A 144,179-nucleotide genomic window follows, 5' to 3' on the forward strand; every position below is an offset into this window, starting at 1 on the left:
TGCTCGCAGTTAAGTCTCAGTATAGTGCACTTCTGTGGAAAAGCGTCGTCAGGGCTCACGCATTATTACGGTAAACGACTTTTGGCCCGTATCTATCATCGCTAAGGTTCCCTGTAATCACACACTGGCTGTCTGTTTCCCATTACAGCGGGCTGGAACATGACTTTGTTATTCTTTATTGAGACATATCAAAGCAGAGCGGTTTTTTTCCCCTATTTTAATTAGAGCTTCAGATCTTTTTAAGTTATATCAGATAAATTGGGGCTTCTCTATATTTAGTGTCATAACTGTACTGTTTGAGTGTGAGTTATACTCCACTGTATACAATTCATCTTTTTTATGTTCTTATTTCGAAGCCAAGCTCACCAAAAAATTTCCGCTCACATAATTCTGGCTAACTGATCTGGCTTGTTACAGCTGGCTGCCCCCCCCCCCCGTTACTGGAACTGCTCGCGTTTCTCATGTGCTTAACAAATCCCATACACAATGACTCACCAGAATAAACAAAGTTCCAATAGACTGCCGGGATATCCGACGGAAAGTCGGGAATAACGGCGAGATGACGACGTGCGTAATTTACGCACAGGGGCAGCCAGTAATACTGACCAGACATATCCTCACACCGGTATAGTTATTGCAGTCAGTTCCCACAAACATGCAGGTTGTAGACATTCATACTTTTAAAATCTTATGGGAGGATTTGATCCATAATATGATGGGTTGAGTGGCATGAACTCATAATCTTTTTCTTTAGACCAGAAACATATATCCTGCATTACGGTTTGGCTCCGCACCCACAACTAAGGGCAAATACATATTTTTGCTTTAAATGCAATTTTTGTCAAAATAAATGTTAATTCAACATTTAAATCATTAAATTGTTGTCACTTATCATTTTGCGTCTCAGAAAAACAAATCCCTCTGTAACAATACAGACGGATTTCTGTTCAATAAAATTCAATCAAATAAAGTCCATGCCGCATACAACCCATTATATTATATCCATCCAGTCTACAGCAATATGTATATTCACCCTCCTGCCAGTCCTCAGTGCTCTGTCTCATGGTTATTGTAGTAAAGTGAGATGCTGTGGACACCTTGGGCTTTCCCTGCGTGATTCACAGCATGTGTCACTGTTCCACTCCAGGGGTTACATACACAGTGTTTTGCCTATGTTGGATTGAATCATTACTATAAGCTTGTACTGTGGAAAATGTGTGAATTTGATAATGGTGGGTGGTGGTGTGTGCGACTGAGGCAGGGCTCGTGGATATAAGAAGATAGAAGATGCTTTACCGGGAAAGTTTCCTCAGATGTGGCCATGCGTCCCCTCTTATCCCATCCCTCTCCTTCCCTCTCCTTCCAGAAGTACAGGGTTGACATGCCCGGCTCCAACAGTGCCTTCATCCCCACCATCAATGCAATCACGACCAGCCAAGACCTGCAGTGGATGGTGCAGCCCACCGTTATCACCTCCATGTCCAACCCTTACTCCCGCTCCCACCCGTACGGCCACCACCTGCCCAATGGGCCGGGGCTGCTGGGGCACAACACGCTGGCTCGGCCCGGGGTCATCCGCTCCATCGGGGACGCCAGGGGCCGACGCAAGAGGGACGAACAGGTGAGGAACAGCAAAAGGCTTTTTTGTTTGTTTCAATAGTTAGACGTTGGTTTCTTTTTATAGAGCTGGATTTTGCTTCAGGAGAAGTGTGTTCATCCTGAAACCAAAGCAAAACATTATCATGTGTTCACCAAAAGTCATTAAACATGAGATAGTTTGTTCTCATCAGAGATGAAGCAAGTGAGTTTATCTTATCAGGCCAATAAATTCTATGTGTATTCTCCTCACAGCCAGCCGGTACTACCCAGCTCTTGTTTATACTCCTGCTCGTTGCTTCATGTTGAATGAGTGTGTGTCTGTCAAACAGCTTGTTTCATACCTGCTGTGTTCCTTCTCTGCTTTACCCTTAGCTCACCCCGGAGGAAGAGGAGAAACGGAGGGTGAGGCGCGAGAGGAATAAGTTGGCCGCCGCCAAATGCCGCAACCGCAGGCGAGAGCTCACGGAGATGCTGCAAGGGGTGAGTGGAAACCTGAAAACTGGAGCCGCCGCATCAGATCAGAATCTGTTATTGGGCTGCGCTTCAATCACACAAAAACCTTCCTCTTATGCAGCAAACACCTCTGGCTGATGAACAACCATGCTTCCATTTTTTGGGGCAAATTTGTCATGCTTATAGTTGCAAAAAATAAATATGGCAAAAAAGCAATAAAAGAAATGATTTTCACACAGAGAATACATGCACAGGGAGAAAGGAAAAAAAAGTCTGGCAGGAGTCCAGGTTTTTTTTTCTGACTGATCGAGCGCACCTCAATTTACAACCTTGCATTACTGGTTCGACTCTTGCCATGTCTCTGAGTGCGAGGTCTGAGCGAGGAGATGACAGGCGATGAAAGGCTTTTTTGTCTCGGGCAGCTGCAGACAGAGGTATGGCTGTCTTGCAGCATCTAAATGGACTAATTAGCCAAATTACAGTGAGGTGGAGCTTGTCAGGGCTTAAAAAAAAAGAACCCCAGGAATGGAATTTGCTGTAGGCAGCTGTCTCCATGAATGAAGGACATTTTGTAAAAAGGGGCCAATTGCTTGTCTCACAATCCCACATAGAGACATGCTGCGTGCACGCACACACACATAGGCGAACACACACACACACGCACCACAGCCATTGCCTCTAGGGAAAGAAGAAAAAAAAGCCCTTCCGTCTTCACGCGGCTGTTTTTTTTTTTTCTTCAAAATTCCAAATAAGGAAGTGTCCCAGTGAAAAGACTGAGCAGTGTTCCTACAGCCACTCCTCTTTGATTGACTGAAGTGTCTCACTGGGCTCCTCCCCTGTCTCCTTGTGTGCTACTTCCTCATACCTTTGCCCGTGAGTCTAAGTTCTCAGACAGCATGTCGGCTTATCTTCATCTGCCTGATGTCTAGAGGTGTTTATGGGGTTTTTTGTCTTGAATGTGTGCACATTCATTACAAGCTTCTGATGCAGATCTCATATCTCCCGAGACACAAACAACTCACCGTCATTATGGGAAAGTCAAATTCAAGCAGAGAGGCTCTGAGATTACGCCTTGTAAATCGAACTGGCCCAGGACAAGTTCCTGATTGTGACCCTTTCTGTGGCTAGTAGAACTGTAGCAAACAGACAGTGCCCTCTTTTGGCGCCTTGGGGGAACAGTCACACAATCTGACCACCTGATTGTGGGATGAATTTTAAATTATTGGCATTGTCACATCACATTTTCTGCAGCTATAGGGTCAATTTCTTGGCTTTTTGTCATTGAATATCCGTGATGCATTTGTTTTTTTAAAACATAATATTTAAGCCATCCTGGTCATTGGTGCTGAGCCTCAACTGTCTGGCTTTTGCATGTTGGTCACCATTTCTCTGTCCCCTTATTTCCTGTCAAAAATGCCCCAAAGAAATTAAGAAAAACAACCCAAAAAAAGAACCTGCTTTAGCGCTCAATATTTCCTGTTTCTCCTCACAGGAGACTGAAAAGCTGGAGGAGGAGAAATCGGACCTGCAGAAGGAGATCGAGAACCTGCAGAAGGAGAAAGACAAGCTGGAGTTCATGCTGGTTGCCCACAATCCCGTGTGCAAGCTCCCCATCGACGAGCGCCACCATCAGCACCATCAACACCAGCAGCAGCACCAGCAGCAGCAGTGCGCCCCGCTCCCGCTGACCATGCGCTCCAACATGGGCAGCCGAGCTCAGATGAACCACATTGTCGTGAAGCAAGAGCCCGATGAAAGCGACGTGGTGGGCAAGCCCCAGCGCTCCGTCATCAAGCCCATCTGCCTGGGCGGCGGCGGCATCAGCAGCGGGATGTACTGCACGGACGGGGACAGCCTGAACACGCCGGTGGTGGCGGCATCCACCCCAGCCGCCACGCCCAACGCCCCGAGCCTCATATTCACCTACCCGAGCATGCTGGAGCCCGAGAGCCCCTCGCCCTCCTCCGAGTCCTGCTCCAAGGCTCACCGGCGCAGCAGCAGCAGCGGGGACCAGTCCTCAGACTCCCTCAACTCGCCCACCCTCCTGGCCCTCTGAGCGGGGGCCGCGCTCGGCCCGGCTGAAAAACAAACACTGTGGCTGACGGCAAGCATGGGGATCAACTGCGCCTCCCCTCCCTTTTTAAAGACCCAAGAGCACATTCAAAAGTCCAGACCAAGCTGACCATGTAAGCCGTCCCCCTCCCTCCCCCACCCGCAGGGAGACCCACAAGGGCTACGCCGCGTGTTTCTTCTTGTTCTGCTTCAGTGTCATTTTTTTTTTATATGTTCAGAGTGTGTGCACCAATCCTCCCCCCTTCGCCATTTCAACAGTGTCAACTTGTTTACTGGTAAGACAATTCTGAAGAGAAACACGCCGCAATCTGGCAATTGTGAGTCGACGTGACCGCAACCAGGGAGCGAGTTAATATATATATTTTTTTGCAAATGTTTCAAAAGCCATGTGGCCGACACTTGCACTGCGCCAAGATGAATCAATAAATCACTAAACGAGGTCAGTGTTCTACTGGGTTTTCTGAGGAGAAGAAGGAGATGACAAGCAAAGACTTCCTCTCGTCTCCTTTTCCATTTTGAGTTCCTAACATGGACCTTGATTCAGGAATCGCTACGAGCAGTGTGTACACATTTCTGACGCTATTTCCATCTCTTTAATCGTATTTATGGCCCGTGCTGATTCAGTTTTACAAAGTGTTTTGTTGAGACATTGTCCTCTCCTTAATCCGCCTGTAGAAAAGCTAAATGGTCGTCCACGTGGCGACCGAGGCCCTCCTCAGTGTTGCAAAGGATTACGAGCCAACTTTCAATCAATGACTAGTTCCTCAATACTCTATACCTTCTATTTTTGCCATAGCGGCTTGACTTTACGGTAGTATCGGTGTGCTTTTCCTCAGTGATTCTGTACCTGAACTTTTACAACTTGTTTATGACAAAGTGTATGTGATTTACATTGATGTCAGGGATATCTCTCATGTGTAGTAGAACCCCATCGTGAAGGGCGTCGCGCGACTGCGGGGCGGCTGTGCGGTCTAGTGTTGCAGAGGTGGTGATACACTGTACACGGAGGGATGAGAAAACGTCATCTCCTTGTTGCGTCACGAAGGGGAAAAGGTTTGACTTTCTCCTCCCGGACAATACAAAAGTTTGAACAAAGCCCTCCTCCACCGGATTCTGACCTTCTTTTCTGTGTTTTCGCACATTCTCTAGAAAAAAGGTCTTACTGCCTCTCGGGGCAGGTCAGGTTTCAAAAAGCCAAAAAAAATGCTTTGTTTGACACGTGTGATCCTGTAATTTGTCCGTCTTTGTCTAAAAAGGAGGGGATTTTGCTCAAATTCGGAACAAAAACAACAAAAATGCAACTGTGGTCTAGACCGTCTCCAGCTGCCAATGATGTCAACCCTGTTTATACTGTGTTTGTACATCTGTCACTTTTAGTAAAGACAGTCAGTGATGTTTAAATCCAAGTCAGACGTGCTGATTTTTTACGGGTGTGTGAACGTATGCCAACATAGAGGTACTCTGTAGAAACGTAGTGGAGGCCAAGCTTGCTTTAAACGAGGGGCCAGGCACAGTTCACTTTCTGACAAGAAAGGGACTATTTTTTTTTTTTTTTTTTACAGCTGGCCTGAGATGAAAGAGGGGACACCTTGAGAAGATGTAATATCTCTGAAGTTCTAAGAAGCACTTCTTTTTTCGTCGTTTTTACGTGTGTATATCTTTAAAGGGATGAGGGTTTTCAATACTGTGCACTGAGAGGGATGTGACGGCGATGTTTGGGACTTTTTAGTTTTGTTCACTTCAAACATTCCTAACGTCAGGGGTTTAGAAGGGGGATGTGGTCTTTGCTCGAAACCCTTTTCTGTTATTAGAGGAGAAAAAGTTTTGGTTGGAAGACGTGTGGGTGTGCCGGATGCAGGAAAACGGACTTTGCAATTCAATACAAGCTGCTGCTACTTTGGAAAGGACGCGTCGGCTGTTTCTCTTCTGATGACGTTTTGGGTTTAACATCACCGGCTGTGATATTGTGTGGATGCAACTGGGGGGGGGGGGGGGGGGGGTCTCTGATCCTGTATGACAACATAAAGAGAAACCAAAAACATTACTGTGGGCGAGTCTGATATGTCTGTATGTTGAAATATTCTGCAGCCCCTTGACACACATAGGAAAGCCATTGACTGTAGATCTTCTGCTGTACATGTCATCTACTGTCTGTCGCCTGTTTTCAACTACTATTACTTCTTTTCCAAATGCTTTAACTGTTCAAAATGATTCAAAATTAATAAAAAACAGCAATATGTATAGCAGTGTTTGTTAATTTAAATGAATAATAATAATTAAAAAAAGATAATTTTCAACCTGAAATTGTGTTCTTTCATTCATGGGGACCCACTTACTTGAACTGTTGAAAACACCACCACACTGTTTATCAATGGTTCTGAACAGTCTGGAATAGGAACGAGTATTTGACCCTACAGACAGCAAGCTAAAGCACAGGTTAACATCAAGTAGCTGGTTTAAAATAAAGACATATGAAAGAGTTAAGACAAAAGTAATTTCAGAATTCATTCTAATTGCTTCTATGAAACATCTCAGAGTCGTTATATATACATAATCATATTGTTATGTAAATCATATTGATCTTATTTATCTATTATTTAACAGGCTGCCATCTCATAGTATATTCTGGAGAAAAGGTTTTAATTTAATTTATATTTTACCAGTATAGGACATATTTATATCCTGCATATATATATATATATATATATATATATATATATATATATATATATATATATATATATATATATATATATACATGCGAGTATTACACTGAGCAGTACCATAAACAAATTAACAATGATTATCTATTATGCAATTGTAATAGTGTAAAGCTCATTTGAACCACTCAGCTGCCACCATATTAGGTACACCTAGCTAAAACTAATTAAGTCTAACAATAATAATAATAATAATAATAATAATAATAAAACAGTCCTGTCATGAACCGTGGATTGGAGTTGACTGTGTTAACTGTTATAGTGGTTCATGAAGGGAGCATTTGCTGCATTAGCTTTAGCTAAGACACTGGCAACTGGTATTCATTGTTTTAAGTCAAATTATGTTGATATTTTATTTTAAATACATATTTTGTTCCCAATATAGTCATGTAACTATGATTGATTAGAATAAAACCTGGAAATTGAATGACATTTCCAGACATAATTCACGGATAAAGTGTCACTTAGAATTCTTCAGCAGGCTATAAAGGTGTACCAGCTATCATACAGCCACTCAACTGGGAAACGATTGTCTATTATCTGGAGCCAACTGACAACAAATAGATTCAGATTAAACATTTCGGTGCTATCATCGTGAACGGAGTGGACAGCATATTATTACAATCACAGCCGTACATTTGAGTTGTTTTACTTTGAAAGAGGAGACAACCAAAGTGTTTGGTTTTGATGGGCGTGTACTGCTCCCATGTGGTCACTGATGGCAATTACAACACTAGGTTTAAGCAGGAATGATAATCACGGAAGTTCTTAATTTCAGCGGATGCAACGATCATTTTAGCATAAAACATTAGACAGTATATAGTCATGTAGTTATGCAGTGTAAACAGCATGGTGTAGTTAATAGAGTAGTTATGCACATAACGTTTTTCTGCGTTTTCTTCATCATGAATTATTATGCGTAATAATTCATGGAAAAACATGGTGTACACAATGTTTCATACCAAAAAGCTAATTTTTATTTTAATTCACAAAACCTTCAAGGGAAGACTCCATAAAAACTTTCAGAATATACTGACATGTGATTTCGCCTTTTTACCACTAAAGGTCACTGAACACGATTATACACTCATGACAGTCACTGCATCAACAGTAACATGGACACTTCCGGTGAAAGTTTTCAAAATAAAAGAAAGAGGTTCGTAAAGACCCTGACAAGGACCCTGCTGTTTTTGTCTCTTTATTTTATTTTTATTTTTACAGTTATCAAATCCAGAATGGATAGAGTAATGTGATTACTAGAATATGTGTTTATGTATTTTCTGACACCTCACAGCTTTGTTAGTATGGAACCATAACCACTATAGCCTTGACCAACTTGTCAGCATCATGTAAATATTGTTTAGTTTACTCCTCAACTTGTTTACTCTTGATGAGGTCATGCTGTAAATGTCTTTTTATACTTCTTTTTTTCTACGTTTTATAATATGACTTTGATCAGCCCTTTTTTCTCATATTTTTTTTATTTCAGCACAAAAAAAAATCAATCTCTATGGTGTATGGAAAATTTTATCCCAACCTCTGAGACACCACAGTGCAGCTGTGCTCAGTTTGCCCACACCCAGCAGAAATGACAGTGATTATTCATTTCAATATGTCAAAAGAGTATAATATGCTTGTGTTCGCTCTTCAAACATCAATAGCTAAAATCCTGGCATGACCGCTTTCCTTGAAATTAAACACTGAGTTTTTGGTAAATCACTTTCGACCCTGCGATCTGATCACTGCTCAGATTGAACTTAAGAAGCATATTTGTGACCTTTTCTTCTTCTCTTTCCTTTTTTCAGGGTGATTTTTCATCCAGAGGCCCAATCCCAATGTCCCCCTTGTGGCCTTAAACGCTGAACCCTCAGGGACTCACTGACGTCACCTGTTAAATGGCTGAGCGTGAAAGACTGTAAGGGCTTAAAATGGTGTAAATACAAATTGGACTGCATTTTGCTGCAACATATCATGTTACCATGAAAACGTCAAAAAATATGATGTGCAATTGGGGGTATTTATTTTATACTTTGTACTCCCTGATTTGAACGTCTTCAGACTCTTTCCTCACAAGATGTCTCTGTTGTCCGGAACTTCAGAATACCTGAAGCTGAAATTCCAGCCCATTTAAATAACTCATTGTTTGTTTGTTTTTGGCTTTCAGAGAGAAGACAGGTGTTAGGTGAGACGAGGACATCCCGGTGAGGTGGACCTGAAAAACACTACCGTCTTTACAATACCGGAAACTACAACAGTCAAATGACATCATTTGTAATCATTGAATGATTGTTTTTCTGTAATGTGTAATGTTTTATTGTGTCTCCGTTCTCCAGACAATGCGGGAGAAGCAGTTGGAGAACCACATGGAGACTCGTCAGAAGCTGCTCAGCCACCTACGAGACAAGATCGATGCTGGAAGAGTTGTTGAAAAAAGTCAGGAAAAATTCATATGTTGAAAAAAATCATTAAATAGCCATAGTATAGTATGTTGAAAAAAGTCATAAATAAGTCATAGTATAGTATGTTGAAAATTCATTAAAAAGTCATAGTATATAGAATGTTGAAAAAAGTCATAAGCTCATAGCATAGTATGTCTGAAGAAATTATAAAAAGTCATAGTATAGTGTTGAAAATGTCATACTATAGTATGTTGAAAAAAGTCATTGTATTGTTTACAAAAATGTCACAAAAGTCATGGTTTAGTATTTTTTTTAAAGTCATAGAAAAGTCATGGTATATAGTATGTTAAAATAAGGCATAGGTATGTTGAACATAAGGTATGTTGAAAAAATGTCATGAAAAAGATCATAATATAGTATGTTGAAAACAGTCATAAAAACATCTTGGTATAGTATGTTGAAAAAAGTCGTAGTATGTATAGTATGGCAAAATAGTCACGAAAACTCATGGTTTAGTTTTTTGAAAAAAGACATAATAAATGTCATAGTTCAGTATGTTGAAAAAAGTCATGATATGGTATGTTGAAAAAGTCATTAAAATTAAACTGTAGTATATTAAAAAAAATTGTATTTCCTAAAAGTGAAAGAAAAAGTCATCGTTTGGTATGTCGAAAACAGTCATAAAAACTTGTATTACAGTATGTTGAAAAAGTCATAGTACAAAATGTGACAATAAAGCCACAGATCATAGAAATTCATAGAAATTGCTGTAGTCATATGCCTAGATGTATACAAACGTGACGCTAATGCTGATGTTGTCCTTCTCTTCTTTTCTCCAGAATTTCCGGAAACTTGTGGAACGTTCCACAGCACTTTATACATCTTCACTTTGGGTGTTGGACCTTAAAATTCACTGCACCACATAAGGATAAAAAACAACTCCTTCAGTTTTGTCTTCAACGTTTCAAACCTGTCGAGGAAAAAGACTGGACTGCGGAAAGCTCTACCTATTGAGATAATGCTGTTTGCATTGTACTCTATTCATGTTGTACTATTATTTGGCGTTTATCTGCTGATTTTTTCTGAAAAGCACTTTGTACTATATAAATAAATGTAATTATTTGTATTATTATTGCTGCAACCTGCACCCCCTGCATCAGGAAACCTGCATCAGGAAAGCAGAAACTCAACACATGTTCTGTCACAGACTGAAGACTCATCTGTTCTTGCTGCACCTTTGCCCATAAATGACCAAAAGCTCTTTTCTGTCTCTTATTGTTGCTAAATGTAGCACTTGAAGCAGTTCAGTATATTTGCTGAAGTTGATGTACTAGCATGATTCTTGCAAAAAAAAACATGTTTATAGACATTACGGTCACGTGACATTTTCCACACTTGCTTGATCATAAAACTCAATTTAATCCTCAGTACAAAAGATCAGACATTTTTGCTTTAAAAGTTAAATACGTAAATGTAGGAGTCAACTACCATTCCCAGTGAGTATTGCTGTTAGAAACAACCAATCAGAGAGCTTCAAAGTATAAATTAAATGTTAAATTAGAAGTTGAACTTTGTCAAGCCTCCTGGATGAATCTACAAATTTGGATTAATCAAGCAACTGTAATGACTTTTGTCACTCATTACAGTAATGTAGTGTTAATTTGTCACTTGTTTGGTAAGACATATATTAGCCCAGTTGTAAGAACAAATGCCAAATGTTATTCAGAGGATAAATACACATACATACATACATGTTTTCATAGCTTTGTTTTAGCGAGTGATGGCTACAAACTGGATTTCACACACCGTAGGCACAGGTACGGGAGTAATTTTGGTACATATATCATATTTTCTATGCAGTACTATATCATGATTTTCTTTATAGCATACCAATATGATATTTTTTATGACACTATCAGGATTTTTTTTATGGCATACTCTGATTTTTTTTAGTGAAATACTATAACTTGATTTTTTTTTAAGTCATATGATACTATGATACATTTTATGGCATTTTGTATAGAATAGTATACAACTTTTTATAATATATTGATGGCATTATTTACTATGACATTTTTAATAACATTTGTTTTGGCGTTTTTCCAGCCTACTATAATATTACTTTTTTTAAGACATATGTCATTACTTTTTATTGCATACTACAATATAATAGTTTATGGTAAACTACAGTATGAAACTTGTTATGCTATTTTTTATGACATTTTTGTGGCATACTGTATTATACTGCATTATGTATAATCTACTCCAAATTTCTCATATGTCATAACATTCTGACCCGGAACACATCTGTATGACAATTTAGAATAATAGTAATAGCTCCACCTAATGGCAACAGGACGTTATAGGTTGTGCACTTTGACATCCTGCTCCTCAAACATTAATCACATCCCTCTCAAATTTGGTCAGAAAAGCCTTAAGACCTTGATAATTCTTCATTGTGAAGATTGTAAGAATTTGTTAAAGGGCGGCGACGTGACGGCTCGGCAAATTTCGATCCTTCGTCATGAACAAATAAACTGATGTAACTCGACTCCATATCATCAGATCTTTTCCAGATTTCACATGTTTGATGAGACTCCAGTCCTGAAGACATCTACAGACCAATTATGAATAATAGTCATAGCGCCACCTACTGGTAACAGGAAGTTAAAGTCTCTATGCGTGTTTCTCTTAGTAGGTAAATCTGATCAACATCAAAGTAGATCCATACAAATGTAAGAAGTTCATAATAACAGTTCACGAAGCTTTTGATGTTTCGGCAAATGCCGTTGCCTGGCAACGTAGTCTTCGCCCTGAAAAACAAAGGTGCTTGTGAGGGGCTAAAAATGCTCAAAACATAGCCAAACTTGCCACACAGATTTAAAGCCCAAAATGCAGTTATATATTAGGTTTCAAAGCTTCAGAGTGGCAAGTTGGCTTGATAGCGCCCCCTACAAAATTTCGACAAAGCAGCCCTCGCAGTACGTTTCACAAAGATTTACAAAATTTGGTAGGCACATAAATCACTTTTGGACTTAAAAAAAGTCTTTGGGGTCCATGCTCTAAACCCAAATGGAAGTCAGCAATTTAGAATTTTGCATGAATTTCTCGGGTTTTTTTTGCTATTTCCAGGTGCTGTACTTTAACAAACTCCTCTTAGGGAATTAATCAGATCAACTTAGAATTTGGTCAGAACAATCTAAAGACCTTTGTGATGAAAAGTCACTAAAAGCTTGAGGTTTCATCAAACGACGTGGATGTGGTGTGGCAGCCATTTTACATGGTTTGCCATCACCCATCAAGCTGTTGTAACTCAACTGTACTTTGTCAAAACTGTCCCAAACTTGACATGACACTTGATGACTGTCATGACTTTAGGACTTCTGCATGCCAATATTAACTCATAGTCATAGCGCCACCTACTAGCAACCACGGACATAAGCAGGATTCTAGGATCTATAATTACAGGGGCCCAAACACTGAACTTATTGAAAGGGTTCGTGGGCACACCACCAGAAAATGACTTCTCTGATCTAAATATGTGCAAACTAAGATGTTTGGAGAGCAGAAATTGGATAAAAAAGATTTCCAAATCGCACTTGTACGAGGAGTTTTCATTAATAGTAAATTGAATTGTTTTTGTTAGTTTTGGAACAGGCCGTAATGTAAAGTAATTTCAACGTGAAGTTTGTTTAATAAAATCAAACTGCGCCCAGCCTAATTTATATGATAGATTATTCTACATTGGCTCACCCTTTGGCTTAAACTTAATTCTTTACAAAAATATGTTGTTTTTAAACATGGAACTATACATTCTCCTATTTCTCCTCGACTCTTCCAGCTTTGAGTCACTCAGCAGTGATTGTCAGAGCTACCTGCACAAACAAATGACCTGCATTTACTTTGACAGTCTGTTATGTTACTGAAGCACATTACATTTTTTGTCGATTTTTACAAGCTTACAGTTATGATTGATTTCAGAGGTACACTCAAAACATTCAAGGCTTTAGACCTGGCAAAATGATCTGGCTACGGCATTAGTTGACACAGGAAATACCGTTTAACTTGTGCACGCAGTGTATGATGATCACAGAAATGCATGGCCGCATCAACCACAGTCCTGCAAGTAACCTCAACATGCGTGAAAATGCGAGGGCACGATCAATGCTGCTTTCAGCTTTAATTTTTTTCTGACATTTGTTATGCAGTTTTTATGGAATACTACTTTTACTTTTTTGTGACTTTTTATGGCATACCATACTTTGCTATATGTTATAAAAAATGTATGACGTACTATACCATGATTTTTTATGGCATACTATACTGTTTATCATGAATTCTTTATTGCATATTTTTTATGATATCCTATAACATGATTTTTGTATGGCATACTGTACTATGATATGTTATGACATTTATATAACATACTTTAGTTTGACATTTTTCATATTTTGATTTGAATATTTTTGATGACATTTGACTGTTTTTATAGCGAAAAAAAACTTGAATATATTTTATTTAATAATATTTTATGGAATACTATGCTCTGACACTTTGTATTACATTTTTATGGCATACTATACTATTACTTTTTATGACATTTGTATGCATACTACACTATGTACTTATGACATAATATACATCCTGATTTTTTATGATATATTATGAAAACTTTGAATTACATTTTTTATGACAAACATTATTATGATATTTTTTATGAAATCTGTTGTTAATTTTTTGGCAGAATGTATGATGGCCTTTTTTACTTTATGGCAAACTATATTATACTATATTTATGATCATTGTTATGACATACTACTAGGATTTTTTCATTACTTTTTGTGAAATAAAATATTAAATTATAGTCTGACTCTTCTATGGTATATTATTTTATGAGATTTAAAATGATAATTTTTGACATTTGGCATAATATACAATTATATCTCAATAACATTTTTATTGAATACAATACTATAACATGTTTTTACATTTTTAATGCTATACTGTACTGTGACTGTTTTATGATATTTTTATGGCGCACACTACTATGACTTTTTTTTTCATTTTTCAATGAAATTTCCATGGCATACAATACTATTATCTTTTATGACACTTTCAGAGCATACTATAGCATTATTTTTATTACATTTTTATGAATGACATTCTTGGCACTCTATATCATGATATGATGACATTTGCTTTGATATTTTTATGGTACACTATACTATGACTTTTTTCCAACATATGGCATAATATAGTAGGTTTTTATGACCTACTATACTATGATATGTTTTACATTTCTTCTGGCTTTTCCATGGCATGTTGTTATAGTATGACATTTTCATGACATGCTATACTACATTTGTGTCTTTTTAATGACGTACTATATTGTGATATTTTTATGGCATACTTGCTATGATATTTCATTACATATTTATGACATTTTATGCTTTTTTCTGATATTTGTTATATTTTTATGATACACTTTGACTTTTTATGTATTTTTGGATGACATACTAGCTATACTATGATATTTTTATATCATATCAATATATTTATATTAATGATATTTTTGGACATTTTATAGCATGCTATACTATGATATTTTGTATGATGTTTGTTACAACATACTATATATATATATATATATATATATATATATATATATATATATATATATATATATATATATGACATACTATAATGTGACATTTTTATGGTGTACTATACTATGATATTTTTATGACATACTATTTGGGGAATTTGTATGCCTTTTTAAAAAATTAAACGTTTTTATGGCATAGTATATTTGGACTTTTTATGATAGTGTTATGGCATACTGTATTTTGATATTTAATGACATTTTCAAGAAATACATTTTTTTTTGACACAATTTGTTATGACACTTTTATGGCATACTACACTGCCTGGCCAAAAAAAAAGTCGCCACCAAAAAAAAAAGGTCACACGCAAATATTTCGTTGGACCGCCTTTAGCTTTGATTACGGCACGCATTCGCTGTGGCATTGTTTCGATAAGCTTCTGCAATGTCACAAGATTTATTTCCATCCAGTGCATTAATTTCTCACCAAGATCTTGTATTGATGATGGTAGAGTCTGACCGCTGCGCAAAGCCTTCTCCAGCACATCCCAAAGATTCTCAATGGGGTTAAGGTCTGGACTCTGTGGTGGCCAATCCATGTGTGAAAATGATGTCTCATGCTCCCTGAACCACTCTTTCACAATTTGAGCCCGATGAATCCTGGCATTGTCATCTTGGAATATGCCCGTGCCATCAGGGAAGAAAAAATCCATTGATGGAATAACCTGGTCATTCAGTATATTCAGGTAGTCAGCTGACCTCATTCTTTGAGCACATACTGTTGCTGAACCTAGACCTGACCAACTGCAGCAACCCCAGATCATAGCACTGCCCCCACAGGCTTGTACAGTAGGCACTAGGCATGATCATCCAGGTGGCGACTTTTTTTTTGGCCAGGCAGTGTATATCATTCATTTTCATTCAACAATGAGCAGCGCACAGAAAGGAAAGTCTTGGCCCGGATATCTGCTGACTATACCATAACCCCAGAAATAAAGCCCCTCAGACTGATACTCAATGGGTTCCGAGATTGGGAGCGCTTCTTCTTTGGACAAAACTCTGTCCCTTCACCTCCAGGCCTGCACGGCCAACTCCACCTGCCCCGTGGCTGTCGGACTCAGTGCGTACTGATAGACGGCGCCTAAGAGAGGCTGAGCGTAAATGGAGAAAAGGCAAACTCCCGGAGGACCTTCTTAACTTCCAAGCTCTTCTTTCCACTTTTTCCTCTTCTCTATCTACTACTAAAACTGAGTTCTTCCGCTCTAAAATCCTAATCTCTGCTTCCAATCCTAAAAAACTCTTTGAAACTTTCACTTCACTCCTCCAACCCCGACCCTTCCTCCTACTTCCTCCCTTCTCCCTGATGACTTCGCCAACTTCTTTGACAAGAAGGTAAACGATATCAGATCCTCCTTCTCTCAGCCCCTCTCTCCCTGTCCACCCTCTCCACCCTGTCCAGCCCTGCCCCCACAGCTCTCCCTCCCATCTCCATGCCCCATCTTACCCTATCTGACTCCTCTCTCCCCTAACGAGGTCCTCGACCTTGTTACATCTAACCGCCCAACCACGTGCTCCCTTGACCCGATCCCTTCCCCTCTTCTTCAGTCTATTGTGACTAAACTCCTTCCTTTCCTCACCCACCTCATCAACACATCTCTTGTTTCAGGATGTTTTCCCACGGCCTTCAAGACTGCCAGAGTCACCCCCCTTCTGAAGAAACCATCACTTGACCCCTCTGATGTCAAGAACTTCAGACCGGTTTCTCTTCTACCCTTTCTATCCAAAACACTTGAACGTGCTGTCTTTAACCAACTGTCTTCCTATCTCCACCAGAACAGCCTTTTGGACCCCCACCAGTCCGGGTTTAAAGTGGGTCACTCGACAGAGACGGCCCTCCTTGCAGTGACAGAGTCACTTCACGCCGCGAGAGCTAACTCTCTCTCCTCTGTCCTGATTCTCCTGGACCTGTCTGCGGCGTTTGACACTGTGAACCATCAGATCCTCCTCTCCACCCTCGAGGGGATGGGCATCTCAGGCTCTGCACTCTCCCTGTTTGTATTCTACCTGACAGGTCGATCCTACCAGGTGACCTGGAGGGGGGCCGTGTCGGAACCACGCATGCTGACTACGGGGGTTCCGCAAGGTTCAGTCCTGGGCCCCCTTCTCTTCTCGCTCTACACAACATCTCTGGGTTCTGTTATTCGCTCGCATGACTTCTCCTACCATTGTTATGCCGATGACACCCAGCTGGTCTTGTCATTTCCCCCCGGTGACAACCAAGTGGAGACGCGCATCGCTGCGTGCTTGGCTGACATCTCGAAGTGGATGACGACATACCACCTCAAGCTCAACCTAGACAAAACCGAGCTACTGTTCCTCCCAGGGAAGGGTTGCCCGCACCGGGACCTGTCCATCACCATTGATGATACCGTGGTGACGCCCACTCGGACTGCGAGGAACCTGGGTGTGACCCTGGATGACCAACTGTCATTCTCGGCAAACATTTCATTCGTTACATGCTCCTGCAGATTCCTGCTCTACAACATCAGGAGGATTCATCCCTTCCTCACTGACGAGATGGCGCAGGTTCTCATCCAGGCTCTTGTCATCTCCCGCCTGGACTACTACAACTCTCTACTCGCCGGAGCCCCGGCGACGGCCATCAGACCTCTGGAGCTTGTCCAGAAAGCCACAGCTCGCCTGGTGTTCAATCACCCCGAGTTCTCCCACACAACTTCCTTTCTCCGTTCTCTACACTGGCTACCTGTAAGAGCTCACATCCAGTTTACGACTCTGGTGCTAGCCTACAGGGCAGTGAAAGGAACAGCTCCTTCCTATCTCCAGGCCATGGTCAAGCCCTACACCCCCGTCCAACCACTTCTCTCTGCTGCCTCGGGGCGATTGGTTGCCCCGTCGCTCAGAGGTCCCGGCGGCCAATCGACCCGGTCACGGCTGTTTTCTGTCCTGGCCCCACAGTGGTGGAATGAACTTCCCACTGATGTCAGGACAGCAGAGTCGCTGCCCATCTTTCGGCGCAGGCTGAAAACCCACCTCTTCAGGAAGTGCTACCCTGAGCCTTCCACTTAGCACTTATTGTATTCATACTAGCTTGTTGCACTTATTGTATTCGTATTACTTATTGCACTTATTGTATTCGTAATACTTATTGCACTCACTGTTTTTCTTTGTTTCTGCACTGTACTTTGGCTTTGAGTTATGCTCTGCTTCATGTTCTTAGATGCTTGTTTGGAAAAGGAAATGTACTTATGACTTCTGGTGACTAGTAGTTCTTTTGATTACCAATGTTGAATGCACTTATTGTAAGTCGCTTTGGATTAGCGTCTGCTAAATGACTGTAATGTAATGTAATGTAATGGGTGGACTGTCAAATAATCATTTGTATCAATTACTCACCCATGTTGCCTTGAATGAAGAAAACATATTTATTTTTGTTTTTTTGGTGCATGTCACCTCTTCTGCATGTTTACATCAAGATTTCCTCACCTCATGGGGGTCAGCAGAGTACCCAACAACACTGACACTCCCTCCATGTTCCTGTGTAGAAACCGCCTGGCTGTCCTTCAGCACTGAGAACGCCTCAGATATTGCTGACGGTGACGTTCACTTATAAAGACTAAAGCAATGAACTAAATCAGAGTGCGATGCTGTGCGACTTTGAGCATAAAGAAAGGACGCAGAAGGACCATACCCCTGAGTGCTGACGTTGAGGTTTATTTAAGGGCTGAAGCCACAAGCTACTTAGCAATTCTCTGACACCTGACACCTGACAGCTGCAAAAAAACATAAATGTTGAAGTCATCAGCTGCCAGTGAGAGTAATCTGACTATTGCAGAGGCCATGATTTATATTGAATTCAGTTAGATTGAGTTTCTGTTGGCTTCCTTTGGAGGGCAACTCGGATATTTGGTCTGTTGTTATTGATCGGCACATTCTTATCTGTGGAAGAGATAACACAGATACGACACACATGCGTAGGTACTGCTGATGAGGGTAACTGCGTCAAGAAGCAAGAGCATTAAACCACGGGACGATTGAAGGTTTGCTTGCATATATAGAATCCTGTTATTGATAACAAGACAAACTTGGCTTATTCTCTTCCAATTAAAGACTCAATACTCATTATGGGATGAAGTGTGAATTCAGCGTCTTGCAAGGATTTTTTATTGACTTTTAACAGTTGTTCACCCAGGCACATTGATTAGGAACTAATTACACTGATGACCCAGCAAACAGCAAGGAGCCTCTCATTGGATTACGCAATTGAAAGCCTTTTGACACAAAATACAGCAAAGACATGAGAATGAGACGCATGGATCAATAGCAGACGAGAACTGCAAAAGCAATGCAGGAACAGAGACGGGCTTGGACAAAGGACATGAACAGCCACAGAATGCTGCGTCATATCTTTCCAGCAGGCACTTCATAACTCACATTATAACTTTCATAATGCAATTAATGGCTTGAAAACACTGTATTGCACTTGAGTTAACTTGTTTATACTGTCAGTGAAGTTAAAGGAGCAGTTTGACATTTTGGAAATGCTTTGCGTTTTTGGCTAGAGTTAGATGAGTTAATGTATATAACTATGTACGTATCTGGAGCCAGCAGCAGTCAAGCAGATAGCCAGGCTCTGTCTAGGTAACAACATCCACCTACCAGCACCTCTAAAGCTAACTAATTAACATGTTACTTCTTCTTTGTTTAATTGGAACTAATTCTACTGATCTGAACTACTACTGTTGCACTACTACGCTGATTTACTGGAGTTATGTGTCGGACTATTTCTTGGCAAGGTCCAGTAACTTCTGGGAGTTTCTGTTGGCTAAGAAATAGTTCATGCTGGCAGTTGGATTATTTTGCGTTTGGACAAAGCCAGGTTAGCCGTTTTCCCCTGCTTCCAGTCTTTATAAAGCTTGAACTAAGGTAACCGAAAGCTGATGCTAGCTACATATTTACTGTACAGTAATAAATCTTGATCCAGACAGCATATAAGAAGTGGACATAATCACCATGACTTCAACCATGTGATTCGTGGACTGCCGCTTTGAAACCTTGAGTTCAGCATTTTGGTTGTTGCCATCTTGTTTTTTAAGAACCAGGAGTGACACAAGAGGGTGGAGCTAAGTACAACAGAATGCTGAATATGACATTTTTAGTCGACCAAAAATGGACAGACAACAGACAACTCCCAGACCGGACAACGCTGTGGTAGCTACCCGCCCTAAAGCATACTCTGCTTTATGGTCTATTTCACTCTAAATGGACCATCATTTACTAAATGAACATGATGCTGCATTGAAGAAGACTTGAAACTAGAGATTGAGACCATAAACTCATGTTTACAATGTTTACTGAGGTAATAACTCAAGTGAGAAGTAGAGTCATTTTATCATAGACTTCTATGCAATCTGACTTCTTATTGCAACCAGATGATTCTCCTGCTGCCCATTACAAAGAATAATAGTTCAAGGCACTTCCGCTTTGGCTTCACTTTTCAGACGCGGAGGTCGACGTCTTCTCTTGATACGAAAGCCATTAAGCAAAATTCCCAAAAATTACGAACTATTCCTTTAAGCCATGAACATATTTGACATCCTTGACCTTTGAATGCTAAGCCCCCATTTATTTTAGCCAGGTTCATCGCGGTACATTGTGCAGCTAATCCCTTTTCCATGCTCTTGTGTCGTGGTCACAGCTTCTTTTAAAACTTCTCACGAGTTGTGGGTGATAAAGGAGTTTGTGGGGCTAAACGTTTCGACATTGCACACTGGAACTCTTTTGAATACTCCTATACTCGCTGGAGAGGGTTCAGTTATTGCTTCGACTGAGATCTATATGTCTTTGCCTCTCATAGAACGTGGAGAATTTATTGAAGATGTTAGTAACAGGCAGAGCCACCATCAGCAGCCCACAGAGGATGCACAGGGTTCCTATCAGCTTCCCAGCTAGCGTAACAGGGAAGGTGTCCCCGTAGCCCACTGTAGTCATGCTAATGGTGGCCCACCACCAGCCAATAGGCATTGTCTGCAGCTCCGACTCTTGAGAGTCTTTCTCTACAAAGTAAATGAGAGCGGAAAACATCGAAATGCCCACGGACAAGAAGAGCACCAGCTGCCCCACTTCGCTGGAGCTGTTGCGCAGTGTGGCGCCAAGGGAGCGGAGGCCAGCCGAGTGGCGAGCCAGTTTTAGGATGCGAAACACTCGCATCAACCTCAAGATCTGCACCACTTTGCCGACATTCTCCAAGTCTGGGTTCTCACCTTCGTCCATTATATCACAGGCTATAGTGACATAGAAGGGCATAATTGACAATAAGTCGATCATATTGAGAGGGCCACACAAGAACTTCCTGGCTGATGGTGCAACAGCCAGACGGAGAATAAACTCGACGGAGAAGTACAGAACACAGATGATCTCAAACCAAGTCAGCACTGGGTTTTCAATCTCCTTCTCATTGAGATCCACTTGATGGTAGTCCGGCATGCTGTGGACGCACATGGCGACAATAGAGACGATGACCACACTTAGGGATGCTACAGCCATCACTTTGGCTGAAGTGGAGTAGCCTGGATCCTCAAGACGTATCCAGATGTTCCTGCGGACATTCGCACACCAGGAGCCTTCAAACATGTCTACATTGTCCCCTGAAGCCGACAGCTCCTCCGTAGACGAGTCAAAGCTGTGGAGCTGCAGTTCATCGCTCCCCTGATCGCAGCACTTGTCTTCCGCAAGCTTCATCAGTTCATGGAACTTGTTGCAGCAGCAGAAGTCCAGGTGGCGCTCCTTGATGCCCCAATACTCAATCTCTTGAAAAAATGAGACCACGCACAACCCGTCCACCAGGTGGATTTTGCCCGTGAGGTAAAAGTTGAGAACATAGCAGAAGAAACGCGGACTGCGGTCAAAATAGTATTCCATTTCAGAGGGACTGAAGTCATCGCAGAGCTCGAGGACTGCTTCGTCAGGGCTGCAACACAGGAGGCGACCCAGACGCGTCTGTGGGAATCGCTTCAGGACGTCATGCTCCATTCGCTGTTTGAAACCGCCGACATTGACATTAATAAAGCAGTCGTCAGGGCGGCGCGGATGGAGGACCTGTCCATACATCATGATTAATGCCGTTCGGTTTTTCTTGGCAAGAACCCTCAGACGCTTTGTTGCCTGCACACAAAAACACTGAAGTTAGAATATCTTGCACTTTCTTGTTCCTCATTTGATCACAGCGATGTGCCTTACAGCAGAGCAGTCAAGCTTAAGTTGCATCTAAGTTACTGTGGCACCGTAACATGGAATGGTTACATGGCAGCATCAGCTGCTGTTTATTTACAGTCCAGAGATAAAAAGTCTCCATCAGGAATTAAACTATATATGTTCACATTTCTCATTGTGTCACGAGTTACATGTGTTACACATCATGACAGCAGCATTTGCACACAATGAACGACATAATTCAAATTTTTTTCAAAAGTTGGATGGGTCAAAAACAGAAACAATTCTTAACATAAAAACAACTGGCTCATTAAACTCAATGTATCAATGGCTCAAACTACAAAACTGGTGCTGATCAAATTATAATATTGGTGCAGCAGTAGTGTTTTTATGACACCAAGCGTGGTGAACATTTCACATTTTACCTACAAAATCATCGATTTGGAACATATTTCTGCAGCAAGAAAAGTTGGCAGCGTTTTAGACTGTCAAAACAAAGAATCATTGACGGGACATGCAGTTGAAAAACATAAAGTGAAATAAAACAGACTTTTACAAGGACATTGGGAATTGTTGCACCAAATATTTGTGCGCAAAGTAGTACGACAAACCAGGTCATCAAATATCATAGGATACATATCTCCTGTCGAAGTATCTCTACATGAATTTAGTGAAGAGTTAATCCAGCAGCATACCTGTCCGTGAGTTGTTCCTCCGGCGGCGCAGACGTCCCATGAAGCTCAGCCCGGAGCGGACAGTGAACAGGCTACGTTTGCAGTGTCGAGGTGTTTCTGATCCCAGCGCGGGGCGGAGCGCACCTCCGAACAAGACAATTGATCACAACTGTCGACACCGTGTTCCCCACTAATAGGCTGTTTTTATACGACTCTAAACTGTAATGCGTAACGTGCTACCGGTGTCCTGAGTGCGCCAGCTCATTAAAGGTGTGCCGAATGTCTTTAGGGCGATAAGTGCTCGCATTCTTCTTTAAAGGCTGACCTCTGTTCCTCATTTTGTTTTCATCATATTGTGAATACTTATTGAACTTTTTGGAAAATAAACTGCAAAAGTAATAGAATACAGTCTGGGGGATTGAAAATCACTATATGAACATTTGGTTGCAAATAAATATAATAGAATAAAACAGTATTAGGTTCAGTCTATCACCATTTGCCGGCTGATCATTGGATGTTGACCCAGCAGCAGATCGAGGCAGGGTGAATAGTGTGCAGGAGATCTATAGGGAAGATTGAATGTTTCATTATGGCGACAACATACACAGTGTGTAATGTAAGGAATCACTCAAATGGATTGAAGATACTCAGTGTGATGTCGTAATGTTGGCAGATAAAACAGTAACTCCTTATTCAAGTGTCATTTAAAAAACAACTGAGCCCAGCCAAGATTGAGTAATTCATGATTAGTCAACGTTAGTAATGATGAGGACAAATCGAGCTGCAGTGGCACAACAAACAACTCTGTAATATGATCTCCTCCTGCAGGGCATTACTACATTAGCCTACAGAAGATAGCCTTAAACCTGTGCTTTAAAAATAAAAGTTGCTCTGATAACTGCAATAAAATGATATATTATTAGTTAAACATTTTAATGAGTCATGATCATAATTACCAAATATTCGTTTTCTTTGAATATCAGTTTGTTAACATAATAACACTGTTGATAATTTAATTAGTTTCTGTAAATAATTTTTTTTCACAACATTGTTTTTTTAATGCATTTATATGTTTTTGTGCAGGACACTGTGAAAATGTATTTGCCCCTGGTGGAAAATAGTAAAAACTACAATTTAGAAGCCAGGGCTCCAGATTGAAAGCCTGAGACAACAAATTAAATAATAATAAAAATGCACAATTTCATACTGTAATGGCTGTGCAATCGAAATTTGTGGTTTTAATGTGTTTCAATGGGGACATTTTCGCATTTTGGCTACACAGTTTATAATAATTTTGTAACCGAGGTTGAATGTCATGCCAAATTGTGTGCCGTATGAATTAACACAGCCGAAATGATCGAAAAATTCAAAATTCAAAAGCTAAGAATCTCTTGGGGCACAAAGATTGAAATATGCTAAACAGAACACTGAGTCAGACGAGACAAATTGAAAAATAACGTTCAGACGATGACTGCGTATGATTCCGCATGCTACTCCTTCACTGACAGTAGATGGCAGGAGAAGACTGTATCAGAAGCAGGTCAACATGGATCACTGAGGTGCGAGCTTCAGTACAGAGGACAGTAGAGCCACGAGGATTCGGTTTTGCATTACATTCATTAATGTAATTTGCAGCAAACATTTGTGTTGTGTGAAATACTTATCATGCAATCAATGTTGGGGTCCAGGTCCAGGTCATCTGGTTGGACGATTAGTTGGGCACTATTCAGTGCAGTGGAGTTCTCAGTAAACACTACTGATGCTGTGGGCATTGATTGCTAGTTTCTAAATGGACTAGGTTTGGAAGCCTTCTGTCTTCAGTCGCTTTCACATCATGTGCAGTGATCAAGAATGTACCATGACATTAAAACGGTCAGCAAAATACATTTTAAATCATTGTATTAATGTTTATTCACTGTTTACTTTCATATAAAAATAGTACACAAAGCAGTTATGTATATTCAAGTATTTTACAACAAAAAGGTAAAAAAACACATTTAACTACAAAAACACAAAGATTATTCAAGACGTATAAATTGAAGCTCGCTCAACATATATTTTGTTAATATACGAGTATAAATATAAGTTTTGATTGTGGACACAACATATTATGGAATGTTTCAGTTCTGGAACTTAAAGCATCAAGTTGAAGTGCAGCTATTTCCGCAAGTAAATGATTTCGGTTCATGTGCTCCACAGACTCAAACAAATATATAATATATGCAGGTCAAAGTACAGCACAATGCTTTGAAATGTAAAAATGAAGCTTCATGCTACAGGAGTGTGACACAGTGGGCAGCAGTTATATTTGCGGATCTCCTTCCACATGACGCAGTGTTTACACACACTGCACATCCAGAACTGGTACTCCTGGATCGGTAGACCCGTCACAATACAGGTGGGCAATTTCCCTTCCGCCCTAAAAAGGAGGGACAAATACAATTAGTTGACATTGACGTCGGAGAAAATCTATCGATTGTGTGAGCAAAAGTCATTATTTTACTGGTTGGATTGTTTTTAATCATGCAATTGAATCCGCAGAAATGAAAACAGCTGCGGGAAAAAGGTTTTGGGATTCCATGTGGCTAGGCTCACATAGATAGATGGGTTTGAATTGTAATTGACGTGCAATTTATTTCCACTAATTATTCATGTTTGGTCTGAGAAGACCTGTGTTCCGATCAATCAGCCACTGATCGTTATCGGCCGATATTTGATCTTGTTCGATAGGTGGTCTCTATAAAGACGGATCCAAAGAGTCGATTCTGAATTGAAACATCTTCAATAGTCATTTGGCTGTTGGTGCCGTAAAGCTCACAGTCGCAGCCAAAAGCCCATTACTGTTGTTCTCAATGTAGATTCAGACAAATTCATCATGTCTTTAATATGTCTCTATTTCTCGTGGTAATCACTGAATCTCAGCGAAGCAAACTTTACCATAGAGCATAAAAAAGCATGTATGTAATTGTCCAAATCTGTGTAAGAAGAAGTAACCGGCAACATTATGACTTCTAAATAATATAACAATGTAATTTTGCAGCCATACAGTTTAGGAAGCTAGTCTCCCGTCAGCGTTCGGAGCCAGAGTTACAGTGCTGTGAAAAAGTATTTGCCCCCTTCCTGGTTTCTTATTGTTTTGCATATTTGTCACACTTAAATGTGTCAGATCATCAAACACATTTTGATATTAGACAAAGATAACCCGAGTAAATACAAAATGCAGTTTTTAGATGATGATTTAATTTATTAAGGGAGAAAAGCTATCCAAACCTACTTGGCCCTGTGTGAAAAAGTAATTGCCCCCTAAACCTAATAACTGGTTTTGTCACCCTTGGCGGCAACAATTGCAATCAAGCATTTGCGATAACTGGCAATGAGTCTTTCATGTCGCTGTGGAAGAATTTTGGCCCACTCTTCTTTGCAGAATTGTTTTAATTCAGCCACATTGGATGTTTTTTGAGCATAAACAGCTTGTTTAATTAAGGTCATGCCACAGCATCTCAATCAGATTCAAGTCCAGACTTTGACTAGGCCACTCCAAAACCTTCATTTTGCTTTTTTTGAGCCATTCAGAGGTGGACTTGCTGTGTTTCGGATCATTGTCCTGCTGCATAACCAAAGTGAGCTTGAGCTTGAGGTCACGAACTGATGGCTCGACATTCTCTTTCAGGATGTTCTGGTAGAGAGCAGAATTCATGGTTCCATCAATTATGGCAAGTCATCCAGGTCCTGAATCTGCAAAGCAGCCCCAGACCATCACACTACCACCACCATGTGTGACTGTTGGTATGATGTTGTTTTTATGAAATGCTGTGTCAGTTTTACGCCAGATGTAACGGAACGCACACCTTCCAAAAAGTTTAACTTTTGTCTCGTCAGTCCACAGAATATTTGCCCAAAAGTCTCGAGGATCATCAAGATGTTTTTTGGCAAATGTGAGACGAGCCTTTGTGTTCTTTTTGGTCAGCAGTGGCTTTCGCCTTGGAACTCTCCCATGGGTGCTATTTGTGCCCAGTCTGTTTCTTATTGTTGAATCATGGACACTGACCTTAACTGATGTTTGTTGTTGTTCTGGAGTCTTTCCAGACTGATTCATGTCAATTACTTTGTTTCTCATCTGTTCATGAATTTCTTTAGATGGAGGCATGATGTGTTGCTTTTTGAGATCTTTTAGCCGACTTCACTTTGTCAGACAGGTTCTATTTAAGTGATTTCTTGATTCAACAGGTCTGGCAGTAATCAGGCCTGGGTGTGGCTAGTGAAATTGAACTCAGCTTTCCAAAAAATCACAGTTGACCCTAACCTTTTTCACACAGTAGGTTTGGATAGCTTTTCTCCCTTAATAAATTAAATCATCATTTAAAAACTGCATTTTGTATTTACTCAGGTTATCTTTGTCTAATATAAAAAAATAAATTGATGATCTGAAACATTTACCGTATTTTTCGGACTATAAGGCGCACTTAAAATCCTTAAATTTTCTCAAAAATTGACAGTGCGCCTTATAATCCAGCGCGCCTTATGCATGGTTACTTGTTGTGCTTATTGATTGATTTTATGTGGTACAATGCGCTCAAAAATCTGTCGAAATGTGTAAGTACGACTATGGTAAGCAACGAAGCCGCTCCGCTCAATGGATATTCGGAGCATTACGGTACGCTGTGTCACTACCTGATCGGCCCCGTAACAGGAATGTAATGTCTAAACTAAAAGTGCATTCATGTGACGAGAGGGATTCGGGCATTCTTGATGCCGAAATCGCACAGCTGTTTCACTCAGACACTGAAGATGAAGAATTCGATGGATTTGTGGAAGAGGAATGAATCGATAAGTGAGTGTATTTTTCTGTACCGGTATTTGTTGTTACAACTGAGTTGAATAAAGTTTGATTTACCGGACTGTGTTGTTTTGCTTAATGCGCCTTATGATCCGGTGCGGTTTATGTGTGAACATAGACACGTTAATTCACAGTGCGCCTTATAATCCGGTGCGCCTTATAGTCCGAAAAATACGGTAAGTGTGACAAATATGCAAAACAATAAGAAACCAGGAAGGGGGCAAATACTTTTTCACAGCACTGTAGATGTGCACCCTTCGGTGCCCTCACCCCTCTGATGATCCGGCCAGCTCTATTGCGTGGCTGTCCTTTGGGGTGTGCTTGGTGAAGATCTCCAGGGCCAAGTCCTCATAAAGCTGCCGCTGCTCGAGGTCCAGACTCTCTAGGGACTCCAGCTTGATGAAGGCTTGTGAGCATGTGCCGAAGGCCCTGTTGGCTGCGGCGCAGACGCCAAGCAGAGAGTAGATCTCCACCGCCGGGATGATGTCCTCATACTCACGCAGGTGAAGGGCTTTAATAATGGAGAAACAGTGAAGGGTTAGAGTCTGGTTGTATTTATTTATGATTTATGATTTCGTTTTTTACAAAATCATACTTTCTCATTCTTATGTGTGTCCAGGTTCTTTCTCTACTTTCACTAGATTGTAGAACTAGTAAGACTGAGTACTGTCCTACTTATTCATACAAATTACACTAAGGTATCTAATATAATGTGATAATGCTACACATATCAGAATAATGTCTATGACAAAAATGTGAGAGACAACCTGGGCAACACTTAAATGTATGTTTGTCTACGTAACAGTCTAAAAAGAGCTACATAAACTAAATCTAGCTCACAAACTCCTGTCTTTGAGTCAGTGTGGAAAATATTGTGTCATAATTACATCATACGGTGAAGTGTCCTGTGTGATTTGGTACCTGTGCGCATGGCGTTCTCCATGTAGCCTTCATACAGCTGCCTCTGGGCAAGCAGAAAGAAGTGATACGCCTCCGCTCCACGCCAGGCGTTGTCCACAATACGATTGTCTGAAGAGGTTGCATCTTCCTCAAGCAGCCCGGCGAGCGCAGATGTCGCCTAATTACAGTATAGTGATATTTGAAAGCTTTTGTACAAGAGAAATAGATTCATAGTATATATACTGTACCTAATCAAGTATTACCTCAGACTTCTTCCCTTTGGCTTTGCTCTGCTGTGAAGTCTTCACCTGCTCGTGGTAATTTTCAACGAGTCGTGCTGCCAGCACATAGAGCTTCTTCACTCGCAGTGGTCGGGTCCCTTTCTCCGCCTCCTCATCCGCTATCTGTAACAGAAGGGATTCAAGTCTATGCCCACAAACAAGCTATTCCAGCAATTCATTTGCTTCATATCAGAATGTATGTATATTACAGAATAATCTTTTTCTCAGTTACAAATTGCCTAGTATCCTAATTCAAGATGTGATTCATCGTTAGTCAAATTATTAACCCTTAAAATGCTGCTCTAAGGGGGCTGATGGAAGCTGAAAAAAAGAACATTAACCAGTTAGCTCTAAGAGAGTTAGATCTCTTCGTCTGAATATGGAAGTCCCAGAAAACGTTTTTCATGAAGCTACTCAAAATCAATGAGCATGAAAACATAAGCCTAACCTTGAACATGAGTTTGGCTGCATCTAGAAAATGGTGGGCTTTCCGATACAGCTCCACCGCCTCAAGGGTTTTATTCTTCTCAAGAAGATGCGACGCATATTTGGAAAGAAGAGATTTGATCTCCTTCATGTTGTGGGTCCTGGCGAGTTCCACTGCTTTGTTCCACTGTGAGAAAATGACAACGTTCACATGACCACATCATTACTTTTGCCTGTAGCTTCTTAAATATGGCATTTTTCAGATGAATCTAAATTAATAGTCAGAAGTCAGTGCTATGAATGAAACACTGAACTTAACAGAATTTAAAATTTGGCTCCCAGTAAATGGAAATAACTCATAGTCATAGTATATAATTACAGCACAAATTAAACATGCTTTAACATAAAGCAAGCTGTTGTTACCGAGTAAAACAGCTGCAGCTTAAATTATGTATGTAAAGAAAGTTCTTCCCTTTGTCCAAACCATCTTGAGCCACTTGTTAAAACTGACATTGGAAGAGCAACGCTGGAGAGCAGCATTCACACTGGAAGGCTAAATATCACTCAGGAGGAGGGTGGGAGTGGGAGGACAGCAGGTGCCACAGTGACTACTACAAAGCTGTCAAAGTGCGTGCGATCGCCGAGGGAACGCCGCCTCATGTGTTCACTCAGACACTCTGGCGCCACAGGCTCTCGGTCCGTCTCTCACCTGGTTCAGATGGACACAGGTGTCAACGGCAGCTTTGGGCTGGTTACACTTAAGGTAGGCTGTCACAGCTTGTTCACACATGCCCACAGTGGCAAACATTTGCCCAATATCCTAAAACACAAAGATGGAGACAATAGAGGGTTTGGTTTTTTAAGGATTCAGAGTCGTTGATGTCTGAAGCCTCTACGTGAAGCCCAAAGAGAAATATCAAAGACATCGGAACTTTTGGCTCACCGGTAAAAGTTGATGATTCTCTGGAAGCACAGCGGTGAGCTTTTCAAGGCCGTGATAGTCCTCTAACATGTAGTAGCATTCCGCCAGCCTCTCCTGGTTACGACCCTGAAGGTAGTACTGCACTGCATTGACCCTTTGACACAGTAAGGATTTAGATTTAAAACCTAAAGTGGAGCAAAGTTTCCTCTGATGTTTAAGTACAGGTTTACATTTTAAATGCACTGAAAGGTCGCTCTAATAAATGCTAGCGTCAATACGTGCTGTGAGATGGTCCCATCCTAGTGATGTGGGAAAAAAAACAGAGTCATCGATCTGTGCAAGAATGCATTCTAAAGTTCACCTGAAGCTAACATGAGGCTTCAGCATTTGCTGTTAGCTAAATCACATGGGTATCATATAAAGTTAGAGTCTTCTTAGTACAACTTCCCTGTTCTTCTTTCACCCCCAATGTCGCACTTGATTGTTTAACTTTGGAAGATTCTCACTTGATTTGACAGACTAATGGCGCCTCACATTGTTGGCATTGAGGAGAGCATAGACGAATACGGCTTCAGTTTCCCGTCGGAAAGGGCTGACGGCAAGGTAAAGAATATTCTAAATATAGCGTACACTTTTTTTAAAGATTACTTTTTTGGCTTTATGATCTTGATTTCATAGTCAGGAGAGGGGGGAACAGAGGGGAAGACACGCAAGGGCCGTGGGTCGGGTTCAAACCCTGGCCGCTGCAGTAAGGACTTAGCCTTGGTACATAGGGCACCAGCTTTTTAGATGAGTCTTTTTTTAGGTGTCTAAAATACATCCACAGCAGTACATTGCTTTGCTCCTGTGCGTTTCTCAAACTTTCCCTTAAATTATGGAATCTTGTTATTGTCATTTATAGTACCACCAGAGAAAGAAAGGGTAAATTATATTTCAATACCACTTCTGTCTGTCAGCAAAGTAGTCTCCGATTGCATTGTACGCCTGTTCCAGCAAAGTATCATCACAGTCCCCAGAGCCGGTTTTGAGCAGCTGGAGCACCCTGAACCAGTCTCCCAGCTTAATCCTAAGGCTGATGGCAAGGTCCCTGTGAGAAATAAATCAACTGTCGTCAGGCCGAGAGAAACGGTGGCATGATGTAAGCTGACATTAAAAATGACAAACCAAACAAAACCACACAAGAACTGAATCAATCTGTGGAGGTCACCATCAAACATGCGCCAACAAATGCGGCCAAGTACCTGCGGTCCATATCCAGGTACATCCGCTCAGCTTCCTCAAACCTGCTGAAGTAAGCCGCTACCTCCGCCTGCTTCATGGGCTCGCTCTGCAGGTTGCCCAGCCGCTTGACAAACTCGATGCCCTGGTAGTCTTTACAACGGACGAAGGCCTGTTCGGCCGTCTTCAGATCCAGTTTCTGGAGGGCCGCCTCAGCCAGAAGACGCCTGGCATATTCATAACGGAGATAAGGAGGGTGCATCATTATGCATACATGATGTGTATGCATAAATCCTGTTGCTAGGATGCTATGCTATGCTATTAGGCTGTATGAAGTCATGCCGTGACTAAGAATTTTTGTCTGTAATCAATTAGTCTGTGTCAATCTCATGATTCTACAACTGTAGAACTTTCAAAAAAGGTTATCCTCGAATCACAGACTGGAAATGACTCCTAGAACTTTTTTGACGTTGCCAGATTTTGAGGGATGCTGTAAGAAGTGACACACTAGCCAGAGAACACACATAAGCTGCAGCCATCACACTGCTGCTTCAAAAGACTTAACATAAATCTCTCATACTCAGCAGCAATCCTCCCAAACCGGCATAGGGTATATGCTCCGATAAAAGACAGCAGTGACAGCAGCTATTAATTGGTGCTGATTTGACCTGACAAACGACTGTTTACTTTGATTAAATCACTTGTAAAGGACATCAGACTGCTGCCACACCTCTCACACACACACACACACACACACACACACACACACACACACACACACACACACACACACATCAGAGGGGTCCAGTAAAACTCAGTGTTCTTCCTTTTTTATGTGGGAGATGTCAGATTACCAAAGATCATTAATCCTGTGCTTCAAAGCCTCCCTTCCAACTAAAAATCTGGGTTTTTTCCTTGAAATGCATCAAATTGTTGAGATTAAAACAGTTTTTTTAAAATATGATTTGTTTTTTATTATCATTGTACTAGATAGAAATGTTACATTTACCAGAGTCTTGGGTGAGGATTGTCTTCAATGAACTGCGAGGCATCTTCAATCCCCACTTTTTCAATCAATGCACGACTGTCTCTCAGGGAGCGGATTTCAAAGTTGATGAGGTTGTCTTTGTTAGGCCTCTCTGGATCCTGTGGAGCAAGATATCACGATTTAAGTAAATCAACAAATTTTCCATTCAGCCGTTCAGCATGTTCAAGGTACAGCAAGATAGTTCCGAGGAAAGCCTCTCTTTGTGCGTGTTTACAAAGGGGCCAATTCGCCTCCTCTTGCAATCAGCTGTTACCACATGAGTCAACAGATAACATCAAGACAAGTCAGTATTAAGTCTAAACAATTGTAAATCCATCTGCTTTAGGATATTTTAAGGAATACTTAACCCACAAAATGAACACACACAGTGTTATCTTGAATTCTTGAAGAAATCTTTGTTTTTCTCCCATGTAGCCACAGTAAACAGAACCAAAAAACTGAGAAAAGTCTTGATGAGTTGAAGTAAACGGGGGGTTGTGTCTTCGCTAAAATCGTATCATTTAAAACACTTCCGCAGTCGCACACGTGTGCAGGCATACTACTTTTCTGTGCTAGTCCGGAGAGTTTTAAATAGATTTTAGCGAGAATGCATGTGTTGTAGTGAAGTAGTGAGCGTACGAATGGATAAATGAGACTTATTATACTGCTTGAGTTGTGTGAGTTTGTCAACAGATGTTTTGATGTAGTTTTGCTGCTCTTAAACGCGGCCCCCCATACTTCAATTCATCAAGACGTTTCTCTGTTTTTCAGATTCTTTGTTCACCATGGAGGAATTACAAAAAAACTAAGTTTTCTTCTAGAATTTAAGGAAACACGCAGTGAGTAACTGATATACAAACAGTCATTTTGTGTGTGAAGCATTCCTTTAATAGCCAATACGGTAAGTATCTTGATATGAGCATAAATGGTTACGTTTCAGATTTCAACATGATTGTGTTGGGACTTTCACGGGCCATTTTTTTTATCAAAGGTGTACCTTCATGATTTCATCAAGCAGGACAGATTTGATTTCCAGGTCTTCAAAGTTGCAAATGTAGCCAGAAGTTTGGATGGGTTCCTGTTGACAAATAAATAAATACAATACACGATGGCAACAGTTGATAAATGTTTTTTTCGCAACCATGCAAGACAATGCAGCTGACATCACACAAATACCGAGCACTCACCTCAGGGTCTAGGTTCCTGAACACATACATCCTGGTCTTCTCCATCATGGCAAATAGGTCAGGATTGTCATGCGCCCACTTCATGTCCCAAACATCCTTGCGCTCAAACTTGGATGGATCTCCTGCAGATGCCTGGTTTCCTGTGCCATCGCCTGAGGAGGCACGGACTTCCAGGTCCAACAAAGTCAGCACGCCTGCAATGTCGATTATGGCCAGACGGCTAAATAGAAAAAAAATGATTAAATGTTTATGAGAACTGTGTTTGAGCTGGTTAGTAATATGTACATATATATGTATATATGTACAGCAACACGTTTAATATGCATAACACCAATTCACACTTGCCTGGAGTTGCAGTTCAAGGACAGATAGAAGGCTCTGTTGTTCAAAGTGTATTTCTGGATGAGAACAACATTTGGGAGGCTGTATCTATGGATGGTACCAGACTCTCGGCCCTGAAAAGCACACATGCACCCAAACACTTAATGTTTTACTTTCATTGCATGATTCAGAACTATTGAATTAAAACAGAGATGTACATACCACTATCAGGGTTTTATCTGTTGCTGTAATACAACAAATGGGATCTCGAGTTGCCTGAAACGGAAACAGAAAAATACATTCCAACCATGACGGGTTAAACAATTTATCTGTAGCAAAAGAAAATGATTCTCATTAAAGTCATTCCTTTGTGAGCTAACAATTAAACTAAGAGTAGTAGTAGTAGTTTAATTAGTACTTATAACTACTAGTAGTAGCCGTGTATATGTGTTTAGCATACATTTTTATCAAAATTTGAACATTTCAAAAGTAAGGCTTGAGACAGTCTAAGTGAACTGAACCCAGCGACAAAGTGTTTCTTTTAATTAGACAAAAAAGGGCTTCACATACAGTAGTTGGAGAGATTAAATTAAATTGTAATGTATTAGTTTCACAGTATACTGTTCTAAAAATGGATCAGAAGTGTCTGCAGAGTTATTTACTGATTCTGTGCTTCAACCTAGATGTTACCAATGTGCGACCTGAGAGGTGAAAATGTCCCTTACTGTGAAGGCTTTTGCAAAATCTGGACTGCTGTCGCTGGCTGCAGATGGATTGCTGTCAATATGATAGACCCTAGAGAGGCAGGAAATGAGAACAAATGAGAAAGAGCCAGCGATACCGACAAACAGTTGCCCTTTCCACTGAGGTGAACTGTTGTCCAGGTGCTAGGATAGCCCTGGCAGAACATTAGGTCATGCCCAGCCTGTCTGGAACCTCAGTGGCCTTTGATTCAGATGAATGGATCCTTTTCATAGCGCTGTCAGTAAATACAAACACCCTACACTGAAACAGTGAGCCAGTAAACCCAAGGTTTCATCCACTGACTCACAGAATAGAGCTTTGTGGTTAATCTTGCCTCCCTGTAAGTTTCCATGATCTGCTTGACGTGTACTGCAAGTTCTGACGTGGCCGTTCTATTTAGTTTAGATGCTGCTCCACTGCACTGTAAATGTTAGGGCAATGCCTGGAAAAAAACAACAACTCACCTCTCTCTTCCCTCCTTCTTAGTTCTAGTCACTTGGTTGATCTCCAGGGCAGTTAATTTCTTTGCCACTCTGTACTGCCACAAGTAGAAAGCCTCTTTGGATGCGGCGATCACGTGTGTCTTGGTCATGGTGACAAACAGCGGATCTGACCAAGTAGACAAGTGACAGACGTAGTTAGAAAGATGAGGATCAATGGAAAGTATGTATAAAATTATGTCATTTGCACTTTTTTTAATGTCATTTGGTGGATGTTGTGTGTGCCCAGCTTCTGGCATCACATTTCAAATGCTTACCGATGTCACCAACTAAGAGGATTTTTGTCAAACTACACTAAAAAAACCTGGCAATTAATGTTTGTAAATCAGTTTTTCTGTAACTTTGAACAAGGAAAAGCTCTGCATGTTTTCCATGTGGATGAACAAAAGTAGATAAAGCAAAGTGTTCTTCAACAGATACACACAAAATGGTCTGGCAAAAAACAAAAACGCCATCATGAGGCCACAAGGAGAAGGAGACACCTCCATAAGGCCCACACATGTATTCATTATCTTATTATTTACCTAGGTGGTAAATCTGAAACCCATTCAGTCCCATTAAGCCTTTCAAATATGCAGACTTTGAACCGTCTTGGCCACAGGCCTGAGCTCAGAAAAACATTCGGACACTTCCAGCAGAGACAGAATGCTGAATATTTGTGAGATATGAAGGCACTCAGTGCGAACAGTCTGTTTGCTATAGGATGCTGTGGGCCCATGAAAGATGGAACTGTGGGCAGCAGGTGGCAGAACGCCATCCACCGTTTCTCTATACACAGGGTGCGATGTCTCACGTTGGCTGGAAGAAATACTCAGACCGTATGGTAAATTAGGACTTTGATCAGCCCACTGTTGTGCCACAAGAAGATTACTACCAAGTTCTCCTCTGTGTGCCCACTGCCTGCGAGCTTACAGGGCACATGGCTTGTTTGTGTGAGAAAATTCACATTTTTTGAATGTGTTTCTTTACTGTATGAACTCACCAATGTCAATGTATTTCGAGTCCAGTGGAGTCCCGATGGAGTTGCACAGAATCAGGACATACTGAAAAACACACAGTAGTGCAAAGTTATTCTAAAGGGCAATTGATGATTCTTTATCAAAACAAATAGTCCTCATTTTGAGTATGTGGTTTTAAATTGTACATTACCCTTGCATGACTCCCAGACTCTAACTCAGCATCCTCCTGTGTGGCAAGACAGCAGAGAAACAGTTGTGATCCTTACTATTGCAGCTCACTGTATCTTCCCCATTGTGTGTAAAAAATTGAATATATCTGGATAAGCTGGTCGGAGTCATACAGCACGTATCAAGTCAACCTGCATGGTATTATAGATCATTACAAGTCGCTTTACTCTCACTGTTGCCATGTTAGGACGTATAAATGGTAATGGTAAATGGACTGTACTTGTATAGTGCTTTTCTACTCTTCCCGTCCACTCAAAGCACTTTCACACTACTTGTCATCATTCACCCATTCATACAGTGATGGCAGGGGCTAAGTGACGCCTGCCAATTTTGGGGTTAAGTGTCTTGCTCAAGGACACATCGACATGCAACTAGCGGAGCCGGGGATCGAACCGCCGATCCTCTGATTGAAGAACCCTGCTCTCCACTTAGTCACAGTTGCCCCATAATAACCCACAGGTGTCTGTACCTGAGGCTGCGTGTCATCTGCTTTGCTGGCTAGGATGCAGAAGTCCCCTGAGGTGGTGATGGACATCAAGCTCTTGACATATTTGACAAACTTCTCGTTGTTTTTGGTGTCCCAGAATACCACGCAGTACTCTTGGCGCTCTGGCTTTGTGTAGGCATACACCACTGTGCTGCAACAGTAGCCCCACTGTTAGGAGACATAGAGGGGCAGGTGAGATTCACCTTATGTGTGGGGCTTCTGAACTCTGGGAAGGTATATGATCAAACAAAAGACATGTTTCTTCATACAAACCTTTAGTCAGATATGTGTTACTTGGAAGTGAAGTGCAGTATCTATTTCCCCCCGAAATGGTCATTTTTACTGTAGGTTCATTGAAAATATGTTTTCTTTGTTTTTCAGGCAGTGAAGTTATTTAGGTGTCACTGCTTTTTGAACATTTGGAAAGATGATGTGAAACTATCAATTGCAATCCGTACCCTGGTACTCATGCCAGATGAAGTATTATATTATTAAGTTTTTCTATCGACAAGTGTCTTCAAAAACAATTGGTTTCCCTCCTAAAACTTTAATTAAAAGCAAGCCACAAGTGTTGCTATTTACCTTGTAGTCTGGTCTTATGTTGGCAAAGTAGATGTAGGAGTCCACGGCCAGGCCAATACGCAGCCCTCCTCCCTCCCAGCCAACTCCTGTCATCTGCTTCCCAGGCACTTTAAGAGTTCTCAGATGCTGTGTAAACAAGAAAAAGTGCAAAATCTCAAATTTGTCTCGTCTCATGGCATTTTTATATCCCCACTAACCCCAGTGGGGACATGGGTATGCAAGGGATAATTTTTAAGAACTGCTTTGCCAAGTGATGAGATTTCTGGCTTTCAGAGTACATTTCCAAAATGACTTGCATTTTCAACGGCTAAACAATGTAGAAAAACACAAATTTACTTCATGTTTAAAGGGTCAGTGTGTAGCATTTAAGCATTGGCAAAAATGTAATATAATATTAATGAGTATGATTTCTTTAGTGTATAATAACTCAAAACTAAGAATCAGCAGTTTATATCTACATGCGGAGTGGGTCGTCTTAATGGAGTCCATGTTGCCCCGGCATATTTCTACAGTAGCCCAGAACGGACAAACCAAACCATTTGCATTCTTGCGTCCCACGCTTGGATGCATGGGAACAGGTTCAGTTGGCTAAATGCCGCCAAATCCTACACACTGGCCTTTTAAATTAAATCAAAAAACTGAAACAAAACACAATAGACATTGTATTCATTATCAACTCAGTCCATCCCATGTAAATTCTTCTTTTTGGTCCCTCATAAGATACTGACAAGAACACCGCATGGTAGTGTACTGCTTATGCCTCATCTTATTGCACAAAACTCTGCGTACGGTAACATAATCTTCACCCTCACCTCTCCAAATGGCGTGTAGAATTGCAGGACATTGAACTCTTTCTCCAGATTTGAGGCTCTGAGTGAACCTGCTACCGCCAGAACACTGCCACAATGGTTCCACTGGATACTGACCACATTCATCAGAGTGTCGATGCACACTGGGTCTGAAGAAAAGAGCAGCAGCATAGCTCATCACCATCGGTGAACATTTCATTGAAGTGTATACACTGCAGTCTTTGAAGGATTTTTCTTTCCCCGCTTACTTTCATCATTCTCGTAGCGCATGACCTGGCATCGGCCATTGTCAAAACAGATGGCAAGACATGGACAGTCTGGTTCAACGTAACCCCCAGCTCCTGCATACCAGTGGATACCTGCGATACTGATCGCTCCAGTCGCATTGGCGAGACAGCTGATGGTCATTTTTATCTGAAACACAACATCAAATTATTATTTTCTATTATTTTCATGTTGGTAATTGGCAAATGAATGAATACATTTTCCTGATGCAAAGAAAAGGGACCGTCCAGGAGTCAGAAGCTTGTGCGCAATGCATCCTGGTAAATGTAGGCGCTGCCAGCATGGCTCAGTGAGCAGAAGAGCTCAACTCTCTGGGTCAATAGTGTGGGAATGTATTGCTTCAATTGACATTTATTTACCATTAACACTGATTGGACATCCACATAAAAGGTGGTGAATTTTCCATTTAAGCAAGCAATAGAGTTGGTAGTGGTGTGCATGGCTGTCTATTAAAGTGCATGTTTTTGATATCACTAGGTGTCTGACACATAGGGGCTTTACAAAAATTCACATTAACAAGATTATATAATATAGCACCATTTCAAGCCTTAAGCAGCCTAATGATTTGCCAACAATATGCGTTCTGATAATGTACAATAGACTCTTCCTAAACCTGTAGTTCCACATTGGTACATACTAAAATGACATTTCTATTTTATTTAACCGTATGCACTCACTATGAAGTTTCCTTGATTGTCATAGATGTGTACTTCTCCGTTGGCCATGCCGAAGAGGAGGATCTTGCTGTCAGGCGACCATGCCACATGAGCAAGCTGATTTCCCTTTAGCTCCTTCCCCCAAATCCGGTTTCCTACAACAACAAAAAAGGCATTAATCCTACTGTGCATGTTCATACTCAGTATTTGAATAAAGCAATCCTTTATGCTAAATCTTGATGGAAAAATATTGGGATTGATCGCCATTTGTTAAATTTTTAAATGTGTTTTTTTTTTTACCATCTACAGATCCAACAATGACCGCTCCATCTTCATACACAATGCAGATCTTCTGACCGTCAGCGTTCCAGCTCATGCTCCTCACCACCGACTTGTTCCGGTTGTTGATCATCTCCTCGTACCATGCACCTTCGACAAGGGGGGAAGACAGACAACTGTGAAAGCCAAATTCATTACAAGACAACTTGCATTTTGTATTTGCCGGCAGTAAACACCTTTGTAGAGCATCCATACAATGATGAGTCCATTCTGGTCACTGGTTGTCAGCTTTTCATACTGTTCGTTCCACGTGACCACTTGTACTGCACCTGCAAAGTGTAGTAGTCATGAAGTGTAAGATACTTTTCAAGTGGCCCGCTCCACGTCCCTGCACCACCTTAAATATGTACGCTGCCTGTTACTAACATAGTATAATGATATGGCAACAGCAGAATTTAACTTACCACTGTGTCCCTCTAGAGTCTGGTTCATTGACAGATTACTGGGTGCAGCAAGACCTTTAAGTTTGGCATCATCTGTTGACAAAGCAGAAAAAGAGATCAGGTTCAGAACCCCAACAATGTCCAAGCAACTCTCAGTGAAGGAATCGTTAAGAAACTTTTTGAAAGACCAGCACTTGTCTACAGCATTGGAGCAGTAGTGTGGAGGTAAAACCAGCACAGAGCTTTCATTGTTTCTTTCACTTTACTGTTGGTGGTTTTGTCTGTTTGTTTAGCAACATAATAACATAATACCAGTGGGTCTGTCCAACAGACGGAGTGGACAAGGTGGTACCATTTCTACTTACAGTGACTGGACACTGAGGCACCAGAACAGAGCCAAAAAGCTTATGAAAGTTTTCAGATTGTTTTCTGACACGCTGTAAAACCCAAATCTAAATCATATGGGTATGTGATTAATGGCTTTGACTGTGACAAATAAACTTGACTGTATTCAATTATTATTATTTTCATTGTTTATATATTTATATCATCAAGTCTTACCAAAACTTTGAAACTAGAAAGGAATTTCATCTAATGAAATGAGTGACAATACTCCAGTTATTTTAAGTTGGGGTTCCTTTTTTATGCAGCACACCTCTCAGTTATATGTTGTAAAGCACTTCACGTCAAGCAGCTTTGCATTGTGTATTGCATGTGTTTAGTATTTTCCTAATATTTGGTTCAGATTTTCATTTTCACTTGAGTTTTTACCATCTATGGTCGCTAAAACCAGCCTGTAAATCCTAAGTATTAGGACGGAGTGGGCTCTGAGCTCCATCCCCTGAACTCACCTGTCTGAGTTTCTAGTTTGAGCACTCTGAGGAGACCATCGTCTCCTCCGCAGGCAATGAAGCCTTGATCTTTGTTCCAGGAGACACATTTTAGATGGATATTGTTGGGGATAGCAATCTATGAAACACAGGCCACATTGTTAATCAACTGTTAATCAACACTATGTTGTAACAGACGTATTGATAGTTAAGTTAACGTTAGGTGGCAGCAGCGTAGACTCACCTTCTTGCTGAGGTAGATAAACATGGCGGTAGTGCTAACGTAACAGACCTCTAACAATCCGAAATGAATTGCTTACTGCGTAGGTAGTTATACTAGTTAACATAGAAAGACACCGACCAAACGTTAATTAGCAAATTAATACTAAAGTGAGCTAACTTTATCAACCTAGCTATGCTACATCACTCAGCCTCGGTCTGGTCGATGTAACGTTAGCATACACCGTTAGCTTTGCTAGCAAATTGTCTAACGGGACACAGTTAACGTTAACATACCAAGTACCAAAAACGGTAACGTTAAATATAGCCTCTTAAATTAACGCTACGTCTATAGTTGAAAAAGGTAAGCAAATATATTACAAAAAAACTGTTCAAATTCGACGTTTTATTGCTTGTGTCGGAGGACTCCAGTACTCAGAAGTTGTAGCTTCAATCGGTCTCCCGTGGTAACCGTAAACCGGAAGAGGGTTTAGGGTCTTTCTGGTAATTGTAGTTTTTCATGTTCGCTTTCTGGTGATGGACATTATTTTGAGGAACCGTCCCGTTCCTTTGACTAAATCGCTTGTGAGCCGCTAATTTGTGTATTATTTGGGACTTAAATGTTCTGCTACCAGAGGAAAAGCTAACACTATTTGATTTAGCTTTGCAGGGATGCCTTGCACTTTATTTAGCATACTGTAAAACTGCAGTGTAATATAATATACAGTGATGCTACATGATTGAATGAATGCATGACAAAAGCTTAATAAACCAGCATTTTAATACGGAACAATGCAAAACGATATTTAAAAAAATGTCTGTCTAGTGAAAGTGTAGTCACTCTCAAGATTTGTTCTGAGATGCTAAAAGTCCTTATCCTGATTTTATTGATTTTAAAAGTGCCTTGGTAACTAAGCTACAACACACAATACAAGACAGATATGATCCATTGTTTGAGAATATTTATTTTCCATGCGCAACTATACACCCAATAGAAAACATACAGACAAGTTGTTTTCTATCACAAAAGCACCATAATATGAACAATACTGTCAGTTTACACAAAGATTCCTGCACCACAAATACTCTTTTCAATTGGTTTCACGTGTGTTCTATTGATATGACAAAGTAGAAAATACAGTACATCTGTGTATTGTATGAAGAAAATGCTGTGTGGTAAAATGTTGCTGTTTTAACTGAATGCAAAAACTTGGTGGATCTTGACTTAAAATATCACTATTCAAAACTTGAAAATTTGTATTTAATTGCTAGGACTGCTACCAGATACTTTGGTACAACACTTGCCAAGTGTGCAAAGTATTGACGCCATCCAATAACTCCCAAAATTGTTTTCCCTCTCTACAATAATTGTACCTGCCTGTTAATCAAAGCAAAACAATTCATTTTGCAATATAGTTATTGCAATATTTCAGGTATCAAAGAACGGGATTATAGTAATTCACTGTGAGGTAACAATGCCATATAGGCCAATTGGATCGGGGTAACAACAATGCTCTTGTTGTAGAAGAGATTAGTTGTTGTGTTACAGTTAAGGATGGAGGCTTTGTGTTCAACAAAGAACTCTGACCAAGAAATGCTCTTGCATCTGTGAATACACAACAAGGATCTGATACAGCTAGTTTTTCCACCAAAAACATAAAAAAAAAAAATCGTTGAAAGTATACTTTTAACATGTTTATCATAACATTTGCACTTCTCTCTATTCTATAATTTCCCTATATATCTTACAGATTTTGAGTCCATACTCAATGGCTTACACTGCCAGGAAGAAATGGAGCTTTTCTTACAAATATACAGGTACACTGTACAGTATATGTAAACGTTTACACCAGTTATACCTGACTTTACTGAAAGAAGCAATAACATACAGTGTTGTGGATGCCAAATGCTTGTTTATCATATAAAATATTAACACAATCAGTGTACTGCATGAGAAATCAATACCATGCAGACCTACCAAATCTTAGACATTTTTACTGAAGCATGACGAGTCTTGAGCGTTACAGATGACTTCTGCTGGTCAAAAGATGCTCGTCCTGAACATGTCTTCATCGATGTCCTTAATTGTGCTGTTGGCCCTCAATCAGGTTCACTTTGTCTGAAAGTTCATCAAGTAAACAGACTGTCAAGGAAACCAAATTAATTTTTTTTAATTGTAGTTGTCCATCATCACACTGAGCATTTCTAAAGATGCAACGCTACAACTCAAACTATGGATTCAGATTCCACTTATGCTTACTAAAAATACTAATGAGACAAGGCGATTGTAGCAGCAGCCCAATATCTAACAATTTTAGCAGCACAAAGCAGATCTTTCTCTTACATAATCACAATTTGAAAAACAAATTCAAACCGCAAATCCTTCCATATCTTTCAAGCAAAAGGATATGTTTTCTGCTCAGCTCCTGAATGGCTGACTGCACTTTTTTCTGGAACATAATCTGGGCTTCACACATGCAGGCATCTTGACTTATTTCACTTCTCATTTCCTCTGAAAGAATGAGAAAAAAAACATGGAGAAGGTCAAAGCATTAGAGTGGTGTTTCATCATGTTTGGCGTGGCCTCTTTGTAATACTGCATTTGGCTCTGCAGCCCATCATATGTTCCTCGATGTCGGTGTTCAGCATGAGAACCTTTTTGGAGCTGACGAAATCAGATAAAAGTGAGGTGTTGTTTTAAATGGAAACATAATCATAATGATTATTGATTGAATAATATAGCAGAGATCAGTTAAAATCATGATTTTTGCTTTTGTGAGTGAGATTACGAAATAGGTTGAAAAAAGAGTTTCAATCACTTCAACTAGTTAATCACAACCCGATAGTGCTCAGTTACTGAGGTCAGACATGTATAGCATTAAAGAACACGTATGTTAATAAACGTTTTAGCAATATACTCACGTATACATACAAGAAAAATTGCTGAAAAAGACAATCACAACAGACACCAAGCAAATGAATTAATTAACTAATAACTCATTTTGTTTGGTCCTTGACTTGGACCAAAGTTCTCGATGGGCTCCCACCACAACTTCCATTGCAGTCTCTCTTTCCCTAAACCAGCAGCACAGCACACTTGTATGTCCTACAAACTGCCGTTAACGGCTGGATCAGTGGAAGTATTGCTCGTCGTTGGACAGTGGCTTTGGTTGCAGTCAACTGCAGACTTCTCCAAAGCTAAAGAATGCAAAAAGGTAGACATGAAAGGTATGATAACTATCAAGATCAAAGTGTATGCATTGTAACTGAAATAAATCTAAAGTTCCTTATCAGTGCCATAGGCTTGACCAAGTTCCAACCTACAGCAGTGCACTGAAATTCACATTGGTTAGAGATTTTATACGACATTACATTACATTACAGTCATTTAGCAGACACTTTTATCCAAAGCGACTTACAATTCAGATTGTAGGCACAGGTACTGGAGCAATTTTGGGGTTAAGTGTCTTGCTCAATAACACATTGAATTGCGACTAGTGGATCCGGAGCTGGGGATCCAACCGCCGACCCTCTGATTAAAGGACGGCCCTGCTTTCCACTTAGCCACAGTCGTCACATGACTCCATTTAACAGTACAGGCTGCATTCACAAATTGTCAGCAACTTGTGTAGATTGGTTGACAGACGATTACAGACCTGTGGTCATAGAATCGGGGATCCTTAAACTTCATTCTATTTCATAAAAGCTACAGCGCCACTTTCCCAAAATGACAGAAGGCCAGGGGCTTCTAGGATCCTGAACATTCAGGAATTAGCCTGGATCCCTGTGGGGGGCTATAAAGACAACTTATGGTGGGCAGGAACACAGGTGTTTAACCCAGGAGACCAGTGTTTATGTCCCATGTGAAACCAAAAGTCTTGTTTAGGTATTTGAAGTTACAATAATGGACCGTTTTCCGTACTTACAGTATATTACGGTGTTTACGTACGTATTTTCTGCAGTCTACAGACTTACGTTAAGCCAAACCATGATGTTTTTCCTAACCCTAACTTAGTAGTTTTGTTGCCTAAACCTAAACATAATATCCACAGAGCATATTCCATTGTCCAGATTGATCTTTTCAGCATTGAAGAAGTACCACCATTGCTTATTCTAGGCTGCCAGTAATATGGTGGATGCCAAAGTAAATTTCAGTACTACTTTGCATGGGAAAATTAGTCAAGTCTGTGTAGACCCTTTAAGAGGGCAAAGCCTGGGTGAAATATGACATAGTATGAAATAATATTATAATAATTATCATAACAGATAGGAATTGGAAAACATCTTACTCTCACCTTAAATCTTCTTGCATAGTTTAGAATGGCTTGAGAATGGCTCTCGTCAAGTGAAGCACAGGGTCCAGCCCGTGGCCTCTTTGAGTTTTACAAGGAAAGAGTATTCAAGGAGCCCCTGGTCAGCTGTCAAAACTTGGCTGCTCATACTTTGAGGACTTCAAACCATGCCACACCTTTTGGTAAATTAGTGCCAGTCTGGCACATTTTCTCAGTCGGACCGAGCCCAACACTAGTTGTACTACACAGCTCACAAGGCAATAATATGAGCGGGTTGGGGGACAAATTGAACCTGAGGCTAGAACTGATTAAACATTTGGGGAAATGTCTTCAAAGGTCTCAACACACAGACACCATTATGTATGTTGGGGGGAAAATCCCAGATCCTTACGTGAGCATGTTTTCTGGTCTGCATTCAACACATATCCCACTCGACACTTGCAGTTGTATGAGTCACTGTTGTTGTTACAAATCTGCTGGCAGTCATGTCCCTGAGCACATGCATTTGAACCTGGAAAGAGACATTCCCACATCAAACTGTCCAAGTAATTCAAGGTCATGGAGCTATTGGTTATCATTACCTTGATATGTATTAGTTTCTAGCACAATACAAGAACTCTTTAAACCATCCTGAGGTGCTGCACCAATGTCTAGTTGAAAGGAAAAAGTTTCTTACGTGAGCAGGTCCTCTGATCCATGTTCAACATGTATCCCACTCGACACCTGCACATGTAAGAGTTCCCTTTGTTGACGCAAATGTGCTGGCAGTCATGTCCCTGGGCACAAGCATCTGAACCTGAACCTGAAAAGAAAAGCTCACATCTCAGCTCCTATGACAGTAAAACAATCCCTTAGGTTTTTGCAGAGCCTTTGGTCACAGTTCTAGAAGAAGCCGATGCCTTAGCCACGTGACCAATACATTTTAACATTCCCGGTCTCTATATCTCCTGCTCATTCACGCTGACTTCAACAATGGAAAACAATATCTGGTGTGCCCAAAAGACAAATGTGGATTTTTTGATCCTCTAGAGTCTAGAGTCTAGACTCAAGAGGATGCCATTTTCTAGAGTCTAGACAATGGCTTCTACAGTATTAGGTCATGCACCTAAAATAATGGAGACACAGCACCACAACATGCACATCAAATGTATAGGTCAAATTCAAGTTCTTACGTGAGCATGTTTTCTGGTCTGCATTCAATACATATCCGTCATGACATGAGCAAAGGTGAGTATCACCATTTTTGACACAAATGTGTTGGCAGTCATGTCCCTGGTTACATGCATCTGAACCTGAAAAGAGACTTCCACAGCTAACATCCACAGCAAACTTTCATGGTGAAGCTTTTGATTGGCCAAAATTGATTTAGAAAACATTATGAAGGCCATGGCCAAATGCTTAATGCCTTCTTCTACATTTATTCAACTATATACAATGATACCAATAAGCATTGTAGTCAACCACAGATGTACTAGGTGCACTAGAACATGCATATCAAGACAAAAGGTCCAAGTTCTTACGTGAACATGTTTTCTGGTCTGCATTCAACACATATCCCACTTGACACTTGCAGATGTGCGAATCATCATTGCTAAAGCAGATATGTTGGCAGTCATGTCCCTGTGTACATGTATCTGAACCTGAAAAGGGACACTCACACTTGTAACTGACTTGTAGCTGATTAATTGAATGAGAGCCATCAAGAGGCACTTAGCCAGATGTGGAGCTTTCAAAGTTGTTGCTGTCCAAATTAAACTTTTGGAGCGGCAAACAGATACTTCAAGCATTTTTTGTGAATTAATAAATAACAAACTTTGAGGTAGACCCAGGACAATGCACCCTGACATGCATATAAAATGAACAGGTAAAATGTAGGTTCTTACGTGAGCATGTTTTCTGGTCTGCGTTCAACGCATATCCCTCACGACACTTGCAAACGTTTGAATCACCATTTGTGACACAAATATGCTGGCAGTCATGTCCCTGGTCACATGTATCAAAACCTGAGAAGAGACACTTCCACAGCTAACGCTTAGACCATCATTTTTAAATTCAGTAAAACAGTCACACTGCAGTAAGACAAGGGACCGCCCATTCTTTCGACGGCCCATATTCTGAAACTCCAATAGTCCAAAAAATGTCCCATTGGACAAAAGCCCACCAACAGTCTATTATCCCGAAAAGGAATGCCAATTGTTCCTAAGGCCCATTGCTCTGAAAATACACACTCCCTGCAAGAAACAGAAGCACACGGCTAATTATTATGCAAAAAATATTTTTTTGATCTGGGAAGATCATTCTGCATAATAATTAGCCATGTGCTTGTTGCAAGGAAAGTTTGTATTTTCGTAACAATGGGCTTTAGGAAGAACAGGTTTGTTTGTTTTCGCGATAACAGGCTGTCCCTGGTACACAGGCTTTCGGAACAATGGCCTGATACCCTAAAACATGCAAAACATAAGGTCCAAGGTCTTACGTGAGCACGTTTTTTGGTCGGCATTTAATTCATATCCCACTTGACACTTGCAGATGTACGAGTCATCATTGTTCTCACAAATGTGATGGCAATCATGTCCATGGGCACATAGATCAGAGCCTGAAAAGAGAGATGTCCACATAACTTAAGGTAACTGACATATCATGACATCAGTCAAGGAGAGATCCTGGACTGTTGGAGCCTCGGTCCGGCCATCACTATGAGGTTAAATGCGCCACTCTTATTTCTGTATCAATCAGTCTCCCAAGTCTCTGAGTTATTCAAACTGAGCTTAACAACTGACTGTGAAAGTGCGAAGCGCAAATTGTAATATTAGCCACAAGGAGCAGCGAAGAAAGTGTGTCTGTACAAAGTATTTCAACATCCTCAGAATTACAGTCTGTTTCTATTCACAAGGCAACATTGCAATATGCCTGTCCATCAGCAAAACCTGGGGGTTTCTGTATTCAATCAAGCACTAACGTAGCGATTGTCATGTAACAGAGACACTGCTCTGACGCATGCAATATCAAATCTCATAAGGCATGTTTTCTGATCCATTTACAACTCATCTGAAACTCACAGAAAATCACATACCAAATCAACTACAAGGACAAAGGTGCTTACGTGAACATGTTTTCTGGTCAGCGTTCAACACATACTCCAAAGGACACTTGCAGATGTAAGACTCCTCAGTGTTTACACAAATATGTTGGCAGTCATGTCCTTGGGCACATGTAGTTGACCCTGAAAACAGACACTCCCACACATGTAACACACACAATCAAATTACTTCAGTCAAGCGCATCACAGCTGAGACTTCAAATGTTCTCTTGACAACATTCAGAGCATTTTTTGGTATGTAAAGATAGTAAGATGAGTAATGTCTGCCAGAGCAGAGAAGGAAGTCCGGTTCAACCGCGCGTGTCTTTTAGAACATGTTAGTTCAAGTGAGTCGTTGCGTGTGTGCCCCACTGGCTAGCTATTGGCCACCGCTCCACACTGCTCTCATACGGTGGTCAGGTCCGCACCACCGGCATGGTCGCAGAAGCGCCCGCCCGCACGTTGGTTCCCCCTCAGGTGAACACTGTTCTGTGCTTTGTTCTATGCTATGACAGCACTGTTGCCTTTGTTTGCACTGTTCACACTATCGGCACCATTAGCTACTAGCCGCCAGCTCAGACATTACCATGTTCAAAGCTGTGTGGAGTCAATTCCTTATTCATAGATTTGCTCTAAATTATGCATAAAACTCTTTCAATGAGCCATAAATTCTTTTAAAATTTAGAAGTCATGGCTATTTGCCTAAACTCTCTGTCTATCAATCTTATTTCCCTAATTCTATGCTTTTTCAAATCAATTAAATATACTGCCGCACACTTGGAACAGTCCAAAAAAAAGGGCCTTCGCAACTCTTGCTGCTTCATCAAGAAACATAGGTAGAATTATGGGAGACTTGTGCAAAGAAACAAACATGAAGTCTACCTGAAAAGTCCAGGTTCTCATGTGAGCATGTTTTCTTGTCTGCATTCAACACATATCCCTCGTGACACACACAGAGGTAAGAATCGCCATTTTCCACACAAATATGCTGGCAGTCATGTCCCTGGACACATGTGTCCAAATCTGCAAAGAAACATTTCTGCATGTTAACTGACTGTTGATGAGCACAACAACCACTTGTGACGGTGCACTACTCAAGGCAACCCCATAACAATAGTCACAAGAGCTGATCTGTTCCTGACCTTGTGCAAATTCAACATGGTCTGAGCACTCACTTGCCACTTCTAAGCATAACCCAAAACCAAGTAGCAAGCACCTAAATTGAAGCAGATACCGATGTGTAAGTGCCTTAAAGTGCAGTTTCTTTAATAGCTGCTATAGTGGCTCCAAGGACACCTCAACAATACCAAAAAATTGGGGAAACCGCAACGTTGCTGTTGTGTCAAGTCAATGCATCCTACAGATTTAGTTTAATCCAGAAGCATAAATAGATTTGTTGGAGATCAGTGCCAAAATACAAACATAAAGTCTACCTGAAAAGTCCAGGTTCTTGTGTGAGCATGTTTTTTGGTCTGCATTTAACACATATCCCATTCGACATTTGCAGATGTAAGAATCATCAGCGGTGACACAAATATGCTGGCAGTCATGTCCCCGGGAACATGAATCCAAACCTGAAAAGAAAAAACTGCAACATCTGACAGGAAGCCCTTATTGTGGAACTTATTGTAGACCCTTTGCTTGGTAGTAATTATTTTAACAGTTCATACATATGCCCACAGTACAAAGAGCCTCACCAGCTCTTGTATGTACAGTATATAGGCAATATAGAGAAACTTTCAGTTGAGCAAAACACATCGAAACTGGCCAAAAAACAGCAAACACATCTAGGAAAAATGTTCAGGTTCTTACGTGAGCATGTTTTCTTGTCTGCATTCAACACATATCCCTCACGACATTTGCAGATGTAGGAGTCATCGGTGCTGACACAAATATGTTGGCAGTCATGTCCTTGGGCACATGTATCTGAACCTGAAAAGAAACACTTCCACATCTAACCAGCTAAGTCTACCATCATATGGCGAGTAAATCCCAGCAGAGACTAATGGCCATTTGCTCGAACTCTGGGCATCAATCCCAGTTTCCTACTTCTATGCTTTTTCAAATCAATTAAACATATACAGTTTCACACTCGGAACAGTTAAAAAATCCAGTGCCTTTGCAGCTCTTGCTGTCAAGATAAAGTTTTTAAGCTGTTTTGGCAAACAAAACTGTAGGGATTCTTCAGTACTCCAGGGAATGACTTCTACATTTACTCAAGTACAAGCGATAATTAACTTTTTGGGAAACCTGAAACACTGCACCAAGAGATGGACATGAAATCTATCCATAAGGATTCTTACGTGAGCACGTTTTCTTGTCTGCATTCAACACATATCCCTCGTGACACACACAGAGGTAAGAATCGCCATTTTCCACACAAATATGCTGGCAGTCATGTCCCTGGACACATGTGTCCAAATCTGCAAAGAAACATTTCTGCATGTTAACTGACTGTTGATGAGCACAACAACCACTTGTGACGGTGCACTACTCAAGGCAACCCCATAACAATAGTCACAAGAGCTGATCTGTTCCTGACCTTGTGCAAATTCAACATGGTCTGAGCACTCACTTCCCACTTCTAAGCATAACCCAAAACCAAGTAGCAAGCACCTAAATTGAAGCAGATACCGATGTGTAAGTGCCTTAAAGTGCAGTTTCTTTAATGGCTGCTATAGTGGCTCCAAGGACACCTCAACAATACCAAAAAATTGGGGAAACCGCAACGTTGCTGTTGTGTCAAGTCAATGCATCCTACAGATTTAGTTTAATCCAGAAGCATAAATAGATTTGTTGGAGATCTGTGCCAAAATACAAACATAAAGTCTACCTGAAAAGTCCAGGTTCTTGTGTGAGCATGTTTTTTGGTCTGCATTTAACACATATCCCATTCGACATTTGCAGATGTAAGAATCATCAGCGGTGACACAAATATGCTGGCAGTCATGTCCCCGGGAACATGAATCCAAACCTGAAAAGAAAAAACTGCAACATCTGACAGGAAGCCCTTATTGTGGAACTTATTGTAGACCCTTTGCTTGGTAGTAATTATTTTAACAGTTCATACATATGCCCACAGTACAAAGAGCCTCACCAGCTCTTGTATGTACAGTATATAGGCAATATAGAGAAACTTTCAGTTGAGCAAAACACATCGAAACTGGCCAAAAAACAGCAAACACATCTAGGAAAAATGTTCAGGTTCTTACGTGAGCATGTTTTCTTGTCTGCATTCAACACATATCCCTCACGACATTTGCAGATGTAGGAGTCATCGGCGCTGACACAAATATGTTGGCAGTCATGTCCTTGGGCACATGTATCTGAACCTGAAAAGAGACACTTCCACATCTAACCAACTAAATCTACCATCATATGGCGAGCAAATCCCAGCAGAGACTAATGGCCATTTGCTCGAACTCTGGGCATCAATCCCAGTTTCCTACTTCTATGCTTTTTCAAATCAATTAAACATATACAGTTTCACACCCGGAACAGTTAAAAAATCCAGTGCCCTTGCAGCTCTTGCTGTCAAGATAAAGTTTTTAAGCTGTTTTGGCAAACAAAACTGTAGGGATTCTTCAGTACTCCAGGGAATGACTTCTACATTTACTCAAGTACAAGTGATAATTAACTTTTTGGGAAACCTGAAACACTGCACCAAGAGATGGACATGAAATCTATCCATAAGGATTCTTACGTGAGCACGTTTTCTTGTCTGCATTCAACACATATCCCTCGTGACACACACAGAGGTAAGAATCGCCATTTTCCACACAAATATGCTGGCAGTCATGTCCCTGGACACATGTGTCCAAATCTGCAAAGAAACATTTCTGCATGTTAACTGACCGTTGATGAGCACAACAACCACTTGTGACGGTGCACTACTCAAGGCAACCCCATAACAATAGTCACAAGAGCTGATCTGTTCCTGACCTTGTGCAAATTCAACATGGTCTGAGCACTCACTTCCCACTTCTAAGCATAACCCAAAACCAAGTAGCAAGCACCTAAATTGAAGCAGATACCGATGTGTAAGTGCCTTAAAGTGCAGTTTCTTTAATGGCTGCTATAGTGGCTCCAAGGACACCTCAACAATACCAAAAAATTGGGGAAACCGCAACGTTGCTGTTGTGTCAAGTCAATGCATCCTACAGATTTAGTTTAATCCAGAAGCATAAATAGATTTGTTGGAGATCTGTGCCAAAATACAAACATAAAGTCTACCTGAAAAGTCCAGGTTCTTGTGTGAGCATGTTTTTTGGTCTGCATTTAACACATATCCCATTCGACATTTGCAGATGTAAGAATCATCAGCGGTGACACAAATATGCTGGCAGTCATGTCCCCGGGAACATGAATCCAAACCTGAAAAGAAAAAACTGCAACATCTGACAGGAAGCCCTTATTGTGGAACTTATTGTAGACCCTTTGCTTGGCAGTAATTATTTTAACAGTTCATACATATGCCCACAGTACAAAGAGCCTCACCAGCTCTTGTATGTACAGTATATAGGCAATATAGAGAAACTTTCAGTTGAGCAAAACACATCGAAACTGGCCAAAAAACAGCAAACACATCTAGGAAAAATGTTCAGGTTCTTACGTGAGCATGTTTTCTTGTCTGCATTCAACACATATCCCTCACGACATTTGCAGATGTAGGAGTCATCGGTGCTGACACAAATATGTTGGCAGTCATGTCCTTGGGCACATGTATCTGAACCTGAAAAGAGACACTGAGTCAGTTCCATTTCATACATGTGCACATCACACTTTAAACTACTCATCGTTGCAGACCAATGTCCTGCTTAATACCCTAATTAAGTTTTTACTGACCACTCAGAACAGGTGGCTGTGGAATGGAAGTTTAGTTGACTTTCCAGCAATGAGCTCTAGACGATTGCATACAGCTTAAAGGGAACATGTCAAGTCACCTTTTCAGTTCTTGTGTACAAAAAGTTGTGTATCTAGAGTGCCCACCAACCCACAACTGTTAATTTTTTTATTAATTAAATAAGCCTCTGCACTTAACCCATCCTAGTATTATGAGCAGTGGGAAGCTACTATACAGCGCCAAGGGAGCAGATCGGGGGTCAGGTGTCTTGCTCAAGAACACACCAGCAACACCCATGAAGTGAACTGGCACCTCTCCAGCTGTCAGTCCACACTCCGTACTTGGTCTACATAGGGACTTGAACCAACAACCCTCCAGTTCTCAAGCCAAGCCCCCATGGACTGATCTACTGCAACCCCCACCACAATGGTAATGTAAGGCAACCCAGTCAGGTTTTTGTGGGCTGTTTAGATCAGACAACATGTGCTTCAACAAGCTATGCATGGCTCATTAGAATATACAGCTGCGCCACATCTGAGTATCTAAACCCAAGGCTTGAGAACTACCTTTGCAAAGGTGCACCATATTTTTCTCGCAAGCCAATCAGAGCAGACTTAGCTTTTATGGGAGGGGGGCTTAAAGAGACAGGCGCTAAAACAGAGCATTTCAGATGCTTTTTTGGCTCTAAAGTACATAATGGAAAGTTGGCAGCAAACCTGATTCCAGCTTTGAAACCCCCAGGGCAGTTGGGGTAGCTAACCTACTGAACAGTAATATTCAGTCAAGCTTGTGACTTGGAGAGAAGATCTACATGTCGTCTCTAAGTGGGCATCATTTACTTCTAGAATTTGTGCCTCTCAACGGCCCAGGCCTTCATAATTGTCCCGCTCATTTAATTTGTGCTGAATACTGTCTGTCCTAATCTATTTGGGGCAACCCAAAACATTGGTAACAAGAGATGGTATGCAGTGTGTTCGCAGCACAAAGTGCCAAACTAACTGATGTCCAAAAGGAACTTCAAAGCTTATGAACTTGGAATTCAAAGGTTCTGTCAAAGTTCTTACATTAAATATTTTAAAAGTTAGAAATATCCACTTGTTATAAGGCTTTTCCACATCCAATTCCAAATGCTAAAGTAAGATTCCATGAAAATATAACTTTTAGTCATGTTCAACCTTTTTAGTCATTTTAAGATAGTGAAAACACAATGAGATTTTGTTACACTGACACATTGGACAAAGACATTAAAACAAGGATAAAGATACTTACGTGAGCATGTTTTCTTGTCCGGGTTCAAGACATAGCCCTTGCGACACTTACAGTCGTATGAGTAGCCATTGTTGACACAAATGTGGTGGCAATTGTGTCCCTGATCACATGCATCCAAACCTGAAAAGGAACACTCCAATGTCTGATTGGCTTAGGCCTAGTGAAATCAATCATTTTGTGTTATATTTATGTTAGTAAGTTGTAAGCAACTGTGCAATTGTGTAATTCTACAAAGCCACATGCAGATTAATTTGCTTGATCTCTGTGCTTCATCTTTATTGATGTTATAGTAAATTCACTTTGTTGTTGTAAAAATCCTGTTATTTGTGAAGGAACGAAAAGACGCAGTCACATGCTGTTTTCAAATGTTACATTGACTTTTGAATGTAGGACACCTGAATAAGCTTCCATCTCAATTGTCCAAAAGAATATTCTATGCAAACACAATATTTACTGAGGCAACACTCTGTCGCAATCATTGCATGTTGTTGGTAGTGACGTCGAAAATACAGAATTTGTTTGGATAGAAGTCAGTCGTAGTTTTAAGGACAGTGACGTTAAGTCAACCCCGATCTCATGGAAAGGCGTATAAATTGCACCCAATTTCCACGTGTCATCATTAGGCTTTCCACGTGTCATTTTACACCACGTTAATGTGAAACGGACGCAGTTATGTTTGGGCAACAAAAAACACTCAGTTAGGTTTATGAAAAACATAATGGTTGGGCTTAAAATAAGTACTTAAAGTAAGTCAAATATGTACGGAAACACGTCACTAAAATAAAACAACACTTTTGAACACTGCTTCCTTGTGTTCGTCTACCTCCCCACCTACTAACTTTAAGCGGCCTCTCTCACATTTTATACTACATCACTTATTGAGAGTGTAGCATATTCACACGGATGTGCTTACATTGCAGTCAGTACAGACCACATTGCACGTAAAAAGCAAGAAAAGCGTTCTTGTTTGCAAAATGACTTACAAATTGTTGTGTCATTCATACGCCAATTGGTGAGAGCAGGCTGATTAAATTCAACACCTGGGGGACAAGCTTGCATGAATAGCATGGGTAACCTAAGCAGTTACCTTGCTAGTCTGGGTGGTACCGAAAGTTTAAGAGTGACATTAAAAAGGTGACATTTTTAACTGTGGTCAGTTACTTTGTGTATTCCTCCTGACGACCACAGCTGTAGCTGCATGCTTGGGTTGCGCAATGGTTAAAGCAGTGGATATGGTTATTGCTCGCGCTACGGTTGCAGCTGTTCCTATGGCTATTGTTATAACGTGGTTATTTATGCTAAGCTAAGTTAACCGGTGCTGGCTCCAGCTTCAAACTTCAGAGTGGTATCAATCTTCTCATCTAACTCTGCAAGAGAGCGAATAAGTGAATTAGTGTAGTGGTCTATTTAATAATCATATATAACATTTTATTGAGTGTAACTTTTCTGATCAATTTCTTGAAAATGTAATGTAATGTTTCCACTCAAATACATTTTAGTCAAGTTGAGCGCCAGCGCAACCTCATTTAATTGTTACCGTGCAGGATGAATGGCCGTTAATGTTTGGTCACACATTGCATAAGCCCAAATAGTGGGAAGCTTCGCAGAGAGCAGCGCGCTCCATTTGAACAGTACAGACAGCATCATGTTAGCTTTCAACCATTTTAAAGTGTTCAGGGTTGCAGAATTTGAGTGATCAGAGGATGTGTCCTCTTCTTTAAGGAGGTTAGTATATGACTTAATGTTGTATGCATTAACTACAGTTTGTCACCATCAACAGTTTGAACAAAATTTGTTGTGGGAAATTCAACAAGTGGCGGTAAATCACTCCGGTTATCTTGTCCTTGTTCTCAAGACTAAAAAAGAGGACCGGTGACTTTAGAATGGAGATTACGTCTATGGTGCTGCCCGTATGATCACAGGTTGGAAATTTAAAAGGACGGATCTGACATACCGTTGTTTCCTTTATCGTCATTTTCATTATTTATTCCTTTACCGTCTTTTCTGCCAGCTACGACTAGTCCATAATCACCGACTTCGCCATCTAATGGAATATCCGCACTCCCGTTATCATCATCCTTACCACACAAGGTCTCCCTAAATTTGGAAGTGAGCTTCTCAATGACACCATAGGTCTCCACATAGAAGACGTGGTCATCGTGTGGGGGGCTGGCCATGAGGCGGAGGGACATCATGTCAGCCCTGTCCACACCCACCGCGTAGATCTCGATCCCAGATGCCCGGGCCGTGGCCGATACATCCTCCACCTTGTCCTGGGGCCTCCCGTCTGTCACTATGATGGCTACTTTGGCAATGTTCACGGAGCTGGCTCGAGCTCCGGCCTCCGCCGTGAAAGCTTTCTCCATGGCAGTCTTGATGGCCATGCCCGTCATGGTGCCCGAGGCGAGAGGCTCGACGCGGGCCAGCGCCTGCTTCAGGGCGGACTTGGTGAAATAGGTCTTCAGCAGAAACTCCACATGCACTGTGCTGGCGTAATTGACGAGGCCAACCCGCGTGGCGTCCGAGCCGATCTCCAGGCTGTCCACCATGTCTTGCAGGAACTCCTTGGCCTTTTCAAACTCAGCGGGGCGCACACTGCGGGAGCTGTCTATGATGAAGACCAGGTCTATGGGACGATTTTTGCAGTTGGACCTTGTTGCTGTAAAAACAACAATAAAAAAATATCTTAATTGGATTCAAGGTTTACATTCTGATGTATTTGGGTTGAAGATACAGTAGTAAAACTCCACATGCATTACAAATCCCTGCCAACATGTGCTGAAGACACACTTACTAACGCAGACACAATTTATGAAACAAAAGACCGCCCAAAACCCCACTTCTGTTTTTTGGGCGTCAAATGAACTCATGTTAGTCATGGTTAACATTAAGTACCTGCGTCAGCTCCGATGGATGCAGCAGGGCCGCTGGAGGCAGGTTGCCAGGAGGACGCTTTGTGTTGCAGCTGTGAGAGCGGCTGGCTTTTCTTTGGCGGCTGGTGATGGGAGGACTGGTAGCGATAAAACCCGGAATTAGTGCCACCAGCTTTGCAAAGGGAGGTGGGGAGAGGCAGAGGGGAAAGCGTTAGGAGCAGTAGTTACTTTGGTTTAATGATGGGCATGCATAATGATTATTGGCTTGATAACAGTTTTTAAATGCGAATATCACAGAAGGGAAAATAGTTTGCACTCTATGCTTTTTGGGCTGTGATATTTATAGTTTTTCAGATGTTGATAACAAATTTACTTTCTGCAAGACTAAAACAAAAAAGTATAATTCATCTGTTTATTTATTGCCCATATTTTTTTACATTATCTATTGTGTAAAACAAGACATGCAATTTTTATTGATGGTAAAAATATTTTCATCTTATTAAATTAGTTATTATTTACTGTTAACTAAATAATATTTTAGTAACAAATAGATAATGCATATGACTATAGATAAAATCCCTCAGACATGGTCTGTCACCAAAATTATTCTTGTTTTATATATGAGAATAAGAATAATAGAAACATATAAATACATATTTGAAAAAGCACTTTCTGTGTTTTTTCATGAAATGTATTAGTAACACAATATAAACTGGGGCTACACAAAATCATGCAAGTCCCTGTGATTGTTAGTCAGTAAAGTAAGATATGCAAAATAATACTTAGAATACAGTAGTAATAATCACAACAGGTGTAGTCAAATGTATTTAAACGTTTTGCGCCAAACTCGCCAAACGACAAAATTGCCCGAATGATGACAAACGAAACAAATGAGAAAGTTATGGCACGTGGATGAATATTGACAATAAACTAATAGGACACATAACATCTGCAGGTCCAACCAACCTCCGTTGTCAGCCCTCTGTCTCTCCTGCGCCTGGTGGATGTTGGCCCCTGGTCGGGCCCCCTGCCGGGAGCCTCTGGCCGTGTGTCCACCCGGCTGGACCTCTTGAAAAGGTTCAGCACTCGGTGCTTCGTCAGAGCTTTGCTCAATGGATTTGATCTCTTCAAAGCGTTGACGGACCCGCGGCGCGATTTGCGAGGACACTCGCGGGATTACCGGACGGATTGAGTGGATCTGCCGGTTGCGGGACCCGAGCTGCGGGGAAGTCGCCAGAGCTCCCGCTGCCAGGATGCCAATGAGACAGAGCAGTCCCCACGTTAATGAGTTCATGTTGCCCGCGCTCACAGTGGAGTTTCTTCTGTCCCTCTGGAGGTCCACTTCCACAGCTGGTTGTGTCCTATTTATAGGGTCTCGTCCACTTGCCCACAAGGCGTGGGGAACAAAGAGCCCAGAGACGTTTGAGGGGAAGTGAAGGTAGGAGTGGACAAGTGAGGGTGGTTTCGGAGCACCACTGGTGGCTCTTAATTCTGCACTAGAATTTTTTTTTTTTCTTAATTTAAGGACTTTGTAGAATGTTACAAAGTCTGAGACAATAATAATATATGTATAATAACCATAACGATATGCATATGTTTTCATTTGAATCATTATATATATAAAAATTGTTGTACTGTGGTGTTGCATTACTGTAGTAAAATAATTGAGTACTTTCACTGGCTAAAATCATTAATCCTGAGACGATATCACTGTTAATGTTAACAGTTGTAGTAGTTTAAATTTGAATTAAATTTTAAAGCAAAGTAACTCTAAATGTCCAACTACAGCATTGCCTCTTATGTTGTATTGTGTTGTACAATTCTGACCTCTACTAACATAATGGGCAAAAACCATGAAGAAATGGCCTTTGAGCATCACAGTTCATTCTGGACCGGGGAGACAGCCACCGACAAAGTTGTATTTGTTCAAAGTTCCTCTTTTCTGAGCACCTTTAGGATTTTATGTCCAACAATGACCTGTTTATATGGGATTGACTAGATCTACAAAATAAAATATTGTCTCCCTATTACTGTCGCTATGGAACAAATTACAATGATGGTATTACTCACCGTTAACTAAAACACACACATTTCCTTTTTGAGGCAGAAGATACTTAGAGGGCATAGTCTACTGCAGCAAGTTGCCCTCTTGTGGAGTTTTTTGCAAACTGCGCCACAGTTATTCTAATTTGGGGTCACTGACCTGAATAAAAGGAGTCATTTCCTGATTCAAAATGTTGGAAAGACTGTACTTTTCCAACAGAACGAAGCTTAGAAGCTGTTCTGACTTCAGCGTAAATGGGTAGAAAAATAAACAAAAATATGGAAGAATTGAAATACTTGTGTATCACTCGTGAAACAACTCTTGATTTCGAAAAAGTATATTAAAAAGCTGGGTGACACACATGGGAAACGTTTGTCATACTGTGTGACACGTTTGTCTCAGGCAGGTCAAACAGCCTGACTTCATTCAAAAATGCTCTTAAAATTCATTTTAAAAAGAACATGACGCTATCGCCACTGTAGTATACTCACCAGATAGCAGATGTTACATTTAGAAAATTCTATTGTGAACTCACATGTTTTTTAAAAATATTCAATATCATTCATAATGCTGCTCCCCCTCCCCTTTGTTACCTGTTTAATTTTTTTTTTGTACTATTTTTCTACCTACCTGCCAAGGGGACTACAGGCGGAAAATAGGAATTTGTCAAAAACCTGGTACATTACATCTCTACTTATTTTACATGAGCTTAATGTTTATTTCCGCATCGTCCCTATCCAAATAAGCAAACATAACACAACAGTCAAATACAGACACCTGTCTTGTCTAAACTCTCATCCAGATAAGAGATCATACACAAATTATTTACAACCGAATGAATCCTCTTCTGTAAGCAATTCAAATCACTCTCACTGAGTAGGTGTCAACGCCGTTGCATCAGGTGACAGATTCCATCTGACAATGCAAATGATCCAGTCCGACTTCCCACAAGGTGCAGATATACGTAGCTGTTGTCCAGAAACCAGTCCGTACTCTAGAGAGGGGAGCAAATGTGTTTTCCCCCCTGTGTATTCACAATGCTCCTGTTATTACGGGTCTCTGTGAGTATCATGGCTGTATTTTGCCCTTGTTCGGGAGAGAAGGTTTCTCTACACGCATACTCTCCTGGGGACATCATGATTGGAGGAGTTTTCCCTATTCACAGAGAAATCAATCGCAGCACACTACCCGGACAACTCTCCTGTAGTAGGTAAGTATGCTCTCATCGAAATCAATCCATTTTACAAGACTATAAGACAAACTAATCATTTAGGAAATTCCATCCGTCCTCTGTCAATTTTTGTAGCTATGACATCCGAAGTTTCCTTCACACTCAAGTGATGATACACGGCATCAGAGAAATAAACCAGCGCACGCCGAGGGTTCTACCCAACTTCACCATAGGGTATGACATCTATGACACGTGTGGAGACGTCAGCCTCGCCATCAGAGCTACGCTCCAGTTGCTGAGGCGCCAGTCAGAACCTCAGAGCTGTTTTGTACCTGCAAACTTTCAATCTGCTCTAACCGAACCCGAAACGAAGGCAGTGATTGGGGAATCTTCTTCTGAAGTGTCAATAGCTGTTGCACGAGTTGTTGCTCTGTCATCCGTTACACAGGTTTGTCTTCTCTGTACCTGATGGTGTCATATTAACTACAGTTAGAAATGCAAAACATTTGGGATGCCTTTGCGTCGTTTGAGGTTAATGATGAGATTATGAAGATTCCATAACATATAAAGCAATAGTGGTAATAAATATAATCCTTTGTCTTTCGGTTTATGTGTCACTGTTGCAAACAGCATGCATTACAAATTCTACATGATTTTTTCCTGTTTGTTACAGATTGGCTATTCTGCGACTAGCCAGCTGCTTAGCAGGAAGTTCAAGTTCCCCACTTTTCTGCGAACGATACCCAGTGATGAACATCAGACAAAGGCCATTGCTGAGCTGGTTACCAAGTTCAATTGGAAGACAGTGGCCATTGTAGCAAGTGATGATGAGTACGGGAAGTATGGCAGTGAGAACCTCGAGGACCTTTTCAGTAAAATGAAGGATATCTGCAACGAATTCATCTTCATCCTGCCGGGTAACTTTTCCCAGAACAATTCCAATAACCATACCTGCCTGGCTGATCTGATAAGCAAAATCAATGAGTCCTCTGCTGAGGCCATCATCTTGTTCACCAAGGAATCTAATGTTGAAGTCATCATGGAAGCAGCTATCAAACGCAGCCTCAACAGAAGGTGGATTGCAACTGATGCGTGGTCCACCTCTATGACGGTATCTGCACTGGCAGGCATTGAGATGGCTGGGGAGGTTTTTGGGTTTGTCTCCAAGAGGAACGAGGTGCCTGGTTTTAAAGACTATGTCATCTCAATGTTCAACGGGACCACTAACGGCCTTCTAGAAGATTACCTGACTCATTATCCACTTTGTTCTAATCAGTCTGTGGAGAACGGTGAAAGTAACGGCTCGCTAACAAACAACCAAACATCCAAGCAATGTCAGGACCCAAGCTGCTTGGCCAATTACATTGACCAGGATACATCATACAATATCTACTTAGCTGTTCAGGTCATTGCTGAAGGTCTTAGGAGCTTGCTAAAGTGTGACAACCATCACTGTGAACACAGCACAGAATTTACAGCCCAGGAGGTACAGTAAAGTCATCTTGCATTGCAAATGTATGCACATTTTTGGAAATATGCTTATTTGCTCTCTTGCAGAGTTTAATGAGAAGATTGTTACCCCTATCTCTGTATGGTAAATACAATATGCACTTTGGTGACTATCGAGCAAAAGAGTCGGTCAACCTGTGTTAACATTCACTTCTCCCATTAGAGTTACAGGACTCAGGACCTGCCGCTGGTTTCCTTAAGTGGCAGGGCAGTGGTAAAACCCATGTGACACAGACACAGGAAGCTGACTCTCAGTGGGCTGTCTCTGGTATAAGACTACAGCCAGCTGCTGGTTAGCTTAGCGTAGCATGAAGAGTGAAAACAGAGGGGAAACAGCTAGCCTGGCTCTCCCCAAACAGTACCAGCACCTCTAAAGCTTACTAATTAGCAGGTTATATCATTGTTTAATCATTTTTTTATTTTTAAAGGGTTGATGCTAGAATGTACCCACCAAAGGTTTTTTGTGTGCGAAACTTTTGCGAGGTGGTTAAGGTTAGGATAGGTCGTTGGTCCATGTAACACTCAATTTGCGAACATCTGGCCAGATGGTTAAGGTTGTCATATTCTCACCGGGGGGTTACTGGGAAAGCAGTGGAAACTTCAACAAGTTAGCCTACTGTTCCTAATCAGAATAGTACTTACATACATAAAACAACAACCTACACTTAGAATAAACCTAGTGAGTAATAATTTGTTAATTACTGAGCTTTAGAGGTGCTGGTACAGATTTTGTTATTGTTTAACAGAGCCAGGCTAGCTGTTTCCAGTCTCTATGCTAAGCTAAGTTAACCAGCTGCTGGCCACACAGCCTTATTGTATCGATCTTCTCATCTAAAACTCTGCAAGAAAAGGAGTTTAAAAAAATGTCTAACTACTCTTTTAAACAAACAAAAATGTAGTTGCCATTGTTATTGACTTACTCTGCAAAATTCTAGACTCCTAAATTAAATATTTCCTGTTTTAAGATTTGTAATTTTGCTAGTAATAGAGTCAATAACAAGAAACTTTCACTCCATGTTTGTCTCCACAGCTTTTTATGGAAATCAAGAACGTAAACTTCACTGTGAACAATACACATATATTCTTTGACTCCAATGGAGACCCCAGATTAGGATATGATATTTTGTATTGGAACAAGACTGAATCCAAACAGCACACCCAAATAGAAACCATTGGAGAATACCTTCCGTATGGAAAAATCAAAGTCACAGATAATCTTGTTAGAAAAATGCACAGTGTGACGGTAAGGTCAGAATCTCATCATGTATTTATTTCTCAAAAAATAATGCCATGTTGTACTAATTTTGTTTTGTCTTTTCAAAGGTATCGGCTTACAACTGTTCTAAAACATGTAAAACAGGGCAAGAGTTGAAAATGCAAAACAAAAGTTGCTGCAATTATTGTATTCCATGTGCAGATGGAGAGTTTTCTGCTGGAAAGGGTAAGTATTTTCTCCCCATATGAAATATCCACAACCTCAAATAATAAAAATCCTATCTTCTAAGAGGATCCTAGTATGGATACATAAATGAGGATATCATCACATTCACGTAGGTAGAATTAGAATGGATTGGATCGCTACCTGCTGAGTGTACAACGAATTGTAACAATAGTTTGAGATTGATATAACATAATTCGTTTCTGATAACCCAATATGGAAAATTTAAGAATTCTTGATTAAATATTGTTATTATTAATATTCTTAACAATTTTAAAAACTGTTTTGTTAATGCAAAATGTAGTATGGTGCACAATTTAAATTTATAGTTGCAGATATAGTATCCAGTTTATTTATTTTTTTGAGTGTGAGTCAACCATTACATATTGCATGATTTGAGGCCTAAACTCCATCCCGATATCAAGCTTAAAATGTTTATCGAACCATCATTTTTGCAGAGCCCAAATCACACATGAAAATATGTATCACCAATCTGCAAAATGTGGCTTGTAGAAAAGTTTCAGTCTTAGCATTATTTGATCTCAGAGGTCCATTCAATACAGTCAACCAAAATATTTTTTTACTGGACAGACTGGAAAGCTGGGTTGGACTCTTCTGTGTAACATCTTCATGCAGATTATGGCAAACAACAAAACATCTTATACACAGATATATATATTATACAGTATATAAAATATATGACAAGCACTAAGTAAATCAGCTAAAACATGGCATTTATATTTACATTTAAGTTATTTTTTTTACAAGAAACATTTAAAGTTCAAGTTCTGCTAAAAATCAAAAAAATTAAAAACAGAAAAAAATAAAAGATAGAAAACATGTTAAGACCGATCAATAATGTAAATGATTGTCTTTGGACAGGGGATTGTATTTAAACACATCACTAACGTATGATATAACCAGACCTGTCATCTGCTCTGCTCTTTTGTAATGTTTAATTCCTTTGGTGTCATTCATTCGTGTTCACTCTCCTCTCTTCTCGTTGCTTTAATGTAACACTATTCAATGGAATTCTATTCTTCCCGGTGAATATGCTAAAAACATTCAAACTTTCCTCACGCTGTTAACTTTTCTGTGTTCCCTCCCCATAGGCAAGGAGTGTAAACGATGCGGCGCAAAGCAGTATTCGTCTCCACAGAGAGATAGGTGTTTGGAGAAAACTGTCCAATTCCTACATTGGTCGGATCCCTTCATTATCATCTTGAGTGCCTTGGGAGTGTTCGGTATAACTGTTACCATTGTGTTTGCTGTTTTGTTCACCGTCTATCGAGGCACTCCCGTTGTGAAGGCTGTTGGAGGCTACTTGTGCCTCTTGGAGCTTTTTTCCTTGCTGGCCTGCTTCTGCCTTTCCTTTAGCTTTGCGGGTAAACCCACCAATGCTTCCTGCATGGTAGGCCTGCCTCTCTTCGGCATCGCCTTCTCCCTCTGCATCTCCTGCATTCTTGCCAACCTGCTCCAGATCTTTGTGGGCTTCAGCTTTCAACTGAACAAAGCGTCCTGGGCGAAGAGGCTCCACCAGCCGGCGGCCGTGGTGACAATCATCACTGGGATCCAGTTGGCCTTGTGTGTGCCATGGCTTTGCTATTATCCCCCACACGCCAATGAAGAGATATTTAGGGAGAGCATCCTGAAGCAGTGTGAGAAAGGCTCCTATAGGTTATTTATTGCCATGTTGGCCTACAACGCTTTCTTGGCCCTCATCTGCTTCCTGTTTGCATTCAAAGGCAAACAGTTGCCAGATTTGTATAATAATGCAAGTTTGATCACCATCAGCATGCTGCTGTTTTTGATCGTTTGGGTTTTCTTCATCCCCATTTATATCAGTTTGATCGGGAGGTACAAGAGTGCCATCGAGAGCGCGGCCATCCTCATTTCCAGCTACAGCATCCTCGGCTGTCACTTGGCCCCAAAATGTTACATCATGGTGTTCAGGAAAGAGCTGAATGATGAGAACGCCATCACGGAATACATCAGGAAGCATTATGAGCAGAAAGGCGTGGCCGTGGTGACATCATAGTGTCACACCACAGCCATAAATTCTTTGCGGGTTGCCGGGTAACAATTATACGCACAACAATGCTTTTTCCCCGTGGTAAAATGATTGCTTCATTGACTTTCTTTGACACTTGCAACGAATTAAATATAGCAAGTTAATTTAGCTTTAGTTTGGCTTGTAGACAGATTTTTTTGTTACCTTGTAATAGAGTCAGGCAAGCTGTTTCTCCCGTCTCCAGTCTATGTGCTAAGCTAAGCCTTTGCATTTGATAGCAATCATCTCATCTTACTTTCTGCCAGAATGTGAATTGAAAGTGTATTTTCTAAAACCACAAACTATTTCTTTAACAGTTAGTGTCATCACACACTGATTGTTTACATAACCAAAGATGAAAAACTGTGATAAAGACACAAATACCTTGCAAACGCAAGGTACACATGTTTGTATTATGGTTTTGCTTTGCTTTCTACCTACAATACACACTATTCAAATGGTGTATAGTGTACAATGTAAATAGTGACTTTTTCTGTGTGTAATCTTTACATTTTGTATCATATTATCTTTCAGATGAGTCGTATATAAGAGAATGTGTAGTGTCTGTGAAGACACTGTTTTGTCCTGACGGGCTGTGTACTGTGAATAAATAAACTTATATTTTCTTCGCGGACATTGCAGAACTGCACCTCCTTTGTTCCTTGAGAGTTTGTCCATGGAGTGTTCACTGTATGGATAATTAATCTGCAAGAAGATGGGAGACAACACAAAGACACAAATACCTCCATTTACCCAATGTCAAATCAATACAGCCTGAATTTTTCCTAAAAAAAACCATATACATGTACTGTATATATATACACATATGCAATAAATATAAGCTACATAATGACACATTTTTATCCAATGCTCAAGTTTCTAACTGTAATAATACAGTATTAGCCTTAACATTAATTGTAAAGAAGGCCAATGATTTCATGACGAAGACATGTTAATACTAGTTTAGGATGTAATGTCACTGAAAGCTGTTATTTAGATGAAGTGACTCTCTGGAACAAAGTTAATTTGGTGTCTTTCAGATTGAGGCATGTTAAACAATCCAGTTGCTGTTGTGTGTAAACTCTATAAAAAGGTCCGGATTGAACTGGGGGATCATTTACATTCCAAACCACATCTGATCCAGAGTGCTGTTTGAGTAAAGGTTAAATTTAGGTGAATATTTTACGCTGGTATGCAAAAATCAATTACCTTGTGTGTGTGTCTGAAACACAGTTGTGAGTGGACAGACAGGTAACTGAAAGGAAAGAAAACCAATCTGTACTAAAGCCCTTCCTGCTGCGAACACTAGATGGAGCTCTTGAAATATCCTGTAATTCATCGTTCTATGGTCCATATTGCTTTACAAGCAGTAATGTACTGTTTTTTCTTAATTTGTCCAATATGTTATAAAACACACAACACCCATTCTTCAGCTCTGCACCTAATGCTTTATTTATTAAAAAAATACAAAACTTCAAAAAAGTTTCCATAGGAAAGCGCTATGACTTTGCGATCCCGTCTCTTTCGTATCCATTTCAGATGTATGGTGTTCACACCTCTTCTTAAATCATATGAGCAGACTTCTTGCCTTCTACACATTACAAAACAAAACAAAAATAATAATATTAAGGTGGAGAAGAGGAGAGGAGCAGTCTGCTTCTTGAGTCCCTGCGTTTTAAGTATTAATCCTGAAGATGTATTGCATTGTGGTGGATCCTGTAGTGTCAGGTGACCAGAACAAATGTGGGGATGTTTTAGTGTGTGCGCTGTCTGATTCATTCAAATGTTGCAGGCACGTGTGTTTCTTGAAATATTGACGTCTTGAGGATTAACACTTGAGAGGTTCTGTAAAGAAGTGAAGATCATGGAAAAGATAAATATAAACATAGCAGCCATTTTTGAGGATTTAAATCAACCCTCCAACCACCTCTTTGCAAGTTGACTCCAGATGTTAACAGGGCTTTAAGGTCAGTGAGCACTGGCGATTGCCTGAGATTAAAGCAATTTTGCTACGGTATATTTTGCTGGTTTTTAAATAATAGCATGAGTGACCCTTCACCTCTTGACTTTTGCTACAGTTTCACACACTGTGAGCTCTACGGTGGCAGGAAGCATTGAGTGAAGTAGATTTCCAATATATTCAGCAAAAGCAACGGTTTATCTACCCGCACTGTTTCAGTTCGGAAAAAGTAGTTTCTTCATTAACTACTGTACTCAAGCTCCAACAGTATGTTTCCCTCAAAATTGGTGCGGGGGGAGGGGGGGCGCACTGCAGCAACGAGCTGGAGTACAGAGTAACACTCTGTCTGGAACACACAAAGACGCTCAGAGTGTGATTCAGCCTCATTTCATTGAGTTGATCCCCGCTTCCATACAGAACACAGAAAGTTGTGCAGCAGCGTGTCCCTCTCATTCTCCTGTCAAGTAACTGGCCTTGAAATGACAACGTACATTAGGGGAGAGAAAAAAAAAAAGAAGAAAAAAAAACACAGCCAGAACCCTTGTCAATAATTTAGAACAAAAGGGTGCTAGGTCTGGAGAACATAGCTGTGATGTACAGTAGGTGTTTAAACCACATGGGCCTGGCAGGGCTTTGTTGGCAGCTCCAAGCTGCTCTCTCGACCGCAGCAGGCTGGCACTTCTAACAGGCAGGACTCCTCCGCAGGAGCTGGCATGCCCTGGGAACAGATCTGCTGCACATGTTGCCTGTAGAGGACAATGCACACACAAGTTAAGATTCTAGTCTAACTAGTCTGAAGAAACACTGAAAATCTTAACATGTCTAAACACGATTGATGAAAGTCTGTCATCTCCTTGTGACTTTTATTTTACATTGCTTGCTAAATTAATGGTAAATGCACTTGTATGGGGCTTTCCTAGTCTTCCGATCACTCAATGCACTTTAACACTTCATGTCATCATTCAGACACTGATGTGGGCTACCATGCAAGGTGCCACCTGCCCATCAGGACTAACTAACCATATATAGACATTCACACACCGTAGGTTCAGCTACGGGAGCAACTAGGGGTAAAGTGTCTTGCTCAAGGACACATCGACATGGACTAGTGGAACCGGGGATCTAACCGCCGATCCTCTGATTGAAGGGCGACCCTGCTCTACCACTGAATCACCCAATTAAAAAAACTAAACTAAAACATACTCTAGAAAAGTGATCCATTACCAAACTTCCAGCTTTTTTGACGTCTACTCACCAGGCAGTGCGGGACATGACATAGTGGATGTCGGGTCTCTGGAAGCCGTTGAAGGTGGAGGCGGCGGCCACGGTGTAGGCGCCCATGTTGTCAAAGATCAGCCAGTCGCCCACCTGCAGGTCGGGCAGGTCACACTGCTCAACGATGCGGTCAAGGCCGTCGCATGTCGGGCCCCAGATACTGCAGGGGTACATGAGCTCATCCGGCTTTGGCTTCTATTAGTACAAAGAGAGGGGAGACGCACAAACTGTCAACCTCCGTTTCACCTTCCACTGACCCTTGTGTATTACTACATCTGCCACTTCTTCAATCCTCCACTTTCACTTACCTTAAGTAGTGTTGGCAAACAGTGAGCGTGGTCATAGAGTATACAGTTGAAGGATCCATACACTCCATCGTTGACGTAGTACATCAGAGTCTTATCATTGGTCCCTTCGTCTTCCTCTGAAGAAAGCATAAAATCATTTTTAATACTGCCAAATGTTACAAATGTGCTTTCAGAGTAAACTTGTTTTCCTAAATCATGGCTGTTACCGTCAGAGGCCGACTCGTCGTCCACGATGACCTTCTTGGCAATGATGTTGACAACCAGTGTGTAAGCAGAGGCCACATAAAAGCGCCCTGGCTCAGCGATGACCTTAATACCGCTGTCAGCAGGGAAGTACTTGTCCAGGGCCGGGCTGATTACTGCTGTGATCTAAAAGAAATTATTATTATTAAGAAAATGATATTAAAAAAGGAATTACCATGAGCTAGTACTACAAATGTTGCAGCTTATTTGTCTTGTTTTGTTTTACGTCAAAAACAGACAGAAATGTTTAGCCGCACAGGATAAACATTAGAAAAGCAAGTTACCTCTTCGAATTTGAGTTCAGCTTCGTCTGAACCGGGAAAACCTCCTCCAATGTCCAACAGGTCCATGTTGAAGCCCAGCTCATCCTGGAGTTCACATAAATCAGAGTCTCAGTTCATTTTGCTGCGTGAAAACCTGCATTAAAAAAAAATCTGTTGCACATGCATTTCTGTCACAACTCACCCCCAAATCAAAGACACAGCGGGCATCGGCGATAGCCTGGCTGTAGGTCTCCGGGTCAGTGCAGCCACTGCCGACGTGGAAGCTGACACCGATCACATCCAGCCCCAGCTCCTTAGCACGCTCCAGAAGACCACGGCAAGCTTTGAGTGGGGCCCCAAACTTCACGCTCAGGCGACACACTGCCTTTGAGTCATCTGTGGCAATACGCAGCACCAGTCTGGGCACAAAGCAGGAACAAGAGTTAGTGAGGGGGAAGGAGGGAAGAGGGCAGATAAATGAAATACAAACTAAAGTTTTCATATTGTGGTAAAAATGTCTCACTTGGCATTGTCATGACAGCGAGCCACTTTCATGAGTTCCACCTCGCTATCAAAGGTCATCATCCGGACCCCATGGGCAGACGCATACTTGATCTGAGAAGCTTGCTTGCAGGGGTTGGCATAGATAATTCTGCTCGGAGCCACTCCCAGAGACTGAACCATATGGATCTCCGTCTAGAGGTGGAGGGGGGACAATGCAGACAGTCAGCAAATTTAAAAACACGAGCTGCCAGCGCAATTTCAGCTAATCGCCACAACTGCTTTTGTGCAGCGTTATTCTTAGAACGTCTCGTGCCACGGGACGTTTCCAATGCGCACCTTGCTTGCACAGTCAAAGCCGGCTCCCAGGGATGCCAGGGTCATGACCACGGCCCGGCTGTCGTTGCATTTGACGGCATAGAAAGGAGTGGCGCGAGGCAGGGCCCTCACCCAGCGCAGGTGTTTCTTTAGCACATCTCCCAGGTCACAGACGTAGAAGGCGTCCCGGTCATCCTGTGGGGAAAAATAAGAGGTGCAGATGGATTTAACAAAAACATCCTCCATCCTAGAGCTACGCGATACACTGTAAACAATAAACACCATTGTGTGTAATACACAAAAAAACACAATTGTTTGCACCACCATGGTCTGAAGAGTTAAGTAAAGGACATACATTTCACTCAATGCAATACCAGTAACCTGAACACAGGTGTAGGATGTCAGGCGCATCCTGTTGACACTCAGCACCCAACCCAGCAGGGCGATTCTGTGTACCCACTAAACAAAGTCGGCACAGGACACTCACCGTCATGGATGACTCGTTGATCTTCTGCTCAACAATGTCCCGGGCGGAGAAGCCCTCTTCCAAGAAAGAGAAGTCAAACTCGGTGGGAGTGGCAGTGTCCATGGTCACAAGAAGTCCTCTCAATTGGTCACCAGTAAACTGAGAGAGGAGAGCGGAGGACACATCCACATTACATTCAGCATCTCTTGAGTCCTTGATTACCAACAAACGAGTTTCTCAAAAACACATCACTTGATTGAATTGATAATTTTGTCGCAGTGTTATCTGCCAAAGATGACTATGCAGTGTTGAAATCAAGATGTGACACTTACTTGGATAGGAAAGAGATGGAATTTAGTGTTGCTGTTTACTCAGGTGCAGAGAAGCCAAGGCGGCTCACCAGTGAAGTTAAATCCCTTCAAATACGACTCAAGGCCCGGGCCTGCTGAGTAGGCAGTGTGCGTCTTCCTAGACTGATGATTCTGTAAACGAGAGCATTTTACGATATTTTAACTGCATATCCTGAAGGGGGAAAAGCTGGGTCAGCAAATAAACATCTACAGACTCACCCACAATATAAATGTATAATGCGTCTGAACTACTAGAGATTTTTATCTCTATAAATGAAACACAACGTTAAGGATTACTTTATTAATACCATTATAATTAGCGCATAAATGACCAGACTTCCGACACACACACACACACACACACACACACACACACACACACACACGCACGCACGCACGCACGCACGCAATAGCGCTCCATTTTATAACTATGTCATGACTAACGGTATGAGACACCGTCTGCACAGAGAAGTCACTGAAAGTGTTTAAACCCCGCCCAGCGCAGACTTAATCCAATCACAAAGAAGATCCGCCTTAAACATCAAAAGAGTGGCACGAAAATGAACCAATCAGCGACGGACATACGAGGTCGACGTCATTTTTACCGGTTCCGTTTTAGAGCCCTTCTTGCCATGAGGCGATTTAGCATTTTAAGTTACTTGTAACGTGGTTTAGCAGAGTTAACGCAGCCAATTGAAAAAATAAAATAACTTGTTGAGGGTAGCGCAAACACACCCAGGTCTGTGTCTCCGTGAAGTCGACATTACAGGCTAACGTTGTGCCGGTTGGTTAGCGGGGTTTTAAAAAGAAGTTAATTATCGCTAGATAACGTTAGCTAACCAGCCCACTGTTACACCGGCCACGTCGTATTGATAATTAACGTACACACTTAAGAGCTACTGCATTTTGAATTAAAATGACCAAAGAGCAACAATAGCAACCACTATTTCATTGTCCTTCTTAAGCCGCCATAACCGATTCAGCCAGCTAATTACCGTTTACTGACTAAATGCATGTAAGATCAAAAAATAAAGCGTGACCCTGCTAGTAACGTTAGTACGACATTAAAAATCCTTAACTTACCTTAAAAAGCATTTACAAAGAGTGTGTCCATTAGACCAGAATGCTGGGATAAAAAAAGTAAAGCTGGCGGTGTCGCTTCGGTCGAGACTGAACTGGTGTGCAAGCCGGCAAAAGGATCCCCACAGTATTTATAGAGAGCTCGTTGCTATGGACAACGCAGCCAGCTGAAACCGGCCTCCCATCCACGTATGAACCGGTTTAGGCTCGTCACCTCAACCACATGGTGGTGGGACGGACGGACGGGATAACTTTACTGCGCACACACATGATCCCTTAAGATAACCGTTCAATCGGACCTTGAATCCACGTTAAAGGCGTCTCACTACTATTGTGGTGAAGACGGGTTCCATAGATTAACTAGTTAGCACTCACAAGACTGTCTGGCCCCAGCTAGTAACAGACTTCTCATGTAAAAACGTTGCCTGTAAGTTAGTAAGAGTTACTAAAAGCCTTTTTTGATGTTCATTTTAAGTTTTCCCTCTTTTGAGGAAGTCCAAACATTCAATAAATGCTGAAAAAGCTTGCATCTTTGATTTTGTGCTGCCATACTACTCCGGACCTCAGAAGCACTTTTATGCTTCGGTCTGGCTGGTGATGATAACAATGATCATCAGTACAGCCCCCCCCTCCATGGCTAGCTGTGATGGAAGAAGCCTGCCCTGCCTTCCTGTTGATCCCAATGGCACTCACTCACGCTGTCTGGTTTGGACTGACCTGTCTCTTGATGGCAGTCTGCTCAGTCCCAAACTGAGTTTCTTGACCTGCTTGATGGGATTAAAGGAGATTACGAGTTGACTCAGAGATGGCAAAGGTGTCAACACAGACACAACTGCTCTGTAAGTACTACACATGTAGATGTAGAATTAATGCTTTTTAAAAATTATATCTATCCTTGTCCAGGTTTTAAAACAACTGTTTGCCATGATGCAAAAAACATATGCCTCTGTAAGTGTTAGAGAAATTCACTCAAAGCCGATGTAAAAGTAATTATCACAGGACATTTATTCTTGCAAGAAGGAGACAGAGTTGAAACACATACAAGTCATGTATCAAGGCTGCTCAGAGGTCTGTCTCTGAGTCTCTGATATTTATACTTCAGATAACACACAAGTGCGTTTGCACAGAATCATTTGCATAAAGCTAACTCGTCCCTTCCGCACAAGCAAACGTCATCTTGACATTTAGTAAGATATACAATCGCCCCCTACAGAAGGTCACAGTGACTGCTAAACGAGGAACATCTAAGGATAACAAGTGTGAAGAGAATTCACACAGGAGCCCCAGGCTTCATGGAGCCTTGTATGTTAAACAATAAGAACAGATCATTCTAAAAGTAATTTTTCTCCAACATTTCCCTCCTGTTTATACAAAGTATAACTACTAGATTAAAATAAAAATAAATTAATGAATGTCCAATCAAACTAGTAATAAACGAATGCATAAAAACAAAACATCAAAAACAATAAAGAAAGAATATAATCAAAAACACACGTATTTTAATGTCATACGGATTATCTTAAGCGTAACATTTTAAAGACAAAGGAATGTCTTCACAAATATGCTGTATACTGTCGCTTCCCAGCCCCTCATCACCTTGGTTGTGTTAGGGTCTCAACTCTCTCGCAGACACAGGGAAGGCTGCATGTCTCCTACTGCTGCATCTTTTGTCAGCAGAGCAGGGCCAAAAAATAAGCTGGTTCGAGTTAAAATCAAATCAAAAGATATTTAATAACAAACAGAAGCTAAACAATTACAAACCGAATTACACTATTAATAACAAAACAAACATATCAATTTCATGAAAGTGAGGCCCCGTCCGGGCCACGAGACATGTCTGCATCATGGTCCGGAGGAGGTCTGAATCTCTCCTCAGATTTACAGTACTTTTGTCTCCCCAAAGTTACATTCCTCAGCCTATCGATCAGCTCCACGATTGGCTGAAATCTGATAAACTCCCCCTTGGATCCTGACCCATTGTCCTGGGCAGACACCTCTGTCAACTACTTTCTTCCACCACAGGTTCACACCTCACATTCCTCAAACCCCCCTCACAGACACTCAATATACATACAATTCCTCACAGTTGGAAATCTGTAAGTATACAGAGTCTGTTTATTCATTTCAACATCAATTCATCACTGTATTAGCCCTCTCAACACGGTATGAAAGTACAATCAAGATGAACCAAACACTTTGTAGACCCCCTGTTCTTCACCAGCAACACGTCTTGACCCCTCTACCGTATTGTTGCCCACCAATAGTACTGATTCAAACCCCGCAGTATTTGATTTCCCCTAGGGACCCCAATGTCATCTATGGTCACAGACTGACTGAGACTGCCAGTTGGCGCTGACCTTTTATGGTTGTGATCTGTTTCTAGGACAGGGGTCTGCAACCTTTACTATCCAAAGAGCCATTTTGCCCTATTTTTCACCAAATAAAATTTGTCTGGAGCCGCAAACGCTATTTGATATCACAGCTTATAAAGTTTTATATATAGTTATATTATTATATATACAAAAACTATAGTTTGTTGTATTTATGAAATTATAGAACAAGAATAAAGATAATTATTGACATTTTATTGCTATTTCACCTGTTATAATAATATCAAACTCTTATGAAGAGGAGAAAAAAACTTGCTCAGTTTGCTGCAGTAGTTGAGAAATCGCTCTTTTTCACTCATCTCCAGTGTGATACATTTCAGCAAATAAGTGATTGTTCTGGAAGTGTCTTTCAACATTACATTTTTTGTTGTTTGCTAATTTCTCGACACATTTCAAGCATACAGGTAAGCCAGTATCGTTGGCAGTGAAAGCAAATGAATACGTCCACACAGAATTAAACTCCATTTTCCTCCGTGACTTTTCTTTTTTGGGGATTTATTCATTGATAGTGTAGCCGAGGGTTTATGTTGCGTCAATACTTTATGATAATAATAAAATAATAAACACGGGGCTCCGTAATCTTCCAATCAACCCTGCTGACTGTGGATGATACGATTATTAATTTCATGTTTATTCCAAATACCTCAGCCAAATGTTTTATCACCTTATTTACAAAATGTGTACCATTTTCACAATATATAATTTCTGGTATTCCAAAACGTGGTCAAAGCTTTTAGTCAAAGTTCTTGCTACTATTATAGCATCTAGTGTTTTGGTTGGAAATACCTTGATCCATTTAGAATATTGATCAATTATTGTCAAACAATATTTCTTCCCTTCACATTGGTTTAATTCAATGAAATCCATGCAAATGTGTTGAAAATGATTATTCTAGTTCTGGTAATTTACCTCTAGCTGGTTTTTGCTGCCCCTGAGGATTATGTTTCACACATACAGTACATGCTAGAAAAAATATTGTTTGTAAAATCATACGCTGTAACGACCCTGCTTATCATAGATACCATCCTCCCTTTTGAGCCATGGTCTTGCCCATTGGCTCAAATAGAGCCGTATATCTATATAAGGTCTTAGGTAATATTAATTTGCCCTCAGGCCATTCCCAGAACCCATTGTTGTCTATTTTGCAGTTTTGTTTTATCCAAAACATTTTCTCTTGCTGTGGAGCATTTGTTTGCATGTCTTTTAAGATTTCATGATCTAAATGTTGTACTTCAAAAGAAAGTTGGTTATAAGGTTGTTGCGCAGCCTTTTTTGCTTCCTCATCAGCTTTACGGTTTCCTGTTGAAACCGGGTCAGTACCTGTTGTGTGTGCCATGCACTTACAAACCGCTATTTGTTTTGGCAGCTTTACTGCATCAAGTAGTCGCAATATCAAGTCTCTGTGTGTGATAGGTTTGTTAGTTGATGTAACCATCCCCCTATTCTTTCACTGCTGAGCGAAGACATGTACGCATGAATAAGCATAGTTGCTATCTGTGTAGATAGTAACGACCTTGTCCTCCCCCAATTTGCATGCTTCCGTCAGAGCGTTTAGTTCAGCAGCTTATTTTGTTTTTATTTTTTTATTTTTTATTTTATTACACTATATTTATCCCGTTGAGGGGGACATTTTTCTCTGCATTTGACCCATCCCTGTACCAGGGAGCAGTGGGCTGCCCATGACAGGCACCCAGGGAGCCGCTAGGGGGACAGTGTCTTGCTCAAGGACACTTCGACTCAGAACACACCAAGGACTGAACTGCCGACCCTTCGGTTTCCAGACAACCCTCTTAGCCTAATGAGCTAGTCGCCCCCAACGATCTTGTGCCCAACGGCCCCTTGTGCTGAAGAATGGGATGGTAAAGGTTGAGATTTTAACACTTTATTATTTCTCACTTAAGGTTTAGTTAATTCAGCGTAATTAGGAACCCAATTTTTACAGAAATTAGTCATTCCTTTGAATGACAGCATTTGTCTTTTTGTTTGAGGTTGGTGCTTTGAGAATGGCTTCTTTTCTTTTGTCATCTAGTGATTGGCCATTCTTAGATAAATCATAACCCAAATATTTTACTTTTTCCTTCCAGAGCTGGAGTTTGTTTTTGCTTACTCTATGACCTTGTTCACAGAGGAACTTTAGCAACGCAAGAGTATCCTCTTTGCATTGTTGTTGTGTCTTAGAGCATATCAAAATGTCATCAACATAAAGTAAGATTTGACTTCCCCCAGTTGGCTTGAATTTAGCTCTGTTAGCTACCATCATTTGAGAAAAGATGGTAGGATTTTCACAATACCCTTCTATTATAAGTGTACTTTTCCCCTTTGAATTGAAAAGCAAACCAGAATTGACAATTTGTATGCACTAGTATTGAGAAAAATGCATTAGCTAAATTTATCACAGTCATGAAGAGTTTTCTCTCTTCTGGCTGCAGTGATCACGCCACTCCTGTTAATCTTATCCTAGCCGTCGTTCTTTTAACCCGTTAAGCCCTAAGCCTATTTGTAGGCCTCTCCTTGATTTTTGCAACCCATAGTAAAGAGAGTGATTTTCGTCTAAATATAAGGTGTATTTTAATAGTTTTTATATTGTAGAAAGCTGACCCTTGTGAAATTTGTTCAGATTTGTAAATATCAGTATATATGTTACTGGTTAAGAGAGCATTAAGATGGAACACAGCACAAATTGAAATTCTTTATCACCGATTATAAATTAATCCAATTTTGATAAGATATATTTTTTTTTTTATGTTGTAGTTGAAAGCTCAAACCTCTCCCAGATCATAGCCCAATGGGTTGCGAGTCTCTCTGCACAATGTTTTCTTTGATAAAGTGAAGCATTCAAGAGCTAGAGAGGTCTGAGTGCAGAGATTTCAGCCGAGGTCAACCAAAATGTCATTTGGTTCCAGCTGTTCCATTGTAATTGTATATAGTATATAATTATATATTTCACTTCTTTTATGACTAATAGTGTTCAATCTATCATATGCAGCAGTTTGGCATCATTTAGAGAGCCTGGATCCTCTCTGAGCCTGTTTATGTCTGTCATCCATGGGATTTTCTCATCTGGCTTCTAGTCCAGGTCTCCTAGCTCAGCCTATGGTTGGGCGATTTCAGTCAATGGACCCTCCTTAGAAGCGTCTGAGTCCACAGAATCTAACAAACACATCGTGATTTTGATTGACAGAAGCGTTCGCCAGTAGGGAGTAAAACCGTGGCGCATCACCTGAAACGTGCGCACAACATCGCCGAAAATTTAGCCCATCCCCCCCCTCGCCTTGCTATACAGGCCTGTGTTTCTACACGGGGACATTTCAGCGACGCACCAGAAATACGTAGAAATATTGTTGACGGAAATAAGCGGAGATTTACAGCAGAACAATGAAAAGGTAAGGAGCTTTGGATGATTTTGAAGGATATTACGCATCGTGTTTCTGGTGTTTGTTTGCTCACAGCCTTGTGAGGGTTTACCGGAGAGACGAACTGATGGTAGTTCTGGAATCTGTGTCGAATGCTCGTGCTTTTTGCTATCTCGGTTGCCTATGCTAACCGTTAGTTTTGTTATGCTAACTCGGAGAAGAGCGAGTTAAGGCTAGAAATACGTGATTTTGTGATAAATCTTTTATTTGCGTACACTATTTGTGTAGAATGGTGTTTGGAGTGTGTACGAATGTCTTAGATTGTTTGTTTTACCAAGATTTTGCTTTTTTTTTGGATTTTTTGGGGATTTTTTTCATATTCATAAATACATGCATAAATGGACTTTTTTGGACGGTAAATGCTACAGCGGAGCCGAATTTCGGTCCGTCGGGCTTAACAGGTTTTAAAGAATGTCTCTGCATATTCTTATCTGGCCCTGGAGTGTCTGTACATGGCACAATGCATGTCTTCAATTTATTGTTTTTGTACAGTCTGAGTCTTATCAACTTTTTCTTATCAACTTTTTCTTTAACTCCTGTGTACTTTTTGGTTTGGTGAGTTAGAAACCTCTTGCATACAACAGTCAATCGTTTATTCAAACCACTTTCATTCTCTTTCTAACAGGTTAACTGGACAGTTTTTCATTGATCGCACAAATTTCTGTTTTGTCTGTAAGCCTGTTTTTGATCTTATGATCGTTTCATTAGTTTTTTGTCTTCTGAGGTTAAGATAACAGATTTGCATGCTCCAGAATCACACAAAAATACCACTTCACACCCTTCTATCATCAAATCACAAATGTTTTTTCTTCCTGCATCAAACAATTTGTATTTGATCTAATTCTAATATTTCTATCTTTTTTGTTCACCTTTAGTCTGTGTCTGTGTATCAGTGTGTGTGCGTGCTTTTACATGACCTGATCTGTCTTATGAATGCGTTGTCCTGGCGTCCCCCTCCTCCGATGTCCCACTCCTCGCTCCTTTTTTCCTGCAACAGATATCCACTCTGCCTGTCGAATCCTCCTGCCTCTCCTCCTCTCTCTCTTTATCCTCTGCTCCGTCCGCGGAAGCCTCCACATCTTTGATTATCTCAGAAATACACATTAGAACAAACAGGTTCAGATATTTCGTCAAATCATCATATTAGGGAGAGAGTGGAGAGAGGTTTCCGGAGGATCAGGCTGCTGGGCCTGTGAAGTTTGAATCTCCACGGGCTGGAATGTCTGGAGGGGAGACAGAGGGTGGGCGGACATAGAGAGGAGGCTGCCTTCCTCACACTATTCACACAAATCAGGAGAATTAGTCACGTTATTTTCACAGTTTTTGTCATTGTCCTGCAGTTGTTTCAGTCTGTTTTTCTCTGCTCCCTTTTTGCGCTCTTGCGCCTCCTTTAACCACATTTTTGCTTCAGTTAAACCTTCTTTCTTTTCTTTCCCTGCATTTCCCTTACACTGTTTTTCTATCTTGTCAATCAACAGTTCACATTCCGTGTTCGTCACTTTTTCATCAAACCCATATTTTTTTTTTCTTTTCCATCTTTTCAGATGTTTAATGCTTTTCTCATTTTTCATCTTCTTGTACTTTATTTCTCCCTTTAAAGTCTCATCTTTATCATCTTTGCTCGTTTTAGAACCCATCTTTTATTTAGTATAGTTATTTATTATTTTGATCTAAAAAGAAGAAGAAGCTCTTTTAGCTATCGGTACAAATAAGAAATCTGTCTTTAGATTAATCTCTTTTAGTTACCGATAGCTGAAAAACTAAATCTCTTCTTTTGTTCACTAATTGAGTTTAGGCTTCCCAGAAACCAAGGTATTTTAACCTAATAGCTTTTTAGATTGTTAATCTCAGGTGTACATCACTCCCTTTGTTTTTAGGCTCCCCATAAACCAAGGATCACAAAAAAAATACAAATTTGAGATTCCGAAATATGTGATTCCGCGAATCTTCGGGTGTTTATCATTACCTAGGTTTACTTGTCCTTCGACCAGGATTCCGCGAATCCACAATAGCTATTTAAGATTTGTCTCTTTAAAATCTTAGGTTAACCCCCTATTTAGTCAAATAGAACTAAAAGTTTAATTTAGTTTTTATTTAAGATTTGTAGTTTTAAATCTTAAGCATACGCCAATGTTTCATTTAAGATTTATGTTGTAAATCTTAAGGATCCAATTATTCAATTTCAATTCAATAACTCAAAGTACTTAATTTAAGATTGTAAGTCTTAAGAATGCTAGTTTACCTGTAATGATTCTTCTACTGGCTCGGTTCACAAAAAAGGATCTCGTCACTCCGTCTCCTCTACAGCAGAATCCTGGCCTCCAAAATGCCAAGTACTCTCGTGTGAGAATAGGGCGGAGGTCTTTGTCAGGAGTCCTAAACTCCCCTGTGCACAGTTTCAGGTTCAAAAGCTGAAGAGAAGTGGAGGTATTGAGATCCGGCTCGAAGGACCAAGTTATGTTAGAGAAATTCACTCGAAGCCGATGTAAAAGTAATTATCACAGGACATTTATTCTTGCAAGAAGGAGACAGAGTTGAAACACATACAAGTCATGCATCAAGGCTGCTCAGAGGTCTGTCTCTGAGTCTCTGATATTTATACTTCGGATAACACACAAGTGCGTTTGCACAGAATCATTTGCATAAAGCTACGTGGCATGTCTTGAACTCGCCCCTTCCGCACAAGCAAACGTCATCTTGACGTTTAGTAAGATATACAATCGCCCCCTACAGAAGGTCACAGTGACTGCTAAACGAGGAACATCTGAGGATAACAAGTGTGAAGAGAATTCACACAGGAGCCCCAGACTTCATGGAGCCTTGTATGTTAAACAATAAGAACAGATCATTCTAAAAGTTATTTTTCTCCAACAGTAAGCTACTGAGAATGCTATGCAAGATTTAAAAAGGTTTATGATGCTTCAATTCCTAAGCAGAAAGATGTTTTTTCACCCAGAGCCCTCAAGTTCCTGTCCCCCAGATATTTCCCCCATTACTGCACAGTCTAATTGGTCCAAAGGTTGCATTCAGAGACGTTTGGTTTGCAAGCAGACATTACCAAATGGAGGAAAATGAAGAATTTGGTTGGTGTGACCCCGACAACATGTGGAAATGTTGCACAAGCATGGGTTTCAGGGCACTAACGTCCAAACCTTAGGGCTTCACGAGGACCGCATATCTGCAGGCTCAGCTTAATATCTTTTCCAGGTCTCGAGGCCACAATCAAGATGGCAATCAATTCTTCACACGGCGGGGTTTCCATTCAGACATTCTTCAGGGTGGGTGAGTGAAGTCATGTTTTCCGAGCAGTTTATTGTAAAAAAAAAAAAGTAAAAAGCGCAGCCCTTTTTCTGCACCGGTCAGAAAGTTCAAGTGAGGTTAAGCGGGAATGTTGTGCGATGACATAATCTGCAATCATTTTCACACATCGCAGTTTTTCCCTTGTAGTCCCCTGCCTCAAATCGGAACTTGGTTCTAACGGGCCATATGTCCTATGCAGACCCAATGCTGGTCAGTCAGGATGTGGGCCCCGCACTTGGGCTAATTCATTTTCAACAGATGTTTATCAGGCTCCTTCAGCAATCACAAGATCCCAAAGCACATTTTACGTAGAAACCCCCCCAGAGTTAGATTGTTTCTCTGGACTGCAGTCACTTCCCCTTTTGTTGAACTGTTTTTGTTCGCGTTTCTACCCCTCTCCCTCTCCTCCCCTTTGTAATGTCTGCGTCTCGTCTCTGTGTGGACTTTCTGTTGTCGTTACTGTGCACCATTGTGGCCTTACCCCCCCCCCCCCCCCACCGCCCCACGTCTCCCAGGCCTTGCGAAGGACAAGGATGAGGATTGTTATTGGCCACCCACAAGATACAGTGCAGTGTTACGGGCCTTGTGGCTGCGCGTGTCACGTGTACCGCTGCATCTGGCTTTGTGCTCCTCTCCACTTCTTTGTTAGCTCACAGTCAGTTTCACCGTTTCATCAATATGTCCCTGTGTCATCCAGCTTAGTCTGGTTTGTATCTGCGCTTAAATAAAATGTGTTAAAGACTTGATGTTATTTTGTTTAACCAACCTGAAATGACCCGGTCACGCCTCAAGTGTAAGCCTATGCATTGGTACGTACTTGTTAGAGTTTGCATCGCGTGTGCATAAGATGTTAACACACAAAATCCGCAAAGGCTTGACCTCGATATATACCTGAGCACTTTCTGCTGGTCCAGAAAGCTGCTTATGAAACTGGAGGTCTTAGTGTTTCCCTGCGTGGCTCCAGGCCCGACCAGGCAAATGGTACCTGTGGTGTTTGTTTACTCCTCTGACTCCGGTCAATGTGACTTTAAGTGGGGAGAGCCCCGACAGCGTGTTGACACACAGATAGCCTAATGAACTTAAAGCTCTGATGACGCCGTAAGCTCCAGCTATGTGAAGTTAAGATCGTAGCATCACACAGCCACCAAACAAGGACCAGCCAGCCACAGACAGGAAGTGCGTTGTTGTAAGTTGCAAACCAAGACAACTTTTCTTGCACTTTATCGATGAATTCAAACACTACAGCACCATCTTACCTAGTGTTAAAAACACAAAAAGCCTTAAAAAACATTTAGGTTACTAAATTAATATAATAGAGTGCTGCAGGAATGAGTCCTAAAACCAGGAGATGAGTCAGCATTCCCTCGTCTCAAAGTCAGTGGACTGAAGTCCAAGGTGTAAAGTGTGAAGAGGAAGGGAGCCAGAACGGATCCTTGTGGTGCCCCTATGATGCAGGACCAGACTCACACTCCCGTAGCCGCACATACCGTGGGCGGTTGGTGAGGTAGTCCAGTATTTATGCTGTGAGGTGGTGGTCCACCCCGGTCTGCTCCAGCTTGTCCCTCAGAAGCGTGGGCTGAATGGTGTTCAAGGCACCGGAGAAATTGAAAAACATGACTCTCACAGTGCTTCCAGCCTGCAGATGAGAGAGGCACCTATGCAGAAGGTAGATCTACCCCAATACCAGGTTGGTAGGCAAACTAAAGTGATGGGCTCACCAGGACCAGCCTCTCCAGGGTCTTCATCAGTGTCAGTGCCACCGGCCTGTAGCTGTTGGGGTCCTTGGTGTGTGATGTCTTTTGCACTGGCTCCACACAGGATGTTTTCCACAGCTGTGGCATTCCCCCCAGCTTCAGGCTCAGGTTGAGGATGTGCTCCACTATCCCACACAGCTGGTCTGCACAGGACTTGAGAAGCCTCGAGCTTGTGGTTGTGATGAGGTGCTGATCACAGGAAGTAAGGGGAAAAAAAAGCTCCACACGCATTTGTTTCATTCTGGTGACTTCTTCAACAAGATTGCTGAGTGTGTGACACTTCCCCCCCCTACTTTCATGGCTTGTACTATAAGTTATGCTGTAGTGTCTGGCATGTTACCACAATACATTAAAAAAAGAACAGTAAATTGAAGGTTTGGTCTTGTGTGTCTCTGCTGACTGACTGGGCTCATCCACAGTCAGTTCATTCACAGGGCTGATGTCTCTGTACTCAGGCCGTCTTGATAATCTATTTTTACATGCATGTGTGCCTCACTCTCTGGACCACACACACAGAAATTGCAGAATAAATAAAAAAGGCCCTGTTTGAACTTTACCCTTTTTACTGCACAATAATGAATGGTTCACCACCAGCAATAAAAGGAAACACTCCTGCCTTCCCCTTTGTCTTTTTTTGAACAGCGGTCACTGTGGCCACAAGCAGCAGTTACAGGATGATTGTAAATGCTAAAATGTAATGTACAGTAGCACACATTAAAAAAATAAAAACCCATGTGTGTATGAGGAAGAAAGTGATACTTCTTATTTTAAAAGTTCATGTCCCCAGTGGCCCTTTTAACTCGTTAACCACAAAGGGGCTAGGCTGGGACCGTGTTTTCTTTAAGAGGGGCCTCTTCAGTCAACTGGAAGTTTTAAAAGTCCCAGTGAAAAAAGTCAGAAAGTCTTTAGCTTCTGTTAAGTTTTTTTAAAATGTTTGATGACTCGTCCTGCGCTCACTCAGGGGCGTTTACGAAAACATTATCACAATTAAATTGAGCGAGGGAGCCCAAGAGACCTGGCGCCATAGAGGGCGGCATTCATCTTTGTGTGCTGCTGGGCGCTGCAGTGACGGGACAACAACGGGCCAAAAAATGGGCCAAGATTTGAATCCCTCTTGTAACTGCACACCATTCAGTATAAAGTTGGACAATGTGTAATTTTACCAACAAATTTAACGTTTACTAATTTCATACCGTTCAATTGTGGTGTGAATTAAACCACATGATGTTCAATCAGTAAACTCTTCAATTTGATTTAGGAGTTATCAAAGTGAAGTCACACCATCAGACAATGTGGCCCCCTCGCGGGGGTTCTGTGGGGCAGAACATTTTCTAACCACGCTGACGCTAATTGGCGGAGACAACAAAGAACTTCGAGGAGCTTGAAGAATGTCGGTTTGCCATGGGGTGATAACAGATCCAAATGTTTCCTGGTCACCACTCCGTGTCTTTGAGGGAAGCATTACCGTGGTGCGAGACAGCTGGAGACATTCCGAAATTACCCAAAGCCCCGCAAGGCTCTGACCCCGCTGACTGTGTCTTTGTAGACAGCACACATTAAGACAACATGGTCCAGAGGAAACAACCTACAGTAGCTGCCTCAATAGGAACAGTTCAGTACACGCAGACAGACACAGAGGAGCACTGAACCATCGAGACAGAAGCGTTGGAAATCAAGTCAAACCTTCTACTGTGAGGTTTGACACAAACGTTTGGACAGACATTCATTCTCCCACCTTAGGTTGTCCTGTGACTTGAAATTTTCACTTTTGGGTGAAGTGTTTCAACAACTATTGCATGGATCGTCAATTGAATTTTGGTACAAACACCAATGCTCTGCTCAGGATGAATTGTATTAACCTGGGGGAAATCATCTGACTTTTCACCTACCGCCAAATTTGTCATGTGTTCAATATGATTTATTATCCAATACCTTCAAAACTGATGATGTAATCAGTCTCCGCTCTGCTTTGCACAACGCCGTATTAGGGCCAAAAAGTTGGAGCCGGGAGGAGGGTATTACGAGAACAAACGCAGCATTTCCAAGATTTAAGTCGCAAATTTATGAGAAAAAAAGTAGAATATTCTGAGATTATAATGGCCCTGAAAGATGTATTTACACATTTTCTTCCTGTTTTTTAATAAATTTGTGATTTGAATGTCAGAGAGTTTTTTGTCGCAAATCTATGACTTTATAATCTCAGAGTATATTCAAGTGTTCTTTTATTGTTAGTTTGCTTTGGATGCTTTAAATTGGATACATCATATTTTACATTTCCCCTTTCCTGCAGAGCTCATGAATCTGAATTGAATTTGTGACTCCTTGTTGCATAACTTTGCATCTTAATGAGGACATTTTTGTGTGAAATGGCTGCATATGGTGGTATTAATATCACCATATGAAGACATATATAAGAGCTGCTCATCACCTCCACCAACGAGGTAATGTTTTCGGTTCAGTTGGCTGGTTTGTTTGTCTGTTAGTCATCAGGATTACAGAAAGATCACTGGCTTGATTTCCATGAAACTTTGTGGAATGGTGTAGCATGGGCCAAGAAACCTACTACATTTTGGAACGGATCCAAATCACAAGAAGCGGATACATGGATTGTTATTTTTTTGAGTACTGAGACGACCTTGTGTGTTGTGTCGTTGCTTCAGTTTGTCTCTCCGCTCACTCATCAGTGATAAAACCTCTTAAATTCCACTACTAAAGTAACAAAAAACTTCCAACAAATCAATTTGCATATCTAATTATCTAAATACTGCATTAAAGCCTTATTACAGTCTATATTATGTCAAGATATTATAAGGGCTGGGTGATACGGACAAAAATAAAATATCACGCTGTTTTTGACAAAATAGCTCAATATCGATACTGTGACAATATTGTAGGGTTGACAATTGCGTCGTTCACAATACACTGTATTTGCACAATTTGATTTTTGATAAATATTTGGATTTAATAACTAATTGTAAAAAGCTAGAACAGTTTGGTAAATTCGGAAAAATGACATCACCTTGCTGTAATGCAGCCTTTAAAGCCAGGAAAACACTTATACACTTGTGCTCAGCCCTAGTTGTTGTGACATTTTTGACCATGCAGCTGCCCCACTTGCCCACTTGTCAGCTCTGTTCCTGGAGTGATGAGAGGAGAGTTGTTTAATCTGGCTCTCTGCTGACTCATCATTCCTTCTTCTTTCAAGGTTGAGTTGCCCACAGTTGGTTTGTTCTGGATCATCTTTTCACCGGACCATCTTTTGTGCTTTCCTGGGTTGGCCTGAAGCTCGGGGAGTAGGCCGCGTCAGCACATTTCACTCCTTTGATCTTTTTGGCAGGGGGGGGTACGGACCGAGTAGAAGGCTCACTGCTTCACATTGAAGGTGTCATGGTTGTATCATTAACCACATTAACTTATGTTACATACTGTTGATTGACTAAAAAGGTGCATAGATGTACAATAATTATGTATATATGTTGGACATAAAAAAAAATGATAGGCTGTTAAAGACTAAATAAATTAAAGTAATTAAAGTTGCACACTGATACATCAAGAGTTTCGGCCAGCAAGCCCATGCACATTGTTCACAGCAGTCTCATTTTAGCAAATATGTACGGACTCAAATCCGTGTCTAAAGTAAGAATTCTGCTGTCCAAACACAACATGCTTTTATCATGTCCACAGCCATGATAGCCACCCTGTGAGGTTGTATATAGGCACACCTGTGCTTTATGCAGAATGCTAACGTCAGCATGTTAGCATGCTCACATTGTCAATGCTAACATGCAAGTTTAGCTGGTTTACCATGTTCATCACAAGCGTCAACCTCCGCTGCTGAGAAATTAAGCCAACGCGAAAGGGCCAAAAAACCGCAGTTCCTCAAATGGCCACAGATTTGACAAACACATTTTGTTTTATATTAAGGATTAAAGTTGTGCTTAATTAAGGGCGTGGTCTATTTGAGTGACAGGTGGTTGATGTCACAGGTTGCTAGCTGTCTGCTCTGCTGCGTCACCCCGGGCCCTAAGAGTTAGACTGTGTGGTCACTGCCTAGTAAAGTACTTTTCCAAAAATGTGCTGGTTACTCTGATGAGACCTCACTGACAAAAGTTTTCAATGGCACTCCCTTTCTACCTAAAATAGTCCCAATGAAACTTGTGGACAGTGTCTTCTGTGAATTATCCAGAGCAATGGACACACTGCCTTCCCTTCTGAGAAAAACAGGGAACACTACCATGATGGAACCACAAGATATGGTTCGATTTAGTTACATTAAAGCATCCCTGGTTTTTGCTTCTTTTGTTTGTAATGAAACCTGAAACACACCATGAGTTGCAATGTCCCACTGCATTCAAGCTCTGATTTGCATGAAAGTGAAAAAACATGGCTTGATAAATTCCACGAGACAGAAGTCCTCAGAAATCTCAAACCACGAGGCATACGTAATGGTTATGTAATGGTTTGGCATACAGGGTAAAGTATATCCAATAACACCTCCTTGCCTTCATGGAAAGGTCTCCTATTCTTTGTGTCAGCTTCAGTTGACCCACTTCCTGTGACCTGGTTGCCAGTTGTCATGGTGAAGCCACAGCATTGTGAAAGAGAAGGAAAGGAATCCAGATTAAGGAATTATACCAGATGACACTTTGTCCCACTGTAGGACAAATACAAAAAATAAAAAGGTAATGTACAAAATTAAAGGAATAGTTTGACATTTTGGGGAAACAGCTCACCGGTTTACGAGTTGTGGCTGAGATGATTGATACCAACCTCACATCTGTACGGAAAATATGTAGCTGGAGCCCACAGTCTTTTAGCTTAGCTTAGTTTAGCACAAAGACCGTAAAACAGCTGAAGAGCTGCTTGCGGCGTTGTCGAAAACCGTTCATCGCTGCTTGACTCCAGGGAAGTGAAGAGTTTGGCTCTAACATTAGCACATCCAGCAGCTAAAGTGAAGCGGACTACATTCTGCAGAGATCTGAATCCGCCCCCGCTGCAAAGAGCACTATCTCTCGTTTATTCCAACTTTATTAATATTGAACGCGTCACGAGTCCGAATTGCACCAAATTCGACACTGCACTCCCTCAGGTCCCCAGCAATACACACGCTGAGTGTGAAGTAGAACGGGTGAACGGTTCTTGACGTATGCAAAGGACACACAGACAGGGATTGCTTGATTTTAAGTTTAGTTCAGTTTAGATTGAACATACGATACACAATGTGCTAGTCAGTGAGCTTTAGAGATGCTGGTATGCAAGTTTTGTTATCCTTGAACAGAGCCAGACTAGCGGTTTCCCTATTTACAGTCCCTAAAATAAGCTGAGCTTGTCGGCTGCCAGTTTCGGCTTCTTATTGAACGTACAGACATGAGTGGTATCAATCATCTTATGTAACTCTCAGGCAGCCAGCAAAATAAGTTAACCACTGAGTTATTCCTCTAAAGGTTACAGCATTGAAATTACGTTTGGTTCTTGCGGCATTTGTTGTTCAACATGCTAATTTAATGGATTTCTCCTCAATGAGGCGCTGTTCACGCTGTCACAAAATACAGACGGATGGCTCATGGTGCAGAAGTGTGGCGACATCAAATGAGTTCAAATGAGCCTGGGGCCCAGTGTTGGCATGCCGAGGGCTGAAACCCCCCCCACCCCCACACACATTTTGAAATGGACCAATGGTGGAGCAGATGGGGTTCACACCATCAGCACACTAGGGGATAGAAAGACACTCATGCACTCCCTTTGTTTTTCAAGAACTGCAGATGTTAGCGGGGGAAAGAGAGAGAGAAAAGTTCTTCATTCACATTTTTCTCTTTCCCTTCTCTTACTTCCTGTTGGTCTAGTTTGATCGAGACATTTTGGCAATAAAAGCAAAGACGACAAGCAAGTGTTGTACCAAATATAATATACTGTACAAGTGTTGTTAAGCCGGTGTTGGCTTAACAATCTACAGTAATAAAAAAGAGCATTAAAAATACAAACCTTTTTTGCAAAAGCATACATTTTCTCCCCTCCCATTAACTGAAATAGTAGGCTCAACTGAGGAGCACGTCTAACAAACTACAGACGCCTGAGACAAGGCAGGTCATGTCAAGTCCTTTCAGCTCTTCATTCCTCCAACTCCATCTGGGGACATCCCTGCTTAAAAAAAAAAAGTAGTCAAGGTACTTTTGGATGATGGCATAAGCCTTATATGCACAAAGGCAGCGACATAAGTAATTTTTTTTTTTTTTTATGTGCTCTGAATTTGCAGAGAGCAGACCACCCACAGACCACCCTGGAGCAGCTTGTCTGTTCATCAATGTCAGTCTTTGCCACTTCCTGCAGCATCTCCAGTCTGTCTCGTAAAACCCGTACACTTGGAAGTTGAGTTAATGAGAGCTGCTACAAAACCTCGACGTGAGCTGAGGACTGTCCCAGCAATGCTTCTGTAGTCCTCACCCAGGACCAAAACTGGTCCTGGGTGAGACTAGGCTGCCCTTCTCAGTAACGGCCTCTCCCCCCTCCTCTTCCCCCGCTGCGTCCTCTCCCGCCGCCTCCACCGCGTCCTCTCCCGCCGCCTCCACCGCGTCCTCTCCCGCCACTTCCACCGCGTCCTCTCCCGCCGCCTCCGCCACGTCCTCTCCCGCGGTCGCTGCTCAGGTGTCCGGCCGAGCGCCTCAGCTTCCTCCTCTCCTCGTGGTGTTCCCATTCTGCCTGCTGCTGCTTCCTCTGCTGCTCCGACTGCAAATGAGGACGGAATAACGCATGTTTCAGAAATTCTGTCTTGCTGTGTTTCAAACCTCCTAACAATACATTCATTCTTGGGGGGGGGGGGGGGGTGGCAGTATTAACCATTACTCGCCTCTAAGTAGGGACAGGCCAGGGGATGAGAAGATTGTACATTAATGCTCTTTTCTATTTAGTCTGTATATTTTAGTAAAACATAACTGTATGGCTATTTTTAATTGGTTGTGGTTGTTGACATCACTGTCAGTCGGTCATGTTTAAATAGTTTTGAGTATTATTAGTAGTTTTATCAGATTGCAGCTATTCAATAATTGTGTCTACAGTGTGCAAAAGCTGCTTTTTGTGAATTATACCCTTTTTACACCTACATTTGTGTACATATGTGGGTTTTTATGATGCATGAAAACCCGATAGCAATAGGCTATTAGTAGGTAAGTATACCATTATGGGGATTTTATTTGTTGTGCCATGTTCAAGGTCACGGCTATGTCAGCCAGCACCAGAGTTAGTAGTAAAAGTTAATATGTTCCTTCAAAAATAATAATGTGTTGCTAATTCAGTCTCTCTATAAAAACTCTCAAAGCAAAGTTGATGATTGTTGAAACAGTGGAGAGACAAACAAAAGACCGTTTTGATGAGTTTGTTTCTGTCGAGCTAGGTAACTTTTGCTTGTTTTAAAGATATCTTATTGTGTTTTTTTGTCTATAAAATAAATTAGAATAATTGGTCAAATCCCTGTTGACAGAAAGCCAGATGTTAGCAGGTGTTTGTGGGTCTTTAGTCCTGAAGGAAAGGGGCTTTTTAAAAAACAATGTTTTTTAAGACTATGTGAAGTTAAACCTCCTCCTCACCAATCCGTCTGCAAACCAGCTTGGACAATTGGCTGCACTAGTTAGTTTTTAGCAGATACAGCTGTTGGGGGTTTATACGTGTACTTCATTGCTTTGAACAAAAGAGTGAGGGACGGGAGAGGACAGTGCGCCACGTGAACAGTTCACCTTTTTGAGAGTGAAGGTCAGCTGCTTGCTGCCGACTGCGGTGTCGGTCATGTTGCTGGTTCCTGAGTGCTCCTCCAACTTCAGACGGTCCTCCAAAGAAGCCCTGGAAGAAAAACACATATTCCTCAGACACAACGTACCAAACAGTGTACAGTTATTTGTCTTTTATTATAATTCATATTGATATTTATTGAGATAAGTTTGTAAATCTATTCATTTAGAAGCATCTTCCATAGCTGGACAGGTCAGGTCAGGTTATCCCCCACCCCCACCCCAACAGTTACATTTGATACATATCCAAAAGACATACTTTTGTAGTCTCTGCTTGCGGGCCACGTCGTTAAAACTTCTGAACTCCTCCCCAGCTTTGATCTGATAATACTGAGGCCGACTTGTCTTCTTGCCCTCGGCCATGTTTGAGGTTTTCTCTCCTTCGCTCTGGTCCCTCTCAAGCAGGACGGTGTTGCGGTCCGCTTCCTTCCTCCCCTGCCTCCGGCGGTCCCGGCCCTCCTCCCGGATCAGCCTACGCTGCTCCCTCACCTCCTCCACCCAGCTCTTGTCGTCATCTGAGCTCTCCTCCTCGGAGCTGGCTCGTCCCTCGGGCTCCTCATCATCCTCGGCCGCCTGGATGGGGACGTCACAAAGCCAGAGTTATGTATGCGGTAGTCTTTCCTGACAATGAGGATGGGGCCTGAAGCCTTGACTCTACCCTATGCAGAGTCTAGGGAAGCCTCATCCTATGCAGAGTCTAGAGAAGCCTCATCCTATGCAGAGTCTAGAGAAGTCTTATCCTATGCAGAGTCTAGAGAAACCTCATCCTATGCAGAGTCTAGAGAAACCTCATCCTATGCAGAGTCAAGAGAAACCTCATCCTATGCAGAGTCTAGAGAAGCCTCATCCTATGCAGAGTCTAGAGAAACCTCATCCTATGCAGAGTCTAGAGAAGCCTCATCCTATCTAGAGTCTAGAGAAGCCTCATCCTATGCAGAGTCTAGAGAAGCCTCATCCTATGCAGAGTCTAGAGAAGTCTCATCCTATGCAGAGTCTAGAGAAGCCTCATCCTATGCAGAGTCTAGAGAAGTCTCATCCTATGCAGAGTCTAGAGAAGCCTCATCCTATCTAGAGTCTAGAGAAGCCTCATCCTATCTAGAGTCTAGAGAAACATCATATTATGCAGTCTAGAGAAACCTCATCCTATGCAGAGTCTAGAGAAACCTCATCCTATCTAGAGTCTAGAGAAACCTCATCCTATGCAGTCTAGAGAAACCTCATCCTATCTAGAGTCTAGAGAAACCTCATCCTATCTAGAGTCTAGAGAAACCTCATCCTATGCAGTCTAGAGAAGCCTCATCCTATCTAGAGTCTAGAGAAGCCTCATCCTATGCAGAGTCTAGAGAAACCTCATCCTATGCAGTCTAGAGAAGCCTCATCCTATCTAGAGTCTAGAGAAACCTCATCCTATGCAGAGTCTAGAGAAACCTCATCCTATGCAGAGTCTAGAGAAACCTCATCCTATGCAGAGTCTAGAGAAACCTCATCCTATGCAGTCTAGAGAAGCCTCATCCTATCTAGAGTCTAGAGAAGCCTCATCCTATCTAGAGTCTAGAGAAGTCTCATCCTATGCAGAGTCTGTCACTGCGGGACAAATGATTCACATTGGACGGAAATCCGTCTGTAGGCGGGGCTCTGCCACGCGTGTGTTACCTGTTGAGAAGCGGCAGTCTGCTGGGCCAGCAGACGCAGCTTCTTCTGCCTCTTCTGTCCCACCTTGGAGACGATGGGGTTGAGGAGGCGGAACTCCTCGCTCTGCTCGTCCACCTGGTAGTCCGGGTTTTCGAACATCACCTTGAAGCGGTTGTCTCCCAAGACGCTGGGGAGAGCCTGCGCGTGTGAAAGGTTGAGGAGGAGTTTCAATGAAACTTAATTTCAATATTAAAAGTGTCAACTGAGTTTCTTTGGAGTCGGTGAATTCAGAGACCTAAGAAATGCTAATGGCGTCAGAGTGTAATTAAGTCCCACCCACACCGTGGGGGAAAACAATGAATCGCTCTCTATTAACTTTGTATTGTGTGAAGGTGCCTCCTTGTCACATTCATTCCAAAGAATTGAACCTCTGGGCAGCAAGAATGGGAACACTGTGGATCCTGATCCTGACATTTCTAATGTGCAGAAAGCATTCAGTCCAAATGTCAGTTTTAGGTTAACTATATTCCTGTGAGTTAAGCAGTGTTGTGTTTTCAGTCACAGTAGCTTGCTGACACACGGCTATCATTAGCTAGCTAACAGCTAACTTGTCCTGTCATTATGTTAGTTCTCAGCTGTTCCCCTGGTAGACATGGCGTGCTGAAATACTCAGGCCCTTCTGTTAGTGTTTCTGCCCTTGGGTGTGTGCGTTCCCCTCCAGTGGCCGCTATTTTCAGAGTATGACACTCTGTCTCTGTTGAGACATAACCACCTTGATTTTGCAATCTGTGTTTTCCTACCTTGCCCTTCTTTTTCCGAGAAGCAAGCTCTGCGTCGTCGTCACCCTCCTCCATCAGCTTGAGGGCCAGCTCCTTGTTTACCTTGGGCAGCTTCTGTCTCAGCCAGAACACACAGAAACACGGTTAATCACACAGGGATGTAAGGCAACGTGTACATTTTCACCGACATCATCAATGAATTACTAAGATAAAGGAATGCATGCTAACGATGTAAGAGAAAGAGAAAGGATGTACAGGGGCATTAATGGAACGATGGCGCGTTTTTAACGCTTTAAACCATGAGAGGAAATACGAGCCGCTCACCTTAACCTGCACTCTCTGGGTCCTGGACTCCTCGATCTTCTGGCGGATCTTATCCTTGCGATACTCTTCGTATGCGAAAGGATTGGCCATGCTTTTGACCTGCGGCCGAACCAAATGTAAAAAAAAAACAACAACATCAAATCTAAGCAACACACCTCTTTGAGACACTTTTACGACAGCTTTCGTCTGTTATATCACAATCCGTTCAAATTGAACAACTCGGGTAATTATTTGAAGGTGTGTTTACCTTGTGATAAAGCCGGATGTCCATGAAATAGCCGTGCATGTAGGCTCTTAGGAGAGATGATCCCACCAGGTGAGACAAACCTGACACAAATAAGCAAAACATACAGAAATCACAATCTGGACTTGGCTAAATAGATTAATAATAAAAAAAGAAATTCAAGCAGCCATTTATGAGAGAACATAGAAGTTATAAAACAATTCTGAGCATCACGTCGCCACTTTGGTTCATAATGAAATATTTCAAAAACTATTGAATGGATTACAATGACTTTTTTGCACACACATTCATGATCTCCAGAGGATAAATGCTACCAACTCTGGTGATCCCCTACATTTCCACTATTAACACCATGAGATTGATGATTTAGATTTCTTATTGAAATATCTTGACAACCACCCAATGGACAACCATGCAATTGGTTACTGATGTTGGTGATTGTCTGACTTTCACTGTGATGCCACAGCATCAAATAGTACTCAACTAGTGAAATATCTCAACATGTTCTACATGGATTTGCAAAAAACTTGGTTGAATCATTCATGGTTCCCAGATGATGAATCCTGCTGAATTTTGTGTTCCCCTTTACTTTTCCTCCAGGTTCAGAGTGAGATGTCTTGGCAACTGTTGGATAGAGACATTCATGACCCCTTCATGATGAATTGTAATAACTTTGGTGATCCTGCGACTTTTCGTCTAGGTAGGTTAATCGTGAGTCATTTTTCAAGCAAAAATGGCAGAAAATGCTGTTCCCACCTCTCAAATATGGAGATTTCCTGCATTTCTATTTTATATCATTTTAAATTCAATATATTTGGGTTTTGGAGTGACTAAACAAGAATTTTAAAGACTTTGAGATTAATCAAGAAAATAATTGTCACATTAATAGAAAATTAAAATAATCATTAGTGAGCCCTAAAGCGAATGTTAGCATTTAGCTCAAAACACAGCTTTGCCAAAGTACGGCCTCACAGAGCCGCTCGAATGGCTGTAGACTCTTAGTCATGTTGTTTTCAGGATTTACCTAAAATCTTTAGTGTGAGAGTCAGTCAAATTCAATGTACATCATATGTGATTGAAATGCTCAGAGAACAACCTACTGCTGAAAGTCAGTAAACAAAGGAGCTGATTGTTGAGGATGCATGCCCTTGTCTATAACAATGCAGCTGAGGTGAAGATAACAGCTCTAAGTTCCTGGGAAAACTGACGACATCTGACGACATCAAACGGTCATCACGCTTCCCCATATTGGTGAGGAAAGCTCATAAACGGCTGCATTTCTTTAGGAAACTTAAGAAGGTGAACATTCCTGTGCCATGTTCTTGTTAACTAACAGAAGAGCAATAGAAAGCATCCTGACTGGTAACATTACTAACTGGTATGGGATGTGCACAGCCCAGGACAGCTCTACAGCAGGTGATTAAAACCAGAACATCATTGGTACCATCTACTGAGCATCAGGGATAGTGGTGAGAAGAGGACCCTGAGAAGAGGTAAAGGATATCAAAGACAAAGCCCACCCAGACACACCTGTTCACCTGCTGCCCTCTGGAAAGAGATACAGAAGTATCAGCTGCCATCCTCAGACAACAAACTGCATGTCGTTGCACAACCCTGTTGTAAAACGACAATAGATAACCATGTGACATTGAGAATCTCTACCGCAAGATTACTCACGCCCGGGTGTGAATGGGAGCAGCAGAATGCATGGATGATTATTAAAGAAAATATATTTATTTCGTCAAAGCCTGAAACAAGTAGGATTGTGTCGATAAGAGGGGACACCGTAAACGTTGAGTAAGCGCGCGTTCCAGGATCCCGCGTCAGTGTTCTCTGCCCATGCTGCCTCAAACATAACATTACAGGCCCACGTTACATGGCTTCTATAAAGCAACACCGCCGGGCCCCTCCCGGCCCCCTCCTCGTCTTTTATTCTGCCGCAGCCAACCACCTCTCTGCTTCTTGTCATTTGATCTCTTTACTGCTGAGCCTGCATTCCATTGTTCATTCAACCTCTCCAGTCTACGCTCCCCCGACCCTCCTTCCCCCAACCTCCAATCACACACACACACACCTTTTCTTACCTAAAACCTCTTAATCATTCGCTAGGCCTCTAGTTAGGTAGTCTAGCCACCAGTGCAAACCCCTTAGGTTATTTGGGGGGCTAATTGGTTGGATAACTTTGAGATTCGTTTCCACATGGAGTGAGGTTTGTGAGGAAGAATTAAGGCAGCAGGCTCTCACCCAGATTGTCCAGGTCCTTCCGGGTCACAAACTTGTAGTCGTCGTACACGGTGCTCTCCGGGCTCTCTTCCAGCTCCTCTGTCAAGTTGTCGAGGAAGGAGCACCACCGAGGTGCAGGGCCCAGGGCCTGAAAGAAAACACACACACACACACACACACACACACACACGGTTCAGATTTAGACTGTTGACCGTAGGTACAAAACATGTCATATAGTTGATAAACCGAAATAGACTGACTGTCCGTGCTCATGTTTCCAGTCCAGTTAGAAATGACTTAGCTCTTCCTTCTTTTTACAAAGAACCGTGGAATTGTGCCAACGCGTAACCCCAAACTAGTACGGAGAAAAGCATCACTGCTTCTCAGGAACTCAATTTTACTGAACTGGTTACAAACCACAAAGGTTAGTTAGAGCTTCACTTACATTGCTTTGCCTAGTTTCCAAGCTACCTTTCCCGGTCTTTGGGTGTAAATCCAATTGATTTGTGGAGGTAAAATGTAGAAAGATTCTCTGGCAGTGTTTGTGCATTACTGGGACATCTGTCTGAAGCCGGACTTGATAATGTGATGATACAGCACTCAACTTACTCTGCCTGCGGTTACACTCGTCTTTTGTGATCGGACGCCCCAGATCGTAATTTAGCTAGGATCGCATATGTGTGTGTCAGAATTTCGACACTTCAATGCGACCTGCCTGATGGAGTAGTGATCGCATAGAAGAAGCAGCTGTGAAACTGTGGATAAACACGTTTTATGCCCTATAAAGTCTTTTATATAATCTATTATAACAGAATATATCTATTTTTGCCGCTTACTCTTCCTGCCTGCACTATTAATAGTCTTACTTTATAGAAGGATAGCCGCTAACAAAGCTCCACTAATTCTGTGATAAACACACACGTTCCTATACATTTTTCACCATAAAGGTCTCCTGTTGATTTGTTATTTAGAAGCTTGAATTTGGAAACATGCAAATCGGAATCAACTCCCTTCCTTTGGCCCTCGGCGGTAGAGGAACTCCCGTGAGTTTGATAAACTCTCTGGATTGTGGTGATGTAACCGATTCCATGTTATCAACTTTTTGCTGAAGGCTACAAAAATGGACTAGACTTCGGATTTCAGTGCTAAATCTGCCCTGCATGCCCTAATTTCATCCCATTTATTTCTTTCCAATGGAGCCTGGAAGTTTGCCACACACTTAATATTCAAAACTTGTCCGGCCATTTGTCCAGTAGCGACAAAGCGCCTTGAGTGAGGGCATTGAAGGGTTTTACTTTCAATTTAAAGCGCATATTTAATTTGTCACTCAAAAGGGTTTTGCAATGATTCCTGGACACGGACAATTCAAAAAGTGCTTTTCTTGTGAAGGAAATGTCCATTTTGATAAATAGCTAAAACTCAACTAAGTTTAACTAACTAAGTCAACTAAGGAAACCGCTTGAAATGTCATCATTCGTCCTCTCCATACTGGCTGTAAAGAAATATAGGTGAGAGGAGACTGCTGAGTGGGCGACAGGGCCAAAATCCACAACTGTTGTTCTGTGCAAAAATGCGTTCTAAAGTTCAGCTTTTATGTCGCGTCAGTACTCTGATCAGCCGAAACGAGTGGTTATCTTAGTCGTGGCAGGTGTTTTATGTGTGTTTTATGTGGCAGCTAACCTGCATGTGACTGCCAGGAAGTGCCCCTCCTTTGTGTTTCTCCAAGGAAACACAGACTGGGGAGAAAAACAGCTGAAGTCAAGGACTGGGCATTTTGTCCCTCATCACATACAGTAGAGTCCCTGTGAAGGGGTCACCAGAGGACACGTGTGGGAGAAAGCAAGCAAAAGTGTGTGTGTGTGTGTGTGTGTGTGTGTGTGTGTGTGTGTGTGTGTGGGCTGATGATTTTCCCTTTCATTAAATGTGGTTCTCACAAAGCCGCTGCATTCACACCAAATCAGGCGTGACATGTATGTACATGGCATGTATCTGTTGTATTAAGATAGACCTGCACAGGGCCTAAATCACTGCCTTATAGACTGTTGTTTCCTGAATGACGCGTCTTATCTGTAAATCGAAGATTCGCCAGAATGTCTCTTGACACTTTCAACTTTGTATTTTCTTTTGCGCCATTATCTAATACTGTTTTATCCTGTTTTGCTAGTTTAAAACAGGGCCACTCCTGCTATGACATCTAACAGTAACAATGTGTGGAATTCTTAAGGACTGAACTTGGTGTTTCAGCCTGTTTATTGGAATCCGTTCATTCCAGATAGATGATGACTTCACATGGAGTCCCACACTGAAGCCAAAGGTCGACAGAATCCTGGTCATTCTTCAGTTTCATTATTGCTAAGCAGAGAGCTGATAGTGATAATAATCAAAGCTGTGTGGGCTGACGAATCTTTTTTCCAAGAGGTTTGCTTCCTGATAACATTTATAAAAATAAAATTAAAAAAAGTCTTCCTGAAGACAGGAGGTTCTTGGCAAACATCTAAACGTGCCGTGTGAAGTAAGGCTGCCTTTCTCAGAAAATCAAATAAATCGTTGTGGCATAACCGCCCGCCCGCCCGCCCGCCCGCCCACCCACCCACCCACCCACCCACCCACCCACACACACACACACACACACACACACACACACACACACACACACACACACACACACACACACACACACACACACACACACAAAACATTGCCTGACTCATAAAGGACTTTTCATGGACTTTCATTTGCTGTTGATACTGATTATCAGTTCAACACATAACTAGAACAACAAGGATGCTGTATCTTCTTTGTGACATTCTAAGCGTCTATTGAGGTTTTCAAATGAAGTTCCGAATGTCTATTGTCATGTTTTATGCACTTGGGAACTTGATGAACCCAGGCTCCCAACAAGACAACAATGGTACTGATCTTCTGAGCCAACTTGGGCTGCTATTTCATCAATTCATCTTTTTGATTCTGCGTTTGTTTGGTTAGTTAAATGTAAGAAAGTATTAGGAAAAGCCTGTCTCAGTCAAGGCCATCAAGAATCTCGCCTCTCAGCTGTAGATCCAGCACGTATTCCAACAGCTGGGTGGTGTAATCTCTCTAATGAGGACAGAAGGGCCGGGAGTTCAGCAAATCTGTGTCTGTCACGTCTGGAATGTACTCATTTACGCCAAGAAAAGTCTAGTTTACTGTACACACACACACACACACACACACACACACACACACACACACACACACACACACACACACACACACACACACACACTAGAATAACAACACGGTCAGATCATATCAGAGTCACAGGACAGTCTGTTGATGACAGCAAGCTTTCAGCAGCTTGAGGCTGCATTCACACCAAATCAGGCGCTGCTGCGATCAGCGCGGGGGGTGGGGGGGTATGCGGCGGTGTCACTTAAAAATAGAGCCCCCACACCAGATAATGCTCCCATGAACGTTTAATTGATTACCGTGGGTGATGTTGCTGGTAATCACTGGAACTGGAACATTATCTAGTGTGTGGACTGTGTATTTGCACTGTCTTTAACATGCTTTTCTGTCCAGCACGTAGTATTGTCTGTAGTATAGTACAGCACAGCACGCCATTTAACGTCTTTGTTCCCTTGTGGCTGGGTGGTTATGAGCCGCTGCAGCGTGACGTAGGGTTTGCGTTTCTCTAAAAGTTGATTCCGTTTCAACTTTCTGCGTGGTTTTCGGAATGCGGCGGCTTTGTGAGAACCACGTTAATGAAAGCGAAAACAACACACACACACACACACACACACACACACACACACACACACACACACACACACTCTATTGCTTTCTCTTACACATCCTCTGATGTTCCCTGAATCAATGAGGCTTGTAAATATCCTTTACTGCTCCATAAAGCGTGTGCGTGTCAGCACAAGCACCTGGTGGACAGGATGTGAACGTGACCCGTCTGCTGCAGGTTGTAAAGTCGGCAGTGAGGAGTGTAAAAGCCTCTACACTCACCGGGACGTAGAACGTGTTCATCTTGGGATCCTCATTGGCGGTGAAGAGCATACCTGACAAGGACACACAGAAGGGCAGATATAAATGGAGCTCATCTCTGGGGTAAACATTGGATTTAGTTCCAGTAATATATGTGTTTCAGATTAAAGAGGGTAAAAGACTGATAAAGATTTGAATTTGCATATTCTAGGGCGGAATACCCTTAAAATCGTACTATTCAAAACACTTCCACGTCAACAGTATCACACTTGCGCGGTGTGCTACTTGTCCGTGCGAGTCCAAAGTGTTTTAAGCAGATCATCAATGATCAGTAATTAGTATTGGAGGCAAAAAAACATGGTCAGGGATCTGTAATAGTTATATTTGCTCCCTTCCTTCTTTACAAACTGATATCATTTTGTGGGTGAAGTGTTCCGTTAAAAAGGTTGAAACCTCATTTAAAACAAATTAAAAACGTAATCTTCGAAAACTAAATCGAAACTAAATCTTTGATAAAAAACAAAAACAAAATCAGACTGAGTCAGGACCAAATCATGATTTCAATGACAACTTCTATGTGAAAGTTCACCTTCAATAAGGCTCCTGGTAGAAAACTGACTGGCATGCAGTGATGGATGCATAAGTGCAGAGTGAAACCGTTTGAACTCTGTAAGATGGCGCCACCCACAGGTCAAAGACGGTTCTATCCCACCACCCAATTTTATTCTTCCTTTCTTTTTTAAAGTTACTTTTCTATGAATCTCCTGTTGTTGTTCTTCTGCTGCTCTGACACTTACCTGCATGAATGAAGTTAGTCTTATGTTATGATCTTGTGTGGGAAGTGGTTCTCACCTGAATTAGGGTACATGCAGACATCGTTGATGTTGGTCTGAGGCTGTATGGAGGAGAAGGCCTTGCCCTGTGGTGAACAGATATAAATAAATACGAGGTACATGGAGCCAGAAAGAGTGTAGGCTGATTAAGACAGTCCAGTCTTGATATTAGTGTGAGGACGCTTAAAAACGCTAATGCACAAATATCAAAACAACCCTTAACACATCGTCATTCACGTGCACTATGAGTCGGTTCCTGTGAAGGCTGTTACTGAGTCTTACGGTGTCTTTGTTCCAGATCTTTATGATCTTGGAGTCGGCGGACACAACCAGGTCCAGTTGATCGTGGAAGTTGATCGACTTGATTGGCAGGTTGTAGAAGTGGTCTCTGACCAGCAGCGGCTGGCTGGAGCGCAGGTCATAGAGCAACACCTTCAAGACAAAGAAGCAAAGGGCTGGATTTAGAAATCTATTTCATTCTGCAAGAGGTGGGCTTCTCAATGAGTCCGAGACCTTTGTATTATCCCCGACTGTGACGGCCACCAAAACCAGCAGCAAATCCACACTGCAGACATTTTATGACTACTAGTAAAAGTGCAACCTGTAAATATGTTTCCTTTCTTTCTTTTACTTTTTAAAAAAATCACCATCACATAACACGTGAAAAACCAGGAGGGAGCGAGAATGTGTGTGTGTGTGTGTGTGTGTGTGTGTGTTGGGGTGATGCATATTGAATTCATTGCATGCTTAAAAAGTGACATTTATCAACGGCGTGCAGGTCTGATTAGCAAGTGTAACTTCAGGTGGATCGTGCAGCTGTCACAAGCGAGCCCACAATGAGTGCAATGGGAGGGAGAGATAGATACTAGTATCGCACTCACTTTTTACAATAGAACTAATGCACTTATTTCTATAAAACATCCTCTTATTGGTCATGGTGGATATAGCTATGACTCATGCAGCCCCGGTGCACGGAAGAGAAGAGACAAATGGTAAGAACGTTATTTATGGAGGTACCTTTCAAAAACAAAGGCCCAAAGTGCTTTACAATAAAACATGATAAAATATAGTTAATAGTTCAGAAAAAGACCATCAGTTAAGAACAAGGGTTAAAGGCTTCCTGAATTTAAACACGTCATCATAGTACCTTTATAGGAGTAGATCTTCAGACTCGGCAACACAATTTATTATTTGGTGTCTTTAGCCAAAAAAGCACTACTTTAGTTTGTGACTTTTCATTGTTATTTCTGTGAATTGCCTATTTATTACCAAAGAATCTATCAGTAATATGGTTAAGATGGAAAAGAATATGTGAATGTGTTGCATTGCATGTCTATGAAGTGTTATATGAAATGTAAATTGTGTGCTGGTGCTCCTCAAATTTTCCATAGGGAGCACCGGTGGAGCCCTGACATTGAGCTACATTAAAACGAATAAAAACTAAAACCAAATTGTGCTCCTTTTGAAAACACTGCAAAGTTTTACAGGGAGGCAGAATGACATCAGCCACTTCTTTGTGAGCCGACTCAGCTCAGAAAGCAGAGGAGGAATCTCGCACCGCGTGGGCAGCCGATAGTTCACAACGGCAAACAGACACAAAGTCGTAGACCAGTGTCATGGAGCGCTCTGAACAGTGTCCAGCTGCTCGGGCCGTCATGAAAATACGGTCGTGGCTTAATGCGTTTGGGCTCACCTGTCCTGTGCTTGTGCCGACTGCCATGGTTAGGGAGCCGTTGAACTTCAGCGCACTGATCGAGGGCAAGCTTTGCACCCTGTCAAGAATAAAACAAGTGAGACACAGAGAGAGAAATGTGACACGATGGTAAACGCCATTTGAGGCGGGATCAGAAGCAGAAGAAAAAGTGCCATGTGGCCACATATGCATAGTCACGCTGACATCAGCATTGGAGATCTCAGCGTGGCGGCTTGCTACGTACTCTGCTCCCTCGGCGAGGCTGCTCAAGGCGCAGTCCAGCGTGCCTACTCGGTTCCGGACGCGAGGGTCCCAGCATTCCACCCGGCCCTGGTGGTCCGACGCAAGAGATGTCACACGGTCAGACAAATGAGGGAAGATTTCAGGAAGCTTCATGGCTTTAAAAAGATTTGTTTTAACTAACTGGGAGTCTTTTCAAGACCAATAAAAAACATCTTGTGTTGGCAGCTCCTAATGTAAGTGAGGTAACGGTTTGAAAAACTTGAACTTTAGCACTCAGAAATCATGGAGCACACTTATTTAATCAGCCCAGCTGGTGCGTGAAGCCTATACCAAACGATATCAAAGAAATGAGACAAAAGAAAGAGCTGCCATTAGGGACTACAAAAAAATATATATATTAAAGCCGATTTCTGCAAACAACAATATGGAAACAGCTATTTTAAAACAGGTGAAATCAAGCCATTTCTGACTGAACGCAGTCGATGAAAGGGAAACTCATCGACTTGTAACGCATTGTGACTGTTCTGTTTTACTTTAAGAACACGTAGCACAAAGATACAGCATGGTCCATAAATAAGTCTTCAGATATTTTACAGCAAAGACATTTTAATCCTTATTATGGGCTTTTATTTTTAGTAAAAAAACTAGTAGTATTTTCCCTTTACAGATACTTGAGCTTGTGTATCATCCGATACCAGTGCTTTTAAATATATATATATATATATGTATATATATATACATATATATACACACACACACACACACACACATACATACATACATATATATATGTATGAACAGCTGTATACTAGTAACCCTGCATGGATGTCATTATTGTGTGGCTTTGCTCCCATCCCATAAAACTTTTCTACAGTCATAACTGAAAAAAGAACTTAAATGAATTAATCTAGGAGGGAATAAACAACAATTCCTATAAAAAAGTGCAACGATAATTTATGTGAAAGGTTCAGGTCGCCGACTTGCTCGCTACTTCCATCATCAATTCCGGACGCAGCGATCATTTATTTCCCCGGAGCTGAAGATGGAAATCCTCAACAAATGAGTCATTTCGCTTCTCATCTCATCTCTGTGGACAGTTGCTCATGTGCAGTGCTGATCAGGCAAGACGTAGGAGCAAGTATTGCGTAACATGTTGTTGTTGTTGTGTATTGTAAATAAGCAGAACGAATGAATGAATGACTGAACTGGCATCGGAACAAATCTACATGTTTTAGTATATTCTAGAATGGGCGCGCAACACACACACACACACACACACACACACACACACACACACACACACACACACACACACACACACACACACACACACACACACACACACACACACACACACACACACACTTGTGACTGCTGATAACTGGTGCCTCATTTCACACACAGCCTGCCATGGCACTTACCTCAGAGGTTCCTGTGGCAAACAAGTGATGAACGGGGTTGATGTCACACACATTGTTTTCCCTGAGAAGTCAAGAGAAACAAGCACCATAAGCATCAGCTGAGGGCCGTGACGGAAACTTAAAGACTTGGTCCAACACTTTAAATGTTTTTCCCGGACTGAACGTTGAGTTAGCCATCACTGGCCGAGTGTTTTACTTACACAGCATCCGTCTGCAGTGAGTTGAGGAAGCGCCCTTGTTCCAGATTCAGTCTGAACACCTCGGAACTGAAAATGAAAAGCAAAAAACCTTAACGGGGTCGCCCGACGTGCGCAGGATGAACCTGAAAACATGCTAGGACGACAAAGTTGCCTCAACATCCATCGATGCAATCTCTCACCTGGTGCCCACAAAATACAGGTCACAGGAGGGGTAGTGGTAAGAGAAGTCCCGTCCGAACTTGGGAATACGTGTCTTGTAGTAGTGTCCGTGCTGGGAGTGGAACTCCACATAGCGGTCAGAGTGCAGGAACACCAACTGTACGGACACGGCGACAGAAACAGAAGGGCAATTTTAAAGCAAGTGTAGTCAAAAATGCTGAAAAGCGCTGAGGGTTGATAACACATGGACTTTTAATTGCATTACCTATTCGACAATGAAGTAAATTAATTAATTACATTTTTCCTAAATCCTCTCATGTGTAGTGATAAAGAAACATTAAACCATCTCCAAAGCTAACCATCTTTTTAGCAGATATGAGGGCTGATCCAGCAGCTTGGTGTAAAACCTTTAACCGAGTGGAAGTTAATATGACTGGTGCTGCGAGATTGATGACAGTTTAATATAAATGCAGTTTATTAATAGGTGGTTCCTCATTGGTTTACCCCCCCCCAAAAAAAATTGTATATGAAGTTACAAGGAATAAAATAAAATCCCCAAAAGTGATTACCGTTCACTTTTGCTGTTGGATGCTGGATGTAGCGTGCTAATGCTAGCTAGATGAAAGCGGTGGTTATGGCAAAGCAGGCGACTAATGCACCTATTTGTAAATGATTTCACTGATGTTTGTGGCTGCTAATAGCCGCTAACTGGGTGTGTTTTTCAGGGGCAGATTTAGTGATTTGGGGTCCCCAGGCCAGCGATGTCTGACTTTACTTTTTACTCTTTATCTAATGGGGAATACTGCTTTTGGCAGTGGTAGAAGACAAACTCAAAAACGACTCTCAAGTAAAACTATTTACTCTTAAAAGTAAAACTATCAATACTGCACAGTAAAGGTTGTGCATTCAAATGTTAACTTCAAGTAAAGAGTGACAGAGAGGCATTATCAGCACAATGCACTTAAATGTACTTCATGTCTGTTCAAGGTGGAGCTCTCAATTCTAATATGATGCTGGATCCTTCAATGGATAATCTCATCTCATCTTCAACCGCTTATCCGGGATCGGGTCGCGGGGGCAACAGCTCCAGCAGGGGACCCCAAACTTCCCTTTCCCGAGCCACATCAGCCAGCTCTGACTGGGGGATCCCGAGGCGCTCCCAGGCCAGTTTGGAGATATAGTCCCTCCACCTGGTCCTGGGCCTCCCTCGGGGTCTCCTCCCAGCTGGTCGTGCCTGGAACACCTCCCTAGGGAGGCGCCCAGGTGGCATCCTTACCAGATGCCCGAACCACCTCAACTGGCTCAATGGATAATAAAGCATCATATTCTAATTGTTATATTTTGAGAGTGAAATCTGAATTTTCATGGTAATCAACAATTCTCTGTCAGGTAACTGTAGTGTTACAATGAAAGTAGAAGTACACAGTAGTACACAAGTTTACAGTTGAGATGTGCATCTTTTAAGTGGTTCGGGAGCCTTTTGTTATTTTAGGGTACAGTGACTCAGAATAGTGACCTAATTCAATATTTTTCATATCTAAACATCATAAGAAATCTATTGCTGTGTGAACATAAAAACAAACAAATACAATGGCATCTGTAAAGTGTCGGGGCCCTCAGGGTCTTACCTTAGAGTAGTCATCAGACAGGATGTCAAAAGCCACAACTTCAAGAGAGAGAGAAAATTCATCAGTTTAGACGTACATGACACGCAACGCCATACAACAAGTAGGTGTGTCTACTAACTTACCGTCTGAATCCAGACAGCGCTCAAACTTCAGGGACAACTGGTAGGTGTCGTAGCAGCGAATCCTGGGTTTGTAAGTGCCTGAAAATAAATGGAAAACCGGCTGAGTGTTCATGGCGGCCTGTTCCGACTGACAACTGTCAATTGTGCCTCTCACTTTTAAGGTAGATTTGCCGAAACACTGTCCGCAGTTTCTCTCACCTGTTGCCAGGATGAACTGACCGTCCCTGGACACTTTGATAGAGGTGCACACCGTGGGCATCTCAAAGTCCTGGATGAGCTCAATCCTGCGCTGGATGTCTGGGGGAAAGAGTCAGATTAATGATGGACATTTCATAGACAATTATTCGTATTACTTATTGCACTAACTGTTTTTCTTTGTTTCTGCACTGTACTTTGGTTCTGAGTTATGCTCTGCTTCATGCTCTTACATGCTTGTTTGGAAAAGGAAATGTACTTATGACTAATGGTGACTAGTAGTTCTTTTGATTACCAATGTTGAATGCACTTATTGTAAGTCGCTTTGGATAAAAGCGTCTGCTAAATGACTGTAATGTAATGTAACAATTACCCAGTCTGACATGCTGAAATTGTAGTGGTCAACTCACCAACATCTTTCTTTTGTAACTGTCTCTTCTTCCGATCTGACAGCCACTGCAGTTAAGAGGAAGAGGTGATGGGATTTGACATTAAAAATGACCAATAAAGCACCGCGTGGTTACAGGTTCATAGCTTACCTTTGTTGGGAATATTTTAGTCTTGGCCAATTAACACTACTGTACCAATGGTGCAGTCTCAAATTATGTTCTGTTTAGCCAGCTGTGTTCATTTATTTATACGACACGTTCTATCAAGGTGTTGCAGAATAGACTTCAACATTGACATTTTCTTTCAATATACAATGTCCAGGACTTCTGTTGTCACGGCTAGCTGTGTTAGCTTGTTAGCTTGCCTCAAGGGAAGCTGTGACTTCTTAGACTATGGGACGTAACTAAGCGTCAGGAAATAGCCGGTCTTCTTACCTCTGGAAGGGATTTCCCATGGCTTAAATTATAAATCTTCACGTCATTCACACTGGATATCTGCATTGTGGGGGGTGAACAGACTCAGGTCACACATAACACAGATATCGCACACCGGTGTGCCGCACTGGATCCACGTTGTTGCTTCGGAGCAAAAACAGGAAGTAAAGGTGAGTTTTCGGAAATAGGTCCGTGTAGAAACCACACTGACTGAACACAGTCCCCCCCCTCCTCTCCTGCGTTACAGTTACGGAGGCCCTAAGATCATGAAAAGGAACGCACAATATTTTCACATATAAATATAAATATTACAATACATATAAATATATATATAAAAAATAAATATATATAAATATATAAAATATAAATATATATACAAATACATATGTGTATATGTATTTATGTATATATATATATATATATATATATATATATATATATATAAATGTATATGTATTTATAAATACATATTATTTCTAATAGGCAAAACCTTTTTTAACAGCATTTCAATGACTTTGTTTCAATTGCCTACATTTGTAGCTGAAATAAAGCCACTCAACGCTGTTGAACCAATTTAAAATCCACTGTATTTTAGCTTTTATATCACCCACCTCAACACAATATTACTGGATCAGATTGTGAGCTTTGATCAATATATTTTTTTTAAATCTTTAACCATATGTTTCCTCTGTAGTCGGCCCCTGTGTTTTGTCCCCGTCAGATTAAAGCTGAACAAATATATTTAAAATGTAATGCAGGTCAAAGCCTAATACACAGTCAGATCCTAGCACTTTGTCATCCATTGAGGTCTGGTAAATGATGCATTAATGGGCAACACTGAATAAAACTTGATTGTGAAAACGTATCGACAATTTTCCTTCCTCGCTCTTTTTTTAAAGATGAATGTGCACAGTCCATATATAGCCATCATTCACTATTATTATTTTAAAATAATCTTTATTGTTATCAATACAAATGGAGGCTCTGCCTTATATTTAGCTGTTGCGATGGTGAATTGTGACATCAGAGCTCCGTTGATGATGGCTTTTTCCATTCACCATGCATGACAGTTCCATGTATAAATGCTAAACTTTTTTTATGTTTTAATTTAAGGAACACGCAAAGTGCAAAGTGACAGCCAACCAATTCTGGTAACGTCTACTCAGATCACCTGGAGTGATGTAACAGCTTCTTGTGATCCTAGAAGACAGTGGGCTGGCTCTCAGTCAGTCTCAGGTGGAGCTGCTGCTCAGACTTTCCAACATCACAACACAGTGGGACTGACACAGCACGGCCGTGAAAATGACCTGACGGTAAGAATCGTCACTTTGAAAGCTTGTTTCTTTTCATTTTGTAATTTCTTTTATTTGACTTCAAGTAGCCTAGACATAGCCAATGGAAACTGATAATATGATCCTAGGATACTAAATGTTTTAATGGAAACAGGAAGAGAATAATATCGACAAAATTTATAAATATAATTTTACAAAGTCAGCTTAAAGCCCGTATATGTTTGTGATATTGGAGTTCATAGTGAATGTTTGTTTGCTTTAGGTCAGTCTCTTTGGTATCAAACGCCTGCTCTTGTGGGGAAGATTTTGACTGGACCGTCTCTATGTAAAGCACTGGGAGTCATGACAGATTTATGGTTGGTTTCTTTCCCTCTGGACAAGACCAGTTTAACCAGTGTTGACAAACTCAAGCGCACCCTTGCCAAAACTAACCTGGCCTCCAGCTTCAAGTTCTCCATTCCAGATCTCAAGGTGAGGCTGTGTGTCGTCTGTCCTCATGAATGAAGACCCTGAGGCAGCCGAGTCAACTATACAGATTAAATATGTACATAAGACTGGATGGGGAAGGGTCTCCTTCTTGAGCTGTGAGAGCAGCAGGGTGAGAAACAAAGAGCTAGAGTAGTTGTATGTGAGCGTTAGTTCTGTGTTTATACCAGTGCAGTACAGTGCAGTTGAGGAGGATCATGGTGTTTGGTGTCCTTCTCTGGTGAAGGGAGAAAGGCTCAGGTTGCTCTCTACAGTTTGAGGCAAAATTTCCATCTGACCCATTTCACTCAACGTGATCAACGTTCACCTCGGCTGCCAGGAATCTTAAAGGGGACATATCGTGCTGCATTTTCAGGTTCATGTTTGTGTTTTGTGTTTCTACTCGAAACATACTTTTATGTTAAAAAAAACAAAAACACATTATTTTTCTCATACTGTCTGTCTGAATATACTTGTTCTCACCCTCCGTCTATAACGCTCCGTTTTTGCGCCTGTCTCTTTAAGATCCCCTCCCAAACAGCCCAGTCTGCTCTGATTGGCTTTCGAGAAAAATACGCAGCACATTTTTCAAAGGTAGTTCTCAAGCCGTGGGTGGAGATACTCTGATGGGTGACTTTTTCATGATATGTCCCCTTTAACAGCAGTTTGTCATTTTAATCAAGGGTTCAAAAACCTATGATATGTACACATCTGAGGCTGAATCTTAAAAGTCAGTGTGTTTGCTATGTAAAATCCATGACACATCAGCCACAGTAACACTGATTGTACTGTCTCTGCTGTGAACCCAGGTGGGAATACTGGACAGTCTGTTCAGCGTGTCAGATGATCTCTCCAAGCTCGACACACTGACTGAAAGGTAAAAAAAAAAAGATGAACCAAACTGAATACGTTGATACACACCAAAACCCTTTTTGACTCAGTGGTCATTACACATTGTAATTTAATGTGCAGCTTTGTCCTTAATTAAGACTTGTAACTCTGACCTTGTCTGCGCCATGAATAATTCATGGTCCTGGGCAGCAGACGGTTAGTTTTCCTTTCTGATTTTAAATTCCTTGTTGGTGTATCTGTAAGTGGGGAAGTCATAGCCTATTTGAGACGTAAAAATGTAGCCACGGCAGATCAAACCAGACAGATTTTGTCCTGAAAATTTAACCCAGACTAATTTTGTTATCAGTTTAATCCATTGTTTTCCGAATCTCTCCTCAGCTTGAGGTCTTTACTTGGATAAGTAAAAACCCTTGGTTGGACATTAATAGTTCCTTGTCGGCCTCAGTGCCAGAATTAACAGTAAAGTAGATTTCCAGGAAAGGATTAAACTTGGATCTGAATAAATAACAGACAAGATAGTCAAGGCACCTCTGTAGTAACAACATTTTTTTCCCTGTTTGCCCGGTCAGTGTGATTAAAAAAACCCATCAGTGTATGAGGGAGGTGATGGAGCACACCGCTAACAAAGTGCAGGAAAACGCCTTAGCCAATGGAGGTGAGTCCCACACAAACGCACGTGCTGAGGGTGTTCATTGCATCGTATAGAAACTCATTAAGTAAATGTAGAGAAGCCCAAGCTTACGTGCACGCTGTGAATGACACTGAGAGCTACTGTATGCCCGTATACACACACACACACACACACACACACACACACACACACACACACACACACACACACACACACACACACACATGCAGGGACTGATATCTTTACCTTGCATCTTCAACAGACTAACCAGTGTCTCTCACCACTTTCCCCCATCAGACCACGGCATGAGTCAGTCATCCGTCATGTCGCCCTTGAAATCTTACCTCCAGTCTCTGAGGGGTATTTTTTTTGTATCTGCTGGAGTGCAGTGCTGCTGTGTGACCCCTTATATAAAGTGTGCCTTCTTGCAGTGCTTTTGCCCTCGTGTTTTCTGAATGGCGACTCCTATTCCACCATTTGGTGGTGTGTGTTTACAAGTGCGCTTTTTTATTATTATTTCTGGTTATGTTGTGACTTCTTGTGTGTGTTTCTCAGTGGACCTGATGAGCTACATGACCAAGTTTCAGTGGGACAAAGCCAAGTATCCCACCGCTCTGCCTCTGTCCAGCCTGGCAGACATCATCAACAAGGTACTGACTCGTTAGAAATGGGGATATGCACACATGAGGACGTGTGTGCATAGTTATGATTTGTTATAGTCATACTCATCTTAAAGGGGTACTATTTATCATTGCATGTCCGCACAGTTGGGAGACACAAAAGAAACAGTGAAAGTCCTAGTGAAATGGAAATCCTGGGGCATGATGTGTAAACAACACGAAAATGTAAAATACTCTACTGACAATATTTTGCATCAAAACTATTCATGCTGGCAGCAAAGCGTCTAGAAGTCTGTCTGAGCTAAATTGTTGTATAGCCTAAAGCTACTGAAAGCTGTTTTTATTGAGTTTCCTTTTAGCAAAGTACATGAATTTGAGTTTCCTCTCGAAAAAGTTACAGGCTATATGTCTAGGGCTTTTATTATTTTTTTATTTTTATGTCATAGAACAAAGGGCACAGGGCAGTGGGGTTACAACTCTAAAAATGCATACCATTGTACTGTGTCTTTTAAAAAAAATAATGGCAAAAATCGAAACAGAGACCAAAACAATCCAAGTCCAAAAACATGGGTTCGTACATTTCTAGTAATTTAACATAAAAGCATTACACCCTCTTTTTCCTGGTAAACACCCACATTAACACGAGACTTATAAATGTATTCAAATTGTGTTGTCTCAAAGTTCAAGTTGAGATAACCCTGATGACATCACAAGGGGTTTTCACATATCTAGATTAAAAGTGAAATAAAATAATGTAATTTGTGTCATATTTTTGCATCTGCACTTAATTAAGCTGCACATATACAGACCTATCAAATGATATTAAAGGTATTCAACATAGCATGAGTTTTAATCTCACACCAGTTTTGAGGTAACCACGTGCTCCCCTTTATGTTTACATGTCCCGTGTATCAGGAGGTGTCCCAGATGGAGGCGGAGTTAAAATCTCGTGCGGCGGCGTACAACAGTGTGAAAAGGAGCCTGGAGCACAGACTGGAGTGAGTGACATATTCAATAAAAAAGAGCATCAATGTATCAATTATGAACTTATGAACTGGAATGTGTGTGTTTCCAGTGGGACTTTGCAAACTCGCAGTCTGAATGACATAGTGAGGAGGGAAGACCTGGTGGTCTCAGAGTATCTCACCACTCTACTGGTCCTGATGAGCAGGTCAGTAACACACTAAAGGTTATTCTACCGTCATTTGATGGTACGACGCAAATGTTTGTATTCATGGATGTGTTTTTTGGTCACAGAGGGAGATACCTGCAGTGGGAGAGGACCTATGAGTCTTTGTCAGAGTTTGTGGTTCCACGGTCCAGCAGGTGAGTGGTCTGTATGCACTCTTGACAGTAAGACAAGCCATTCCACTTGATCCCAGTAGAAGTGCACCAGCAAAGCTCCGAGTGCCTGTTCTCAGCATCCAAAAGGTCAGTCTAAGTATGCAGGTGTTCCATTACCAGCAGAAAGTAAGAGTCTATGCAGCTAGGATCACTAAGAAAGGAGATGGGGTTTTTTCTCACAGGAAACTTTGTATTCAATCACACTTTTTAAATATTTCAATGCTTTATGACATCATGCCAGAACCTGGGTGACTTACGTTCAAGAAAAGTGAAGCACTTTGTAGACTGACATCTATATTAGAGCAAGAACTAAAAAGCGCTGTCAACCCCCAATTTGTCATGGATGAATTGTTAAAGGTTTTTGTTTTCAAACTAAAAAACACTCTTGAAAAAAAAAAAAAAAGGGTTCCTGTAAGATAGCCCTCCAGTTTTTAGAAACAGTGCTTCTGAAAAAAAAAATTAGGACACTAAAGACTAATGACAAAGCAAACAATGGTTCTATTATATATGGACCTTATGTGGCATGCTCCTTTTGTTGTTTGTTCCATTTCCAGTTTCATCTTGTAACACACACTTTAAATGACCATAATCAGACAACTTCAGTTATGAAATCATACAGTTCTAACTCATAAGAAAACCCCAAATTCCAACACTTTATGACTATTACATCAGTCACAAGTCCAGCAGTGACGGATGTGCAGGGTCTTTGAAGAAGGCCTATCTGAGGGGGAATGAATGCTCTTATACAATATTTAAGGTTAAAATAAATTTAGTGTGAATTATAATCAATAATATTTGTCTTCTTACTCCCTACATTTTATATCACTAGAACAAAGCATTAACAAATTAGTTCCCTGGGGAAATATGTATTGTATAAATATACTTTGTACTATGAAATTTCATACATTTTTATACAGTTGAAGGTCCAATGTGTAGGATTTAGAGCCATCTAGTAGTGAGTTGGCAGATCTTAACCAACTGAATACCCTTCCGCTCACACCTGCCTTTAAAAGAGTGTAGAAATGTGAGCTGTCGAGTGCAAAACCATGGTAACTCAGTTCACTTCGCTCAGTGGTCGTCCTTGCAATAGTAACACTACTTTAGGAGCAACGAGAGTCAGACGGCGGCTGGCGGTAACACCGTTTTACACTCTGCAGGTCACGTCACCACAGTTTCACAAGCGTGTAGGAGAACTACAGTGGCCATCAAGTCTAGTAATAATTGAGAAAGGGTCTCTCTAGCCAGTGTTTGGTTTGTACGTTCTGGGCTATAGTAGAAACATGGCGGTGTAACACGGCGAACTCCTTGAAGAAGACCTGCTCCATGCGAAGGGCTCATTCTAAGCTAACGAAGACACAACGATTCTTAGTCTTAGGTGGTTATAAACTATAATATTATATTATATTCCATTATAGATCCACCAAAATGCTATACACTGGCCCTTAAACAACATGACTGCAGCCATGCTAACTTCAGTGTGCTAACATATTCTTAATGACAATGCTAATGTTTGCCATCTTAGTTTAGTGTGTTAGCCTGCTAACTTTGCTCATTGGAACTAAAGAAGAGCTGGAGAAGATGGGAATGTCATTAGTTTCAAGTTTTTGCTCATAACCCAAGGTATTGGACAAATACAAATGTTGACCTAATGATGAACATTAATGTCTAATGGCAAGCATGTTAGCATGGCATGTTGGACACTATTTAAGCTTCACAATGCGTGATATCTAGCCTTTCAAACACAGATACAGAATTCCAGTATATCACACTGTTGACTTTATTTCCTTCCTGGGCCCTGTTCCTCGTACGTGGTTCAACTAAGTCGATCAAATGTCCTATTAGCCAGCTTAAATTAACCCGATGATTGAAGTCAGGCTATGTTGGTTTCTCAAAGGCTGATCCGCGCTCAAACAATCTCGTTAATTCGAACCAGCCGTCAGTTATCAGGATAATTGCACATGCCCGTCCTACTTCAGAAGGGGGAAGCGTTGATCACCGAAACCATGATTTTCTAACAGTAGAATGGCAAATAAAGTCAAAGAAAGAGCCTCTTTTTTCTCCGCTGACGAGCAGGAGATGATCATGAACGCATATGAGGAATTCAAGACCATAATCATGGCAAAATCTAACACCGCCACCGCTGCGAGGGCTAGACAAGAAGCATGGCAAAATATCGCAGACAAGTTAAATGCGTAAGTGTTGGGAAAATGTATAGGCTAATTTTAAGTGCCTCATCACCCCAATCAATCAGATTATATTTCTTTAAATGTGCCTGCTGGCAGTAGGCTTAATGTTCTCTTGGCAATCTCGAAGAACTCTCTCCCTATAAAACGCTAATCTAACTAATATCGCTCCTTCATCAATGGGATCTCTGGGGAAGGGAGCTGACATTTTTTTTTCTGGGGGAGTGGCAAGCTTATCCAGCTAACTTAAGTTAGCCTGCGCTGGAGCAGGTTCAATTTTATGGATGTGTTGCTATGGTGATTTTGCCAAATGGTGATTGCTATGGTGATTTTGCCAAACTTGCTCTTATCCTGAAAATTATCCGGCTAACTCAGTTAGCCAGGTACGAGGAACGGGGCCCTGGTGTCTTGCTGCATGTTGTCACATGGCCCTCTAATATTCTGTCATTATTTTATGTGACCATCAGGAAGCTGTACGAGGACGGAGAGGAAGGGGTTTTCTCCGTCACACTTTTCAAAAGAGCTGTGTGTGAATTCAAAGCCAAAGCCCAGGAGAGCAAGTAAGCGGGGCCAGATTTCCGGAAAATACCCCATCAAGTCAAAGCTGTGTTGTAGGTGTCAATTACCATAGTGTAGTCTATGATCCATACAGATTCACCGTGTGCGAGTACAGCTTTGATCTGGAGGCGAAGAAGCAGCAGGAGATGAAGCAGCACAATAATCACAAGAAAGAGCAATACGTGAGTCTGACTTCGTACATCAAAGAGTTTTTCGGATTTGTGTGCTTGTTTGTCATATATAATTCTAAAAGCCAAAGCCTCCTCCATAGGGAATCTTTGTGCGTTGGCTGAAGGTGAATTTCAGTGGGGTGTTTGTTGCCTGGATTCACTTGAAAGCATTGAGGGTGTTTGTGGAATCAGTCCTCAGGTCAGTGCAAGTGGTTTCCTTTCGAATATGGCATGCGATTCCTTTCCCTGTGAGTATACTCATGGGGGTGTCTCTTGCTAGATATGGAATACCGGTGAGCTATCAGGCTCTTGTGCTGCGCACGGACAAGAAGCGTTCGAAGAAGCTGAAAAAAGAACTTGCCTCACTGTTCATACACCTGGACCCCACTGCCACCACCTGCAAGACACATGTAAGAAGCCCAATCTACTTTCACTGCTTCAGACTTTGCTTTCAATTATGTCATTGCTATGTCGGATGTTCGCTCTCGGCCTCTGGATCCGTGCGTGTTACTCAAGGTCTGCTTACTAGCTTTTTTCGTAGCTTTCAACCACATTACATTACATTACATTACAGTCATTTAGCAGACGCTTTTATCCAAAGCGACTTACAATAAGTGCATTCAACATTGGTAATCAAAAGAACTACTAGTCACCAGAAGTCATAAGTACATTTCCTTTTCCAAACAAGCATCTAAGAGCATGAAGCAGAGCATAACTCAAAGCCAAAGTACAGTGCAGAAACAAGAAAAACAGTTAGTGCTATAAGTAATACGAATACAATAAGTGCAACAAGCTAGTATGAATCCAATAAGTGCTAAGTGGAAGGCTCAGGGTAGCACCTCCTGAAGAGGTGGGTTTTCAGCCTGCGCCGAAAGATGGGCAGCGACTCCGCTGTCCTGACATCAGTGGGAAGTTCATTCCACCACTGTGGGGCCAGGACAGAAAACAGCCGTGACCGGGTCGATCGGCCGCCAGGACCTCTGAGCGACGGGGCAACCAATCACCCCGAGGCAGCAGAGCGAAGTGGTCGGGAGGGGGTGTAAGGCTTGACCATGGCCTGGAGATACGAAGGAGCTGTTCCTTTCACTGCCCTGTAGGCTAGCACCAGAGTCTTAAACTGGATGCGAGCTCTTACAGGTAGCCAGTGTAGAGAACGGAGAAAGGAAGTTGTGTGGGAGAACTTGGGGCGATTGAACACCAGGCGAGCTGCGGCTTTATGGACAAGCTCCAGAGGTCTGATGGCCGACGCCGGGGCTCCGGCGAGTAGAGTCTTCTCTACTCACAGTCTTCATCAGCTAATAGAACTGACACAGGTGACCTAATTGTGGAACTTTCAGTCACACGATGACACCTGAGTGTTGTGTTTCAATGAAGAACTCCCGGAGGAACAAAGGACGTCTTGGATCAAAAGTTATAATAAAGCGTATTTAATAAAGTAAACAAAAGCGTTGTGAATAGAGAGTACAAAAATCTCATCTGAGGATCCGCCGGCTTCCGCAATCCACAGGCTGCTGCTGAGCAGCTTCCTGTCTCTTGCTCCACCCATGAATCACGAACAAAGTATAAACACAGGTATACAAACAGAAAAGGTGCGATTTCATCCCATTGGAGCTCTTCTTGATGATAGGATAGAGTTGGTGCGGTGAGCAGTGTCCACGCCCTTGGGCACGTGACGTCTTCGGTGCGTTCAATGGTGCGTTCAATGTAACTGGATATTTGGAGCCTTCCCTTAAACCATATGGCGATACCATCAAGTATTACACTGCATGCATTTCTTTATTAATTACATAGTTTTAAATTCCTGGTGGTACAATGGAGTATTATACTGAATGCATTTCTTTATTAATTACAGTTTCAAAATCATAGCGGTACACTGGTATTACACTAAATGCATTTTATTAATAGAAAGATTAATGAGCCGGGGTATAAGAAATTTTGTGATATAGCAACCACAGACGCACTCGGCTGAAAGTCAAATACTTGAAATGACACCTGTCGCACACAAATTCATCCATTGCCTTGCCAGACCACAATGAGAAAAGTGAAAGTGTGGACCACTGAACCGCAAGCCCATTCACGCACAAAAATAAGGCCAAGATAACTTTGGTGCATGTTATTCTATTGGCTGCTCCCGTTGGAGGTTGTCCACAGCGGATGATCTGTTTTTCCATCTGGTAGCATAGCAAAACATAGAACTGGCTGGGTAAAAAAACTTGATCAGAAGTGCATAGATAAACACTCCTGCAGAACAATGATTGCTTTTAACTGGGTCAAGTTGTGTTTTCTGTGTTGCTCTGTCTCCCTCTGCCAAGCAGGCAAGCTGTGACATCCCAGAACTCTGTCAGCATGAGTACTTCTCCTACATCTGCTACCATATCAACACCAATCTGCTGGAGATCAGCTAGCAGTCCGCAAAGAGAGAACACAATCACCAAGGAATGAGGGCTCTGTGGACCAGTCAACAGAAAGAAATATAACACATCCAGTGTTCTTCCTTGACTATCTTGGTTTTCAACATGTCTCATGAGCCAGAAACAACTGGGGAGCTTCCCTTGGACAGCAGTTTACATAATCTTGTCAGATGAGCAGTGGATGGATTTGGGTCCTCTTCACCGCAGTATTAACTGCACGTAGGCTACACTTTGTGACTGTCGCCAACTCAACCAGCTCTGAAATCTTAAGGATTTAAATGTACATAATGTATCAAAGTAGCTTGTACTGCAGAAGATTTCATGATATCATATGATTATAAATAGCCTATATACTGACGCATCAGAGCGTACGTAGCATTTGACTCTTGTAGCCGGTCAAGCTAGTTTTAAAGGGAACTCCACCGATTTTACACATCAGAGTCTGTTTACAGGTTTCGGGGAGTACAACAGAGTTCTGCAGGGATGATGCATTTTTGGAAGTCAACCCAGAAGTTATCATTGCACTTGTTCGATTGACAAAAAGGGGATTTTTCCACTGGGTTTTGGATTATTGCAAGAAATAAGCTCTGTGGAAAACAAATGTTGGTGATACTCACACATTTTGTTCAACCAGATAATCTTCCCAAATGAACACCACTTTTATGATTTTTGATGAGTGAATGTAATCGGCAGAAGCAAAAAGCTAATGTTAGGCTGTAAACAAACTACACCCCGGCACCATGAGCACAAGAATACACGAGGCTGTGAAAGTGGACTAGCAGACGTGATGACGTTTTGTAGTCTCATTTAGCCACTTGTTAGCAACCGTCTTTTTTGAGACACTTACAAGCTTCCAAATTCATGTGAGGGGTATTTACTGACCAATTTTATGTTAAAATGTATTAAGCTTGAGTTAACCTCAGACCTTATTTCAGACATATAACCAAAAAGCCATTCAAAAAACCTATTGACTTTATGAGTGAACAAGAAGTGCAAATAATGCTGACTCATTTCTTACTTTTAGGAGTCATTCCTGCAGCACTCTATTACATAAGTGAAAGCATTTGAGTGAAGCTGCGGCTCCATGGGAGGGGTGTAAAGTCTGATACATTGCCTCAAGTGATGTCACTCGAGTCAGCATCAGTTGAGGCTAAACACTACAAGTTGGAAAATTAAAGTAGAAAAATGTGGTGGTGTGGCATTAGAAAGAAGTGAGCTTATAGTTGCTACTAGCATAACCATTTCCGACCAAACTGGTCAGTTGCATTGTGGATATTCGTGGGAAGGAAGACTAAATGTGTGGAATAAAAAAAGCATCTCTGGTTCTGCTGCATCAATTTTGAAATATTATTGAAAAACTGTCCATCAGAGTGTAAAGCTAAATCTGTGGAGTGCTCTTACACATAGTTCAGTGGTTTAGTACAGTGGTCCCCGACCCACAGCTTCAGACACTCCTTCAAAGGGTCGCAAGATAAATCGGAGAGGTCGCAAGGTGATTGTTGAGGTATGACTTTGCAGGACAAAATTTGACTTCTTTGGACATCAAATTGTTATCTAAATGTAGTATATGTACTTAGCTACTCTCCACCACTGAATGCTATTCAGCACATGATCACCAGAGAGTGCACTCTCTCTGCTCTGAGCAGCGACCATTTCCAACAGCATTCCCTCTGTCATAAATGCTAGTTGATCAATCATAATGTTTGACGCTGGAAGATTTCTAGGGATATTAACAAGGTAAATTTTAGTAATGAATATGTACTCGCTATAATGCAAAAATGTGTTTACCTTCTAGCTTTCATAGAGACAATAGGGCTTTAACCACTGTGGGGAATGATTAGAGTTTGTCTGTATTATGGGGTGATTAATGCTGCTATTTTAATTGTTAACTCAGGTGTCTTTGCCAACCAAACAAGCCACATATTGCATCACCCAGGCATGAGAAAGACCTCTCTCTCTCTCTCTCTCTCTCTCTCTCTCTCTCTCTCTCTCTCTCTCTCTCTCTCTCTCTCTCTCTCTCTCTCTCTGTGTGTGTGTGTGTGTGTGCGCGCGTGCGTGCGTGCGTGCGTGCGTGTGCGTGTGTGCATGTGAGAGAGAGAAAGAATGAGAGAGGGAGAGAGAGCGAGAGAGGTGGGAAGTGTTGGGGAAAGCTGGCTGCTCAAGCTGTGCCATTCAGCGCATTAAACCGCCTGAGGAGCAAACGTTTATGCACCGAAATAATGGACTCCCCCTCTGGTTAGTGCGCTTTACTTCAACATTACAGGATACATATTTCATTCTGTCAAACATCCGAGTAAAATGTGGACAGTTCCGAAGCCAAAGTACAGAACTGGTTTGTGCGCCGAGGGGGAGATCGCTGTGAACATTGGCGGAGTCCGGGTGGTGCTTTTCGGGGATGTTTTGAACCGCTACCCGGACAGCAGACTGGCGGAGTTGTTGAACTGCTCAACTCAGAATCATGAAGTCATCTCCTCGCTCTGCGACGACTTCGATCCGGGCAGAAAAGAGTTTTACTTCGACCGAGATCCCGATGCCTTCAAGTGCATCATCGATGTGTACTACTTCGACGAAATCCACATCAAACCCGGCATTTGCCCCATCTGTTTCATCAAGGAGATGGAGTTCTGGAAAATCGACCAGTGTGTTTTAGACGAGTGCTGTAAAAGCTACCTGAGCGAGAAGGAGGAGGAACTGACGGAGATTGCAAACAAAGTAAAAGTGATTCTGGAGGACTTAGAGGTGGATCGGTGCATCACGCGCGCCCAGCGTTGCCAGAGGTTCCTGTGGAGGCTGATGGAGAAGCCGGGTTCCTCGCGGTCGGCGCGAGTCATTGCCATCGCGTCCTTCCTCTCGGTCCTAATCTCGGCGGTGGTGATGTGCGTAGGGACCATCCCGGAGCTCCAGGTGGCGGACGCCGAGGGTAAGCTGGTGGAGCACCCGACCCTGGAGGGGATCGAGACCGCTTGCATGTCGTGGTTCACCGCGGAGTACCTGCTGCGTCTCGCCTCCTCTCCGAACAAGCTGCACTTCGCGCTCTCCTTCATGAACATCGTCGATTTCATGGCCATCGTGCCTTTCTACGTGGTCCTGTCCCTCACCTACCTCGGCACCACGTCCATGATGGAGTTGACCAACGTCCAGCAGGCTGTCCAGGCGCTCCGCATCATGCGCATCGCGCGCATTTTCAAGCTGGCGCGCCACTCCTCCGGGCTGCAGACCCTGACCTACGCGCTCAAAAATAGTCTGAAAGAGCTGGGCTTGCTCCTCATGTACATGGGCGTGGGCATCTTCGTGTTCTCGGCGCTAGCCTACACCATGGAACAAAACCACCCAGAGACGCTTTTCAGGAGCATCCCGCAGTCTTTCTGGTGGGCCATCATCACCATGACCACCGTGGGCTACGGGGACATCTACCCCAAGACCACGCTCGGCAAGTGCAACGCGGCCGTGAGCTTCCTTTGCGGGGTGATAGCCATCGCCTTGCCCATCCACCCCATCATAAACAACTTCGTGGTGTTCTACAATAAGCAGAAAGTGCTGGAGACCGCGGCGAAGCACGAGGTGGAGCTGATGGAGCTGAAGTCGGGCAGGGACGCGCGCAGGAAAAGCAGGGATTGAGATGAGACCGCGGGCGCACCAGCAGTATGAGAATTCGGTTAGAATCCAGTGAAGACTTTTACAAGAGCTTTTACTGCGAATTCATTCCTGAGGTAGAAATGAATCTAAGACGTGAAAATAAAAAAGTCCTAAACATGTAAAGCCAAAGTGAATTTATAAAATTCGGACCTTGACATTAAGACAATGATACATTTTTTATGGTCACACACATTTGGGACAGCTCCATGCAGTGACACCTGTACATAGCATGTTGTCTTCACACAGCAGTGTCGTTTCTGTTGCTTGGTTGAATGTGCCACGTGCCGCTTATTCCACGCGTGTGGTCATTTCTTTTCATAACTCTTGCTGTTGTGAAGGCTGTTGTTATTGAATTAAAAGTGTATGTGCATGGACACACACTTGTGCACAGAGAATCATTAAAGCGTCACATTTAACCTGCTAACTGAGGTGAAACAATTTCCCCCCGATTTCAACTATAACGATAAAATTAAGCAGAAGTTGTTAGTGACTTATATTGGATCAGTGTGGGTGGATTCATAGCTGCTATCATTTTAAGAAATGCAATAAATGAGATAAGCTAAAATATGATTAAAGCCGAGTCATAAGTTTCAGCTCTCAGAAAAAAATGCATCTCTTTAATTAAATTATGCGAAAGGTGATTGTAGACGAATGTCTCCTGCTCATATTGTGGGTTGTTCTGTGCCATTTGTGTCTGGCTGACCCCATTAGTCAGATGTGATTATTAATTACCTCGGGACCATGGATGGATTACTGAATGGGTCCAGGGGCCCAAAGTGTGAGGGGCTCCCCTAACACTTGTCAGCAAAATGTAGAGACTATTTTACATTTTGAACCAGGAAGACTCAAATGACCACAAATATGACATACAATTACAAAGAGACAAAGAGATACAAAACAGCGGCAAATGGACACTAAGAGAACAACCTCATAGAGACCAGTGTTTCCCCTAGGCGTTACAGCTTTTTTTTTGGGTGGGGGCCCAGGCGAAAAAAAAAGTACTTTTTTGTATTTAAAATATGCTGACATTTTCAATAGTACACTGCAAATATACTATCAAAGAATTGTACTTTCTGTAAATATATAAAAAGTATACAAAAGTTACGCTTTCACCTATTTTCAAAATTCAACTTTTAATACACTTTAAAATAATTGTACTGTAGTATACTTTCAAGAAATATATTATAAAAAAAAATATACTTTAAGTGAAAGTTCTGTGCAATTACTTGAATGTACTTCTTTGAACTTTGTTTTCAAACATATTTTTTTATATTTCAAAATGTATGCTCTAAATTACCATTGAAACAAATGCACCGGATGCACATTTTTAAACTATTTTGATATCTTGCCGTTTTAGTACATCTTATTCATGCTTATATTTCAGTACATTATGTGTATACTTCTTGAGGAAAATGTTAATTATTATTGATTATGTGTATTAGAAGAATGATGCACCGAAAGCCCCTTTATAACCTTTCCAATTGTTTAAATTATCAAAATTGTATAAAGTACACAAATAGCTACACTCATAATCATTCAATAATATTTTTAAGTAAAATGTAGCTGAATTGTATAAAATCAAAAGTTTATTCATTCAAACACTTAAACATTAAGTAAATATGCAATAACCTGAAAATATGTATAACCTGAATGTAGGCAAATCAAGTAAACTTTATGTGACTGAATCATCACGTGACGCTCTGGTAAGGAAACGTCACTTCACCAACGTGACACGTGACTGAGCGTGGACTTGGCATTCTGATCAGATTCTGACCAACCGAGCAGGACCAAGTTATGAAGTAAGTCCAATCATTTGCCATCTTAAGTAACATGTTATTTTAGAAGTATTTGTTTTACGAAGACGGATATGGTTCTTTTGACAATTATATTTGAGAGGTTGGTGAATTTAGGTTAGCACGTGTCCGAGGACGCTGAATGGCCTGCTATGTGAGTTAGCACGAGCTAGCGGCTTTGGCGCCGGTTAGCATAGTTGCGCTGATTGTGAAATACTCTGGCTTCGTCGCGACGTTGCTTCCAAAGCAGAGGACCTTCGGTAGAGAACACTCTGCTCACCAAGCTGCTGCCGCTCAGGCTGCGTGCGTCAACAGCTAACTTCCACCATGTGGCTATAGTCACATCGTGGTTCGCTAGCACTTGCTATCTGGCTCAGCATTAGCTAGAAACACCGCGTGAAAGGTAACAACGCTGGTTGTCGTGCACTGCGGGGCTTGTCGCAACCCGCGCCTGATACTATGCTTCGTTTCACGATGCCCCGAGGCGGAACGCCCTTCTGCTGCTAATGGTTATCTAGGCTATAGCTGGTTATGCTAATGCCGCTCAGGCTGCGTCATTTGCTAACACAGGCTACCTACATCTTAACCGGCTGCACCTGCTGCTCGAGTTCGGCACGAGCTAAACTGCAGAGAGGTTTACACAGTTGGTTGACATTACAGTATAAGTGGCTCGTTATACTGCGGTGGCCTGAAAAAATAAATAAAATAAATCCGATTTATTGCCAATTAATGTTATAGTTTCATATGCAGGGAATGTGATTTGGTGTATTGACAACAAAATATGGAATAATATACAATATAATATGTACAATGCAAGATCAGGCAGACGCACCTCTGCAGCTGGTTATTTGTCATTCTGGTTGAAAACTAACCTTGTAATATTTTCCATTACTTTCAGGTACAACACTACTGGGCCGAATCAACAAAGTAGATCACGTCTTGTCCAGGCAACCTCTCAATGCAGGTGAGTAACATGACATATGATGGCATTGATAAGTTCTATATGAACTAAGCCATAGTTTTCTGCAGAAATGTTGGCTCTATCTTGACCTTGTTGGGGTTTTTTTCTCCTTTAGGTAGAACATGTGAATGGGCGTATGGGAATGTAAGGTGTGTGGAAAATCAGTAGGAAGTAGGTATGAATTGCTTAAACATTGCAAGCTACAACAATAAAACATTTCTTTCACTGTTTTTTTCAGGTAAATGCAGAATTCATGCGTACAACCACTTTGGTCAAGCCACGTTCCTGGCACAGCTTGACAAATACACAGGCAACATAATGATGGTCGTCAGCAATAGAGGAGGAGCTGGAAGGAAGATCCGGCTCGTCATATTCATATGTGAATAATGTCTATCAATTCATAATAGGTAGGTAGAGATCTTCCAACTGTATATTGTGTTCCATTGGTTCTCTCATATACAGCACACCTTGGCTGGCAGCACAGTGACAGTTTAATCGATCACGCATGACCCTTTTTTGCCAGGAGCTGGCTGCCCTGGTGTTCACAAAGGAGGTCCTTCCACTGTCCACCCTGACTGGGAAGTCTGGGAAAGTGGGACCTCCTAAAAGACAACTGGACGTTGCCAAAGTGCAGGCCAATACAGGTCGGTAATTTGAGTCGTATGTAGACAATTTAAGGCTTCTGTGATTTATAAAGCAGCAGGATCACATGTTCATGGTAAACACACCACCAGTGATGAAATATGTTTGACCTGCACTGGTAGGAATATTAGCATATCATATTGATATAGTTCCTCAAGTTAATCCTGATTTACTGTTCAAAACATAATATTGGTTTAACAGGATTTCCTGTGTAGTCAAAATAGAAGAAAATGTTGTATGAATATGCTGTGACATCATCTCTCGTCTCTTCTCTTAACAGGCGCTGTTATTCAAGAGTCTCCGCAGACGAGTGCCTCGGCCGTGCGAGCGGCCATCAGACGGAAGTGAACGAGCAGTTCAACCAAAAGAAAGGAACATAACGTGGATCATGTTTGTGTTTCTATTTAGTGAGCGAGAGTCTGCAGTGGTGCAATTCTTTTTGATGGTTCAGTGTTCTTCTGTGTTTTAATCTGAAACATGGTCATTCTGTTTTGTTTAGTAATACATGTACCATGTAAACTTAAATCAGAACATGTTTTGCTCTTAAGTATATTTTTCTTATATTTCTCAAATGCATTATATTACAATTATTTGAAAGTGTTTAAAGTTTTAATTTGCAAATTGTTAGATTTACGATGTTGGTACATTTTATATATTTGCAAATAGTACAATTCTTGGCAGTGTATTTGCAATGTACTATTATAAATATAATATATTAAGAATATATTTGAATTTCAATAAAGTGTTTGATTACTATCTGGGAAGTTCATTCAGCATTTAGGATACTGGTAATACATTTATAATATTGTGATGTAAAAGTATGTAGTGTACAAAGTAATATAGCATAGTAATAAGAAAGTGTGCTTTCTTAGTAATTGGAATAAGCCAAAAGTATAACTTTTGATATACTATTACCACAATATAAATATATTAATATTGTAATATTTACATATTTGTAAAATACTAATATATTTCAAATATACTTAAAACACAAAAGTATAATTTAAGTTGGCTATCAGCATGTATATTAATACATACAATCATATACTTAAATTGTACCAAGTATACTTTTAAGTTGTTCCAATTTAGCACAAAAAAATATACTAAATACACTTCAAATTGTCCATAACTAGTATTTAATCACAACTAAAATCTACTAAGTACAAAATAAGTTGTTCCAAAATAGCACTCTTTAAGTATACTGATGATTAGTAGGGCTTCAAGTATACTAGAGTATACTCAAGTATGCTAAGATTAAATATATTTAGCATATTTATTTTTCACCTGGGGGGGCACAAACACTTACAGGAATCATGGTTTTCATGTGTTTCTTTTAATGACAGCAGTCAATATAACAACTGAAAATTTGCACAATATAGCAACTGAACATTTTTTGCACTGTGTTAATTGTTGTTGACTGTTAAATGTTATGCACCTCCCGTCATATCAAATTCCTTGGGCTCTTTTCTGTACTTGGACCTGGCGCAGGAGAGCTACTCCGGCTGCTACTCGCAGGAGAGTATTGCCATCTTCACCACATGGGAGCGTTTAAAAAACGCAGATATTGTTGTCTGCCACATATTTTCCGACGGGCGGAACTCCGTCGTGCGCGATACAGAGAGCAGAGGAGAATTGTAAACGCGCGACCATGTAGAGACAGAAATGACATGCCGTCGTGTAAATAAGATAAATAACATAAGGCTATTTCATTTGTTTAATAAAAGAACACGGTATAGACCTGTTCTATAGGAAAGGGAACCTTAAATGACTTCTGTTGTGATCTGGCGCTATAGAAAATACAATTAAACAAAATGAACTTGATCTTCAAGGCGGGGCTGCGGGGCACCCCCCTACTATAATGCTAGGGGAAACACTGGTCAGACACAGAATCACCACAAATACACACAAAGCAGCTATGAAGAGACTCAAATGACCACAAAGAAACACAAAACGACTACAAAGAGACTATAAACAATGACATATGGAGATGCAAAGCTGCTGCAAAGACACAATGACTATGAAAAGGGGCAGAACAACTTCTAAGAGACACAAAATGTTTACAAATAGACACAAAACAACTACAAAGCGATGCTAAACGACTACAAAAAGACCAAAAGAATTACACAGCGAAACAAAACAACTACAAAAACACAAAATGACTACAAAAAGATCAAAACAACTTCAAAGTCCGCCCATGGTTTGGACAGATAGCAAATTCAAAAAAGCAAACTTTTAAACAATGAGAACAGGTGGGCTGTCGTACTGTCTCAAAAGTGAAAGGATTTTTTTTGTTGTGGTTTCTCATTTATTAATCTTTAGTCTAGGAGACATCTAACCCAACTTGACACTAACCACATATGACTACTAAACAGCTGCTGACAATGACATCCACTATCCCAGAGATGTGAACAAATATTGTGTTCCAATATTTTTGCTGAGGTACAAAAGTCATTCATGTCAGCATGCTTTTTGTCACATTAGTTTTAGAACACAAAACAACCTATCTATATTAATTCAAGCTATGTGACCTGTATAAGCCATGCAACATTCTCACAAATTGCATTTTCAAATCTTTTTTAATGAAAAGATAGAGATTGAGTGTTGGGGTCATTCAAAACTGAATACAGAAGAGAGGGACTACTTTTTGTTGAAAAGGCATTCACTTGTCAAAAGATACAGAGTGGTGAAGGAAGACCTGTTTGAAATAAAATTATGATTTTATTTAGTTTTTTGAAGATATTGAGAAGTCATGAAAAATATTCTGGTATGACCACTGATTCTGGGTAATTGTATCCATAACAGTGCATCCTAACCTCATCATATGATTTGTTTAATAATTTGTAAAGTAACTAAAACTGAAATGAATGTAGGTGCAATATTTCCAAAGGATAAAGTAGCATAAAATGGAAAGTAAAAGTACTTCAAAATTGTACTTGAGGTACAGCACTTGAGTAAACGTTCTATTGGAGTAAAACTAAATTTGCATGGCAAGAGGCCACGACTTTTTGTAAATTCACTCACGTTGAAAGAAGTGTCTGCCTGTGTTTCTTCCTGCTCACTGAGCTGCTCTCCAATGTGCCACAGTTAGTGTGCTGAATTGTTTCTTCCTGCAGCCATCCTGTATGAAAAACTAGATTATATTCCGCTAACGTTTGCTGTATGAGCCAACATCACCGTTGACCCCTGCGAAATGTGTCTGTGTGTCGAAGCACATTTTATAAGTGGTCGGCGTAGAAGTTTCTGTGTTCATGAGCCCCTGTGCATCGCGTGTGATGCGATCCGAGGCGGTGTTCTGTGAGAAACACTTCAAAGTAAAGGCTGCACACGTCCACACACTCCAAGCTCAGAAACCCTCCCCTCCCTCTCTCCCTCTCTCCTCCAACCAACGCCCCACCCTACTGCCTCCTTTCCACCTCCCCTTGCTCCGGCTCAGATATGATGAGCTGTCATCTACTCTGGCTATGTGCAGATGCAAAAACTTTATGTGTGTTGCATTCTGAGAAGGGGGGAAAAAGAGAGGGATCGTTCATCAACACCGAAGTGAAGACATGAAAGATTCATGCGAGGATGAAGGGACGTTAACTGACATTGACTTTGACCAAATATAGCACTCAATACGTTATGCATCAGCGACCATTGCGGATGACTCAGTCTCTCCTGCTGTGTGGCTGAGACACACAGAGGTTGAATCCGTATGTTGCTGATCGCAGTGCGAGACAACTTTAAAAAATGTGCAACTGTTGCATGAACATTCATGCTGCTTCTGATACAACGTATTTCTCTCTGTTGCGACCTGTTAAACAGCATCAAGGACGCAGGAACCTCCTTGTCGATACCTGGCTTCTCCCAGAGTGCTTTGATGCTTCACAAGAGAGGTCTCCCATGATCCCCACAGTCCCAGAGAGCGCATGTGTCCGGAGGAGGATTTGATGGTGAATAGGTTTTGATCGATGAACGATTTAATACCGACAATTAGTTATTTCTTTTAATGAGTTCCCACTGGTCATATAGCAATGTGGCAGCGTGGGCGGGTGCATGGGGAGGTTAGCCTTTAGAGAGTCTTTTCTTTCTTGAGACTTGAGCGAGTCTTGCATGCCGCTTAACCAGCTGGGCACAAGCCAGCAGCACAACATTAACGTCTTGATCTTGATAAAAAAAAAAAAAAAAAGTCACCATTACTGCAATATACTCATCAAACACCATATCTTGAGTTGGGAGAACCTCAGTAAATTCACTGATGTGTCTGGTTTTTAAATTTTTTACATGGTATGGCCCCGCCTCCACTTAGTGATTTTATTAAACAAAGTGCTCAAAGCAGCAGACTCACTAGATCTGCTTCAAGAGGTGATTGTGTCATTTCACATAGGTCAAGCTCTTTTAGCAAATCTACATTCTCTGTGAAGGCAGCTCACTTGTGGAATGCTCTGCCACCACATATACGCACACAAAACACATACAAAACATTCAAACACAGCCTTAAGGAATGGCTTGTTGCCAATCAGGTGTGCAAGCATTGATGTACTGTCTGTCCTGCCTGCTTGTTTTGCCTATATGTGCATTTGTCTTGTTCAGTGTTGCTATTTTCTATTTTTAATGTGTGTGTTATGTGCCTCAGTGTTATATATGTGCTTGTACTGTAGGTGGGTTTGTTCTACTCTGCTCTAGTGTCTTATGTACACTTTTCTTTTGCTTATACAGTTGTGGTCAAAAGTTTACATACACTTGTAAAGAACATAATGTCATGGCTCTCTTGAGTTTCCCCATTATTTCTACAACTCTGATTTTTCTCTGATAGAGTGATTGGAATAGATACTTCTTTGTCACAAAAAACATTCATGAAGTTTGGTTCTTTCATGACTTTATTATGGGTTAACAGAAAAAGTGATCAAATCTGCTGGGTCAAAAATATACATACAGCAGTGCTAATATTTGGTTACATGTCCCTTGGCCATTTTCACTTCAATTAGGTGCTTTTGGTAGCCATCCACAAGCTTCTGGCAAGCTTCTCGTTGAATCTTTGACCACTCCTCTTGACAGAATTGGTGCAGTTCAGTTAAATTTGATGGCTTTCTGACATGGACTTGTTTCTTCAGCATTGTCCACATGTTCTCAATGGGATTTTAAGTCAGGACTTTGGGAAGGCCATTCTAAAACCCTAATTCTAGCCTGATTTAGCCATTCCATTACCACTTTTGATGTGTGTTTGGGGTCATTGTCCTGTTGGAACACCCAACTGTGCCCAAGACCCAACCTTCGGGCTGATGATTTTAGGTTATCTTGAAGAATTTGAAGGTAATCCTTCTTCATTATCCCATTTACTCTCTGTAAAGCATCAGTTCCATTGGCAGCAAAACAGCCCCACAGCATAATACTACCACCACCGTGCTTGATGGTAGGCATGGTGTTCTTGGGGTTAAAGGCCTCACCTTTTCTCCTCCAAACATATTGCTGGGCATTGTGGCCAAACAGCTCGATTTTTGTTTCGTCTGACCACAGAACTTTCCTCCAGAAGGTCTTATCTTTGTCCATGTGATCAGCAGCAAACTTCAGTCGAGCCTTAAGGTGCCGCTTTTGGAGCAAGGGCTTCCTTCTTGCACGGCAGCCTCTCAGTCCATGGAGATGCAAAACACGCTTGACTGTGGACACTGACACCTGTGTTCCAGCAGCTTCTAATTCTTGGCAGATCTGCTTTTTGGTGGTTCTCGGTTGACTCTTCACCTTCCTGACCAATTTTCTCTCAGCAGCAGGTGATAGCTTGCGTTTTCTTCCTGATCGTGGCAGTGACAAAACAGTGCCATGCACTTTATACTTACAAACAACTGTTTGCACTGTTGCTCTTGGGACCTGCAGCTGCTTTGAAATGGCTCCAAGTGACTTTCCTGACTTGTTCAAGTCAATGATTCGCTTTTTCAGATCCATGCTGAGCTCCTTTGACTTTCCCATTGTAGCGTTTGTATCCAATGAGCCCTATTTAAATAGCCTCAGAGAAGTCACCAGCTGTAGTCACTCATAATCGCTCACAAGAAGTTAAGAGGCCATGCTATGAAGCTCATTTCATTGACACAACTTTCTAAGTCACTAAAATTGCTAATTCATGTTGCTGTATGTATATTTTTGACCCAGCAGATTTTGTCACTTTTTCTGTTAACCCATAATAAAGTCATGAAAGAACCAAACTTCATGAATGTTTTTTGTGACAAAGAAGTATCTCTTCCAATCACTCTATCAGAGAAAAATCAGAGTTGTAGAAATAACTGGAAACTCAAGAGAGCCATGACATTATGTTCTTTACAAGTGTATGTAAACTTTTGACCACAACTGTATGTGTATTGGTTTTGTCTATACGTTACTGTCTATCTATGAATTTTAATTCCATTTTATTTGAAATTTTGTAATTTTTCGAACATCTGGCCAGGGACAGCAGATGAAAACTAGCCGCTCTGGCTAACTCTGGCTCACCTACAGTTTCACTGTTGATTGGTGTGCATTGTCCCTGCAAAATAAATAAACAAAATAAAAATAAATAAATGTAACAACAGCACGAGATCAGAAAACAACACAAAAAAAACTAACTAAAATTCAATAAGTAAAGTTTTCCAATCAGATTTTTTTTAAATGCTGCGATGGTGATGGTTTCGGTGATGTGGGTTGAGATTTAAAGACGAGGATCCAACAGAGCGGCCCAAAGAAACCATTAGCATTCAGGGATAGATAATGTGTCCATACATGAACAAGAAAGAAAAATATCACAAATCACAACATCAGCAGTGAGCAAAGGATTGGATTGATAATGTGAATAAAGTCGTCGTCATTATCTCGTCAATTGCTGCATCCACAATCTTGGCATTCAGTAAACTTCAGGCCATACAAAACATAGTCAACCCTATAAACACAGTACGAAACCACCAAACCAACAAAACCTGTTAACCAAAGATTGTCAGAGTTTAAAAAGGCCATTTAAAAAACTAAATCTTTTGTAAATTTATTCTCTTTGTTCCATTCATAGTTTACATTTGGATGTAAATGACTGACAGGCTTAAAGGGACGAGTTTTCTTTAAGTTCCTGAGAGTGTGGTCCATAGTGAGAGTCCATGCGGGCAGATGGGCCTGTTGACTTCATGGAAGTCTGCGGACAACAGAGGTGATATACTTCATGGTGACATTCATTTGGCAAATGGCTTAAAGTTGAACAAAACAACACTTGCTTTGATTAAAGGAAGTCATATATTTTGATGATTTATGATAAAATAGACCACAGCATGGAGGAGAAGAACATGTACCCATTTTGAAAAATAAGGTAAAACCATGAATGGGATGGAGCACATGTGTCCTCTTGAGAATTGTCTTACTCATTCCTTAGGGTTCTCATTTTACTACATCACTAACAAATGGCTAGATAACTTTACTTCTTAAACTAAGCTTTTTCTTTCTCTCTCTCTCTCTCCAAAAAAAAACAACATTCTCCCTTACCAGCAGTGGTCTTCTGTTGTCATGGCTCCAGTCTTTAAAAAACAGTCTCACTCTCATTATTCTGACGAAAAAGCCTTTTGCTTTTAGGCTGGACTCCCACGTTAAATGCACTCCACTCCATTCATTGTAATAGATTTAATAGAGCAACAGGGTGTCTCTTTTCAAATCTTATGCACGTCAGAGGAATGAATCATTACAGATATTTTGAGGTGATGCAGGGTTGGACGTTGGAAACGGGGAGGGAGTTGAATTGCTTAAAATCAGGTCAAGTCCCCATGTAATAAGATTCCATCCACTTGGTCGTGTATCAAGCTTGGCACTGGGGTCGGATTACAACATGCAGAACAACACCTATTTCACGCTTGCATTCAAATTCTCATCAGTAATTTAAATCACTGAGTCAGTGCAATGCTTCCATGGCCAATGAGCGACCACAGGATCCGGTGTGGTGGGTGGTGGCGGTGCTTTGCATGTAAAACGTGTATCTGCGACATTTCATGAGCTCTTTTTCTGGCATGAAATACTTGGCTTGATATTTGGCACCTGGTGTGGAAGACAGTGTTGAAAAACCACAGGTGACTTCAAAAAGTTAGGATGTGATGGAACAGCGTCCTGAGTTGTCTCGTTGGCTATTACTGATTTTTTTATTTAATTAATTTGAAAACGCATCCAGCCCCTTTTAAGCTGCCCTGGTCCGACAACATGTTAAGTTGCAATGTATCCTCAAACAAGGGTTCATATAATATCTTATGAAAAGTCACTCCTCATTTTTCATGTTTTTTCCAATGAAAGTCCAGCAACACGTGTCAATTTTCGCTCGTTTAGGTGCATACGGTCTTTTCCAAATAAACATACGTCTTCACAGGAAACCACTTAGTTAGGTTTAGGAATAGATCGTGGTTTGGGTTAAATAACTACAGAAGTGCCGTTACTGAAGTACGCAAGTTACGTGACAAATAAAACAGCGTTGGTGTCACATGAGGAATGAACAGCGGAAGAATGAACAGTCTCCTGTAAAAGATCACCGCTCAATGGACCCATCCACCTCCACTCTACCCCACCCTTGGGCCTGTGGCCTTTTCAGGTCTTTACACTTCCTCGTTCATGATTATGTGGAAAGCATACAAAACTATTTCAGGGGATATCTACAAATTATTATTATTTTTTATAGCTATAGCTACAAATGCTGGATTAGACCAGCCTGTATGTTGGGACACTCCTATTTGCATTTTGAAGCATTCGCCACATATTCACAATTAATTATGAACGAAAAATCATCAATGAAAGTTTAAAAGGGGGTGTGGTAATGTTACTATACTGTGGCTGTAAAATGTTATTCCCCTTTTTTGCCTCAGTACAAAGAAAACAGAAGTTACATTTACATTATTTCTCAACAAAACATAAGTCGTTTATCTTTGAGGTCTAACAAAGGTGTGTTCCTCCCCATGGAACATTTGCATCACCGGATTTTTGAAAAACCAGAGCACTGCACACGTTTACATCCATGTTTACTAGTTTGGCATCCTTTTCCCTGCATTTTTCTGCCGCATTGCTACTTTTCTTAACACATTGCCACCACCTGTGGATCAGTGGAGTAGCGTGAAGCCATTGGCAGGAATGTGTATCACGCCATCTCAATTGTTTTTGAGGAAATAAGTGTCAAGCTGAAATTATTTTGCAGGGTGCAATTTAAGCTATGTTATTTAAGGTCATGGGTTTTATTTGTGTCAGTCAAACTCATCAAGTAGTGATTTCACTGATGGTGGATTACTTGTGGGGTGACTCAAGCTGTTTATTTGTGGCAGTGTCTTTGGGGGAAACACTGAGCACAATCCTGTTATTTTTGTGGCCTGAAATGCATAAAGCACAAAACTTAAAAGAAATGTCTCACTTTATATACAAACACTGGTGCGGTGGACTTCTGTTACTGTGAGATCTCTCCCTCTCTGACTTCGAAATTGAACGCGATGGCTCCATCTTGTTAGGTGTCACCCCTCTCGGCTTTTGTTTATTGAAAAGCACAGCATTTTATTGGGGGTGAACTTTACTTTGTTTCAAGAAATCTCAGCTCAAGTTGAGTTTAACAGTTCGTGAATGGAGGGAGAAACACTTTAGTGATGTTACTTTAGATTTAAAAGTCCTCCTGAAAGAGAAATTATTGATCCAGAGAATTAATCCGTAAAAGCAGCAGGACGGTGACCTTTCAGACATTCGTTTTTCTTCAGTCTGCTGGTCTGATGCGGGGAGCACTCAGCCTCTCCCGCTCAATGACTGTTTTGCACACTTCCTCGCCTCACTCACAGCTGGTAACCCGTCTAGGTTTTAACGCAGCTCACCTCTTTCAGGGGGGGGGTGGTCATGTACTGATGTTCTACATGACGACACACATAATGGAGGGTGAGAATCAGTGGTAGTACTCTACCAGATCTTAAATCTAGTGTAGACGATTTCTTTTTTAAGCATTTTTTAAATATTTGTTCAAATTGCCTTTACCTCCAAACAGCAATCAAAAAATCATATGCTCTTACAAAGTAAAGGAAAACAATCCAGTTTCTGATGAGCCCGTCTGATCCAAAAAGATTGGATGGCCAACCCAATGGAGTCTTCCACAGGGCTAGACAGACAAGATGTCCCGATACTAACATGCTAGCTTGAGCGCTGCGAGTACTAACAATACTCGTTCATTGCAATAATGTTGAGTGTTTCTTACATTACAGTCATTTAGCAGATGCTTTTATCCAAAGCAACTTACAATAAGTGCATTCAACATAGGTATTCAAGAGAACTACTAGTCACCAGAAGTCATAAGTGCAGCTCCTTACATGTGAATGAGACACAATGCGGTTGGATCCAGTAAGGGCTCCGCTCCCCAGCGCTTTCTCGTGAACTCGTCCTCCAGCGCTACTCTTGCTGGTTTCTCCAAATTGACCTACTCCAGCTTTAAAAAAAAAGGGACAGTGTGTGGGATTTAGTGGCATCTTGTGGTGAGTTGCAGATTGCAAGCTCCGACATACTCATCCGGTAACCCCTCCCAAGCGTGTCGGAGAACTACAGTGGCCTTCAGGTAGAGATAGGCATCTTTAGGATTATATCATGATTAGGATTAGTAACAAATCAAGTAAGAGTAGAAGAGCTACAAGTAAAGAAAAATCTGCTAGCTACTAGGCTAAGTCACGCACTGTAAAATGCCATAGGCAACAGTTTGTAACATTTAGGGGAATTAATTGTCAGAAATTGAATATAATATCTATAACTATGTTTTCATTAGTGTATAATGACCTGCAACTAAGAACCATTATATTATATTTAGGTCAGAAAAAGCCATTATATCTTCATAGGGAGCAGGTCCTCTTCCATGGAGCCATGTTTCTACAGCAGTCCAGAATGGACAAACTGCTTTTTGCATTTTATGTTCCCTAAAAATATGTTTATTTGAAAACTAAACTAAACAAATTAAATTATACATAACTTCTATAAATAATCCTGTTCTAAATTTTTTTTTTTTTAATTATACATATTTATAAAAGCAATCATTTAGTCATGTAGAAGAGCAGGGTATTGATAAGAGTAGCTCCTTGTAGTAATAATATTCTAAAGATGCAGATCTCTACCTGAAGGCCATCGTAGGAAAGGGAGGGGTGAGCTGAGAGGTATGTTGGTGCTTCTTGAGAAAACCCAACTGAGGATATTCGTTCATAGCTCAACTATTCTGGGCTGTACGCCTTTTTAAATAACCTTGAGGACATGATGGAAACTCATATGGTTGAACTAGCTTCCTAGTCACATCCATTTCTTTCTTGCAATTTGCCCTTTAAAATGTGACCGGCTTCAGAGCTGCTTCGAGCATGCAAAATCTTTCCTTATGGGAGGGATGGGAATGTTTTAGTCCATAGTGTACTTTTTGTAAGGATTACAGGTACTAGAACACAAAAGCACAACTCGGAGACAAAATACAAGTAAAGTTCTTTACTTAGTTCAGGCAGGGTCAAAACCGGGAGGTCCGTCAAACAGGCAAACAAATCCAATAAGGGGCAGGCAAAAATCCAAGGTCGAATAACAGGCAGACAGGGTCGGAACAGACTGATCAGGAACGATATCTAAGGTACGCTGGAGAGCTTGGCAACAACACACAAGACAACCTGGCAGGGAACAAGCAAGTGAGGGGACCTAAATAGTGAGGGCTAATGAGGGAATGGGCTGCAGGTGAGATGGGGTGTGGAGGACCAGGTGAGGGGAATGAGAGGTGATTGGGTGTGAATGGTAGGATCTGAAATGACAGGAGAGTTAATTAAACAAGCAGACAGGATGAAAACAAACTAATATGAAGGGGAATTCGTGACACTTTTGGCTACATTGCTGCATTTCCTACTCTCTGAATGCCTGTCCACAAACACCTAAATGTAAAGCTGATTGGGAAGAGTACTTTTTTTTTTTTTTTACTTTTGATTTTTGCATTTTCAACACAACAGTCCTTGACATAAGACCTCCGAAAATATGACACATGACTTAAAAATAAAATAAAATAAGTAAAAATAAAAATAAAACAGTAATATTAGTACCAATAGTTTAGCTAGTAGCGAGTACACATACAAAAATTTACATACATTTACACTGACAAATACATATACATATGCATCTACATGTACATCCACCTACATATGCACACAGCATGTCAGTATATATACCTTCCCACATACATATACTTTTACACTTGTACTCAAAAGGGAGTACTAGTAAAGGGGGATGGAGGGGAGGACTGAACAACTAAATTAAGTAAATTGAAATAATATATGCAGTAAATATATAAAATAAAATAAATAAATACCTAAAGTAAAGGAAACAGACAGTTGACATTCATATCAAGGCAGGATTAGTTACAAGTTAGTTTAACAATGGTAGCCTTCATAATACAACTCAATTTTGTTACAACAACCCATCTCAGATGTTCAAGCATGTAGGTATAACGTAACACAGGTCCACCTTCTTATAAATGTGTCTACTGTCATTTGTAATTTTTTCCATTATATGAACATGTTTCAGTCTCTGCCACCACTGAGTTATGTTTGCTGGTTTTGCATCCTTCCAGTTCACAGTTATTATTTTCCTGGCAATCATTAAAAGTATACGCAGATTATACCTCAGATCGGTGTCCCCTAAATCCTCCGGTATAGACCCCAGCAGAAATATCAATGGATCTAAGGGGACATCCACTTCTATGATTTTATCAATTTCTGCTTTGATATTTTTCCAGAACCTTTGAACAACTGGACAGTCCCAAAAGATGTGTGTTTGTGATCTCCTATTTTTTCACACTTTCTCCAACATAATGCTGCCGAAGGATCCTTCACATATGAAGAGATTATAAGAGGTGTATTGAAATATCTGATTTTTAATTTCCAGTCAAATTCTTTCCATAATTGGCTATTGATTCCTTTATGACAGTTGTTGCACATATCTTCCCATGTTTTATCTTCAATTATAACATTTAATTCCAATTCCCACTTTTCCTTGATATTCCATGTATTTTGCGATTTGTCAGCCTATATATATATGTGGGAGACATGGTTTTTAGTTGGAAAACGTTTTTCTACATTAGGGTTTTTACTGACTAGCTGTCTCTCTTTATGGTTTGTGATGTAATGTCTCATTTGAAGGTACCTATACAAGTTATTTGATGGAAGTGTATATTGTTCTTGCAGCTGGGAGAATGATTTGAGTTCTGCTCCGTCAAATAATTGATTGATAGTTTTAAGACCTTTATCAGCCCATCTTCTAAATCCACTATCCGACATAGAGGGAGGAAATTCTATGTTTCCTACAAGTGGCATAGCCCTTGAGAGTGAGCTTGGTCCTTCAAGTGTTTTTTTTTTTTATTATTGTCCAGATCTTCAGAGTGTGTTTTATCTATTCGTTTTCAATTGTGATTTTATTAAAGGACTTTATGTCAATAAAGGGCAATGTTGATAGAGATATACCCTTAGCTGTGCTTTGTTCTATCTGGGTCCATCCTGTCTCTTGGTCGTTTCCAATCCATGCCACTATGGCTGTTAGTTGTCCTGCCCAATAGTATAGTTTAAGATTTGGTAGGCCCAGGCCTCCCTTATCTTTGGGTAGGAGCAAGGTTTTGAGCCTTATCCTCGGTCTCTTATTCTGCCAGATATATTTTGAGATTCATTTATTTAACATGTTGAAGATAGAAACAGGTACTACCACAGGTAGGGACTGAAACAAAAAGAGGAGTCTGGGTAGCAGATTCATTTTCACCGTCTCAGTTCTACCAAATAATGAGAGAGGAAGGATTTCCAAATGTGTCATGTCATTTTTTATTTGTTCGATTAACTTATTGTAATTAGCATCAAACAACTGTGTGGAGTTAGGCGTAAGATTAATTCCCAAATATCTAAATCCTTGTTTGGACCAGCGAAAGGAAACAACCTCATTCAACTGGGCCAAGTCCCAGATATCATCATTGCCTCTAATTTGTTTTCATTAATTTTATACCCCGATACTGAGCCTTATTTGTGTAGGCATTGCATGAGTGCATGAATGGAAAGAAGTGGGTCTTTTATAAAAAGCAAAATGTCATCTGTAAACAGAGCTATTTTATGGGCTGTTCCACCTTCATCCACTATTCCTTGAATTTGTATATCTTGGCGTATAGCTTCTGCTAGAGGTTCAATACTAAGCACAAAGAGGATGGGTGACAGTGAATCCCCCTGTCTCACGCCCCTCTCCACCTTGAAAGATTCAGAACAGTGACCATTAACTCTGACTTTTGATCTTGGGTCTCTATAGAGCAATTTGATCCAGGTAACAAATTCTTCTCCGAAGCCCATTTCTATCAGTGTTTGTTCCAGGAATAACCAGTCAACAATTTTATAGTCTACGCATAGGAGGCTTATTGGACGATAGCTATTGTAAGGGAGCTTTTCCTTCTTTATGTAGGACCGTAATGATGGCTTCGGACCATGATTTCGGTGGGTCTCCCGATTTGAATACATAGTTATATACTTTGCATAGTATAGGAGTGAGGTCATTCACAAAGGCTTTTGTAATATTCTCCAGCAAACCCATCTGTTCCTGGCTATTTGTTGTTTTTTAATTTAGCAATGATTTTTCGAATTTCGTCTTGTGTGATGGGATCTACTAATTTGGTTGCTTAATCACTTGACATTTTGGTAATTTTGAGGGGCTTCAAAAACATTTTTTTTTAAACTAACTTTATTTTCTCTTTTTTGGATTCTTGTTCTTGACTCTTATATAATTGTTTGTAGTATTTTGCGAAAGCATCTGATATTTCCTTTGGGTGAGTCTCAAGGCGGTTAGATTCAGGGTGTTTCATTTTAGGGATTGCACGATTAGATTGGGCTTTTCGGAGTTGAAAAGCCAGCAACCTGCTAGCTTTATTTCCCATTTCGTAGTATTTTCTATTAATATACCTGAAAGCTCCTTCTGCCTTATACGATAGTGCCTCGTCCAACTGTGGCTTAACTTCTCTGAGCTTTTTAAGTGTATAATTTTTCCTATGTTTTTTATGTTCCCTCTCTAATCTTTTTAGTTCAAGTTCCAATTCTTGTTGTTTTGCGAGTCTTTGTTTCTTTATTCTAGATCCTATAGAGATAATCTTCCCCCTTATTGTGGCCTTTCCAGCATCCCACAATATTGAGGGAGAAACATTACCATGATCATTTATGGCAAAGTACTCAGATAGATTGTATTGTATTTCTTGTTTAATTTGACTGTCTGCCAACAATGAGACATTGATCCTCCAGTGTCTGAAATTATTCTCTAGACCTAAATTAATTTTCATAACGACTGGACCATGGTCGGAAATTGTAATTGGTTTGATTGTACTTTCTTTTACTCGATGTATGTCTCTCCTTAACATGCAGAAGTAGTCTATCTTCGAATAGCTCCCATGTACTTGGGACATGAATGTGAAATCTTTCTCCCCCGGGTAAAGATGTCGCCAGACATCCACTAGGCCTAGCTCCTTCAACATATCTGATAGATCCTTAGACATCCTAGAATGGGGTCTTATTGTTGCTGGTAGTCTGTCTAATCTAATTAACATTTTTAATAAATTATTTTATTGTTAGGCACAAACTGGACATTTTGTTTTTAACTGAAACATGGTTAAACCAAGATAACAGTGCAGCTGTTCTTATTGAATCAACACCTCACAACTTCAGTTTCATGAGTGAAAAAGAGCGCAGAAGAAAGGAGGTGGAGTTGCTATTTTATTTAATGATTCTCTTCAATGCAAGCAGATGTCCTTTGGTCATTTTAATTCTTTTGAATATGTGGCTCTGAATTCCACTCGAGCTTTATTTCTAATTAAACATTTACAGACCACCTAAATACTGTGCAACCTTCTTTGATGAGTTTACTGAACTGCTGTCTATAATCTGTATTGATTTTGACTATGTTGTTATCGTTGGCGATTTTAATATCCATGTTGATAATCCCCAGGACAGAGGGTCTATAGAACTATGTGGTGTCCTTGATAAGTATGATCTGACTCAGCATGTGATAGGACCCACCCACAACAGGGGGCACACTCTGGACCTAATCATCACCAAGGGTGTAAACATTTCCAAGGTTGCTGTGACTGATGTTGCACTCTCTGATCATTTCTGTGTTTTCTTTGAGAGTGCAATCTCCTTGCACACAAATGTCCAAACCGAGGTTGTGACAAAGCGTTACATCTCTGAAAACACCAGTAAACTATTTATTCAGAAGTACTCCTCCACACCAGCCCTCTCTTGCATCTCAGTCAATGAGCTTGTAGATACCTTCAATTCTAAAGTTAAACATGTTATTGATGCCATTGCACCCACTAAAGTGAAGGTTGTCTCGGGTAAGCAAAGATCTCCTTGGAGAAATGCTACGCTGGTCCGAATAGAGAAAAGAGAGTGTCGGAAAGCTGTGCGCAGGTGACGAAAAACAAATCTCCAGGTTCACTGTGACATCTATAAATAGAGACTTTGCAATTATAATTTGGAACTTAGAAATGCAAGGCAGTCCTTCTTCTCTGACATCTTAACCAAAAACAATAACAATACACGCGCCTTATTTGCTACCATCGACAGGCTAACAAACCCTCCAGTGTCAGTAGCTGCTGAGCTCCAATCCACCTGGACATGCAATCAATTTGCCTCATTTTTTACTGACAAAATTCAAAAAATTAGACAAGCAGTCAGTGCCTCCACACCAACCACAGGATATGTGTTGTCCCCATCTCTGAATAACATCCATTCAAATATCATGACACAATTTCATTCAATTGACCTTAGAAGCCTAGAAAACATTATTCAACATCTGAAGTCATCCTCTTGCTGCTTGGATATTCTACCAACACACTTTTTCAAAAATATTTCAAACTGCATGACCACTGATCTTTTACAAATTGTAAACACATCCCTTCTCTCAGGTGTCTTCCCACAAGCCCTAAAAACTGCAGTTATTAAACCACTCCTAAAGAAGGCTAATTTAGACTCCGCAACAATGAAAAATTATAGGCCAATATCAAACCTCCCATTTTTAAGTAAAATAATTGAAAAGGTGTTTTTTCAACAACTTAACAACTTCTTGGCTGTAAATAACAGTTTTGATGTCTTCCAGTCAGGCTTTCGACAGCACCACAGTACTGAGACTGCTCTTGTTAAGGTTTTCAACAACATCCACTTAAACACAGACAATGGCAGAATTTCAGTCTTAGTATTACTAGATCTCAGTGCTGCATTCGATACGGTCGACCATGATATACTTCTAGAAAGACAAAAAATCTGGGTGGGACTCTCTGGCACAGCACTTAACTGGTTTGAATCCTGCTTGAAGGACCGAGAATACTTTGTCTGTAGCTAATTACACATCAGAGCTGATGAAAATGACATGTGGTGTTCCCCAAGGTTCAATACTGGGGCCTCTTCTGTTCAACATCTACATGCTTCCACTAGCTCAGATTATGGAAAACAACAAAGTGTGTTATCATAATTATGCAGACGACACACAAATCTACATAACTATCTCACCAGGGGACTATAATCCCATACAAGGGCTGGGTAAATGCATTGAACAAATCAACAACTGGATGTGCCAGAATTTTCTACAATTAAACAAAGTAAACAAACGGAAGTAATTGTTTTTGGTACCAAGGACGAATGATTGAAAGTCAGCGCTCAGCTTCAATCACTAATGTTAAAAACCACAAACCAAGCCAGAAACCTAGGTGTAGTTATGGATTCAGATCTCAACCTGAACAGCCACATCAAGACAATCACAAAATCAGCCTACTATCACCTGAAGAACATATCAAGGATTAGAGGACTTATGTCTCAACAGGATTTGGAAAAACGTGTCCATGCATTTATCTTCAGTAGACTGGACTATTGTAACGGTGTGTTCACAGGTCTCTGTAAAAAGTTAATCAGAAAGCTGCAGCTGATTCAGAACGCTGCAGCTCGAGTCCTCACTAAGACCAAGAAAGTAAATCACATCACCCCAGTTCTGAGGTCTTTGCACTGGCTTCCTGTCCAACAAAGAATTGACTTTAAAATCCTGCTGTTGGTTTATAAAGCACTGAATGGTTTAGGGCCAAAATACATCTCTGATCTGCTGCTACTTTATGAACCATCCCGACCCCTTAGGTCGTCTGGGACCGGTCTACTTTCTGTTCCCAGAGTCAGAATTAAACATGGAGAAGCAGCGTTCAGTTCTTCTTCTCCACATATCTGGAACAAAGTCCCAGAAAGCTGCAGGTCTGCAGAGACCCTCAGCTCCTTTAAATCAAGATTGAAGACTTTTCTGTTTGTTGCTGCCTTTGATTGAACCACATTCAAGGATATTATTCAATTTCTGCGTTTTACTACTGTATTTTATTTCTTAAACTGCACTGCAACTATTATTCTGTTTTTAGCTTTTTAGTGACTGTTTTTAATGTTTCAATGAATGTTCTTAATTGTTTTTAAATCTCCTTTTCTTTTGCATTATGTTTTGATGCTTTTAATGGTTTTATGTGAAGCACTTGGAATTGCCCTGTTGTTGAAATGTGCTATACAAATAAACTTGCCTTGCCGAATTTGGTGTTCAGTGTACAATTAAAGTCTCCTCTGTTCTGGAAAGTTTCTATGTAAATCGGGAGAAGAATTTGTAGTTCAATCAATTTAAATAAACAGAGTCTTGATGAGAATCAAAGTTGTATTGTCGTTTATTTGCTTGCAAGCGAAAGATTGTACAACAGAGCACGTATCACAGCAGTCTGTTGAAAAAGCCTTCAACGAAACACAATATTCAATATTCTTTATACAGTTGTTATCTCTTTAAGGGAGTCACACCCCCTAGGGCTTGTATTCTGCTGAGTTCCCTCAGCTTCGGTACACAAGGTAACAAAAAATATCACTAGCATAGGCTGTTATTCCCAGATTGTTGTTTCTGCTACTTTTTCAGTAGCCTTTTCCTTTAATAGCTGATATGTAAGTTTCTGGTTCAGAGCAAGGACACACAGTTATTTATGCATATTTTTACCATTACACCTCCTATCCCTTCGCCTTTATCAGCCACTAGAGCCGCAATCTTCTTAAAGAAAAGTCTTCATTTGGGGCGTATATGTTTAAGATGGTTATCTTCATGCCCCCAACAGTTCCAATCACCATTACATAACGGCCCTCCACATCTTGGAAAGTTTTCTCATTACTGTAGTACATAGATTTATTAAACAGGATAGCTACCCCTCTTTTCTTCCCCTTCTTACATGATGCACTATAGACCTGGTCCACCCACTCTCTTTTTAGTTTTAAA

General features: G+C 41.2%; 9 protein-coding genes and 1 long non-coding RNA gene across 10 annotated transcripts in view; 5 read left to right on the forward strand and 5 right to left on the reverse strand.

Moving 5' to 3' along the window:
- fosl2 (FOS like 2, AP-1 transcription factor subunit) overlaps positions 1-6,422 on the forward strand; it is an 8,369-nt gene extending 1,947 nt beyond the window's left edge. Inside the window, exons 2-4 of the mRNA XM_068717716.1 lie at positions 1,367-1,621; positions 1,972-2,079; positions 3,545-6,422. Coding sequence (XP_068573817.1) covers positions 1,367-1,621; positions 1,972-2,079; positions 3,545-4,108 — 927 coding nt within the window. The 3' untranslated portion in view covers positions 4,109-6,422. The remainder of the gene's footprint in view (positions 1-1,366; positions 1,622-1,971; positions 2,080-3,544) is intronic.
- Positions 6,423-20,675: 14,253 nt separating this feature from the next.
- Positions 20,676-21,977, reverse strand: LOC137877956 (potassium voltage-gated channel subfamily S member 3-like). The gene has a single exon (XM_068718141.1). It carries the CDS (start codon positions 21,975-21,977, stop codon positions 20,676-20,678), a length of 1,302 nt encoding a protein of 433 aa, XP_068574242.1.
- Positions 21,978-24,668: 2,691 nt separating this feature from the next.
- wdr35 (WD repeat domain 35) lies at positions 24,669-41,337 on the reverse strand. The gene is made up of 28 exons (XM_068718082.1): positions 40,916-41,337; positions 40,693-40,810; positions 39,863-39,934; positions 39,635-39,727; positions 39,420-39,548; positions 39,141-39,274; positions 38,427-38,592; positions 38,182-38,327; positions 37,370-37,495; positions 36,770-36,955; positions 36,263-36,298; positions 36,096-36,156; positions 35,078-35,222; positions 34,595-34,664; positions 34,092-34,145; positions 33,894-34,003; positions 33,549-33,768; positions 33,359-33,439; positions 32,344-32,480; positions 31,358-31,561; positions 31,057-31,203; positions 30,138-30,270; positions 29,904-30,014; positions 29,217-29,381; positions 28,751-28,891; positions 28,509-28,665; positions 27,858-28,098; positions 24,669-25,169 (listed from the first exon to the last, which is right to left on the reverse strand). Exons 1-28 carry the CDS (start codon positions 40,937-40,939, stop codon positions 25,019-25,021), a joined length of 3,558 nt encoding a protein of 1,185 aa, XP_068574183.1. The 5' UTR covers positions 40,940-41,337; the 3' UTR covers positions 24,669-25,018.
- A 1,523-nt stretch (positions 41,338-42,860) lies between these two features.
- LOC137877779 (matrilin-3-like) lies at positions 42,861-58,649 on the reverse strand. Its single transcript, XM_068717880.1, has 9 exons — positions 58,213-58,649; positions 57,269-57,418; positions 56,457-57,032; positions 54,374-54,493; positions 52,874-52,993; positions 45,859-45,984; positions 45,574-45,693; positions 43,301-43,402; positions 42,861-43,024 (listed from the first exon to the last, which is right to left on the reverse strand). Exons 1-9 carry the CDS (start codon positions 58,538-58,540, stop codon positions 42,972-42,974), a joined length of 1,695 nt encoding a protein of 564 aa, XP_068573981.1. The 5' UTR covers positions 58,541-58,649; the 3' UTR covers positions 42,861-42,971.
- Positions 58,650-60,360: 1,711 nt separating this feature from the next.
- On the forward strand, positions 60,361-65,446 carry LOC137877957 (G-protein coupled receptor family C group 6 member A-like). Its single transcript, XM_068718142.1, has 4 exons — positions 60,361-60,500; positions 60,597-60,789; positions 61,135-61,756; positions 64,701-65,446. Exons 1-4 carry the CDS (start codon positions 60,361-60,363, stop codon positions 65,444-65,446), a joined length of 1,701 nt encoding a protein of 566 aa, XP_068574243.1.
- A 1,446-nt stretch (positions 65,447-66,892) lies between these two features.
- Positions 66,893-72,392, reverse strand: odc1 (ornithine decarboxylase 1). The gene is made up of 11 exons (XM_068717987.1): positions 72,226-72,392; positions 71,125-71,274; positions 70,814-70,951; positions 70,348-70,521; positions 70,031-70,203; positions 69,710-69,926; positions 69,529-69,612; positions 69,208-69,370; positions 69,002-69,117; positions 68,674-68,888; positions 66,893-68,164 (listed from the first exon to the last, which is right to left on the reverse strand). The coding sequence occupies exons 3-11, from the start codon at positions 70,913-70,915 to the stop codon at positions 68,026-68,028; spliced, it is 1,383 nt and encodes a 460-aa protein (XP_068574088.1). The 5' UTR covers positions 70,916-70,951; positions 71,125-71,274; positions 72,226-72,392; the 3' UTR covers positions 66,893-68,025.
- Positions 72,393-88,964: 16,572 nt separating this feature from the next.
- Positions 88,965-107,498, reverse strand: nol10 (nucleolar protein 10). The gene is made up of 21 exons (XM_068717717.1): positions 107,353-107,498; positions 106,939-106,984; positions 106,532-106,630; positions 106,334-106,411; positions 106,212-106,249; positions 104,604-104,740; positions 104,425-104,490; positions 104,225-104,285; positions 102,805-102,890; positions 102,561-102,639; positions 101,150-101,299; positions 100,887-100,953; positions 100,056-100,108; positions 96,081-96,207; positions 93,840-93,919; positions 93,593-93,691; positions 93,290-93,382; positions 92,511-92,687; positions 91,117-91,430; positions 90,807-90,909; positions 88,965-89,802 (listed from the first exon to the last, which is right to left on the reverse strand). Exons 1-21 carry the CDS (start codon positions 107,416-107,418, stop codon positions 89,563-89,565), a joined length of 2,259 nt encoding a protein of 752 aa, XP_068573818.1. The 5' UTR covers positions 107,419-107,498; the 3' UTR covers positions 88,965-89,562.
- Positions 107,499-108,971: 1,473 nt separating this feature from the next.
- On the forward strand, positions 108,972-117,872 carry atp6v1c2 (ATPase H+ transporting V1 subunit C2). The gene is made up of 12 exons (XM_068717890.1): positions 108,972-109,115; positions 109,919-109,986; positions 110,531-110,616; positions 111,148-111,242; positions 112,128-112,210; positions 112,288-112,383; positions 112,470-112,538; positions 115,207-115,299; positions 115,392-115,479; positions 115,569-115,666; positions 115,748-115,877; positions 117,780-117,872. The coding sequence occupies exons 1-12, from the start codon at positions 108,987-108,989 to the stop codon at positions 117,870-117,872; spliced, it is 1,128 nt and encodes a 375-aa protein (XP_068573991.1). The 5' UTR covers positions 108,972-108,986.
- A 2,154-nt stretch (positions 117,873-120,026) lies between these two features.
- kcnf1b (potassium voltage-gated channel, subfamily F, member 1b) lies at positions 120,027-121,961 on the forward strand. The gene has a single exon (XM_068717839.1). It carries the CDS (start codon positions 120,177-120,179, stop codon positions 121,494-121,496), a length of 1,320 nt encoding a protein of 439 aa, XP_068573940.1. The 5' UTR covers positions 120,027-120,176; the 3' UTR covers positions 121,497-121,961.
- A 2,405-nt stretch (positions 121,962-124,366) lies between these two features.
- Positions 124,367-125,445, forward strand: LOC137877884 (uncharacterized). Its single transcript, XR_011103580.1, has 4 exons — positions 124,367-124,417; positions 124,507-124,675; positions 124,792-124,912; positions 125,191-125,445. It is a non-coding gene; the product is annotated as an uncharacterized lncRNA (long non-coding RNA).
- Positions 125,446-144,179: the final 18,734 nt, after the last annotated feature.

Source organism: Cebidichthys violaceus, unplaced genomic scaffold (assembly GCF_023349555.1).
Source record: "Cebidichthys violaceus isolate CVI_PGR_0920_01 unplaced genomic scaffold, fCebVio1.0.p SCAF_22, whole genome shotgun sequence".
In the NCBI taxonomy this organism is placed as follows: Eukaryota; Metazoa; Chordata; class Actinopteri; order Perciformes; family Stichaeidae; genus Cebidichthys; species Cebidichthys violaceus.

Excerpts from the sequence above, each read along its gene's own strand:
- nol10 (XM_068717717.1), bottom strand. The coding sequence starts at position 107,418 with ATGCAGATATCCAGTGTGAATGACGTGAAGATTTATAATTTAAGCCAT. Across the intron at positions 106,985-107,352 it reads ATGGGAAATCCCTTCCAGAG|TGGCTGTCAGATCGGAAGAA; the intron begins GTAAGAAGACCG and ends TCTTAACTGCAG. Across the intron at positions 102,640-102,804 it reads AGCCTCGCCGAGGGAGCAGA|GGTGCAAAGCTTGCCCTCGA; the intron begins GTACGTAGCAAG and ends TATTCTTGACAG.
- kcnf1b (XM_068717839.1), top strand. The coding sequence starts at position 120,177 with ATGTGGACAGTTCCGAAGCCAAAGTACAGAACTGGTTTGTGCGCCGAG.
- LOC137877779 (XM_068717880.1), bottom strand. The coding sequence starts at position 58,540 with ATGAACTCATTAACGTGGGGACTGCTCTGTCTCATTGGCATCCTGGCA. Across the intron at positions 57,033-57,268 it reads ATCCATCGGAGCTGACGCAG|CAACAAGGTCCAACTGCAAA; the intron begins GTACTTAATGTT and ends TTGTTTTTACAG. Across the intron at positions 45,694-45,858 it reads GGATCAGAGGACCTGCTCAC|GTTCAAATGCATGTGCTCAG; the intron begins GTAAGAAACTTT and ends GTCTCTTTCCAG.
- LOC137877956 (XM_068718141.1), bottom strand. The coding sequence starts at position 21,977 with ATGATGTATGGACAGGTCCTCCATCCGCGCCGCCCTGACGACTGCTTT.
- odc1 (XM_068717987.1), bottom strand. The coding sequence starts at position 70,915 with ATGGACACTGCCACTCCCACCGAGTTTGACTTCTCTTTCTTGGAAGAG. Across the intron at positions 69,927-70,030 it reads CGCTGTCATGACAATGCCAA|ACTGGTGCTGCGTATTGCCA; the intron begins GTGAGACATTTT and ends CTTTGTGCCCAG. Across the intron at positions 69,118-69,207 it reads CGACGAGTCGGCCTCTGACG|AGGAAGACGAAGGGACCAAT; the intron begins GTAACAGCCATG and ends TGCTTTCTTCAG.
- atp6v1c2 (XM_068717890.1), top strand. The coding sequence starts at position 108,987 with ATGACAGATTTATGGTTGGTTTCTTTCCCTCTGGACAAGACCAGTTTA. Across the intron at positions 109,116-109,918 it reads TCTCCATTCCAGATCTCAAG|GTGGGAATACTGGACAGTCT; the intron begins GTGAGGCTGTGT and ends CTGTGAACCCAG. Across the intron at positions 112,384-112,469 it reads CTACTGGTCCTGATGAGCAG|AGGGAGATACCTGCAGTGGG; the intron begins GTCAGTAACACA and ends TTTTGGTCACAG.
- wdr35 (XM_068718082.1), bottom strand. The coding sequence starts at position 40,939 with ATGTTTATCTACCTCAGCAAGAAG. Across the intron at positions 31,204-31,357 it reads TACCTGGATATGGACCGCAG|GGACCTTGCCATCAGCCTTA; the intron begins GTACTTGGCCGC and ends TATTTCTCACAG. Across the intron at positions 28,892-29,216 it reads CAGCCAAACTCATGTTCAAG|ATAGCGGATGAGGAGGCGGA; the intron begins GTTAGGCTTATG and ends CTTCTGTTACAG.
- LOC137877957 (XM_068718142.1), top strand. The coding sequence starts at position 60,361 with ATGGCTGTATTTTGCCCTTGTTCGGGAGAGAAGGTTTCTCTACACGCA. Across the intron at positions 60,790-61,134 it reads CAGAACCTCAGAGCTGTTTT|ATTGGCTATTCTGCGACTAG; the intron begins GTACCTGCAAAC and ends TGTTTGTTACAG. Across the intron at positions 61,757-64,700 it reads GTCTGTGGAGAACGGTGAAA|GCACTCCCGTTGTGAAGGCT; the intron begins GTAACGGCTCGC and ends CCGTCTATCGAG.